This window comes from Drosophila novamexicana, unplaced genomic scaffold (assembly GCF_003285875.2).
Source record: "Drosophila novamexicana strain 15010-1031.04,08,12 unplaced genomic scaffold, DnovRS2.1 tig00000817-arrow-arrow-pilon, whole genome shotgun sequence".
Taxonomy (NCBI): domain Eukaryota; kingdom Metazoa; phylum Arthropoda; class Insecta; order Diptera; family Drosophilidae; genus Drosophila; species Drosophila novamexicana.
The window spans coordinates 2,209,727-2,338,061 of NW_020824827.1; the positions used below are offsets into that span (position 1 = coordinate 2,209,727).

Here is a 128,335-nt window from a genome sequence, read left to right on the forward strand (position 1 = left end):
ATGCGTGCAGATTCCAGCTAAGCCGCATTAGCGTCATTCAAAACGCTCATCTAAGCCCGCGGGCCCTTTGCCCAAAACCCCACCTTGCACAACTGCACACGCAGCTGTTTACACTTCAGAGCCCGACGCTCGCGGGCGTTTGTTGCCGATTTTGGCTGGCGGCGGTGCACAAATGGCATACGACGATACATACATATTTAAGTACAAGAACAAGTACAAGCGATGGCGTCGTCGCCGTTTGGCCGTGTTAAACACGTATTCAACACATGCTCGACATGTCGTCTCTGAGTGGAGCTGTTCTTGTTGTTGTAACTATGCATGTTGTTGCCGTGCCTCTTGCCACAGCGGAATTCAGTTTATATAACCAGAAATCATTCTGGTGCACCAAGAGCGTTTCTTGCCCAGCAGCAATGGCAGCCCGGCGCCATGTTCGAGTATTTACTGTGCTGCAGCCCACGGCAGTCTCTAGAGCTGTTCTTCACTCACTCTCTCTCCATATATTTCTCTCCTAGTCTACTTCCTGCTCCCTGAGATTTCTGCATTGTTCGGCAGCATTTCAATTACTACAAATGATATTTCTGTGTGTGTTGCAGTTTGGGATGCGCTGCTCTGCAGCTCCCATCTGTGCTGGTTTTCGACTATTACTCTTCCGTTCTAGCTCTCTGTCTCCCTCTGCCTCTATCTCCCTCTCTCTAGCACTTAAATTTCATTGACTTTTGCACCTTTTCACTCTGATTTTTTTATTCAATGGCTTCATTGCTGAGGACAAATTTTGCCATTTTCCTTGCATAGAAATAGCTGCAACTAGTTTTAGTCATGAAAATTGGTTGGGGGGCTGATTAATGAATTACCTGAAAGCGACTTGTTTGCCCTTTGACGAAAATCGAAATCTTTTGTCCCTTCGGTCATTAAGTTAAATTGTGCGTGTGCGCCATTAAAAGTTTGCCTAGCCTTTGACGTTGTGCTTTACTTTTAATTATATATATATCACTGTCCATCTATACACAAGCACACACACACACACACACACACGATGTCAAAGTGGCCTGTCAACAGCCGTTGACCAGTCGCCCGAGCAATCGAGCGGTCATCGGACCAACTTTTGATGAGGGTTGTCATCGTCAGCGTCAAACAAATGAAAACATATGTAGCGGCAAAAGCAGCACCCACAGCATTGACAAGGACAGCAGCAGCCCAAACGAGTGTCCATATTAATATCAAATGAACTGTGAGCACAATCATGATGTGCCTGTGGTCCTGCGCCACCAAAAATGTGCAGGACAAAAGTTTGTAATGGCATGTGACATCTCTGGCAGGCGCATTGTCCCAAAGCTGATGACACAATTTTACGTTTCAACTTTGTGCAGCTGATTTCGTTATCAAATTCTATTAACTAACTAACTAAATTTTTAGCACACTTTTAGTTTGTGTAGTACGAGTGCTTAAATTATTTGAAATCTGTGTTTATTTGGCATGGAATAAAAATGCAAATGGGCGAAAATGCTGGTCAACATCTGCAGGAAAATCATTAACAAGAACGCAATCATATATTATATATATTATAACGATATAAACGTCGAACCAATTAACGAGAAATAGGTGGCCCAATGCCTGCAGAAATTGTCAAATTGTTATTATAATTGTTACGAATTATATTAGATTATTAAGAAAATTATTATCAATCTCTTGGAAACGGGGTAAGTAACTGATGACTAGGTGGGCCTACGTTGACTCTTTCAAGTCTTTGAAGCTCTTGTAGGTTCTGAGATCGACACGTTTATAGATACAAACAGGCGGGCGTATGGACATATCAAGGATATACATATATATTACGAGCATATTTTTTCATATCGTGATAAAATTAGAAGATCTTCTACAAAAGCACACATATAAAAAGCTTTTCATTTGGCACATGCTTTGAGAAAGTGTAGCTGCTATAAATAAAAGACATATATATATGTATACTACTTATATATACATTAGTTTTACTGAATACGCATGAAAATATAAAACAAGTTCAAACTGAAATGTTGAAACAACGAAATGGTTTCTTACTTTGCTTTATGTGCAGAAAGAATTGAGAATTTCTGTGCCCGATTGGGGCAGTCTGGCATGGCTCCGGTTAAGTTCAGGCCAGTGCGTGCCCTGTTGTTTGCTTAGTGCGGATAAAAAAGTAAACAGACACACATACACACACACACACACATGTATATAGACTGGCGTAACGTAATCAAGGGCTATCGCCTGGTGTACTAGTAAAGAGTACGTATGCAATCTGGTCAAAGCCTTGCCGCCTGCTGCTGTTGCTGCCCGGAGGCCTTTGCCTCTGGTCAGTGGCCGTTGGCATGTTGAGCTCATTCAACTGGTGAGTGCAATTGTCGGTTATTGGCGCCCGAGTGCACACACGAACGCACCTCGGACGAGCAACTGTCGGCCGGACCGACTGACACATTGCCTGCCCGGGACAGGTTGAATCGCAAAGGCACGTCAGCCAACACCTGCAATTGTTGCTGCACGTTGCTTCATTAAGTTGACGTGCATGCCAGAAAAAATGTCTACGACAGTAGCCTCAATGGCTCATTGACCGGCTGGGCGTGGTGGGCAGCTGAGTGGACCAGGAAGCGAGCATTTTATCAAGCCAGCTGGCAATAGTAGGCAATGTTCATATCTTAATTACTGAATGTTTGACTCAATGAACAACCAGTCGGGCAGCGATGTGTGTGTGTGTGTGTTTGTGTGTGTGTGTGTGTGTGTGTGTCTGAGTCGGTTGCAGTTGACTATTATGCCCCTATAGGATAATCACTGTAAACTGTGGCCATTTATGCATATGAATTTATTCAAATCAGGACATGGGCAGGGCAGCAGCACACAGTCGACCCCCCAACCAGCAGGCATTTTGTTTTGGCGCTGACGACGCTAAGCTATTTTGCATTTAGAGCAGCCAGCGCTGAGCCCGAAGCCGTAGCCGTGGCCGTATCCAAGCCAAAGCCACAGGCACTGTCCCTGGCACAGTCGATGCCAAAAGCCTCGTCCTGCGCCCAAATATGTGCCAGTTACATGCATTCGCTATATGCGTGCCTGGCCATGTGTGTGTGTGTGTGTGTGTGGGCAGCTTTGTTCACATGTTTTCACTTGCTGCTTAATTTGCATTTAAATGGTTTTTGCACTTAGGCTATTTCCCGTGTAAATGAGCTTTGTTTGCTGCTGCTGTTGCTGCTGTTCATGTTGTTGTTGTTATTTCCTTGCCCAACTTAACAAGGCAACGCCAGCGGCCGAGCTCTTGTTTTATGTAGGCTCAACTTGCATTTCACCAAGGACGCAGGCCCAACCGCGGGTTCTGCGAGCGAATATTTTGTGGCTGCACATTCAATGTTTTGCCCAGGACTTTGTCAGAGTCGTGGGTGGAAATTCCTGGAAGAAATGTAGTCAATGACCTGACTGTGCAAGAGAGTGTTATATCCAGCTATTAAAGGCTGGCTTTTCCATTAGTTTGTGTCTTGGAACTTGGCCAGATAGGAAGATAATGCTATCAAAGTGTGTAAGCCCTTGTATTCCCTGCCTGCCATATCTGCCAATTTGTTTGCAATCCGAAAAGTCTAAACTGCAATTTAACTGATTTAAACAAAATTGGATTTGTTTAAAATAAAAGCAATAATTTGACTGACTGTATACATACATTAAGATATATATAAATTATAGCGACATGATGAAATCAATAAAATTAAGGTAAAGTATATTTACACTTGTATACACAATATAAATAATTAAATTTATTAATCACTAAATCACTTAAAATTGTGGTCAATATTTACCATTCCGAATGATTGCGAATCTATATCAGAGTTTGCATGTTGAAACGTACACAACAAAATAATGAAAGCTCTGATCTGCTAAAAAGTAATTGCCAAATGGCAAATTTGTATTAGATGCGAAAAACAAAATACAAAATTGAGCGCATATCGGAAGCTGTTTACATTTTGTCTGGCATAAACAAATACGCAACAAAACAAATATTTATCTATGCATACCAGAGCTGTTTATATTTTCTATTTTCGCTCGTTCGCATAAAATGAATGCATGCGGAAAAATAACAAAAAAAAAAATGGTATATTGTCGAATTGTGACATGAGCCAATGCCAGAGCCAAACTGCGTCCTCTGTGTCCTGTTCCTTATGGCTGTGACTGGGATTTAATGCGCCTGACATTTATCATACGCCAAGTTGGCAATGGGTTTATTGATTGCCTGCATGGCTGCATGGACAGTTGCGGGCTGTTGCGGGGTCGGCACATTCAGCCAATTAACTGTGGTACCTACCAGCCACGCCTTTTATGACTTAATAGCTGAGCTGACTTGGATAAAATAAGTATGTCAACCAGCAAACACCAACTGAGCGGGCGGAGAGACCATGTTCCCATTTAGCGCACTGTCAACTTTTGTTGTGGTCACTAATGATGACAGCCGCCCAGCCAAAACATCAACACACACATACACACACACACACACACACACATACACAAACTCGCATACCGCCATACGGTGTCCCTCTAAACATTGTGTGTGTATTGCGGGTGTCTGTCTGCGTTTGTGGCCATTGCCAACTGCCGACTGATGCACAAGCAGTCCGTGGCTCTCACATGACACAATTGTGTAGCCGGACACACATACCCTCACCCCTCTGCCATCCCCAAGTCCAGCCTGACCGCAACTCCTGGCCGGTGCCATATTGTGGTCAGACTTTTGTTGGAAAAGCGCGGCGCGTGGAGCGTCAAAAACAAGCTGATTTGATTGTTTGTAATTAAAAGTGGACGCAGCGAAAATTAAACGAGTATCTACAGGATATACGGACCACGTCCTCTCTCTCTCTCTTTGTGTGTGTGTGTGTGTGTGTGTGTTTTTTAGCTGGCGCATAAAACTTTATGGCCACGTGCCCGGTTCCTGTTCTTAATTTAAAAGTAGAAATCTAATAAAAATAAAAGCGTAATGCTGGTAAAGACTACGCTACGTGCCCGGACCGCGTCGGCGATGTAGGTATATACTACAAGGGTGTGTGGACAAATTAAACCTCGAATGTCTTACAAAAGTTTTCAGGGCAGTGTATTTGCGTTGTGCCTAACGACTAATTGATGCGCCACATTGTCAAAGCCTGCGCTGTGGGTGGGCCTGAAGGGACTTAAGACACTTAAAGCTGGTCCCAAATTGAACCAAAAAGATAGACGCCTGTCAACATATGTATTAGCGGCTGTGAGTAAATTACTGTCGTGGGAATGGTTGACAAAAATACAGCAAAAGGGTGTGAGAGAAACAAGAATAATATCCTGAAAAGGTAATGCAAGGTGTTGTAGCATATAGGTATACAGTTTTTATATTGGTCTCGAAGAAAGTCAACTAAATAATTTATATACTCTATTCATTAACAAATTTGAACTGAAATGTTCAGAAATACATACTTAATACGGGTTGCTAGTGAAAAGAACTGTACGGAAACACATGTTGTTAAACTTAACAAGGTGTTCCAACACATGCCTCAAATAATTACACGTTTACTCCAATAGCCCATACTCATCAATACCACACCTTTGACATGTATTCCAAGTGCCTTGCATGTTCTCATCCCGCCTACTTTTAAATACTGAAGTATTAACACTTGACAAGTCTGCCTACTTATTTAAAAAAACACTTATCACCTGTCTGCAGGTTTAGGTCCTCCTTTTCTTTTCACATGAACGGATTAAATATTTTAAAAACAAAAACAGTTTTAAGCCTATCCATCTTTAAGACTGGTTCTACCTTTTCAATTTTTAACTGGCAAGTCTTTTCTAAATTACATTTTTGATAATTCATTAATCGATTGTAAAATTAATTGAGAGGTAGCATAGAGGTAGCCTCGACAAAAAAAGAAAAAGAAACTCATTTTAAAAACTTTTTCCTTTCTTATTAGCTAAGGTGTCAAAAGGCACCTTTTGGTGGAAAAAGCCTTGGTAGAAATAGTCTTAAGTATTAATAAGCGAATGTAAGAAATTAAAGCACGATTTACTTTAATATTAATATTATTTCACTTGGGTGTTTTTTTGACTACAAATTTCAATTTGTAAATATCCGATTGAAAGCAAATATTCACAATGAACCCAACCACACGCTTTACTCCTTGATGTCTGTGGGTGACAGCCAACAAACTGAGGTAAACCGCAGTCACAGCTGCAACAAATGACATGTTGCAACATTGCAACCATAATTATCTCGACTATTGAAAAATAATAGGGTCAATGGAAATTGCGAAATATTTTGCCAATATTTCGACCGCATTTGCACAAATATTAATCCCAAGCAACTGCAAGTCGAGCAAGTGGAAGGTTTTCATTATATTTTGTAATTAATACTTAAGTCGATTTCATATACTTATTATACCCTGAACCCGTTAAAAATGGGTATAAGGGTATATTGTATTTGTGCAAAATCCAAATGTATGTAACAGGCAAAAGGAAGCATCCCCGACCCCATAAAGTATATATATTCTTGATCAGCAGCAATAGCCGAGTCGATCTAGCCATGTCCGTCTGTCTGTCCGTCCGTCCGCACATCCGTCCGTATGTATGAACGCAAGGATCTCAGAACCTATAAGAGCTAGAGACTTGAAATAGATGTAGATGCTCCTAGTTCCCGCGGAGATCGAGTTTGTTTCCGATAATCGATAACTTACTCCGTTGCCAAGCAATCGATAAAAATCGATATCGATATCCTGTTTTTTGTTCAATTTTGGTAAATAATAAGAGCTAGAGCCACCAAACTTGAGATATAGCTTCCAAAATAGAATATATATATGCATTTGATGTTGGAAGAAGAGGGTTCAGGGTATCCCCTAGTCGGGAGCTCCCGACTAGAACCTCTTACTTGTTTTCGAATATAATAACTGATCCAATAGGCGTCTAGTTGACTTAATTGGACATTTGGAGCCGAGCATTGTTTGCTGCTGAAGAAACAGCTTGTCTGGGCAAATAATATTATTCTTAGCAGAGCTTGCTGGCAACTCAAAAAGTAATCAAAACGATGTGGCATTTGGGTTGCTGTCTGCCACATTTAATGCATTTAAAACGGCCACTTTGGCTGCACGTGCAGTGGAGTGAGAGGGTGATGGGGGGGTGGGCGCGGCAGGCAAATGGCCAAGGCAGATTCAACAGCCTGTTGCTTCCGTTTTCGCCGTGTGCCGGTTCCAGTCAGGACTAGGCCAAAGCCTGTTGCGGTAGCGCAACAACTGCCCGCCCGGATAAAAGTGCGTAAAAGCTTTGCCTCTCTCGCTCTCGCTCAGGGCAGCTGGAAGCTTTTGCTCTCGGGCCGAGGGATTCGTGTGGCCAGCACTTGGATGGAATTGCTACTCCCACGTAGCGCTCGTGTGTGCTTGCCGTCGATATTCCAGCCTCGTCAAGTCTCGGCTCTGGCATTTCAGTCTAGGATAAACGTTTGCGACAGCCACAACAAGTGCGCGCGTGTGCGAACAGCCAAATTTGGAGTCCTTTACAAGCCAATCAACTGAGCAGAGCGGCCGCACTGTAACCGTGTAGTGTAGTGTAGTGTGCCCGAAAGTGAAAGTGCAACCAAGACACACCGGCAACAATGTGTGTGTGCATGTATGTGTGAGTGTGTGCTGAAGTTTTTTGTAAGCAGCTTGCGTACACGGCGGTAATTAAAGCGCGGCATAGCTCCACGAATCCTTTGGCCGCTTTTGATCGAAGGAGCTGCGCGCGTTACTCATGCGGCACTGCGAAAATGTAACTCCACCCCGACCCCATATTTGGATCAAGGCAATCAAATTAACATAGTTTAGTGGCATTTTGTGTAGTGTTTTAAATTGGTGCCAAAGCAAATTCGCGAAATAAATGTGAAGCAAGCAAACGCCACCGATTTGTCCAATTCAATTCAATTACCTACCCAAACGTAAATTGTGTGAAGATAATCACGGATAGAGAAACAACCATTTTGAAATTTTATTAGTTTTGGCAAACGAGCAGAGCAATTACATCTTTATAATAGTTCTGTAAATTGCAGTACAAAAACACCTAAACCTCAAAACCACCACCAACAAGAATTTTTAGCAACAGCAACTGGCACCACAACAACATCGGAAATATGTATAACTTTTGGATAATCGTTTTATGTCTAGGATTACTAGCAACTAAGTCAATAAGTAAGTCAAAGAGTATTTTCAATTAAATCTGAAATCGAAATATTTGCCAGAATTTCGCTTTCGTGCTCGACATCGGATTTTGCGCTCATCTTTAATTGACAATTACGATACATCAATTTTTGGAATTTTTGTGTGACAAGAGTCAAGAGGTTTATGGGGAATAAAGTCAATTTCAGTTTTAAATCGAGTTCAGCTCAAATCGAGCGACGCTTATTCTATTTTTTTTATTTTATTTTAATTGAGTAAAGAGTTTGAAGTACAGCTGAAAGTGCATTGTGTACATTTACAATGCAAAAGCCGATTTAGTTTCAGTTACAATAAATTTTTTTAAATTGCATCGTGCTATCAATTGATTCTGTTGAGCGTTCTTCTATTTACAGAACAAAAGAGGATGACTTGATTCAACCTTACCTTCTACAGAATTAATCAGACAATTTTATGCTTTGCAGTCGGGTGCAGCCGACTGTGCTATACTCTACCTACATAGAAATTGGCGATTTGTAACTCGTGCTCGTATCGCTAATAGCAAACATAGTTTTAGCAGCACTTGGCCTCCAGTTTGGTACTTTTCGGGCATACCCGACTAGGATATACCCTACCCTGAACCCAGCTACAGCTAGCTTTCTACATACCCACACTGTGGGAATGTCTTTCTGGAATAGCTTCAGTGTTTATAGTCAGGCCTAAACAAATGTTCGGGACTGAAATATGACACAAAAAAAGCCTATTACTGATTTCTCAACAATGAGTTTTTAAAATTTTGGGGGAATGGGGCGAGGTACCTAAAAAGTACCATAACATTTTCTAGTTATGCTAATATCAATATATATCGGAAATTATATCAAGAATAAAAACTGATTGGAATATGGAAACTATTTTCCCAATGGAATTTGAACACATTACTATTTTACTATTACACTCCAACATCTTGGACTTATTTTGATTCTTGTCAAAGAAGGCTTTTTATACAGAGATATAATATGGAGGAATGCTTCTTCCGAGTGGAACCCACTTTCTGACATAGTTTCAGCCTGTTAATCCCTGGACAATTCTCTAAAGTTAGTTTTGAAGTCACAAACTCTTAGCTTGTCTTGCTGCTTGCGCATTTTGCTATGCCTTGTTGGACAGTTGGTGATTATTCGAAGATTTGCCTCACCGTCCGACATTAAATCTTTGGCAATGTTTTACATACTTTAACAATTGTCACAGTTTGTAAAGGAATGCTTTGATTCACAAGGCATGAGCTAGGCAGGTGCCTTGCTTTCTGACCAGTTTCTGACTGTAGCATATGAATCAATAGTAAGTGACATTATGGTCTTGACTAGTACAGTAAAAACACTCCCAACGAACATTTCTATTAAGCAGACTCCCCTCGTTGACGGACATTTCCTCTCAAACTTTTATAAAACAGATTACACCTGTCCCGCCTGAAAGCAGGACACTCTTGAGCCGATGAAAATTACGTGACAGTCGCCGTCCGCCCAAGTCAGTTTGCACTGTAACAGATATGTGTGGTATTCTCAACAATAAGAGACATACACTCGGAGAAAATTGTTCCATTTCCTGCAAACTCTTTGTTTATACAAGTTGGCCAAATACCGCAAATTTCTAAATAAAACAAAGGTGCTTAGTTGCTTTAACCGCAACGGCCAGCTAGTTATTTTCTTGTATGCTAAGGTAAGCCATTAAGTTCAAGGCTTGTTTTAGAAGATGGCTTATTTTTCGCTGCATATTTATGCAATTGCTTAATGCGTAATTCGCATTAAGCTACTGCAGCGCAGAACAATTTGAATATCAAATGCCGATTTCAGGCTCGACGCCCACAAGGAGCCTTGGGTTAAGTTTCGGCTGCCTGCCTCAACCTTAGTCAACAATTTATTTATAAAATTTTGCATTTAAGCTGAAATATGCATATGCAAAGGAGGCGCCAGCAAAGCCACCCCCTGGCTAATTGCAAATGGCGCGCAGGCATGCAACCCGCCCAAATACCGCCCAACTCCGCAGACTTTCACATCCGTGTTGCCATGCCACACTGGCCGAGACGTGCTGATTTTCTTGAATGCGACCGACCTTGCCCAATGGAATGTCAAGCAGTTGGTCAGTTGCCTGGTCCTCGATACCTGTCCGCACAGCTGCTTCCTGCTTCCTGCTGGCTGCTGTTGATGCTCCTCCGGCAGCTGTGTGTTTTTTCATAAGCCTCATGAATAATTCAGAGGGCACGCTTCGATTATTTACTTCATAAACATTCTGCTACTGTCGTGCCTGTTTGTGTTTGCACATGCATGCATGTGTATACATATATTTAGAATGCGTTAGTATGCATCTTGGCATTTTATGGCGCGTACAAGTTTTTAATTTTAATAAATTGTTTTGGCTGGCCAAATATTTGCGCCTGCAACAAGCAAAACACTTTTCTGATATGCCCTTAGTTGTTTATTAAGCTGTTAGGCAAGTCGCTGATTGCAATCTGCATGGCAAATTAATTGGGCGTATATACTATATGAATAATTTGATTTGATTACGGAATCAATGAGCAGCTCGGCTGCGGCACGTTAATTACGAGAGCTGACAAGTATGCCACACAATTAAATTTAATTACAGCTTCATTTTGGGGGGCGAAAGTTAATCAAAAACTCAATGAGCAGCTCGTAAAGACAACAACCTGCCGCGCCTCAACCTTTCGCCTCGTATCTATTACACGTTGTCGAGGCAACGTAATCGCTGAAAAATTAATACGCCAAGGAGCAGCAGGCAGCAGCCAGAACGAAGCCAGGACGATAAAGCAACAAGGATCGGTGTATGTCGTAAAGCACGTTTGGGCCATATTAAACCGCCAATGGCTCAGATACGAGGCAGCATCGTATAAAATGTGCCGTTGCCACAGTAAAATCAATTTCAAGTCGTTAAACGAAATGAACCTTATGGAGAGTTTCCTTTCTGTGGTTGCTTTCTTGCGGAAGTGAAAGTTTCACACACACACACACACACACACAGACACACACACAAACAGACCATTAGCAGTTCTGATCGTCGAATTTAAAACACGTCGCCATCGATGGAAAGCGTAATCGAAACGCGGGCTCGGCAACTGATGCGATTATTATTGATTTTTTCCTTAACTAAAATTGGTTGGATTGAATTATTCATATGGGCGGGCGGATAATGGCAAGTGGCAAGAGCCTAATTGTATTGTACGAGCGCCACATTGAGAACTCTCAACTATTTATTTAGCTGAACCACTGAGAAAAGGTCGCACGTGACGTGGCTGACAATGATGTTAACGATTATCATCATCATTGTCTTAATGCTGATTACTGTTTGTTTTGCTCTTAATGTCACATTCAATTCAGAAATTTAAACAAAATATAAATCAATTTGGCTGCATAAACAGAGTGCATTTATATAATTTACATCCAAGCAAATATTGTGTCAAACGCGACAACAGTAGCGATGGCTTCGGGCCAACGCTGTCCTTCACTGCGTATACTTAATGTGCGCACATGTCCATATAAATGTAATAGTTATGAAAGCCAACAGCAGCGGCAGCAGACGCCAGAGATACAATGACAACAAGACGGCAAGTGTGTGTGCTCTGTGCAACCTCAATGGCAGGTCTAGCCACAGGCAAACTCAAGTTGTGAACACACACACACACACACACACGTTCACACCAAGAGCATATATAGTATATAGGAGGACAGGCGGGGCTGGGGCTGGGCGATGATTTCGCCTGCAGCTGTCTGACAGTCAGAGCTGCCTTGCTGCCATGCTGTCTGCCTGGCTAGCTGGCCCACATTTGACGACTTTGACATTCCACAAGGATCCGTCGCCCCTTGCTGTGATTTTGACTTGTGCAAAGACGTTTTTGGCATATCTAATGAAACTTATTGGCCGACAGCCACTTGAATGGACTAACTCGCGACTTTAAAAGTCGATGCAGCCAATACATAAGTATTACGAAATCGTCTATAAATTGTTGCCGAAATATGAACGCCATGGGCAAACTTTTGCCGGCTTACTGTATCGAAGTTAACTTGAGCGTCTGAAATCAGATTAAAGTAAACATTGGCACACATGGCACCCGGCCTGCGGCTCCGGCTGCGGCCCTAATGCACGGCAATACAATTTGGCTAGGCTTGCAGGTAGCAAGCATTTGGCAAATGACTGGAACAATTTTGCACAATTTGGCACAAAGACAATCAAAAAGTTATAAAACAAGCTTCGGCAAAGCGAAAACAATGGAGAACTGCGGCCAGAATTCCGTAAAGCCCCAATGCCAAGTCACCAGCCCAGCCAGAGCCTAAATGATGCTGAGCGGGAATACTGTATTCTACGGAGCTCTGGCGTGTGTGTATCGAGCTGTAAAAACTTTGGGCAAACTTTCTGTTTTTTTCCTTCTTTTTTTCCTGAACGTGTTACTTGTTGGCATTCGCTTGTTGTACCTGGCTGGCATTGCGCATACGCCACGTGGTGTTATTATCAGCCGCATCAGCGGCGCCGTAAAGTAAATGCAAAGTGTGCAAAGTCTATAAACGAGCGTCAAACTTAAAAGCCCTAGGGTGGCGGCGACTTGGCAAGGACGTTTAGAGGCTCGGCAAGAAGAGTGAGAGGGGGCAGACACACAAGTTTATCGGCAGGCAAAGCACAGAAACAACTGAGCCTATCAAAAAGTTGCTCATACGACAAATTGTCACTGCGTTGGCAGCAGCGTCGGCAACGGAACATGGAAAACGAATTTTATATTTCAGCTTTTGCTATTATTTATATTATTTATGATGTTTTGGGCAATGTCGTTAAACTGCGGCCATTAAAAAGGTTTTCCTATGTGTGGGACAGATGTCAGCTGCTTGAAGGCGGTACAAAAAAGGAAACTCCTACAAAACAATTATGCCTAAGTGCGGTGCCTTAAATATTCATGAAGCTGACAAAAAAATTCTAAATGCTTAGAATGAACAGAGCACACTTTTAAGGCGCCATCGAGCACTGTTTAAAGAGCCCTTCGCAAATGCTATGATATACAAATTTGCTGGCAAAAAATGCTCTACATAAATGCAGTTCTCAGCTATTTATTGAAGCGTTGTTGTGCAGTCAAAAACATTAAACTGAAAACTATTAAAATGTCAACAAATAATTAGGCATGGCAGCAGCTGCATAAATCTGATGGCGTCTTATTGCCAAATCCGCCACTAAAAACGAAAAGGCGGGCGGAAACTGCGTAGCCAACGAGGCGTTGCCATTGAAAATGGCCATAATGTGACACTTGGGCCAAATCGCGCAAAAGTTGCCAGTCAACCATTGCTGCTGCTGCTGCTGCTGCTGTCTCTGTCTGTCTGTCTGTGCGAGTGGCGAAAGAATGAAAGCACTTTATCAAAACGGATTTACGTAGCCGAGGCGAAAGGAGTTGCCTGCATTTGTCAAGGTTGCGCCTGGGTCTCCTTATTTTTTTTGCAATCATTTCTTTTTTTTTAGTTGCTGCCTTTGCCCTGACAGTTTTGTAATAACAATAAACGCAAGAAAAGAAATCGATTTACCATTTTTCACTCAATTTATGGGTTTATTAAGAGTCTCAGGCAATGTGGTTGCCGCCTTTTGTTGACAGGGCAAACGCGCCCTTTTTTCAAAAACAAAAAGTGAGGGTGCCAAAAAAAAAAAGAACTGTATGATTTTTATTTGATTGCTGCTGCCTGAGGTTTCGGCTACGGAAAAGTTAAATCTCTAGCCTGCTGCTTTGAAGTTGTTCTTGCGGCCGTTTTAATGAGCCTTATTTAGGCAGCGAGTGGCAGGACGGCAAATGCAGCATAAATCCCGGCTAATTCAACCCAAATCAAGAAAATGCGTTGGTATTGCCGGCAGACATTTGTTACCAGCAGACCTGAAATAAATTTCAAAATGCCATAAATTGGCAAATGGCACGCAATGGGTCAGCCCAAGCTGACAAACACTCAACAACAACAACATTGTGGAAATGTTGTGCAAAATCGAATTCTGCTGGCCAAATGTAAATAGACTCTCAGCAAACGAGAATCGGCAATGGAATGTGCTCAAAGCGGGACTCAATGCTGCGCAGCGAAGCGTTAATTATTCAAGCATATAGAGCAGGGCGGGGCAGGGCAGAACGATGAATCCCGAGCTGGAGAAGCCTGGGCATAAGCCGACAAATTTTGCGACGCATTCATTACTGCCCACAGTTTGATTTTTGGCACAAAGTTTTTGGCTCTGGCAGAAAACTTTTAACAAAGGTCGGCAGCATTTTAAAGTCAAACGCTGCCGGCAATTCATGCAAAATGAATGAGGCTTGCTGGTTAGCAATGACAGCAAGTTGCGGGATTTAAGGGATTTACCCAGATGGCCAAGCAGGCCGTTCTCAACCCGAACAGACCAGCACAGAGCAGACCAGGTTCAAATTGATGATGCATAAATTTGTGCCCAAAGAGTCTGGAAATATTCTGCCCACTAGTGTGGCGTGTGGTCAAGCCAAATAAACCAAAACAATACACCTAAATAGCCCGAACCATTGTCATTTTGGTACCGAATCTTTTCCAAGTCTGCAAGATATTAAAAGTTTCAAACTGGATCGGTAAGGGAAATTCTGCTTCAGTACGTGTGTTGTTCTTAAATGATATACAGTGTAGGCCAGGCTTAAGCTTTCAGTGAATATTTTATGCTCACAATATTGCAAATAAACTTCAATCAAAAGGTGTGCTTCGTTTTACAAAAGTGTCCTTTGCACTGTATAATATTTGCATACCATATTTTCAGACTATCTCTTGTGCAGCTGTCAAAATAGTACGTGCAAATATTACATTACGTTCAACTTATTTAATCATTTGTAAAATCCAGTTTTATAAATTTTACTGCCCTAGCTGACTAACAGATCGATTTGTGATCAACATACAGCCCGAAAGCTAGGATGCTTAATTAGTGTAAGGTCAGATCAGATTTTGGGAATTTCCACCTACAAGTGTGGAAAATTGGTTGAACCCTGTTTGCATAAACAATTTTGTATAATATCCGAATATTTTGAAGATTACTTTCCCATTAAATAACTCACTTTTCGACCGATTCCTTCTATAAAGCTATAAAATATATTAGTGGGATATTTAAGCAGCAGAGTTTAACTAATAAATGCCGAGTTTTTCATACAAACTGAGAGACTTCTTCACATAGAAATAGAGAGACGGACGGACAGACAGAAGGCAGGCGTAAACGAATCAGTTTTATTTCATCCAGTCGCTTTATAAAGGAATATAATACTGTTTCCTTGATCAAATGTTTTATTTGATCTAAGAGCTGTTAATTGCTAACATAAATATTGCTCTTATATATTTTTTTCATATTTTATTTGGGTTAAATGGACCGTGGCGTCACGGCAGAAAGTGTCACAGTACGAAAGCTGTAGCCTACTTTCGGGCTCAAACTTCTCTGCTCGGCAGTTTTTAAAGTGTTTTTATCGTGCAGCAAGCAATGTGAGCAGCCATAACAATTTAATCACTGCCAAAGAGGGGGACGATTTCCAGCCCAGTTAGCATATGTATTTTATTTTATTGCTGTTACGCACACCCCTTCGTACACCCGGCACACACACAGCAAAGCTATTTGGCAGCAGTAGCCAAAATTAATTAAAAACGCAGTGTATGTGTGTGCGTCGGTGTGTGTGTGTGGACCGTGTTTGTATGTGGTGGGAATTAAAACAAAAACATGTCTAGGCACTAAAAACTTTATTAAGTCTCAGCAGTGAAGCGAAAAAAAATTACATATAAAATGGCCGAAAAAAGAAACGACAGCCACGCTCTCAAAAGAGTAGCGAATGCGGAGTGAAAAGTTAAACATAGGCGGAAATGTCACACATACAAGCCGCTCCCACATACACCCACACGCACACACGCGCACACACACACACACGCGTGAGGACATAACAAGTTGGCAAACAAACAAACAATAACGACAGCAAATGTGGAAACAAAGGGCTACAGAAGTTAGCTGACGATGACGTCGACGTCAACAACGACGTCAACAGCGACGCCAACAGCGACAGCGACTGCGGCAGAGTTTGGCTTGAGCTGGTGGAAAAAAGTAAACTACACATTTTTATTATGCAAAGAGGACGCAAATGAAAGGCAAATGTTTTTGTTTTTTCCACTCGGCTGCTACTACCATTCACGTCTATAAGTGTTCCTGTGTGTGTGTCTTACACTTTCTATTGCTGTGCTTGTGTGTGCGCGCTCACTTGAAAGTATGTATTGTTAACGGGTAGCATAAAGGGCTGCCAAGCGCGCGTCTGTGTCTGTGTCTCTGTGTGCGTATGCGTCTGTCTGTCTGTCTGTGTGCACTAAAGTAGGCAATAAAACACTAGCTTTGGCTGCAGAAATCTAAGCACGCCCACAAACACATGACATACAATAGCATAAGCAGCTGTGTTATTGGGCCATTTCCGACGGGCGCTACCATGTTTGATGAACAACAAATATGCCCCAAATAAAGTGTTATTACTGAAAATTGACTCCGTCGCCAGAGTTGTGTGTGCGTGTGTGTGACAAACCGAGCTATGCTGCGCTGTGTATGATAAACATTGGGGAAAAGTAATTTTTTCGGATTGCATACCCCCGACATATATGATTTCCAATCAATTTTCTCAGCCTGTACAATTTCAACAAAACATTTTGATTTGGCAGTTTGCTTAAGACTGAGAGTGTTCGACCAGGAGATACATTAAAAACTACATTCTAGCTTCCTTCCATACACACATACATAAAAACACATATTTGTGTGTATATATAATATAATATAATATATAATATATATCCAAGAAGTGAAATTTTTTAGGTATCGAGGTCTTATAGTTTTCGAGTTGGGCTTAAAGAAACAAGTCTCAAAATAGATTTTTATCGATATATCGTAAATATTAGGAAATATCGAGAAATAAGATTAAACTCTTATGATATAGATGAATTTATATTTAAAATTCACACTGGGCAAGACAATATTGACTCAGCTGTAGATGCTGACTAAGAATATATATAATTATAAGTCGAAGATGTTTCATTGTGCTAGATTGGGGTCGGGGCTTCAAGAGTCGTTTGTGGACAATTTCCACATCTGTAAGCTAACAGAAATAAAAATGAAAAAATATTTTTGTAAGTAAAGAGTGAAATCGTGCGTGTATAAATATTTTCGTTTCGTTGTTATTGAAGGATTTTACAAATAAGTTCATAAGTAAAATTGATTCAGGTGGGAACATTCTTAAATGTCAAGCTTTATAAGTAATTAGTATGTTTTCTGTATTTATACACCTGAAACAAAAATATAATTTTATAATTAGCATGTCATGCCAAACATAATACAGACCTAGGTACTTATATACTTGCCAGTATGGACTAATAAGTATAATAAGCTCTAACTTTCGTAAAATTGTTGACCCAGGTGAACAGCTCGGAGAGGTATTGATAAATCAAGCTACAAATTTTAGTCTATATAAAAACATTGAAATTAAATTCAATATACTCAGCGTCTGCTTGTCTTTGAAATTTATGGATAGCCAGTCGGCAGAGTGCTGAACTGAGACGAAGACCAGCCAGACAGCTGCCTAATTAATTTGACCGACTCTTCATGTACAATGCTCGAATGTTGCTGCTGTAGTTAGCTCATAACGATGCGGCTTATGTGTATGTGTGTGTGTGGGCGTGTGTGTGTGGATGAGTGTGTGCGAATTTGTGCGTAGCGGAAAGCCAGTCATTTGTCTAACCAACTGCGTGTGCAATGAGCATGGGCAACGTCACGGACTTGAGAGCATCGTGTGTATCGTTTGTAGCGTGTGTCGACTGTAACTGCGATGATTTTGCGGCTCTTAACAATGCTTAATACCTGCAGTTAATATGCGGTAGGTGACTCGGCGAAATGGCAGAAACAGCTACTTCCTCGCAATAGCTGCTAATGAGCCCATAAGTTGATGATTTAGCAGCTGTTGCCGCCCATAGACACGCCCATGCCAGCCTGCCCGCCCACTCACACACACATAGATACTTAGCATAGGTGCGAGCCTAAGGGTTGCGTATGAATAAAATATTTCATGCGTCAAATTCAATTAATATTATTAATGTAGAAAGCTTATGAATATGCGCCTTGCCGCCTGCCTGAGATACTTGACTTGCTGCTTGCGGCGCACGCGGCGTATACGTAATGTGTGCACGTATGCGAATGCGAGTAAGCTTGAGTCGAGCTCGTTTTGACGCTTTATTAATTGCCACATTTATGCAGTTTAAGCATTAGCCTAGCTTTAATTAACGCCAGTCGAGCTTTATACTAAAGCACGCACTTCATTTGCTTGGCCGAGAATTTCTTGAGCTGGGCGTGCGCATTTAAAATTCAGAGCCAAACACAATTCCAAATGCTGTCTAAGCTGCTTAGTATTCTTGAAGCTGCGATTGTATTCTTGCTGTTATTTTTGTGCTGCTTCACGCAACAATTGGCAGAGCTCAAGAGATGGCAATCAAGAAATGGCAGACCACAGCCAAATCTCAGCACTGCTCAATAATTGTATAGTATTATGTTGGGAGGAAAAGAAAACGAGAAAGAAAAGCTATCTTCGGCACGCCGAAGATCTAATACCCTTGCAGACCCAACCGTATCTACGAAGCACAAGGAAAAGAGTTAATGCCGAGCTTGGGCAAGATATCTTGATAAACAAAAACGGTTTTTTTTATCAAAAACATAGTTTTCGACCGATCGTTCATATGGCAGATATAGTAGTCCGATCCCGCTTGTTTTTGACTTATGTGCTGTTTGCAACAGAAAGAGATACTTCTGCACAGTTTCATAAAGATAGCTTTAAAACTAAGGGACTCGTTCGTATAGAAACAGACACACGGACAGACGGACATGGCAATATCGACTCGGCTGTTGATGCTGATCAAGAATATATATACTTTATTGGGTCGCAGATGTCTCCTTCTATGCGTTACACATTTTACGACAGAATTATAATACCCCGAACCATGTGCTCTGTCGAAGCATACGATTTGAAATTGAGCAACAAAATTCGTCCAGTGTATTGATGCTGAATATGAAAAAAGGTCGCGAATTCGCTCTCCTTTTCAGTCGCCGACGAAGCAACTACGTGTAAGTTGTCTGAAAATTTATTGAAAATTTTATATTTAAACTTTCTCTTTTGTTTGCAGGACCGAGCTCAAAAGATCATGGACGCTATGATTCTTTCTGACATGGAAGAAATTGATATGCAAGTCTTTTGGCTTGGACTGTTTCGCTAAATGAAGGACTTTCAAGGCAGGACCTGTTTGATTGGGATGCTGAATCAAATATTTCCGGAATTTCGACCAAATTGTTGCCAACAATAAATCGAAAATTGTTTCTTTAAATAAAAAAAACTAAACCTAAGTGTCCGAGCTGTAAACAAGAAGTCGAAGAGGCAATACGTAATATTTTTATTTACACTTAAAAAAATGTAACACCAACACCTGGTAATGGCAAACAGCCAATAAAAATATGGAATTAATAAAATTGAATAAAAAATAATTTTGAAATGTCTTTGTTTTTACTCTGGGTAAATTAAACAGTTGCATAAGAATTAAGAACAAGCGTTTACGCTGTAGTTAAAAGGGGTCAAAAGGCGGATTATCAGTTTAAAATGAAAAAATAACTGCGAGCGTAGTACTAATGCACACATGCATATGTGCCTACATACATATCCATATATAAACGTACTCCTGCGGAAGTACGTCGTTTTAGGACCGGCGAAGTTATATCGTTTTAAAGCGACATTATGTCGAGGTGTGGACAACGGCGGAATTATATCATATCTCCGCGCGGAGATATGATATAATTCGTTTTCCAGCGACATATCTCCGCCGCTGTAAAAACGACATACATATCTCCGCCGCTCTAAAAACGACATACATATCCCCGCTTGAGATATGACGTTTAAAAACGACATAACTCCAGCGCGGGAGATATGACGTTTAAAAACGACATAACTCCAGCGCGGGAGATATGACATTTAAAAACGACATAACTCCGCCGTTGATCATGGCGAGATTATGTCGTTTTCCAGCGATATACATATCCCCGCTTGGAGATATGACGTTTAAAAACGACATAACTCCAGCGCTGGAGATATGACGTTTAAAAACGACATAACCTCGCCGTTGATCCTGGCGACATTATGTCGTTTTGAAGCGACATATCTCCGCCGCTCTAAAAACGACATACATATCTCCGCGCGGAGATATGACGTTTAAAAACGCCATAACTCCGCCGTTGATCATGGCGAGATTATGTCGTTTTCATGGCGAGATTATGTCGATCTAAAAACGACATATCTCCAAGCGGGGATATGTATGTCGCTGGAAAACGACATAATCTCGCCATGATCAACGGCGGAGTTATGTCGTTTTCAAACGTCATTGCTCCGCCGCTCTAAAAACGAAAATCAGACATTTTTTACGCGAGAGTTGTTTTCTAACATAACATAATCTCGCACAGATCAACGGCGAAGCTATGTCGTCTCTTTCGAATTACTCACCTTAACTGCCCAAAAAATTCCTCACAAAAAAAACATAAGAATTTAAATATTTTTCAATATATTTATTTTGTTTCATAACATCGTATTTTCATTGCTTAATTATTATTTATATAGTTATTTGAAAAAATATATGTTTTACAACATTTGAATATTTAGTTTTTATTTTATGTATCTACACTTAGAAGGTATTATCCGGCGTTGCCCAAGTAAGCTTTGTCTGGTCTTTTCCAGCTTTATTCCTTCTGTCCTCCCTTTTGTCAAGTTGTGACTGTATTGAAATAAATAATATTTAATATATTAGAAAAAGTCGTAGTTCAAAAAGAAGACAAAACGTGATGTAATCGGACAGTATTTGGCCGAGATACTCAAAAAAATCATCAAAACGGTGTAATTTACAAACTAATCGGTTTTTGGTCAATAACTTTTTTGAACCGACCGATTTGTAATTTGTTTGAATGTCATTTGATAGTAGGGATCCGTACGAATTAAAAAAGGTAAGATATTAAAAAAAAAATCATCAAAAAAGATTCGATTTTCGAACCGACCCCGATTTTGAAAAAAACGTGATGTAACCCCATGCCATTTTGACGATTTGTGTCAAAATTTAGATTTTCACCTATTTAACCTAGACAACTTAATTTTCGACCGATCGTTCCTATGGCAGCTATATGATATAGTGGTCCGATCCAGCTGGTTTTGACATATTTGCTGCGTGCAACATAAAGAGATACTTCTGCAAAGTTTCATAAAGATAGCTTTAAAACTAAGGGACTCGTTCGTATAGAAACTGACAGGCGGACAGACGGGCTGGCGGACAGAAGGACAGACGGACATGACTATAACGACTCGGCTGTTGATGATGATCAAGAATATATATACTTTGTGGGGTCGGAGATGTCTCCTTCTATGTGTTACACATTTCACGACAAAATTATAATACCCTCTGCAAGGGTATAAAAACAGCTTGCTTAAGCACCAAGTCAAATATGCGTCAATTGGCAGCCACATGCGCACTCAAGTAAACACAATCCTTAAGGAATTACCAGCAGAGTAATAGCACAACAACCAGCACAAGCAGTCGATGGCAAGGGAAAGGAGTCTAAATCGTGGCTGCTTAGCTATAATTGGATTTGTGTAAGAAAAGCCAAGAGCAAATGCAAAAAACAAAAAACAAAAAAAAAAGCAGAGACCGGCTAAAATTAATCATAAATAATAGAATATTACGAAAAATGTGCAAATTAACACAAGCACACATAAAACTTTAAGATTTCCCAAACCATTGAGACAAAACTTTTTCATTGTAAACTAAAAACAAAGCAAACAATTTATTCAGCGCTGAGTTGAGAAAATGGGCGTCTGGGAATTGGCCAGACAAAATCGTGCTAAATAGGGGAATATGCCTAAAGAAAAAGAGCCCGAATAAGCCCACACACACACACACACACACAAAGATAGCCGCATACACACACACACACACACAGAGAGACACACGCAGAGAGACACTCAAGCAGGGACACACTTGAATGGCTGGCACTTCGAGAGCTGGTAATTGTGGCCCCAATGCTAATGCCACCTTTGGGCTGTACGAAATGAAAATGCGTAAATTATTGATTAGAATCACCAGAAAGCAGAAGGTTGGCAGCGTGCCTGGCCAGCCTAACCAGGCAGCACACACAAATATATATATATGTATATATATATACATACTTTTTTTTTATGTTCCGGATTGATTGTTACGCCTTTTGTGAGAGCTTTCTCGACTGAACGAATATAAAAATATGCTAGCCCTTGGCATTGGAACGGTCACGAGTCGCATAATAAAGGCACTTTGCGTTGATTTTTAAATGGCGCCGAAGTCCTGTGGCGGCAGCAGCTGAAATTGGAATGCAAACAAAAGCCAGTTGGCATTGATTGGGCAAGGACTCTGGTGAACAGCTACTCCTCTGGCACTACGCCATTTGTTTCAACAAGTTGGGCGGATGGTCAGCCGTGGCCAGCTCTTTATGGGCACTAAACAAATATGGCCTTATTATTGTGGGCACGCGTGTGCGACGCTGCAAACTGCGTCATTTCGCATTCAACTCGACTCTAATGCGCATTTATCGTTCACGAAATGTAACATGGAATCATTCATTTCTACCGAATGCTCACAGCAAAATGCCTGGCCGCCCGCAGACTACTTCAGGCAGGCAGCCAGGCAGGCAGCAGGTGCTGTCAAGTGTCAACAAAAACAGTGCCCAGCATTTCGGTTAAAAAAATGAAGCTACCAAAAAAAACAAGAGCCCAACTGTGGACTGGGATGGGCTGTGGGCTGTGGGCTATCTGCCGAGCATAAATGTCAATATCATCAGAAGGCTCTGAAATTGCCGCAAGGCCTGTTGTGGCTTCCTCGTGTTGTCAGCCCTCGTTTGGCCCATGTTTGTGTCGCAGACCTAATGCCCGTGTAGATTAGAGATAAGGGCAACATCAAATACTGGCATTTGGACAATGCGCAAAGAATTTGCCTAGGCAAATTGCGTTTACGTAACACAATAATGCAGCTATGGTTGTGGTGCGGCTGAGTTTGATATCGGTCGGCTAGTCGGTCGGTCGGTCGGTCGGTCGGTCGCTCAAACCAACGCCTCGGTCTGTCCAAAGTCCGGGCAGCGGCAGGCCTTAATTAATTGTTCAGGTGGGCGACTTTGGCACACCTTTTCAGTTGCTCCACGTGGGCCGTCAGCGAGTTAAAAGTTTTTAATTTAGATTTTCTGAAACAGCAGCTGTTTGTGTCATAGAAAATAATAAATAATTCTCAATTGTTTGTGACTAGTATTTTCACAGATTTCTCAGCAAATAAAACCACATTCAACGCACGAAATATATACGAAATAAAATATAACAGAGTTAAATTGAAATCGTTGTGGAGCAAATATTTTGGTATCTGTCATCCATGATTTAAACGAGTTTTCCAAACTGAATGGGAAATATTTTGGTGAAGAACGTGTGCGACTATTGAAGTCGAGAGTACTCGACTGTATGGTGTCCTGTATCCAACCAAATAGTTATTGATTTAAAAAAATGTATGCTTCGAGTCAAATGAATAAAGTTATAAATGTGGCAAATTCTCAAGATGTTTCTATGCAATCGAATTCGACAGTGACAAGTCCACAGGAATCATACAGATTCACATATCTACATGCTACATGAAAATGCTAAATTCTTCGGCAGTCGTTATAGATGTCCTAGAATTAGTAATAACTGGGCCCATCTAACCATATTTGGTAGTTGCCGGTTACGGATGGAAATCAATCTATTCGTGTTTTTCTGGCACAAGGGATTTTTATGTGTTCTCATTGGAGGACATGGTTTGCTAAAGATTATATATTTTCTTCCACATACTATTTTACGCCACCGGAAATCAACTTTTCATCTAAAATTATATAAACTAAATTGTTGAGATATATATATATTTTTTTTTTCAAAATATGACAGATTAAGCCTAACCAGAATTAATATTTATTTCTCAAGTTTTTTCTCCGTCCAAGGCAGTGCCCACTTCTAAGATAAGCTTAGAAACTAGTCTCTCAACTAGTATATATCTCTGTCTAATTGAATATTTGCACAAATTAAATATTCCCTTTGAATACATTTGGAATGGGTGCAGGGTATAATGAATGAATGTGTCCGCGCAGATGTTACGACAAATGAGCAAATGTCCAACACTCTAGCAGTTTTTAACACCCGCTCTAAGCTTGGTCGAAACGGGAATTACAAAATACATTTTGTGGCATTTTCAGAATGCAATTTGAAACAAAACTACGCACACGCAGAGCTGACCAACTGCTGAAAAAAAGGAAACAATTTGCGATACCAATTTGCAATGTTATCCAGTCTGTCATTCTGTTGTTGCCTTTGCAGTTGTAGTTGTAGTTGTACTTGTAGTTGTTGCTGTTCTCGTATTTGTTGCTGGCCAACGCATTAATAAAACATAATTTCGCTTAAAAGTAATTTAAGCACTTTTGTGTTTGCCAACATCGTGGGCGCAACCGTTGGCTGCTCTTGCGTTTGCTTTTCATTTCTATAATAGTCTGCAGGTTTACGAGCCAGGTACGGACGGGCAGAGGCACAGGTCCAGGGCGCGCTCACTGGTCCGGCAACTGGCTCACACACACACACACACACACACACACACATAAACACATATAGAGAGACACGCTCGCATATATAGACTGAAAGTGCGGGGGCCTCGTGGCGCATGACTAACACTCGTTATGAGATTCATGGCCTACATGTGTTTGCTCCACGGCCTTGTAAATGGGCACTGGGCGTGCTGTATGTGCCCTACGTGCTGGGCGCCTTGATGGGCGTGCCTGTGTAGTTGTAGCTGTAGCTGGTGCCTGTGTGCCTGCCTGTGTGCAGCCGCCGGAGCGTGCCCTTGAAGCCATTTTCTTATGTACTTACTTGTAAACGGATTTTTTTCTGTTTTTTTTTTTTTGCTGCTGCCAGTGCCTGCTGTTATTAAGTTGGGTGTGTAGTCATTGCAGGGGCTGCCGGATGCCCAGATAAAATTTTCAAAGCGGGAAGTTTGCTTCCCGTTGCGCACAGTCACTTACTTGTTTTGACCATTACATTGGCTACTTTTGTCGGCCATGTACATGGTCTCTGGCTCTGGCTATGACTGTGGCTCTGACTCTGGCTGTGTGCGTGACAGACATACACGCTGGTCATTTACTTTGATATTATTATTTACAAAATCTGATTTCATTTAATAAATGTGATAAAAAAATATAAAATTGAAAATCCCAAAGGAAGTATCAAATTTAAATGGGTACCTGTAGTTTCTTAGGCCCAACAAATATAAAATGTTTAAAATAAAGGAATTGTAAATAGTTATAAACTCTCTTATTTTTATTTATTTATTTATTTATTTATTAATGGTCGACAAAACGAGTGTCTTCCTCATTATTCAATAGAATATACAATAGAATTTTATGCTAAAAGCCTAGTTAAAGGATACAATTTTCTAAATAGCATCACCGACCGATGGAGGTGTTTTATTTGCCAGTCCGGCCAGCTGTGCCCCTTTTCACAGCTAATTTTGTCAGTGACGCTATTAGAGCCTACATCTAAGCAGAAGGTTGTAAGTAGGAAAAAAGTGTTTTCAAGTAGCATTAAAATAATCTTAATTTGCTATATTAATAAAGAAAATACAATAAATAGGAAAAATGAAAGTAAGAAGAATTGTTAATAAAGTAAAGCAATGTAAGTTAGATAAAGAGTGTTAAGTAGATAGGACAGAGAGAAAAGTAATGGGAAATCACCGACCCGGTGGGGGAAAATTTTTCAGCCTGTCCGGCAAGCTATGCCCCTGCTCATAGCTGGGAATGGTCAGCGACTTCCCGAAGGTATCCTGAAAGCAACGATTTTATTAGGGGTAGAGACAGTTCGGTAGAGAAAACGTGATGCAAACTATTATAATTTTTACATAGCACGCGAAAAGGATTGTGCATAGCGTAGTCTGTTGTGCACGTAGATAGTAAAAAGGGGCGATAATTTCTGGTTGGTCTAGCCGGAACAGAGAATTGAAGACGCCCTAGCAGAAAAGGAGAATCTATGTCGCCAATAATCAACTTATGTAGAAGGACAACACCGAGAATTGTCCTACGGTTGGTTAACGACGGAAGGTTGAGAAGAAGCAGTCTGCTGGAGTAGGATGGCAACCGAAGATTAGGGTCCCAATTTAAACCTCGTAAGGCAAAAAGCAGAAATTGCTTCTGAACAGATTCAATACGATCCTGGCTGTTGTTATACTGTGGAGACCAAATGCAAGAGCAGTATTCAAGGATAGGGCGAACAAGAGAGATGTACAGAAGTTTTGTTATAAAAGGATCGTTAAACTCTTTAGACCATCGTTTAATGAATCCAAGTACACCTTTTGCCTCATTAACGATGGTATCTATGTGAAGATTGAAACAGAGTTTAGAATCAAAAATTACGCCTAGATCCTTAACTGTTAGTATACGTTGCAAAGGGATATTGTCGATTGTATAACTGACAAGATAAGGTGTAGTACGATTAAAAGTCATAAACATACACTTTGAACAGTTTAGATGCAATTGATTGGCCGAACACCATAGTTGCATAGCGTTCAAATCGTCTTGTAGACGAGAATGATGTAGGGGATTAGTGTATGATAGAAAAAGTTTGACATCGTCCGCATACATGAGTACACGGGCATGTGATATGACAGAGGGGAGATCATTTATAAAAAGGGTAAAGAGTAAAGGTCCAAGATGACTACCTTGAGGAACACCAGAAGTAACGTGAACCCGTTTAGAGGTAGTCAGCCTCAGCATTACTCTTTGGGTCCTACCTTTTAAATAAGAATTAATCCAAAGCAGAAGAGACAGGGGGAAACCTATTCGGTCAAGTTTAAAAAGTAAAATGTCATGGTGCACAGAGTCAAACGCCTTACTGAAGTCAGTGTAAATGACATCAGTTTGCATTTTCGAAAGGAAAGCATCGTTTACCAAGGAAGTAAACTCAAGCAGATTGGTCGTAGTTGACCGATTCTTTACGAATCCGTGTTGAACAGGGGAAACAACTGATTTGCAGAAATGCTGCAATTATGTCCGCATCTTTTCCATCACTAAAATATTCGTTAACAGTCAGCAACAATTGAATAAGTTCTTGCTTAAATAAGAGCGGCTAATTTTCTGAGATATATGTGGGCGAACTAAGGAAAACTTATCTTCAGGATGGCAAACTCGAAGCGTGCACTTAAAATTCACAGACCAGCTGAATAACTTACATAATAGTATATCCGCAGGCGATTTAGCTCGCATAAAAACAATAGCTTAAATACTTATATACATATATATTATGTATTTTATTTTTCATGAATTTCGCACCCAACAGTTTTATTCAAAGACCGTGCAGGCCAAAGTCCTTGCCAAAGACGAACATTTTTCTTGGTCTCCATGTTCTCCATACTTGTATTTCCTTTCTCTCTCTGTGCCTGTGCCTCTGTCTCCCCACTGTGTCCGCTACATATTTAAATTTCACGCGCGCATACACAGGCAAGGATAAACGGGATTTATACCCACTAATGCCTGTGATTTGTTCTATAAAATTACTTTATGCCACCGAGGCGTTGCCTGCAGACCTTCCTTTATCTGGCCACCCTTCGCCCGAACCCAAACCCAAGCCCAAACTCAGTCCCATTTCAAGTCCCCCTCACGTTTCTGTTCTTCGGGCAAAAGAAGCCTACATTTGCTGAACGAATGCTTTGGCAACATGACGACTTATGCCTTTATCCTTTTCCTCGCTCAAGCTGCAAAGCTGCATGAGGTTCTTTTGTCCTCTTTCTGGTTGTTCCTTCATGTGTGTGCGCGTGAGCGTGTGTTGGGTTGTATTTGCGTTGTATTGAAAACATTTGCTTGGCTTGGCTTGTCGCCGTGTGGTTTCTTTTAAGCCGCAACAACCCCGTCGCATAGTTTGGATCAATCTCCCAAATATCAGTCAAGCATAATCATAAATTGAAAGCCGCATAGTTAACAAATCAATTAGAAATTGTGATTGGCATTATTAAAGCGCCACACTTTGCTGCCTGCCATATGCCGCAATGTTCAAACTGAAAAGTAACTGAGAAAATGAACAGAGAATTCATTTTGTAACTGAAAGAAACTAATACTAGAACTGGCTGTGCGTCAGTCAATCATCCGGATAGCTGGTGTCTAATGAACTTCTGTAGAATGTGCGCATATTGCCAGTAAGACATGTTGTTAAGGGCGTGTATATTGTTTTCGTCTGCCAATCAACCATAATGATTCAACATTATATTGATAAGCAACAGTGTGTTTGGTCAGCTTCAACATGGTCAACTGGCAGCTGGACAACTGGCAGCTGACAGGACACCTACCAGCTTACCACTCCAACTTGCGGGCCATAATTGCGTTCTGTGTTCTAACTGTAACGGGCGTGTCACGTCTCAAAGGACAGACCCACCAAGGGACAAACAGACCAAGAAACCGACTGACCGACCGACCAACCGACCGAGCAACCGATCGACCACAACTCTCGTTGGTAATCTGCCATATTCCTTGCCAGAAGTCGTAGTTATTTTCGGTGTGTCTGCTTCCTCGGGCGGATTGCGAGCTCCGAGCACAGCTGCCAAAGTTCAAATATTGATTTAGCAATCAATTGAAAATATGAATATTATCGAACAATCGAACGGCAAACGCTGTTTATGGTTTTCCATTCGCACTCTGCACACGGCCGCCATTGTTGTTCTTTCTGTTTGTTTTTGTTGCAATAATTTGTTTATGCTATTGCAATTAGTGCCTAACCAGCCAACAGGTAAACAGTTCAGTTTCTGGCCAAAAAAAGTCTGCTTCAGTCCGCACAATCAATCACTAGCTTTTGGTTCTTTCATTGAAGCGTATCTCAAATGGCTGTTCAACTAATCAAAGCAATTATCAGAAGAAATGTTGTTCATTAAATTAAAAAGGTTTCTATTTTCTCAGTTAGTTTTCTAATAATTTAAGTATATAAACCATTTAGCAGTCACTGTAGTGTTACTTGCCACGGAATTTGGCTTTCTTCAATTCTTCAGTAAATATTGCTTATCCTGCTCTGTTTGGGTTAACTTTCGTACATTTTGCAATCGTTTTTAAAACCGCCCGTTCTTAACTTAAGTCGGAAGTTGAGCAATTACTCAACATACGCAATGCTTGGCTACCCTCACACAAAATACCCGCCAACTGGTATTTTTTCCAGCTAAAATTATTCGACAATGCAAAAAGCATAGCAGTAAATTATATTCACGGCGCAGGAACGGGTCGATATGTTCATGGATAAAGATGTCGTAATACAATTGTTTTAAAACCACAGTTTTTAATACTCGATGCTAATCAAGTGAATGTTCAACCTCAGCTATAGGGGGCGAACCACCTTGCAGGTATCTAGAAAAAAAACATGTGGGCTGTGATGTGTGGAGAACAACCAAGAGCTGCAGAGCACTCACAAGCAGATTTGGTAAGAAAATCAGGCATTTCCTGTTGTGTAGCTTCAGGTCAGGGATTGCAGATTAGGTGATAAGAATATTAATGGGTGTGAAATAGGCAGGAAATTAAACGATCCAGGTGAGCATCCTATATGCAGCTCAGCTGCTTATTCGACCCTCGAGGGCATCACTTAATCAGGGAACAGCCTACGCGTACCTAATCTCAAACAACAACCAGATACCAGCCCACAAAGGATAATGTTATAATAGGATTTCAAGGATTGCATTGCCCGAATCTCAATTCGGTTATCAGATATTTCAGAGGTGCGCTGATGCGGTGCATGATGTGTTGGATTTATAATTAATTTTCCGTTTGAGAATTTCAATTTCCACACCATATCAGAAATGTTGATGTAGTTGTTCTTGTTGAAACGGAGCCCCCATTGGGCAACAGTTGCAACTGATGTAGGCATACCACGCCCACTCCCGCCTTGATTAATGCTGATTGATTGATTATTTGCGTTTTGCTGACACGCTGCACGCTTTATTGTCGCCCGACTTGTGGAAAATCATCAATTTCCGCTTGTAAAACACGTACACCACGTACAACAAAACGTTGCCGACGTCGTTGTCAAAGTGAGCTCATTTTTTTGCCACCCAAAACAGGCAACAAGCCGAAACAGGCCAAACGCTTGGTTTGGCTTGTGGGTTCGGCTGGGAATATTTGCTGTAATGAATATTTTCTTTTGCTGGCGGGCTGCAAAACAATTATTGCGGTTGGTCAACATCTTGTCAACGGACGTGTCGTGAAGTTTCCTCCTTTTTCCATTCTGTTCATTTTTTGTAATTTTAAATAAGTATTGGACAGCTGCCAAGGCGGCTCTCATAGAAAATTGATGTTGAGTGTGGCGACATTAATGCCAATATTCGACAGGATTATCAAGGCAGGCGCTGGCAAAAAGTCAGTCGTCAATTCGGATTCGAGTTCGTGTCAGGGCTGTCTGCTCCTTGGCCCTGCAGCATCAATGAATGGGTGTAAGGCTGGCGGGTGTGAGGCGTGCCGTCTGATGGCTGGAGGCTGCGGCTTGGCTGTCGATTCTTGGGCAGCTGGGCATGATTGAATTTTCGTGAATTACGGCTCGTTAGCGTGTGGCACGAACACAAACACACTCACACACACACACACACAGACGTCCTGCTGTGGGCAATGCCACAAAACCAATGAAAACGTGGCATGTTCGTTGTATATTGCAACAAGTTGCCAACCAGAAAGGCAACGATGTTACCATGTTTGACGGGCTGCCTGCCAGCCTATCCGCCGCCTGCCTGTCCGTCCGTCCGTCCGTCTACTCGCCTGTCATGCACTTGACGTGCTTCATTTCATTTGGTTTTCTTGTTTTCCGCTTTTTCCATATTTTTCGCGCGGCCTGACACTTTTTTACTTACTCAGTCGTTGACATTTTGCGTGACTGACGACAGCCGCGTGGTGTGAATAAATGAAAATGAAATTGGCGCCACTTTGTAGGCCCCCGCAAATGGGGCAATGTGTTTGCTTTTTACCATTTGGTGTCTTAATTATGATTGGGATTGGACGTACACTGTTCGCTGCAACATTGGCAATTCATTTATCGATTTCTATCGTCCAATTTGCAAATTGTTGCCCGATGCGTAGCTCTCTAGAATATTAAATCCGCTCAACTATTTAGCCAAATTTAATTGTTGAGCGTTTGTTATCATTCGGATTTCCATGTTTTCCATGGCAAATGTTATTTACAGCTAAATTTTAATTATTAAATGCACTTTCCCACTAAACTGTTGGGTATATTTACACGTAATTTAATTTGTCAGTCACATAAAAAAATATTTTGATCAATCAGTATGAGTTTAAGTTCACAGCAAATTCAGGTGAACTGCAAATTAAATTCCTACAAATTAAATAACATATACAAAAAATGGAATAAATTAATGAATTAATTCCGACAATTTGATTAAGTAAACGCAGTTGGTCAAAGAAGAAGAGAAATTTATGGTAAAAGTTTTCAAAAATGTAAATGCATTGTTTATTCGGTTTGGAAACGAATCGTTGATAATAAATTATCTGAAATGCCAAAAGTAATTAATATTAATCAATATATGCTGACCCTTTAAGCTACTTTGCGCGCATGCGATAAAAAACTGCAGTTTTCATTTCAAAAGTATTCGCACTTTGAACAAGAGGGCTTGAAGAGCTGTTGCCCCGCTGGGCACAGGAAAAAATATGTCGGAAAATTGCCGCAGCGGACTTCACGTGTCAATGTGAGCCAGGTGGAAAAGGTGCAGGTGCATGCCCTCGTAAATATTTGACACTCGCCGCCTGTCGAATGCCGTACACGAATGCAGGCGAAAAATATCTCATGTGCACTTTGGCAAACAAATTAAAATTTATCGGACCGGCTGGTGGTCGGGTCGGAGGAGCTACGCCCCATAAACTGACAATTAAGGCGATGGCTCTCGCAGCAAATACACGGATTATTTGGAAATGTTTGCCTTTTCTTTCGCTTGTGCATTTTAATGGCATTCAATAAAGCCGCAATTGAGCGTAGATGCATGTTACAACTTTAGTAAATGTATATTCATTTTTTTTTTGGCAGATGGACAATCGGATGTGGATGTGCAATTGGTGGTGCCGAGGTATGTGGAGCGCGGCTCCAGCGCCACATTGATATGCAAGCACAATGTGATACCGGAAATACTGTTCAAGGTAAGACTTTAGTGCAGTTTACTGAACTCAAGCAAATGTGTATTTATTATCTTTGTCTTTGTCTTTACCGTCAAGTATATCAGCGTTTGCATGATGAATGTGGCAGGCACGATGAGAACTTTAAATTGAAATGGCAACCACGACGACAAAGCAACTTTGTTTGCCTTGTGCTACTTTGTGCTACTCTGGCAAGTTTATAGCGTTGACAGAAGCTTACCCAATCAGTGGCAGGTGCTGCAGGTAGTGCATGTTGTTAGTGCTGCCACAGACAGAAATGCAATTGTAGCAATTGTCGTGAAAAGTTGCAATCAAAGAGCGGTTCATCGTGTCCTCATTGCCCCCGACGTTGTCACTTCCGCCTTAGTTTCAGTTTCAGCTTTAGTTTCAGTTACAGTTGCGACAATTAATTTCACTTCAACTCTCTTATTACTGTCACGAAACATCAAGGGACACGCACAGCCGTACGGCCCCAAAGGCGACGCCTTTGAATTTATGGCAAATGAGCTGCTTAGTTTTCCTGCCACAGTGACCCAGGCGGTAACCGAGTGTAGCTGACTTAGTCAGCGTGCATACTTTTAGTTTAGTTTGGAACTTTGTGCCACTACAAATCGTGGCATACAAATTCAAGGCCAAGCAAAAGCAAAAGCAAAAGCACAAGCAGCACCACAGCCAGCGCCTGCGGCTGCGGCAGCGGCAGCGACTTCTCTGGATGTTAGGGTAGAGGTCGATGTGGAGATGGAGGTTGTGCGCGAGCTTGTCGTTTTGTTCATTCTAAGTACCATAAAAGCGTACAACTTTGATGGCGCAAAAATACCACAAAGTTGAGTGTTTTAGAAGCGCACAACATATTGATTTTGCTCCTGTTTTCGGCAGCAGAAGCGGCAGCAGCAGTTCCCAGTTACTTCCTTGAAATCAAGAATGCATTTTAGACGAAAGTGTGGAGCACAGGTTGTTAATGTACGGTTTTTCATTAGTCATTATCATTAGCTAACGTAACTGAACATTTACAGTATTACAGGCAGAGTGAAAATTAATGAATGTGTTAGCTAGAAAAAAAATTAATTTACCATCCAATGCAACGCTTTGCTTTATTCGAATAGTTGAATTGACAAAAAAAAAGTTGCATTAAGCAAACTCCTTAAAATCATTATTGATTTTCAAAGTTGTACTTAGCTTACATACAGTAAAAACAAGGGCTAGTAAAAGTTAGCTCTATATGGATCGGGTTCTCCCCTAAATTTTTAAGTTATAAGTGCCTTAACGTTATTTTCTAATTTTCTTTACGCGTTTTATATTTAAAGTAGTTGACAAGACGTTGTAATGAAAATAAATTAAAGTTGTTTCTGTTTTTAGCTGAATATTTTAAATTCCATGCTTGTATGTTTGTTTATAAAAAACGTGCAAGCACTTGGAAATTCCACAGAACATAGTTTTAGTAACGAGCAGACTCAAGAAATTTTGTTATAGAATTAATCATTTAATGATAATTCGAAATTCGAAAAAAAAAACAATATCAAATCAACAGAAACCAACAATAGTATTTGTACTTCATATTGGTCGAAATTTAATATTGAAATTAGCTAGTAATTGCCTTTTGATTGTTTGTCTTTTTTATTATATAGTTGTTGAAAATGTTATGTAAATTATCACGCCGATGGCGTTTTCTGATTTTCATCCTAGTGTCAGCTAACAAATTTAATATGCACACCTGTATACTTGCCCTCCGGCATACCTGCAGCGGTACAATTAGCTGGGGGTAAAAATAAAATAAGCGCAGCACTTGCCGTGTTTACATGTAGACATTATTTTATTTGGCCAGTTGGCCGTTTTGCGGCTACTACCGCCTGGCAATGGCTAATTAGTATAATTGACTATATAACCGAGTGCGCTGGCACACTCGGCACCATGCCGCCGGTTTTGATTCGAATTGTTGCACGAAGCGTGGCAAATTGTGTGGAAGTGGCACTAAAAAGGCAATTAAAACGCAAATGCGAACACGGTTAACCATGGAATTGAAGTCGGCTGCGTCGAATGGTTTTCACATGCTGAAGCATACTTTTGGGTATACAAAAGCAGCGCGAAAAAATAAATGAAATAAACTAATTACGCTGCGAACGGCAGGCTGGGCCAACGGGGCCGGCTCAGACCCGACCACGTAATTCAGCTTTTGATTTGCCGGCTGAGTACCAAAAAAAAAAAAAGAAGAAGCGGGCTAATAAACACAAACAAAATATGCACAAAGTCAGACCATGGCTTAGCGGACACGCCAAAGCCAACACATGCCAAACTCATGCCTGGCTAAACAACAAAAATACAAAACAATGGGCCAGGAGCACAACGCTCTCTGCAGGGACCGGGACCTGGCCATGTGCCCCGTATCCACAGCCAGATACTGTCGCCGTTTGATTACTTTGCGATATGCACACTGCTATTATTATTATGACTGTGACCGTGGCTCCGAAAAGTTCATGTCATATCAAGAGAAATTGTTTCAAAAATTTCCACAAGTGGCTGATCAAATTTGATGGGCACATGGAGAGGGCGCTCAAACGTGCTTATGTGCTGTCGAATGGTTCAGCGGTTGCATGTTGATGTTTGCTTTGACCGCCCAAAACGGGACACTGTGTACCAGGAGCGTGTGTGCCTTATCGATTGCTCTGACAGAGAACACATGCGTGAGTAATGACGACATTTGCGGCCCAAATTGCGTATACGCTGCGTTCGCCGCAGGCACTTTCAATAGGGACATTAATATTATTAAGTTGCATGCAATCAATGCAATTCGCTGTGAAGCATGTCAATCAACCAATTTGCCTCACGCCCACGCCCACGCCCCGTCGAGCGTGACATTTAATATAAACAGAACTCTTAAATAAATTACGAGTACATTTTAATTTAGCTGCCAAAGTGTGTCGCATAAAGTGCAATAAATAAATATTGTGCGTAATTAAAAGCTGTTGGCAAGCGCCGTTTTATTTTTCACTTCCGGGACCTCAAGGGTTGTCTCGCGCTCTGCCGCCCACCCCAAAACTAACAACTTTTCCACAGTCGCAAGTTGCAAATGGAAATTTATTTTCATTTACATTATGTTTTCATATTTGCTTTTGCTGCCAAGTCCCTCTTGCACTGGCGCGTAACTTTTTCAGTCATATTCGAGCGTTTATGTTGCCTTCTCAAGCCTCGTTTGAAATAACGCACTCACCACGCCCCCCGCACCCCACCCCCCAGGACGACGTGGGCAAACATGTACATGACAGTTCCTCCCCCCCTCATGCTGACCGTTTGACATTTGCCTGTGGCATTTCAATAAAACATTCAATTATTTACAGTTTTACAGCTTAACGCGCATTTTAATTGTCCTTGCAACAAATTCGTGCAACTTGTTGCAAAGTTTAATTGCATTGCATTTGTTTTATACTTTATCGTTTTCCGTTTTCAATTTTTTTCTCTCTCATTTTTTTCCATCAAATTACTGACTCTGGATTATTAACTGCGGCAGTCATGAACCGATCCGGCGGCTCGCATTCAAATTGACGCAGTTACTCAATCAATGTCACAATCAGCGTGGCAACAACAAAACTGTTACGTAACAATATTTTAATATGGCCAAATGTATTTGTTTGATTGCAGGTGACATGGCTGAAGGTTGAGAAGGGCAAATTTTTCGAGTTCATAAACGGACGCAATCCCCCATTTCGTAATTCCACCATCGAGGGAGCCGAAATTGATGTAAGTAGACGCAAATTGCCGGGGGGTAAGAGCAAGGGCAGTTAATTTTGACGTACGGAAGATTAAATACCCTTGCAGGCATGTCAAATAAGTAATTCCATTTAATTTCCACTGATTGTCTCTACTATTGTTGTTGTGTGTACATCAAATGGGTAAGGGTTACCAGGTGAGCCCTTCGGCTCAATATTATTATACATGTGCGCGATAGGACTTGACGCGACCTTTTCATATAATATATTAATACAGAAAATTATAGAGCCATAAGCTAGAGTAGACTAAAAGTTGTTTTAGGGCGAAATTACGTACATTTTTCTTTTTAAACGAACCTGTCAGCTCTGCAAGTCAATTTCCATTAAATTCAGTGAGCCCCAGTTTAATTGAAGGAAAAAGAATTTATCGAGTAAATTTTTTGAGATTAAGTAGCAAGTCGCTCCGGTTTTAGTACAAACTAAATATATGGCTATAACAACCAACAGCAACAAGCTATAAGCCCCAAAATTGAGGAAGGCAGAATAATATTAAGTTTCAGTCTAAAACAAGTAAGAGGTTCTAGTCGGGAGCTCCCGACTAGGGAATACCCTGAACCCTCTTCTTCCAACATCAAATGCATATATATATTCTATTTTAGAAGCTATATGTCAAGTTTGGTGACTCTAGCTCTTATAATTTACCAAAATTGCCCAAAAAACAGGATATCTATACCGATTTTTATCGATTGCTTGGAAACGGAGTAAGTTATCGATTATCGGAAACAAACTCGATCTGCGCGGGAGCTAGGAGCACCTACATCCAAAATTTGGCCGAGATATTGGGGTGGTAATTTTTGACCCATGTCTAGATACGAATCTTGGGGTAAGATTTGGACATGAATTTCGACTAAAAATCACTGTTCAGATTTAAATGCCAGATTAATCTAGAGGGAAACCCATGAAGAAAATGCCAAACTTCATGAAAATCGGATGAGATTTGACCGAGTTATGGGGGTGGTAATTTTTGACCCATGTCTATATACGAATCTTGGGGTAAGATTTGGACATGAATTTCGTCTAAAAATCGATGTTCAGATTTGAATGCCAGATTAATCTAGAGGGAAAACCATGAAGAAAAAGCCAAACTTCATGAAAATCGGATGAGATTTGGCCGAGATATGGGGGTGGTAAATATTGACCCATGTCTATATACGAATCTTGGGGTAAGATTTGGACATGAATTTCGACTAAAAAAACGCTGTTCAGATTTGACTGCCAGATAAATCTAGAGGGAAAACCATGAAGAAAAAGCCAAACTTCATGAAAATCGGATGAGATTTGGCCGAGATATGTGGGTGGTAAATTTTGACTCATGTCTACATACGAATCTTGGGGTAAGATTTGGACATGAATTTCGACTAAAAAATCGCTGTTCAGGTTTGAATGCCAGATTAATCTAGAGAGAAACCCATGAAGAAAAAGCCAAACTTCATGAAAATCGGATGAGATTTGACCGAGTTATGGGGGTGGTAATTTTTGACCCATGTCTATATACGAATCTTGGGGTAAGATTTGGACATGAATTTCGTCTAAAAATCGATGTTCAGATTTGAATGCCAGATTAATCTAGAGGGAAAACCATGAAGAAAAAGCCAAACTTCATGAAAATCGGATGAGATTTGGCCGAGATATGGGGGTGGTAAATATTGACCCATGTCTATATACGAATCTTGGGGTAAGATTTGGACATGAATTTCGACTAAAAAAACGCTGTTCAGATTTGACTGCCAGATAAATCTAGAGGGAAAACCATGAAGAAAAAGCCAAACTTCATGAAAATCGGATGAGATTTGGCCGAGATATGTGGGTGGTAAATTTTGACCCATGTCTACATACGAATCTTGGGGTAAGATTTGGACATGAATTTCGACTAAAAAATCGCTGTTCAGGTTTGAATGCCAGATTAATCTAGAGGGAAAACCATGAAGAAAAAGCCAAACTTCATGAAAATCGGATGAGATTTGACCGAGTTATGGGGGTGGTAATTTTTGACCCATGTCTAGATACGAATCTTGGGGTAAGATTTGGACATGAATTTCGACTAAAAAATCGCTGTTCAGATTTGAATGCCAGATTAATCTAGAGGGAAACCCATGAAGAAAACGCCAAACTTCATGAAAATCGGATGAGATTTGGCCGAGATATGGGGGTGGTAATTTTTGACCCATGTCTAGATACGAATCTTGGGGTAAGATTTGGACATGAATTTCGACTAAAAAATCGGTGTTCAGATTTAAATGCCAGATTAATCTAGAGGGAAAACCATGAAGAAAAAGCCAAACTTCATGAAAATCGGATGAGATTTGGCCGAGATATGGGGGTGGTAAATTTTGACCCATGTCTATATACGAATCTTGGGGTAAGATTTGGACATGAATTTCGACTAAAAAATCGCTGTTCAGATTTGAAAGCCAGATTAATCTAGAGGGAAAACCATGAAGAAAAAGCCAAACTTCATGAAAATCGGATGAGATTTGGCCGAGATATGGGGGTGGTAAATTTTGACCCATGTCTATATACGAATCTTGGGGTAAGATTTGGACATGAATTTCGACTAAAAAATCGGTGTTCAGATTTGAATGCCAGATTAATCTAGAGGGAAACCCATGAAGAAAAAGCCAAACTTCATGAAAATCGGATGAGATTTGGCCGAGATATGGGGGTGGTAAATTTTGACCCATGTCTAGATACGAATCTTGGGGTAAGATTTGGACATGAATTTCGACTAAATACTCGGTGTTCAGATTTGAATGCCAGATTAATCTAGAGGGAAACCCATGAAGAAAACGCCAAACTTCATGAAAATCGGATGAGATTTGGCCGAGATATGGGGGTGGTAAATTTTGACCCATGTCTATATACGAATCTTGGGGTAAGATTTGGACATGAATTTCGACTAAAAAATCGCTGTTCAGATTTGAAAGCCAGATTAATCTAGAGGGAAAACCATGAAGAAAAAGCCAAACTTCATGAAAATCGGATGAGATTTGGCCGAGATATGGGGGTGGTAAATTTTGACCCATGTCTATATACGAATCTTGGGGTAAGATTTGGACATGAATTTCGACTAAAAAATCGGTGTTCAGATTTATATGCCAGATTAATCTAGAGGGAAACCCATGAAGAAAAAGCCAAACTTCATGAAAATCGGATGAGATTTGACCGAGTTATGGGGGTGGTAATTTTTGATCCATGTCTATATACGATTCTTGGGGTAAGATTTGGACATGAATTTCGACTAAATACTCGGTGTTCAGATTTGAATGCCAGATTAATCTAGAGGGAAACCCATGAAGAAAACGCCAAACTTCATGAAAATCTGATGAGATTTGGCCGAGATATGGGGGTGGTAAATTTTGACCCATGTCTATATACGAATCTTGGGGTAAGATTTGGACATGAATTTCGACTAAATACTCGGTGTTCAGATTTGAATGCCAGATTAATCTAGAGGGAAACCCATGAAGAAAACGCCAAACTTCATGAAAATCGGATGAGATTTGACCTAGTTATGGGGGTGGTAATTTTTGATCCATGTCTAGATACGAATCTTGGGGTAAGATTTGGACATGAATTTCGAATAAAAAATCGCTGTTCAGATTTGAATGCCAGATTAATCTAGAGGGAAAACCATGAAGAAAAAGCCAAACTTCACGAAAATCGGATGAGATTTGACCGAGTTATGGGGGTGGTAATTTTTGACCCATGTCTAGATACGAATCTTGGGGTAAGATTTGGACATGAATTTCGACTAAAAAATCGGTGTTCAGATTTAAATGCTAGATTAATCTAGAGGGAAACCCATGAAGAAAAAGCCAAACTTCATGAAAATCGGATGAGATTTGACCGAGTTATGGGGGTGGTAATTTTTGACCCATGTCTATATACGAATTTTGGGGTAAGATTTGGACATGACTTTCGACTAAAAAATCGGTGTTCAGATTTGAATGCCAGATTAATCTAGAGGGAAACCCATGAAGAAAAAGCCAAACTTCATGAAAATCGGATGAGATTTGGCCGAGATATGGGGGTGGTAATTTTTGACCCATGTCTATATACGAATCTTGGGGTAAGATTTGGACATGAACTTCGACTAAAAAATCGGTGTTCAGATTTGAATGCTAGATTAATCTAGAGGGAAAACCATGAAGAAAACGCCAAACTTCATGAAAATCGGATGAGATTTGACCGAGTTATGGGGGTGGTAATTTTTGACCCATGTCTAGATACGAATCTTGGGGTAAGATTTGGACATGAATTTCGACTAAAAAATCGCTGTTCAGATTTGAATGCCAGATTAATCTAGAGGGAAAACCATGAAGAAAAAGCCAAACTTCATGAAAATCGGATGAGATTTGACCGAGTTATGGGGGTGGTAATTTTTGACCCTTGTCTAGATACGAATCTTGGGGTAAGATTTGGACATGAATTTCGTCTAAAAAATCGGTGTTCAGATTTAAATGCCAGATTAATCTAGAGGGAAACCCATGAAGAAAAAGCCAAACTTCATGAAAATCGGATGAGATTTGGCCGAGATATGGGGGTGGTAATTTTTGACCCATGTCTATATACGAATCTTGGGGTAAGATTTGGACATGAACTTCGACTAAAAAATCGGTGTTCAGATTTGAATGCTAGATTAATCTAGAGGGAAAATCATGAAGAAAACGCCAAACTTCATGAAAATCGGATGAGATTTGACCGAGTTATGGGGGTGGTAATTTTTGACCCATGTCTAGATACGAATCTTGGGGTAAGATTTGGACATGAATTTCGTCTAAAAAATCGGTGTTCAGATTTAAATGCCAGATTAATCTAGAGGGAAACCCATGAAGAAAAAGCCAAACTTCATGAAAATCGGATGAGATTTGGCCGAGATATGGGGGTGGTAATTTTTGACCCATGTCTATATACGAATCTTGGGGTAAGATTTGGACATGAACTTCGACTAAAAAATCGGTGTTCAGATTTGAATGCTAGATTAATCTAGAGGGAAAATCATGAAGAAAACGCCAAACTTCATGAAAATCGGTTGAGATTTGACCGAGTTATGGGGGTGGTAATTTTTGACCCATGTCTATATACGAATCTTGGGGTAAGATTTGGACATGAATTTCGACTAAAAAATCGGTGTTCAGATTTGAATGCCAGATTAATCTAGAGGGAAACCCATGAAGAAAACGCCAAACTTCATGAAAATCGGATGAGATTTGACCGAGTTATGGGGGTGGTAATTTTTGACCCATGTCTAGATACGAATCTTGGGGTAAGATTTGGACATGAATTTCGACTAAAAAATCGCTGTTCAGATTTGAATGCCAGATTAATCTAGAGGGAAAACCATGAAGAAAAAGCCAAACTTCATGAAAATCGGATGAGATTTGACCGAGTTATGGGGGTGGTAATTTTTGACCCATGTCTAGATACGAATCTTGGGGTAAGATTTGGACATGAATTTCGACTAAAAAATCGGTGTTCAGATTTAAATGCCAGATTAATCTAGAGGGAAACCCATGAAGAAAAAGCCAAACTTCATGAAAATCGGATGAGATTTGGCCGAGATATGGGGGTGGTAATATTTGACCCATGTCTACATACGAATCTTGGGGTAAGATTTGGACATGAATTTCGACTAAAAAATCGGTGTTCAGATTTAAATGCCAGATTAATCTAGAGGGAAACCCATGAAGAAAAAGCCAAACTTCATGAAAATCGGATGAGATTTGGCCGAGATATGGGGGTGGTAATATTTGACCCATGTCTAGATACGAATCTTGGGGTAAGATTTGGACATGAATTTCGTCTAAAAATCGATGTTCAGATTTGAATGCCAGATTAATCTAGAGGGAAAACCATGAAGAAAAAGCCAAACTTCATGAAAATCGGATGAGACTTGACGGAGTTATGGGGGTGGTAATTTTTGACCCATGTCTAGATACGAATCTTGGGGTAAGATTTGGACATGAATTTCGACTAAAAAATCGCTGTTCAGATTTGAATGCCAGATTAATCTAGAGGGAAAACCATGAAGAAAAAGCCAAACTTCACGAAAATCGGATGAGATTTGACCGAGTTATGGGGGTGGTAATTTTTGACCCATGTCTAGATACGAATCTTGGGGTAAGATTTGGACATGAATTTCGTCTAAAAATCGATGTTCAGATTTGAATGCCAGATTAATCTAGAGGGAAAACTATGAAGAAAAAGCCAAACTTCATGAAAATCGGATGAGATTTGACCGAGTTATGGGGGTGGTAATTTTTGACCCATGTCTATATACGAATCTTGGGGTAAGATTTGGACATGAATTTCGACTAAAAATCGGTGTTCAGATTTGAATGCCAGATTAATCTAGAGGGAAACCCATGAAGAAAACGTCAAACTTCATGAATTTCGACTAAAAAATCGCTGTTCAGATTTGAATGCCAGATTAATCTAGAGGGAAACCCATGAAGAAAACGCCAAACTTCATGAAAATCTGATGAGATTTGGCCGAGATATGGGGGTGGTAATTTTTGACCCATGTCTATATACGAATCTTGGGGTAAGATTTGGACATGAATTTCGACTAAAAAATCGCTGTTCAGATTTGAATGCCAGATTAATCTAGAGGGAAAACCATGAAGAAAAAGCCAAACTTCATGAAAATCGGATGAGATTTGGCCGAGATATGGGGGTGGTAATTTTTGACCCATGTCTATATACGAATCTTGGGGTAAGATTTGGACATGAACTTCGACTAAAAAATCGGTGTTCAGATTTGAATGCTAGATTAATCTAGAGGGAAAATCATGAAGAAAACGCCAAACTTCATGAAAATCGGTTGAGATTTGACCGAGTTATGGGGGTGGTAATTTTTGACCCATGTCTATATACGAATCTTGGGGTAAGATTTGGACATGAATTTCGACTAAAAAATCGGTGTTCAGATTTGAATGCCAGATTAATCTAGAGGGAAACCCATGAAGAAAACGCCAAACTTCATGAAAATCGGATGAGATTTGACCGAGTTATGGGGGTGGTAATTTTTGACCCATGTCTAGATACGAATCTTGGGGTAAGATTTGGACATGAATTTCGACTAAAAAATCGCTGTTCAGATTTGAATGCCAGATTAATCTAGAGGGAAAACCATGAAGAAAAAGCCAAACTTCATGAAAATCGGATGAGATTTGACCGAGTTATGGGGGTGGTAATTTTTGACCCATGTCTAGATACGAATCTTGGGGTAAGATTTGGACATGAATTTCGACTAAAAAATCGCTGTTCAGATTTGAATGCCAGATTAATCTAGAGGGAAAACCATGAAGAAAAAGCCAAACTTCATGAAAATCGGATGAGATTTGACCGAGTTATGGGGGTGGTAATTTTTGACCCATGTCTAGATACGAATCTTGGGGTAAGATTTGGACATGAATTTCGTCTAAAAATCGATGTTCAGATTTGAATGCCAGATTAATCTAGAGGGAAAACCATGAAGAAAAAGCCAAACTTCATGAAAATCGGATTAGACTTGACGGAGTTATGGGGGTGGTAATTTTTGACCCATGTCTAGATACGAATCTTGGGGTAAGATTTGGACATGAATTTCGACTAAAAAATCGCTGTTCAGATTTGAATGCCAGATTAATCTAGAGGGAAAACCATGAAGAAAAAGCCAAACTTCACGAAAATCGGATGAGATTTGACCGAGTTATGGGGGTGGTAATTTTTGACCCATGTCTAGATACGAATCTTGGGGTAAGATTTGGACATGAATTTCGACTAAAAATCGGTGTTCAGATTTGAATGCCAGATTAATCTAGAGGGAAACCCATGAAGAAAACGTCAAACTTCATGAATTTCGACTAAAAAATCGCTGTTCAGATTTGAATGCCAGATTAATCTAGAGGGAAACCCATGAAGAAAACGCCAAACTTCATGAAAATCTGATGAGATTTGGCCGAGATATGGGGGTGGTAATTTTTGACCCATGTCTATATACGAATCTTGGGGTAAGATTTGGACATGAATTTCGTCTAAAAATCGATGTTCAGATTTGAATGCCAGATTAATCTAGAGGGAAAACCATGAAGAAAAAGCCAAACTTCATGAAAATCGGATTAGACTTGACGGAGTTATGGGGGTGGTAATTTTTGACCCATGTCTAGATACGAATCTTGGGGTAAGATTTGGACATGAATTTCGACTAAAAAATCGCTGTTCAGATTTGAATGCCAGATTAATCTAGAGGGAAAACCATGAAGAAAAAGCCAAACTTCACGAAAATCGGATGAGATTTGACCGAGTTATGGGGGTGGTAATTTTTGACCCATGTCTAGATACGAATCTTGGGGTAAGATTTGGACATGAATTTCGTCTAAAAATCGATGTTCAGATTTGAATGCCAGATTAATCTAGAGGGAAAACTATGAAGAAAAAGCCAAACTTCATGAAAATCGGATGAGATTTGACCGAGTTATGGGGGTGGTAATTTTTGACCCATGTCTATATACGAATCTTGGGGTAAGATTTGGACATGAATTTCGACTAAAAATCGGTGTTCAGATTTGAATGCCAGATTAATCTAGAGGGAAACCCATGAAGAAAACGTCAAACTTCATGAAAATCGGATGAGATTTGGCCGAGATATGGGGGTGGTAAATTTTGACCCATGTCTATATACGAATCTTGGGGTAAGATTTGGACATGAATTTCGACTAAAAAATCGCTGTTCAGATTTGAAAGCCAGATTAATCTAGAGGGAAAACCATAAAGAAAAAACCAAACTTCATGAAAATCGGATGAGATTTGGCCGAGATATGGGGGTGGTAAATTTTGACCCATGTCTATATACGAATCTTGGGGTAAGATTTGGACATGAATTTCGACTAAAAAATCGGTGTTCAGATTTAAATGCCAGATTAATCTAGAGGGAAACCCATGAAGAAAAAGCCAAACTTCATGAAAATCGGATGAGATTTGACCGAGTTATGGGGGTGGTAATTTTTGATCCATGTCTAGATACGAATCTTGGGGTAAGATTTGGACATGAATTTCGAATAAAAATTCGCTGTTCAGATTTGAATGCCAGATTAATCTAGAGGGAAAACCATGAAGAAAAAGCCAAACTTCACGAAAATCGGATGAGATTTGACCGAGTTATGGGGGTGGTAATTTTTGACCCATGTCTAGATACGAATCTTGGGGTAAGATTTGGACATGAATTTCGACTAAAAAATCGGTGTTCAGATTTAAATGCTAGATTAATCTAGAGGGAAACCCATGAAGAAAAAGCCAAACTTCATGAAAATCGGATGAGATTTGACCGAGTTATGGGGGTGGTAATTTTTGATCCATGTCTAGATACGAATCTTGGGGTAAGATTTGGACATGAATTTCGACTAAATACTCGGTGTTCAGATTTGAATGCCAGATTAATCTAGAGGGAAACCCATGAAGAAAACGCCAAACTTCATGAAAATCGGATGAGATTTGACCGAGATATGGGGGTGGTAAATTTTGACCCATGTCTATATACGAATCTTGGGGTAAGATTTGGACATGAATTTCGAATAAATACTCGGTGTTCAGATTTGAATGCCAGATCAATCTAGAGGGAAACCCATGAAGAAAACGCCAAACTTCATGAAAATCGGATGAGATTTGACCGAGTTATGGGGGTGGTAATTTTTGATCCATGTCTAGATACGAATCTTGGGGTAAGATTTGGACATGAATTTCGAATAAAAAATCGCTGTTCAGATTTGAATGCCAGATTAATCTAGAGGGAAAACCATGAAGAAAAAGCCAAACTTCACGAAAATCGGATGAGATTTGACCGAGTTATGGGGGTGGTAATTTTTGACCCATGTCTAGATACGAATCTTGGGGTAAGATTTGGACATGAATTTCGACTAAAAAATCGGTGTTCAGATTTAAATGCTAGATTAATCTAGAGGGAAACCCATGAAGAAAAAGCCAAACTTCATGAAAATCGGATGAGATTTGACCGAGTTATGGGGGTGGTAATTTTTGACCCATGTCTATATACGAATCTTGGGGTAAGATTTGGACATGACTTTCGACTAAAAAATCGGTGTTCAGATTTGAATGCCAGATTAATCTAGAGGGAAACCCATGAAGAAAAAGCCAAACTTCATGAAAATCGGATGAGATTTGACCGAGATATGGGGGTGGTAATTTTTGACCCATGTCTATATACGAATCTTGGGGTAAGATTTGGACATGAACTTCGACTAAAAAATCGGTGTTCAGATTTGAATGCTAGATTAATCTAGAGGGAAAACCATGAAGAAAACGCCAAACTTCATGAAAATCGGATGAGATTTGACCGAGTTATGGGGGTGGTAATTTTTAACCCATGTCTAGATACGAATCTTGGGGTAAGATTTGGACATGAATTTCGACTAAAAAATCGCTGTTCAGATTTGAATGCCAGATTAAGCTAGAGGGAAAACCATGAAGAAAAAGCCAAACTTCATGAAAATCGGATGAGATTTGACCGAGTTATGGGGGTGGTAATTTTTGACCCTTGTCTAGATACGAATCTTGGGGTAAGATTTGGACATGAATTTCGTCTAAAAAATCGGTGTTCAGATTTAAATGCCAGATTAATCTAGAGGGAAACCCATGAAGAAAGAGCCAAACTTCATGAAAATCGGATGAGATTTGGCCGAGATATGGGGGTGGTAATTTTTGACCCATGTCTATATACGAATCTTGGGGTAAGATTTGAATGCTAGATTAATCAAGAGGGAAAATCATGAAGAAAACGCCAAACTTCATGAAAATAGGATGAGATTTGACCGAGTTATGGGGGTGGTAATTTTTGACCCATGTCTATATACGAATCTTGGGGTAAGATTTGGACATGAATTTCGACTAAAAAATCGGTGTTCAGATTTGAATGCCAGATTAATCTAGAGGGAAACCCATGAAGAAAACGCCAAACTTCATGAAAATCGGATGAGATTTGACCGAGTTATGGGGGTGGTAATTTTTGACCCATGTCTAGATACGAATCTTGGGGTAAGATTTGGACATGAATTTCGACTAAAAAATCGCTGTTCAGATTTGAATGCCAGATTAATCTAGAGGGAAAACCATGAAGAAAAAGCCAAACTTCATGAAAATCGGATGAGATTTGACCGAGATATGGGGGTGGTAATTTTTGACCCATGTCTATATACGAATCTTGGGGTAAGATTTGGACATGAACTTCGACTAAAAAATCGGTGTTCAGATTTGAATGCTAGATTAATCTAGAGGGAAAATCATGAAGAAAACGCCAAACTTCATGAAAATCGGATGAGATTTGACCGAGTTATGGGGGTGGTAATTTTTGACCCATGTCTATATACGAATCTTGGGGTAAGATTTGGACATGAATTTCGACTAAAAAATCGGTGTTCAGATTTGAATGCCAGATTAATCTAGAGGGAAACCCATGAAGAAAACGCCAAACTTCATGAAAATCGGATGAGATTTGACCGAGTTATGGGGGTGGTAATTTTTGACCCATGTCTAGATACGAATCTTGGGGTAAGATTTGGACATGAATTTCGACTAAAAAATCGCTGTTCAGATTTGAATGCCAGATTAATCTAGAGGGAAAACCATGAAGAAAAAGCCAAACTTCATGAAAATCGGATGAGATTTGACCGAGTTATGGGGGTGGTAATTTTTGACCCATGTCTAGATACGAATCTTGGGGTAAGATTTGGACATGAATTTCGACTAAAAAATCGGTGTTCAGATTTAAATGCCAGATTAATCTAGAGGGAAACTCATGAAGAAAAAGCCAAACTTCATGAAAATCGGATGAGATTTGGCCGAGATATGGGGGTGGTAATATTTGACCCATGTCTACATACGAATCTTGGGGTAAGATTTGGACATGAATTTCGACTAAAAAATCGCTGTTCAGATTTGAATGCCAGATTAATCTAGAGGGAAACCCATGAAGAAAACGCCAAACTTCATGAAAATCGGATGAGATTTGGCCGAGATATGGGGGTGGTAATTTTTGACCCATGTCTATATACGAATCTTGGGGTAAGATTTGGACATGAATTTCGTCTAAAAATCGATGTTCAGATTTGAATGCCAGATTAATCTAGAGGGAAAACCATGAAGAAAAAGCCAAACTTCATGAAAATCGGATAAGACTTGACGGAGTTATGGGGGTGGTAATTTTTGACCCATGTCTAGATACGAATCTTGGGGTAAGATTTGGACATGAATTTCGACTAAAAAATCGCTGTTCAGATTTGAATGCCAGATTAATCTAGAGGGAAAACCATGAAGAAAAAGCCAAACTTCATGAAAATCGGATGAGATTTGGCCGAGTTATGGGGGTGGTAATTTTTGACCCATGTCTATATACGAATCTTGGGGTAAGATTTGGACATGAACTTCGACTAAAAAATCGGTGTTCAGATTTGAATGCTAGATTAATCTAGAGGGAAAACCATGAAGAAAACGCCAAACTTCATGAAAATCGGATGAGATTTGACCGAGTTATGGGGGTGGTAATTTTTGACCCATGTCTATATACGAATCTTGGGGTAAGATTTGGACATGAATTTCGACTAAAAATCGGTGTTCAGATTTGAATGCCAGATTAATCTAGAGGGAAACCCATGAAGAAAACGCCAAACTTCATGAAAATCGGATGAGATTTGGCCGAGATATGGGGGTGGTAAATTTTGACCCATGTCTACATACGAATCTTGGGGTAAGATTTGGACATGAATTTCGACTAAAAAATCGCTGTTCAGGTTTGAATGCCAGATTAATCTAGAGGGAAAACCATGAAGAAAAATCCTATATCATATATGTATATATTCTTTTTTAGAAGCTATATGTCAAGTTTGGTGACTCTAGTTCTTATTATTTACCAAAATTGCCCAAAAAACAGGATATCGATATCGATTTTTATCGATTGCTTGGAAAAAGAGTAAGTTATCGATTATCGGAAACAAACTCGATCTGCGCGGAAGCTAGGAGCACCTACATCTAAAATTTCAAGTCTTTAGCTCATGTAGGTTCTGAGATCCATGCGTTCATACATACTGACGGACGGACGGACGGACGGACGGACGAACGGACAGACAGACGGACATGGCTAGATCGACTCGGCTATTTATGCTGATCAAGAATATATATACTTTATGGGGTTGGAGATGCTTCCTTCTGCGTGTTACATACATTTGGCTTTCGCACAAATACAATATACCCTTATACCCATTTTTAATGGGTTCAGGGTATAAAAATGCACATGTACTTTACCCGTTAATCAAATTAGCTTTAGCTGACAAATTATTATTGGTGAAAGATTAATAGTTATTGATCTTATCGACCGCAATTTTAAGTAATGTAATTATGTTTAATTATTTAGAGCGCAAACCTTGACGTTGTGAATTTAGTTCTGAATGCAACAGCTGTTGTAAGCCATTTAGTAAATTGCACTTAATTATCACGCACTAACATATAGTAAATAAATTGGATAATTATTTCTGTTAAATAAGTGAGTATTTAAACTATTTTCTTTTGCCTAACAGTGGGAGAACTCGAATGAAACGCAGGTAACCTTGAAGAATGTGCAGTTCGACTTGTCGGGCCAGTTCTACTGCGAGGTATCAACGGACACGCCCATCTTTACCAAAGCCAGCGCGGATGAGCTAATGAGCGTTTTCTGTGCGTAACAATTGTCAAGCCAATTTCAGCTGACGGACACTAATTGCCGTCTCCCCCATCTTGTAATGTCTTTACAGTGCCTCAGACAGGTCCACCCACCATCAAGTTCCGCAAGCGCACACCCTTCGCCATAGGCGAGAAGCTGTTCGCCTTGTGCAACACAACCCGAGGACGACCAGCCCCGCACATAACATGGCTAATCAATGGCAAAAAGGTGCGTATGCATAAGAGCTACTATTTATCTATCAGAAAACACGGCCAGGGTCACAAATGTTGGTCAGTTGTATTGGGGTGTGGGAGCAGTATAACCAAATGCATATTGTGTGACCGAGAAATGGAATGGCTGCCAGGGGACGTCAGAATGTCAGTGGCGCTGCATTAAGATAAACATCAGTTTAAGCCATTTTATAATTATAGCCTACATGCGCGGCTTATGGAGCTTTCATTTTAATTACCCAGGCCCAGGCCCAGGCCCAGGCGCAGACCTAGACCCAGCGCCTGTGTGGGTCAGCCGCAGCAGCAGCAGCAGCGGTAGCAGCTGCTTCTCAGCGAGAAAAACAACAACAAGAGTTGAGGGAAAAGGAAATGAAATATAAATAAATTTATTATATCTGCTGGTGGCGCACACAGAATATGGTAAACTCTAAAATGAAATTTATTCAGAAACGCGCTGCCACACGACCATCTGACCGGGCATCGCATGGCGGTGGGAGGATTTGCGTGACGGATGGAGAGGGGAGGGATATAATAATGGGATATCTACCTCAATGATCCATTTTTTATTTGCAACCTTATGCAAAGCTTTGACATTGAAATGACTTTTATTTGCAAGCTATGTAACATTACAAGTCAACAATGTGAAACCACTTCTGATCCTTGCCCCGCTCTCTCTTCCGACAGGTCGAGGAGAAGTTCGTGCGCACCCACCATGTCTTCTCGTTCAACGGCAAGCATCAGCGCCGCACGCAGCAGCAGCAACAGACGCCGCTGACCCAGCAGCAGATGCAGCATTACTATCAGCAGCATTACTACAGCCAGTATCAGCCGCAGTTCCACGTGCCCCACTACATCGATCGCTACGACAAGAGCCTGCGCTGGGGTGGAGCCCGTCCTGGCGGTAAGTAAACCACGATAAGTTCGAATATTGCAGTCGGGTGCAACCGACTTGAGCTTTGGTATTATTATTCTTTATTTGTCCAGCTCATAAACTGTGGAAGCTTTTAATATTTGCGTTTAGAGGGCCGACCCTTAGAGGCGGTCATCAGTGGTCCACCTGCTGAATTTGGTGCTTCGACCTACATCTTTCGTGTCATAAATATTTGTAATGAGTATAAATTCAAAATTTTAAGATCCTAGCTTAAATAGCGTTGAAAATACTTTGCTAACGTTCCATTTAACATGTAAATAGAAAGGGAAATAAAAGTTTGATGTTTATTAACGAACAATGGAAACGTTCTTTTTCCTTTTAATATCTCCCGATTGAAAGGCAACAATAACGTTTTAATATCCCATCCGTTCTAACGTTCTAAAAGCTACCCACCTACTGTAACTTTGATGTCATTTGACTTGCATCAAAGAATATATGTAATATTTACTCTAGTTTCTCTGCCCGATGACAGACGAGCGAGAGAATGCAATTATATAAATGTTTCCAGCTGCATTGTCAGCTGGTGGTTTTGAGCAAGCGCAACGTTTAGTTTAATTAGCCAATTTGTGAAAATAACTCTTGACTTTTGCCATTGCAGATGAGTTCTCGCAGTATGCGCCGCACCATGGACACGACGGACATGTGCATCATGGCGGCGTTGGCAACATCTACAACAATCCGTTCAGCTCTCTGGCTAATTATCATGACATCGGCGAGATACACGAAATACATCAGCGCAACTATGATATAAACAAGAAGCATATGGAGATTAAGAAACAACAGATGGAGTTGAAAAAGCACAGGTTAGTCCACAACCGGGCCATTAATCAGCCCAAACCGGCATCTGGCGATGCTTGGCATAAACCGAGTTTTATTTATGAGGCTTACAAATTAAAAGGCAACAACTTTTAGCCGTCAGCTAAGCAGACGACGAACTGTGCAAAGTTCTGCACCCTGCCACCTTTGGCACATACAACACACTCACAGGTCCGCCCATGCCGCCCTTGACTGGGTTACTGAGCCAGCTGTTCAGTGCCCAGCAAAAAGTTTTCATATTCTTATCAATTTCCCTAGGTTGCGTGTGTGGCGTGTTTATTAAAGTTTTCTTATCTATGGTCTAAAAGGATTTGGCTTGTGCATGTGCCGCGATGTTGGCACATTGTTAAAACCGGCTGCCAGCCGGGCTGCCATTGCTTATCCTTCGTTCCCTATGCCTTTTATTGTAGATAATATAAATAAATTTTGTGGCATGGTGCCCCTGCTTGCCACCGAGCTGCCTGCTGGAAATGTTTACGTGGCGCGATTGGAAGTGAAACGTAAATGAATGCAATAAATTATTTACGCTCACCTGCGATATTAAAAATCAAGAAGGAAAACTTTTCCAATATACCAACTTTTTCAGCTCAACTTTCAAAGCCATGGGCATGCGTATGTGCTTAAGTGTGTGCTTGAGATGGCGTGCGTGTGTGTGTGTCTGCGCGCGTGAAGATGTAAGTGTGTGTGTGTGGTGCTAGTTTAATGACAGGCAACGCCACAATTCGCCTGCGAGCTGCTTCTACCATGTCTGCTGCTGCTGCTTCTGCTGCTCCTGATGTTGCTCTTTCAAGTTGTGTGGTCGTGCCTCACACTTGCATACGCATTACACATACGCCATGTGGCAGGCATTTGCATTGGGCCGGCTGCAACATGGCCCTGACATAAAGTGCAGTAAACCAGGCCAAACCAGGCTGAAGACAATAAAACAAACGCATCACTTGCAACTTAACAAGCACATTTGGACACTTTTAACATTTTGCTTGACATTTGGCAGCCAATATCACTTAAAATCGCATATCGCATCATATTTGGATTGACTGTTTAATAGTGCATTATATAACCAGATCTAAAATGCTTTTAGCGCGATTGGCTGGCTGGCTCGCTTGTCTGCACACACATGAATTTCACATTTCCCAATCGTATCTGATGTGTGTCGCTGAGCATTCGTGGCAAACGCCACTTGGTTAATTTATCCTTAAGTGGAAACCATGATTAACTCTTGCGCCATTTCCTTGTCGGCTAATTGCATTTTCCGTGGGCGAAAGCAAAAACGTTTTAAAAATAATTTGCCACAACTCAAAATGCAGCGTGTGTGACTGTGTTTGTGTGCAAAACTAATTTTGCTGAAAACTTAACGTTAATAAGCAATAATTTATAACCAAAGTGCACGAGCCCCGTCCCGGCAGAGCATAAGCCAGCTGGCACAGTTGCAAGTGAGCTGCGATGTACCTGAGCTGCAGCCTTTGAAGCCTTGAAGCAGCGCTGAGCATACAGGGTGTGGCTACAAAATATCTTATTGTATAGCAGCACGCTTAAGGAGCACTTTAATAGCAGATGTCTAAAGTGAAGAAAGTGAAAACCCTTTTTCTATTCCTTCTCTATGTGACAAGCCGTTCTTATGAGCACAACAACATATTGTATGTTTTTTTTGGTAGAGCAAATAAAGACTCAAAAATATATTTGCAATTGGTTTTCCATTTCTAGTTCACTTTCAATTGAATGGCAAATAAATCAAAATTTATCGTAGGTTTTTTTAAGCTTCTTTAAACATTTTTACGTAAACATGAGAGCGTCTGATACAGTCTAAATTACGGCAAACTTTAGCTTTAAGCGAACCACCCTGTATTTGTTTTATTCATGGCTTCTGTTACAGGCTGCACAGTATTTACGTATGTGAGTACGACTGTGGGCGTAATTGCAGACGCGCCCACTATTAAAACTTGGCGCATATTTATGCAATACTCCAGCACGGAGTAAAAAAAAAAACAACTATAAAATGTGCAAGCAACAGCAACAACAAATAACAACAACAACAACAACAACAACAACAAGAGAGGGCAGCAAGTAACGGTCACGTTTATGTTTACAGCAGCTTACAGCAGTGTGCATAAATTTCTGTGTCCGTGTGTATGTGTGTGTGTATGTGTGTGCGTGTGCGGGGCGTGACATAGACTACGATGTTTATTAAGTTTACGCTTAATACACTGCACAGCACACACACATGCATGAATGTGTGTCTGTGTGTGTGTGTGATTTTATGCAAATGGAATGTCAAAGCATGCCCCGAGCAGCGACCTTGCTGCATTTATGAACTACATTAAGTATGCGCCATGTGTGCCATTGGTCATGCAGCATAATTAACCGCTAAAATTGATTAAGTAATTGCCACAATAACCCAAACAAGTGTTCGGGCGACACAAATATACTCCGCATTGTTCCGCTGACTGAATGCTTGCCATTTTGTTGTTAAGGGTTTTGTTCAGCTGCTTGACTTGAAGCGCCTTTAAGAGCGCCGAATGAAAGTAACACAAAAAAAATGTTACTAAAAAACATAAGAAACAAAAACAACAGCAGCACCAGCAGCGGCATGGCTATAAAAGGCATAACACGTAGCGCTGAATGTACACTTGGAGCGGGGGCGGAGGCAGCGGGCGGGCGGGTCGAGAGTGTGGCCCTGCACACAGGAAACTCAGCCAGGCAAAGGTATATGAATGGGGCGTTTTATGCAGTCAAAAAGTAGTTTACACGTTGTTGCACAATTTATGTTTGTGCAACACGTAAGACCATTGTGCCAGACACAAGCCAGCGCAGATAAATGCATACATATGTATATAAGCTATCCACATACATACACATACATATGCATATACATATGTATACGACTGTATGCTTAGGTTCCTGTGCGTGTTGCAGCTGAATACTAACTGCAACCGTTTGTGCCGTCTCTATTATTTTTGCCCTGGGTAACCTTTTCTAAACGTACCCAAGCCTTCAAAGGCATGCAAGTACAAATTGTCAGAGTTGAAATACATTGTAGTACGCAAGTCTCGACAATTGTAAAATTATTTGAATTAGTGTCCAACTTTAAAACAATTAGAGTTAAAAAAGACTTAAATTCTAAAATAAATATATAAAAATTATATGATAAATTGATAAACAAACAAAATAATTAAAATATCTTGAACATAAATGTGTTTTTAAGTAGTAGGAATTTCAAAGGGAAATAAGTATTAGAACAGAAATTTCTAGTCGTGAACTAAAGCTTCCCGGCTACGAGTCCCGAAATAGGCCAAAGCTGTTCTGTTTAACTTTCTAAGCCTATTACGAGAGTTAAGTAAAAGCTATTTATTTATTAACCTAATAAAACTATGAAATAATGTAAGAAAAATATTTCTTAGCTTGGAAGAGGGCATTCGACATTTAGACTATTCAAATGGCACATTCCGTACTCGTGGATTTCTTACTATTTTCGTGTGCTGGATTTTTTTGGTTCTTTAGTTTGAACAACCTACAAAGGGCGCGCCCTTAAATGCAGCTTGTAATTTTCATTTAATTTTCAGTGTGGTTGCCGTTTGTACGTTTTTCGTGTGCTGAAATTGCCCGAATCGCTGAGTTGACCCTCAAAAGGGCGACCTTTAAGTGTCGCGACTCGCCGCGACTTAAGGCACAAGAAATTGGCCATGGTTGTTCGCCGGAGTAGATGTAATTAGCTGGTCCCTGGCGCTGATCGCGTGTGTGGCAGTAATTCTTCTGGGCGGGTCAGCAGAAGCCGCGGCGACGTGTCATAAACCGGGCTACTAATTGTGAGCAGCAAGGGGGCAAACGGTAGGCGCTTCTAGCACTGGCAGCTGGGGTCAGTTGTTTTAATGCGAGAGGCCAGTCTTAAGCGCGGTCAATGCCAGTGCGCTTTTAGTTTTAATTGCTGGCGGCAGGGCGAGTGGAGGCTAAGTGCCTGCTGATACCAACTACAAGACGCTGAAATGGTGTGTTCCATTAATCACAATGAGAGAGAGAAACAGCAAAAGCAAAACTAGCTGCACATTAAAATTAAATTTGTATTTTATAACGTTAGACTAAGTATTACAATTTGGCTAATTTGCTGGAGCGCGAGCACTGGCCTCGTCTACTTGACCTTGTTAACAGGCAAATAGGTGGCGCCAGGCGCCGCGGCTGCTGGCGACGCATAGCCAGTAGGCGCCTCCAGCTCGGTTACACGAGAGCCGACATTGTCAGTGGACTCAATGCTGATGTCTCCCGCTCGGCGCTCATCCACGAGCTGCAACGGCTGCTGTGGCTGTTGCACCACTTGCTTTGAGGCAAAGTCAAGCACGGGCGCAGTGCCAGCATTGTAGGATGTGGAGGAGCCGCCCAGGCGATCGTACTCCTGCTGAATGGTGCGCTGCGCATTTATCGCATCCTCTGCCGTGCGATATTTGACAAAGTGTACCTCGGGCTTCTTGGCATTCACGTGGTTGAGGTTCTGCAGCCTATTGGCCAGGCTGGTGAGATCGCCTTGCTTGGTCAGCACATAAATGGCAGTTTGTTGCTCGGCAGCCTGTTTGGCAAGCGCCACTGCAGCGTTCTCAAGTCCTTTGTTTTCGGGTGCACGAATGAAGAGCACGCGCAGATTTCTTTTGAGCGAGGCAGCCAAGTCGCCGACGCTGCGGTTATCTTCGAAATCTGCTTCTGGCGCTGAATATGTATAGAACTCTTTGTTGAATTCCGTGTTGACGCTGGTGTAATCGGGCTGGCTGTTGGACACATAGTCTAAATTTGAGTCACTGGACAGTGAGCCTCCAGATAGAGAGCCTCCAATTCCAGCTCCATAATTATAACCGCCCACTTCTGCGTTGGCTGTCGCCAGCAAAGCTAAGACCTGCCAAGTGAACATGCATTTCAATTGAAAATCGAAAAACGTTAAGTGGAAAGACTCTACGGCACTTACAATAAATCCACGCATATTCCTGTGATGCCCCAAAATCCAATTTCAGCTGCAATGTCAACGGCTGTCACCTTGCGCGATTACGGCTCGAGGTGTGAAAGGCGTATGATGCTGCTCGTCCGATCGATGGGCGTTTTTATAAGCGTCAGCCAAACGCCCATCGGAGATGCAGATTGCGCAGTCGGCGGCCGTTGTGGTTACTGCTATTTTGGCCGCTCATCCACCTTAACGCTGAATGTTGTAAATGACGTAAAGTGCTAAAGCGGCTAGTCGTATCCGCCAGCGAATTAGTTAGCATAAATCAAAAACCTATTGCAAATTTCGCTGAATCAATCGAATCGAATCGAAACGATATGGAAATGAAAATGCTGGAAACACCGGTTAGAGATCTGGCTGCGGCCAACAAAGACTAACTATGTGGGGCAATGACAAGAGGTATGCGCCGCATTTTGCGCGAAATTTGCATTCTTGGCCATTTTGTGGCCACGTAATTAATTAATTATAAACATCAACGCAAATGCAAAATATTACAGCAATACAACAGCAGCAAATGTCAACACAAAAGCCCATAGTTGCACAGCCAATGATTCGGAAATTGAATTGAATTTTAATGACTGCACGCTAAATATTTTATAATGATAGCAACCGATTAGCATGACAACAACAGTGGGAACTGGCTGCCGCAGACCACAAATCAATGCGATGTTAAGCAGTTTCGTTAGCTTTTGGCCACTGTAACAATATTTGTATTTGTCGTTTGGCCAAAACAGATAACAATGCCGTTTCGTAAAATTGCAAAACAAATAAAAATAAATTCAAAATCAAACGATACAAAAAAAAAAATAAAAACAAAGCACAGACTGTATTTATGCAAATTAACAAGCGCCGTTTGAAGCATTTTTAGTTAAGCATCATTTCATTTTTATTGCTATTGTTTTTGTTTTTCGCATATATTTCTAATTAGGGACATCAAATAAATGCTTTAGGCACATTTTTATTTACTTTTTTCCTGGGGCTGCCAAAAGCTGATTGGTCACAACATATTAATATTATTTGCGTACGAAATTCCGATCTCTGTTTTAATGTAGCTAACAATCATAGTTTAGTTAGCTTTTATTTGAATTAATATTAGTTTTAATTTATAATTTATTGGCTATATATATATTTGATTTTTATGTAGAATAGAATAGAAATTAAGTATATACAATGCCTCATGCGGTCTCCACCAAAAATAATGTTAACAATATAAACTTTACTCCAACTGGCAGACCACATTCGACGGCGTCTGTGGCCGTGAGAAACTTTAGTTTCTCTGGTCTTGTGGTAAATTGTGCGGTATACTTTCACTCGAATTTGTTTTGTTTAAATGTAGTTTCAAAATACTATTGCCCTGTTTTAGGCTTGATAATTTAACTGTCACACAGTGTCTGCAAACTGTTGCCGCCTTTCACTTTTGGAAGACAACTTCCGACCAATTTTGGATCATGGATACTTTATATACAATAAACTAGTAAGTAGGATGTTAAGGGACCTGTTGCAGGTATTGCTGTTGCACTTCAAAACTTTATTTTAGCCAACGGCTTTTACTTTAAATAAAGATTAAATAAAAACGTTTTTAAATAAAAAGGGAACCCTTCTTCGATATTATATTTGATAGGTATTGTGATCCGATTAAAAACTTAGTAAATGTTCTATCTAGTGTAAATACATGTGTGTCCATATTAGCCCTCAGCTAAAGCAATTTTATACAATATGCAGCCGTCTGTTAGTATAATTAATTATTAAAGCGAATTGAAAGCAGCTTTATCAAGATTCGCGGCTTAAGTACATATGTATATTTTTGTATACTATTGTGGGTCACAAGCTAAAATATTTGTCTTTTGCTAATGGAGCTAACGAGGTTATCATATAGCACGTCAAGTTGCAGCAGGCCTTAGGCAAAATCAATACAAATGCAATTAAGTTAATTGCGGACATGTGAGCTTTAAAAGTAGCTGCATGTTGTTGTACGTATGCACACAGTCGATAAACAATAAATGCGTAATTAAGCAAATTATCCCATTGGTGCCCAAGGGCGGTCAACTTGATAAGCAGCAACAAAAAGTAGTAAGAGGATACAAAACAATTGCAAAATGCATTAACCATAGCCGAAGGCAACTATGAAAAATCAATGACTAGATGCAGTATTTGTATGGCCAGCAACCGCCATTCAGTTAATTTAGCTCTGCAGTAAAAATGTAAGACTCTTTAGTCTAATAAAATTGTGTAATGAAAGAGTTATGCGAAATGTTCTTTAATATATCAAAAAGTCTATGGTTATTCCTTGTTAAGCTAGAGCTTAAAACGCACTTACATTTTTCATTTTTAATTAACTTAACAATATTGGCATGTTTGCATGCACTCGCTTTTAATATCTCCGGCTCCACGCTGTGTTCAAGAATGCTGTTTAAAAATTAAACGATTTTCAGGCCAAGTGGCTTAAATTTGTAATAAATATGCTATTTGCACACCAAAAAAAAAGTATCACAGTTTTTCATACCCTGTAGTAAAAGGAAAGATGGTCGATCTTGGAAAATTTAAAATTTTACGACCTGAAATTGTACGTATTATAAATGTTCTCCAATATTTTAGGCAAAACAGTTCATCAGTTTTTGTCAACGCCTCGAACTAATATTGGCTTCATTTGAAGACTTCTAAAGTACAGGTGATTCTATAGTTTAGCACAATCGACCATTGTTTTTTTTTTCAAATAAAGACAGATATGTTAGCTTAAAGCATTTAATATTCGGCTTGTAAATCCGCAGCTGCAACTTAATTACTAATAATGGGATTGAAAATGCAATGAAAATAGAACTGGGCATGATTTCATTATGTTGTTGAACAATTTGGATTAATCTTAAATACAGCTCTTAGAATTAGTTGAACCGAATCCCAAGTCCATATTCATATACTCGGTATATATATCACATATATATAAATAGATTGTGCAAAGATATTTGCTAACACAAAAAAGTTGTGTCCATTAAATATAACCGTGCTAATTTTAAATCTTGCATTTATGCTAATTCCTTAAGTCAGTTGCATGGCTTTTTTTATCGCTAAGGTATATAAATATATATATAGCTGTATAGTTATGTATAAGTGTGCAGGATTGGTGAGCTGGCACTCTCTCTACCATTTGTTTCTCGGCACGCGAGGGCACTTTACGGTGCATAAATTATTCAATAGACCGAAACGCCGCGACGAGACATAAAAAAACCTTCGCTGTCAGTGTCAGTTATAATTTCATGCCCATGACAGTTGCTGTTGTTGTTCTCGACGACCTTAGTTGACCCAATTTTAGACCTGACCAACTCGTGGCAGACTTTTGTGCGCGTAGCTTTTTATACCCTGTTCCCACGGGGAAATGGAGTTTATTGATTTTCTGTAAGTCCTCCTGTCTGTATGAGCTACAGCGAAAATTAAAAATACTGCTACCCACGTCAAAAAGTACGATTTAATGCGATTTGCCCACCTTTAATCCCGAATAGAAAAAGTTTACAAAATGTTCTATTTGGGGTAAGGGACCATGTTGAAATCCTCGTTATCAACTTTCTATAACACTGTCAACAGAGCAACTCACGTCCGCAACTCTCGATAGTTTCGACTTGTTATATTTGAATTTTCGTCGCGTTTCCTGGCAATCACCAAACATTATATTTGAATTGTTAATTCGATTTGGCGGGCGAAGTTGGATTCTTTGTGCCATTAGGAGAACGGCTACTGTAGCCGGGGGCCAAGCTTTTTTGAGCTTTACCAGCCGGCGGAGCATTACAAAGTTTGCAAAAAGTTGAACTGCTAATCTGTTGGTGTTTGCCTTGACCGCTCTTAATACTGTTGCCTGCTTGCGGTTAGACCAACTTCCGGTTTTCGATTACAAAGGTCTTTTAATATAAGAAATTCATGGGACTTGGCACGTAGCCTTTGCTGCTGGTGTTGCTGTTGCCGTTGCCGTTTCCCTTTGCCTTTGCCTTTGTCATTGTTGTTGCCTCGATTCCACTTAAGTTGCTTTCCTTGTTTCTCGTGAGAGTCCTTGTTTTCGAAACGAACTAGCCATGGGCCCGGTTACTCGAATATCGAGTTTGCTGTGCATATTTCTGGGCGTGTGCTGTCTGGGGAAGTGACCCCCTGCCATAAATTCCTAAAAGGTTTTGTTGCGTTACGCTCTGTGGCCTTAGCTCATTTGCTTGCGTTTGAAAACAAAATAAAGCAGCAACTCTTGTGGACGATAGGCACATAAGCCAATAACAGAGGCAGCAACAGACTACATGACATACCAATTAATTAGGCGTATTTCTCAAATTATCGCCTTGGGCATGGCTGCGATAAGGCCAAGACGCGCAAATGACTTTGCATGTCAGCGCCAAGTTAATATACCATATTCCCTAACACAGTTTAAGGTAGAGTTTAAAGTGTCACAGAATTTTCATAACTTGCCGCGCTACCAATATTTCAAGACTGTTCGCCGAGACCCGCATTTCCGCTTGATTTGCATTGCTTGCCAAGTTTGTTGTGTTTTGAACTTGAGCTTCCTGCCACGACTGCTGCTGCTGTTGCTGCTGCTGCTGCTGCTGATGTTGTCGCTGCTGGTTGTTGCTTTTCCAGTGAAAAGTGCGCTGCATAAGGAATTTGATTAAGACAACAAGTACGGCAACTGTAATGCCAACAGCAACAACAGTAACAGCAGCATGCATCCACGTTGATGATGTTGCAGTAGCAGCTGTTGCTGCCGTCATCGGTGCTGTTGCTGCTGTTCCTGCTGCTACTGCTGCTGATGTTCCTGCTGTTGCTGCCAAGCTCGTCAACGTAATGCTGTCGAAGGCTTATGCGGATATTGTGCATTTGCTTTGAGTTTTGCCCGGCATTTGTTTTCGCTCTTAGTTAAACTAGCTTACTGTTGATGTTGATGCTGTCTGCCAGTAACTGGCTTTTCATGTTATTGTTGCTGTTGCTGCTGCTGTTTCTACTGCTGTTGCTACTTAAGTTCTTCCCCTGTGCTGGCCAGGGGCAATACGATGGGATTGTTTTCTTCTTGTGCGTGAGAAAGCTTTAGGCACATCCCACACAATGTGCATTTTATCCACAGACAGCTCAACATTTTGGCATCTCTTATAGAAAATCCAATTTCTAAAACCTTCAATTGCTCAAATTAATATCAAACAAGTAAATGCTTTCATATTTGAAAGCTTTGGCTTCAATTTAACTCATTTTTATCGTAGAGGATCATATCTGAAAATTTTTTGTTTCTTATCGCCAGCAATTGTATTCCAAAATGCTTGCATGTCTGTTCATCTATTCAAATATCCAAGTTCTTTGCATGGCACTTGCCCGTTTTCTTAGCCCGACAACCCACGAGGAGAGCAGCTCGAATGTAGCACACGGGCACACACACATGCACACACTCGCACACTCGGAAATACACATGCAAACACATTCACCGAGAGTATCTTGAAAGCTGCATATCGCATCCGTTGGCTGCGTCAAGGATATGCTTGTTGTAGCACTTACAGGAATATTATATTTAAATATTACTTTGCACAAACAGTGAGGCACTTGCCTTGAAATTTAAATACGCTTTTGCAGTCGCCGCAATGCAAATAATTTAATTGCTTAAATGAGACGGAAATAAGCGCATTGTTTCCGCACGAAATACCGTTGTCAGATAATTTAATAAGTCCCACAATTTCTGCTTGGCAACATTCCATTAAAGCCCACTGACACTGCGGCCTTAAACTAACACAGCTGACAATTGGCTTGCCAGGACATTGGGTGCATAAAACTTTATGGTCTCCACGTTATTTTCTCAAGTGTCGTTGCACGCAATGTGTGTGTGGATGTGTGTGTGCATGTGCGTGCTTGTGTATGGTGGGTGTACAGGTAATTCCGCAGTCATTTTGCATTTGTAATAAAGCAACACGTCGTCACAGACGTCGACGCTCGCACGCACGGCTAAGGTAATTACGAGGCCGCAGCCGTCGAAATCTCACCAAGCAGACCCGAACTCATTTATATGCCGCGCAGGCTTCTTATCAAATATGAAACAAAGCCGTAAAGGATAATTGGACTTAGAATATGTGAGTGAGGCACGCAGCGGTGCCATTTGAGTAATGCAAGCCTAGCCACGAGATACGCTCAACTCAATCATAATATGTCGAGTAGTCGAGCAAGAAGACACTCAATTTAAACTTTTCATCGAGTTGAATAGGCATATATGAAGGGAACTCAATATGTTTTCAGTTAAAGGGACAGCAACTTAATTTAATTTTTTCAATTGCTACTTTTTGATTTGTTTATCGATATAGCTAAAAATGTAATTCATAGAGCAGGAGCATATCCCCCCTTTGTGTGACCAACTACAAATAGGTTTGATAAAATATATTGTACTTAAATTCGTTTTAGTGCGTGACCGGCATGTGGAAAACTCGCCCTTATTTGGCTTTTCATGTTTTCGCACATCAATCATAAAATGCAAATATTTACGAGTTTATTTGTGTGCAAATAGCTGGCGCTCGGCACATTAAACTCAGACATGGAGCACACACACATCCAGGAATTTATTAACCTCTCCATTTTTTCTTTGCCAATCTTTTTCAGAAACTCAAACCGAAAATTTCGGCGTCATATTAACGAAAATGCGCTCGGCATTATACGCAGCACTCTGAACAGTGGCGGATTCGGGCCACAGGCGCCCAACTTGAACAAGGAACTGGGCATACCATCCAATGCCGGACCCATGAACCAGCTGGCAGCCGGCTATCAGCGTCCGCTGTCTCATCCAGGAGGAGGCAGTGGTGTGGCGGCCGCTGCGGCTGCAGTGACCGCAGCGCAGCAGGAGAAGGGCATGTTCAGCATTAGTCAGCTCAATCTGGAGATAACGGAGCAGCACGTGGGCAGCAATGGCCGCATGGAGATCACATGCCTGTCCACAATACCGGCGACGGTGGGTCAGGGCGAGCAGTATGCCGATTACAAAACGTATTCGGTGAAAGGTGAGTGGGACAACGCGGCGTATGCGTGATATGCATATATGTATTATTATATAGATACGTACACATGTAAATTAGTATATTATGTATGTGTTTATTGTGCGCCGCGTGTAATGCTATGCAAGAACAATATTTGTTTTGGGCGTCGTTTCATAAAATTGCGAGCAATGAGCTCATCAAAAATATGGCTCGTTTGCATACGGGCGCCCAAGGTGAATGTGAATTATGGAATTGTCGGAAGGAATCTCGGCTGAATTTACACAAAATAAATTAGCATTGTACGGCTGCTGGGTTAGACCTGTTAAATGCGTGCCCATTGTAAATGCTGTGTGTTTGCCTTCGTCACGATGACTTTCAAGGAGACAACAATAATACAATACCGGGTCACAGAATTGAAAAGCCAAAGTCAACGTTGCAACGTTTTTGCCATTTTGAAATGCGTCCATAATTTATATTTCTGTCGCTGACTTTACAGCCGCCCCAACCCTCAGCCCGACCACTTCGCACTGTGTGGGCGTGTGTCATCTATTTTGTTTGCCTTCGTTTAATTTTCGCTTAATGCCGCCCCGCGCATATAACCACTAGGCGGGCAAACAAAAGTTAATTTATATATTTGCTCGGCTTTGTCTGCCCATACGCTGGCTGTTAGCATTTGCAGTCGGTAAAGCCGTTGACTCAGCCGGTGTTGTAAATTGTCTCAAATTGTATGAAATAATTTACACATTACCAGACAGACCCATGACTCAAGACGGTCGTTGGCCGACGCTGTCGCTATCCCTGTCGCCGGCGGCTCTCCCTAACGGCCCGTTTGGCTCTTGAGTTTCCTCTGAACCAAGGGGCGTATGCGTGTTATTTATGTTGCGTGAAGTGCGTCGTTTGTTTTGGCCACTTCACAGCGAAGAGTGCTCCACTCCTTAATTGTTTCTTATGCAGTCCTTAGGATCTGCTATTATTTTGCTAGCTTTGATTTCTACCAAACTGGGTCTTTATAGAAAGAAGGCCGAAACTATCTTAACAATTTTTTTGCTATTAGTTATTGGAGCACTCTGCTACCCCTCTGCAGCCGAGCGCTGGTTAAGTTTGGTTTTTCCTGTACCCTAATTTTGTTTACTGAAAGTGCTTTCCACTTTCATTATTTATACGCTCCCCTTGTCAACTTGTTTCTTTTTCCTATTTTAAGTCCCATTGGCTTTCAGGAGATGACTTTTAGCTGGTCTAATTAATTTTGTTAGGCAACCTTGCCTGCTGTTTGCTTCTAAAATATCTCTTCCACCTGATCCGACCATTGTTTTCGACTTTCTAAAGCTTTATTTATAATGTTCGTCTCTCTTTTGACCTTTGCAGTCGAGGTAGAGCGACATCAGGCGTCCTCCACGTCGACGGCTCCGCCTAGCATCGGGATGGCAGCCCTAGGCAATGGCAACGGGCACGGCAACGAGACATCCGCCGGTTGGAGGGCGCGCGGAGCTGCCCTAACGCATCTGTGGTCGCTGGCGCCCCTGCTGATTTTCGTGCTGCTCTCAGTGAACTATTAGGAACAAACTGCAGTGCAAACGTAGCCATCAAACTGTAGGAGAGAAGACCACCGACATAGTAAGAGGTACAGTAAACCAAATCCAAGGGCACCCATTACAGCAGCAGAAACAGAAACAACTACCATAACAACAACAACAAAAAACAACAACAGGAACAACAGCAACAGTCATGCACAGGCAAGTTGGCGATTTCAGTGTAATTAAGCTGGAAAATTAGCTAAGTGTGTGAAGCAGCCAAAAAGCATGCAAACAATTAAGAGCGAGTGCATAAACAATAATATTTTTTGCCTCGTTCTGGCAAAATAGAGTGAAAGAGTTTATTTGTAAATTATTGCCAGACTGCAATACCGAAAACAGAAATATTTGTAATTAAGTTGCAGTCAAATGTGAGCATCGAAATTGTTTCATTTCTAGCAGCTGACAATTTTGTAGCGTAGCGAAATTTTTGTATAGCTTTCAAATGAGCATACCCAAGTCCCAAGGGAAAACCACAGACAATTGGACTAGGAGTTAGTTAAGCATTTGAAGCTCAGCCAGATGCAGTTAAGGTGGCGATGCGCCTCACATTTGGGCCTAGTCAAATATTTGTGCAAATGCTCCGACCGACAAAACAGAAAATTTTAAACAAAAAATAAACTACAATAGATAAAGAACGTTTTCGGCGAACTTAGGCAGTCGCCAGACTGCTTAGGCCCATGTACCTAAAATGCAAGCGAAATATAAAAAGTTATGCAAAAAAATGATATTTTTTATGGTGTTGTAACGCTTTGGCTAAATAGCAAATCTAAGGCTAAAATTAAGGCAAGTTTGAATTTAGGCCGTAGCAACAAAAAAAAAAAAAACAACAAAAATTAATTAACCCCCTTAGAAAATGAAATGTTTAAGTGTAAAATAATTAGACAGTTAAACCAAGAAGCTTACAAATACAATCAGTGTTGAAAACATTTTGAGAAAAAAACAAAACGAAAACAAAAACCTTAAGAAAAACAAAATAAATAAAAGCGACAAGAAAGGGCGTCGAAATGGTCGCAATCTGCGGCACGTGGCAAGTCTGAAAAGGGTCAGCCCAAATGGGTGAACTCCAGATGACGCGAAATTCGCTCCTCCTGGTGTCGGGATACTCCTTTTCCTACACTTGCACAGCTTATTTATTTGTATTCATTTAGCCCTTAATTGCGCTCCGTAAATGGTAATTGTCGAAATGGATCGTCTTTTATGTACGAGTAGTTAGGAAAATAATTTCATTTGCCGTTCACAGTTCGTTTTTGGGTGAGCTAAGATATTCGTATATGAGTGTGTGAATAAGTGAATATATTTAATAGGATATTTTTCAAAACGCTTTAAATGTCTATTGCTAACTGAAAAAGTCTTTACGCGTAGCATACATTGTAACCAAATATGTATGTATAGCATCTAAGTTGAACTAAACAAAAACAAAAACAAAAACAAATCGCACAGCGCAAAGTAAATAAATGTAAAGCAAATAGCAACCTAGTTTATATATTATACCAATATACAACAATATATATAAATATGCGTCTACATAAATGTGTGTAACTACTTAGCTATTAGGCAAATATTTTTAACTTCAAAATAAGGAACAAGAAAAAAAGAAATGTAAAATAATTATTACGCCTGCAAACATTTTCCTACAGTTTGAAGAAGTAGCTAAAAAACAAAAAAATATATTAATTAAGGCCGCAAAGAAATTCCCGGGAAATATAGTTGAAACCTTTTTTAAAACGACAATTGTTCAAAGCATTTGTTCAAGAAATATGGTATGCAGTAAAATCCTTAGTTTCAGATCCAGTTAAGAACTACAGAGAAAATGCATTAACGTAGTATATACTGAATGCTTAAACATTTTTATAAAAATGCAAGAAATATTATTACAAAATGGTATAACAAAGTACATATTATATATTAAAAATATGGCTAAAATGTCTTATGCAGGTATTGACGTCTTCCTATGCTACGCTGTCTATTATTAACTGAACAAGAAAAACCAATTGAAAAATTTATAAAATTTACATTAATAAAGTAGATAATAGGTATATTCCAATGTATGCATACATACATATATTGTGTGTTAAATTGATAACATCAAATTATAGATAATTGTGTTAAATTGGTGCTGCAATCCAAAAGAACACTCAGATTATACAACAAGTATATAAGCTTTAACTATAAATGATTTATTTTAAGTGAGAATCTATGGACTATTTTTTCAAAATGTTTAACAAATGATTTGTGCCATCTTTTTTAGTTTAAATATCTTTGCAGCATTCACGTACAAGATGTTTTGAACACATCTTTAACTTCATCTGATCTTTCATTTTAACAATAATGTGTCGTCTTTTATTAATAAGGACGGGCAAATATTTCCCACCAATCTACGCACACTCTTACATCTTCCTATTCATATCACGCATTCATATCAATCATAACTGAATTATCTCAATGTAATAGCATACGTACATGCATACAATTTCATACATACATATACTATATATACACACATACCTACAAATCCATCTGTGTGTTGTTTTTCCAACTCTGTCCTCTGACATCTGTGTGTTAATGTTTTCATTCTTCAGAAGTAAGTCTACGCACTGATCAAAAAGCACTTTACCGCATACATACATAAGAATGTCGTATGTAAGCATATACATATTTATATTTATGGTGTATTAATATTTGAACGGGATAAAGAACCCAGGAACTAAAAGAAACATTAAGCTCTATGAAAATTCCAAATAATTACTGTCACAGCAATTCGCAAAACATATCATAAATGTTGTACAATTATCTGTGTTAAAGTGGATGTAAACAAAAGAAAAACAATATACAACATATATTTGTATATATACTTCGGCCCAACGAAGCTATCAGAACTTGGCATGCGTCTTTGAGAACATTTTGCACAGAATATCTAGCTGAAATTGTTGATGTTTATTTACTCAGTGGTCAGAGGGGTTTAGATCGGTTTACTTTCTAAAGAAGATAAAAAAGCTTCGAGTGGATTAAATAAAACTTTTTAAGAGGTAGCAAAACCCACTAGCTTAACAAAAATTAAAGTTGATCTGAAACTTGAAACCACGAGCCGCAATAAGAAATGAACAATTACGGCAATTAACAGTTGAAAAACAATATCGTTGGCAGCGGCAAACGCAATTAGCATAATTTAATACAAATTTAATTGTCTCATTGAGGAGCAACATTAAAAGCGGATACTGTACGTAAATTGAAATGACATTGTTCATCTTGATTTATTTATTTGCATATGGATACATATTTTGACATAAATACACACATATTTTTTATATGTTCCTCAAGTGTAATAACATCAGCCACAGCATTAACACTATAAAGTGCACTCGGGCTATAAGTATTGTTGTAATCGTAACGGCGAGTACCTACATCATTTCACTGACATTTATACACGATTCTTCCAGTCACACATATCATGGCGTAATAATCCAACATTTATAGAAAAAAAAACCATATTAATTTTATATAAAAATATATGACAAAAGTGTAAATGTGTGTGAAATAAATATATGTAGCAGAAAAAAATGAACGCTGAGTTTGGTTTACGCACGTAAATAACACAGCAAAAAAATCATATATCATTTATTTGGCCTATTGAATATATTGAATAATATAATACATAAATATAAATATACATAAATGCATGCTTATACACATGTGAGAAATGTCATTAATTCAATATTGATTTATTGTTTCACTGAGTTCTCCTTTGTTAATGATATATTGTAATAAATATAATTGTACCATAAATCTTAAGGTATAGGAAAATAGCATTAACAGGCGCTACTAAAAACCGCAGCGGCTGAGAAATACAATGATTCAATTATTGTACCACAAAGTAAACAATTACGTAAATACATACTTATTTATAGATACAGGCATACCAAACGGCGCATCAAAGATACACGTGTATAAATTGCAACCTATGCAAATATATATATAAAAATAAAAATATATTATAACAAAAACGAAAAGTTACCACGGATTATGAATGTATGTACTTAATATATTATTAAACATTAAGTATGTAGTATATACAAAAAAAAAAGTGTATAATTCGGTGTCGACATGTCAAGTTTACTTTGACAAATACAAAAAAAAAAAGTAAAGTAAAGTTCAAGAAAATGGAATAAGAAAAACAAACCCAGCTCTTAAAATGACGCCTACTGCTTGGCTTGTCAATTTACTACACATAAATAACTAATAAAATATAAATATGACTATTTGTGGTAAAAAGAATGAACTAAACATTATAAAATAAATGTTGAAAACTGAAAGGAGCATAATTTTTATTGAGGGTTTCTCCCTCACCAGCCCAATTGGACTTAAATATAAGATAATATTGTGTCAACCATAAAAGCACACACAACACACATAAGGTCGGGAGATACACACACATAAATCGGTCGAGGGTCTGGGCTTCTGGAAGGGCGTTAAATAAACTTGTGTATCTTTGGGTTTGACGAATATCTTTTTAATCCCTTTAAATGTACATGGAAATTGAAGGAGCTACTCAACAATGAAATGCGTAAACAAAAGCAAACAACGTAGGGACCCATAAGGTCAAAAGTCTGACAAAATTACAAAGGGGCTGCCAGCCGGAGAGGGCGAGCAAATGTTGTGCAATAATCAACGAAAGGATAAACTACGAAATAAATGGCGAATCAAGGGTATCTTGGCCGTAAAACACATCCGGCCATGGCCACGGACAAAGCTAAAGCCTTTTTTTTCTTTTCGCCGGGCCGTTACGTGTCTTTCTCTGTCCCTGTCTATTGCCGTCTGCTGTCCTCTTTCATATGCCCAGGACGTTACAAAGGTGCAACAAGCCTGGTTGCCTCATTACGGAATCAAAGCCGTGGGCTGTACAAATACACATGTGTGGGAGCGAGTGTGTGTGTGTGCATTTGCCTGGTCACAGATGTGCTCTATCGATTGAAAATTTGTGTGACAGACAACTGTGGCAGCCAGATGGCAAGTTTGAATGGGAATGGTCAATTAACGCCTGGCCATCAACTGATTTCCTGAGGAAGCCATCAAAGGGGCTGCCTCGTGTCTTGATTAAGGTATAAATATTAAATTAGCCAGGGCTATCATAGTCAGCTCTACTGCTGTAGCCGCTGCTGCTGCTAATGAGCCATGTCTGTGAGTGAAAGAGGCAAACAGGATGCGGTTTACTCAGCGTTGAGTTGGACCACACTATCAGCTACCAAGCTCCAACTCTCAAACTTGTTTAATTATACATGGCAGCGCCTAAAAGTCAGCTAATTGATATGCAGCAGCAGCAGGAGCAGCAGCAGCAGAAGCAGGAGCAGAGACGGAGGCTGGGAGTGTGGCAAAGTTAATGAGCCAAAACTGGCAGCATGTGTGCCAAGTTTCGACAGGCATTCAAGCCGTTGCTTTGCATACAAACTCTACTCTCAATTGCCCCGAGGGTTGATCGAGAGCCAAGCGAATAACTCAATTTTCATAGAGTGGCTGTTGCACATGGCAAACCAATAAACACTTTTTGCAACAAATTCAAAACTGTGCCCGCAGCAGCAGGACTAAAAGCAGCGACAGGCACAGTAAAACTTTTTGACAGCGACAAAATTGCGTACAACTGCCAACTGCATTTGGGGCGTGGCACTGTTGCCAGCTGCATATGCTGCTTGTGGTGGGCCTGGTCATGATGGGGAGGGCGCCGCCGGAAGCGTTTGCCGAATTAACAGCAGTGAGTGGCTGCAACTTTGCTGCATCTGAAAGGTAAAGAAACTCACTGACACACAGCCAAAACAATAACAGCTACAAAATGTCTCAAGAACATTTCAATTTGTGCACCCCGCACACACACAAGCACACACACGTGTGCTCACAAAGTTTTTGCCCGCATACGGACAAATGCCAAAATAGTTGGTTTTACAACAAAAGTTTTGTACGGAACTCGCACCATTTCTAAATTGAAAAGAAATATTGGTTAGCAGCGGCAGAAAGCAGTAGAAAAAAACTAAAATACACAGATATAGAAATGGAAATGGAAACGGCGCAAATGGAAAATAAAAATTCGAGCCTTAGTTATTTGCAGCGCAATTGGAACGCGTTGTTTTCAGTTCTGGGCTTTGGTCGGCTCACCACAGCTGTCAGCTCGTGTGATTGAGAGGCGCCCGACGCCCGCCTAGCTGTTGCATGGCAGTTTTTAATTTCGCCGATTTGTGGGCGGTCACAGAATCCAGCTTATATTTAGATGCAGATGCTCTACGGGAATTGCATTTAGAGCGAGTGGGCTGCAGCAACTAAAACGGCCTAAGGGCATTTGTGATCAGCCTAAAAGCACGCTACAAAATTTTAAAATTACTGACGGCCAACTATTCGTATGACGACTGAAACCAACTTTGTTCATTTTACTATAAATTATGACTAACTTGTAGAGATTATCGGTATATTAGATAGATCACGATGTCTTTTGGTCAATCTTTGAAGAAATGTCATATTTCTTATGAAACTATTCAGTTTTGCTTTTGAAGATCTCCAAGATCATCTGATCTAATCTTATCGTTCATTAAAAGCCATTTAATTTTGTTTTTAGTTGTTAAGATTTAAAAAGCTTTAGCGCGAATTTGTACCACAGATTCTTCGTAGTGCTGATAGTTGAGCGCAAGTTGAATGCTGTTTTAATAATTTATTTGGTGTGCACAGCAGGCTGCTCATTAAAACGCACACACGCACACCCTCACAGCCATACTAAAATATGGGGCCCTTGAGCAAAGCGCCACACTCACACGTTCTTGCATTTAGCAGGCGAGAGGCATAAGGCACGCACAGAGCACGCACTTGGCAGCGCCGGCATTGACTCGGTCGGTTGGCTGCCGCATATCACCTTAATTACAGGCAACAGTCTGAGTGCAGTCAGACGGCAAATGGAAGGTAGGCAAACGGCTTTTATGCTTGGCCTGTCATTGCCACGCCCTTGCTGCTGGTGATGCTGCCCCGGGTACTTCGTGCCATATTGTCGTTGGCGTTACGCTTTAGCGATTTAGCACTGTACTTGCACGGCGAGCAGGCGAATTCAGCTTGCACTTGACTGCTGATAAGCGTGTGATTTTTGCACACACGCACACACACACACACACACACCCACGCTAGGCAAGGCACACATTCATTGAAACAGCTGCCGTCATGGCCATGAATTCATGCGCCGTTGAGTTGCGTTTATGCCAGTTTTATGTTACATCTAAGTGAAATTTAAGGACTCCACTCAACAACGTTCTAAATCCAGTGCATAGTTGTATAAGCGGCGGATGGGGGTTCGGTTGGGTGATTTGCAGAAGGGCATTTGGGTGCGGCTTTTCACATGATGAGTTTGCCTACTGCGGAAGCAGGAAGCCATCAAGACAAACACACATACACACACACACAGGCAAGCACACACACGCCCGTTGGCAAACCAGAGGAGGCCGCAGGCAGCGTCCAAATCAGCAGCCAGAATTCAGGTTCGTCCACAGGTGCCACAGGACGTTGCCACTCGTTTCGACCACAGCTGGCAACGAGCTTGGGTTCCGGCCATTGTAGAGCAGCTTTCGTTTCGATTCTAATAACTCCAATTACATATGGCGGCTGGTTAAACCGTTGTGCATATGTGAACGTAGCTGTCTTTGTGCGCGTGTCTCTGTTGTGTGTTTGGGGTGGGGGTTGGTTCAACTTGTTGCTGGACTTTATGACATGCCTGCCACTTTATCCATGCTATTATTTCAAGGATTAACTGTGAAAGGACAACGCACGGCTGCACAACCAGACGCAGACACCGAAGTCGTAGCCGTTGGATAGGATTTGCTTTGGAAAACAAATCACACATAAAACGAGCTAACCAGGCAAATGGCATTGGGGCAGAGCGTGCGGGACGCAAAGTGAGAATAGAAATGGGGACGGCCAATTAGGCGGCAATGAAAGTTAGCTGGAAAGCAGCTTTCAGCTGCATCGAGCAATTGAGCAGAGATGAAAATATGTCAGCTTAAAATGTTTATTCCTGTATTGGTATTTACAAAACTAAGTAGTTGGCTTGATGGCGTGTGTGTGTGTACGGCTGTATGGATGTGTGTTATCAGGAGTGCGCTATCGAAGCTCACTTGACGCGAAAGCGGCGCAGAGCGGGCGGCAGATAATCCTGCTCAGACACCACATTGGCCGGCAGGTACTCAGAGCTAGGCGAGCGTGCTGCGCTTACGGGCGAGGCCGGCGCATTCGAGGCAAAGTTCAAGACTGGAGCGCGGCCTTCGTTGGAGATGCGTGAGGCGCCGGGTAATTGATTGTACTGGTTCTGAATGGCCAATTGGGCATTGGCCGCATCTTGTGGTGTGCGATATTTCACAAAGTGCACCTCGGGCTTGTTGGAGGAGCTCGACTTAAGCGCGTTGAGCTGCTTAGCCAGATTGGCAACATCTGCCTGTTTGCTGAGCACATAAATGGCGGTTTCCTGCTGGGCTGATTGCTTGGCCAGCTGCAGGGCGGCGCGCTCGAAGCCACGATTCTCGGGCGTGCGAATGAACACAACGCGTAGATTTTTCCTTAGCGAGTCGGCGATTTGCTGATTATTGATGCCGTCGTCGAACTGGTCCTCGGGCGCGGCATAGGTATAGAACTCCTTTTGGAACTCTTCGACCAGAGGCGCCGCCTGTGGAATGATGGCAACCGGAGCCGGTGCAGCAGCTGGCGCCGCAATGGGCAGTGAGAGCTCAGCCTCTCCATGCTGTTGCTGCGTGGCAGGCGCCAATCCGTTGCTGGGCACAAGAGAGAGGCCCTCATCCGCTTGGGCGACCGGCTGATAGTTGTAGCCCAAATTGTCGGCGCCACAAACGACTGCCCACAGGCATATCAGCTATGGAAGTGGGTGAAATTAGCCATGGGGCTGTTATCGATCGGTAGCACCTTAAGACTTACAATAAATGCACGCATTGTTTGTTTTCTTTGTTGTTCCACACGGCTGAAGCTAAGAGGTGAAACTAATGCTGGGAATCGAAGAGGCAGCGGCTTTTATAGGCGCAGTCGAGTGCAGCTCTATGGCGACTTATCCCCACCCCCAGCTTCCAATGAAAGCGCTTGGTAGCTGGCATCTGTGACCTTGGCAGCGAATGCGATATTAATTTGTTATTTATGCCATGCCAAAGTCATTAAAAAGCCGCACGCATTTAAATACAACCAAGTCAAGACGTCTAGTAGGCCCAGTCAGCATCTGCGGCCGTTTATCTTGGCTTCAACGCCGTCGCATTTTGATTTAAATGCACTTTACGACACCTATAAATATGCATGGGCCGCTTTGTCTCATTCTGTCACATTCCCCAATCCTAATGTTGTTGTTGGAAAAAAACCAAAACCTAAAAGACGTCCCACTCCAAAGCAGCATAGCTTATTGTGAACAAATAAACAGCTACCGATTTTGGCTGATAATATCCCAAGCGCTGCCTAAGCTAGTAATTATAATTTTCTTACTTTCCCGAAAGTTTCGCTTTTATCCACCCATCCTTGCTGCAGAATGCCTCAATACATTATGCCCAGGCGGCTAATAAAGTTTCTTGACTAATTTAAGCATTTTGAAATTCATGGATACCAAAAACAATACAAAACTTATTCTTGTAAGAGGGCTCTAGTCGGCAAGACACAACTAAGAGATACCCTGTGCAATTCTAAATAATTTTGAGTCAAGTCTTACCAAGTGCAAGGCAAAACATGTTTTAATGTTTCCGGGTCTAAGCTCTGTGTACATCAAACTTGAATATGCATATTACATTTTGTGATTCTAGCTCGTGTATCCTCCGTGTTATCCTATATGGCTAACCTGAAAGCCTATATAGCTGATTTGACAATCGAAGACGGGCACACATATCAACCTGATAAGCTCGAATCGGCTGTCGATACTCAGCATATATAAGCTTTATGGAGCCTTTTTTAGCCAGTTAGTTATATTCGCATAACACCATAATACCTGCCTTTACCCATAAAATACCCATCTTAAATTAATTATGCAAATAATAGAGATAAGAAATAGTAAATTATTTGAAATTTATTTTGCTGCAGTTGTATTTATTTTATTTAAATTATCAAGCATCAATTAAAATAAAAGAATTATCAAAAATATATAGTATGCGTTTTTAGGTGAAATGTATATCGGTTCCAAATTTGGAGTAAACAGTGTGCTAAAGTAATCAAATTCACATTTTTTTTTCGTACCAAACTCTTTCGTCATGCTGGGCTTTATTATATCATTCCACACTGGCTAGTTGCCTTCCGGAAAAAGTGTAGTACGAGGCTAGAAGAAACGAAACGCGCCTAATGTGGTCGTGATAGGCAAAACGATAAGTAAAAAGACCTGGGTAACAAGATTGGGAGCACGCAAACTTGAGGCTGAATTTGAGACGCTGGCGCTATGCTTGGACCTTGGACACACCTGTGTTGATATTTTGCAGCAACAACTTCAAGTCATGAGCCGCCAGCCGCCAGCCAGGATTAAAGCAGCTGGCAGGTACTCGTACCTGCAACGTTTCCCAAAGAGCGGCAAAAACCTGGCAGCTTTGACGTGACTGGCAAACTTTTTGGCAGGCGCCGCTAACGAGCTACGTTCTCTTAGGTACCGGTTCTCATGTTGCTCAAAAATTCTCAAACTAAAACTTGCTCAACAGATTTGTAGGGTCAGGATACCTTTTTTTACGACTGCACTTCAGTGTGCCACATGGCGGTGTGTGTTTGACCTCTGACACTAAAACAATTTGCAAAGCAACATGATGTCAGCCCGAGTGTCATCGTCAGCGCCGGCGCTGCCATAATTCAGTTGAAACATTCTTAAAGCACCGCTTGTCGTTAAGCTTCACGGATGGATAGCGCGTTAGCTGGTGGGACAAGTAGCTGGGCAGCCCCAACTCCGCGCATACCTCATTAAAAAGTTTTCCAGCGACAACGTCGACAGCAGCAGCAGACACATTGCTTAAGAAAATGTTAGCATGGACACAGATCGCATCGGGGGCGGGGCCTGGCCTGGCCTGAGTAGCACCATACCACCTTTATGATTATCTAAGAGATATCTTAAAGATAATCCGAAACAGTGCGGATGGCTCAACGCAAGCTCAAAAGTGAAATGTTTCGACTTGTCAGCCAACTCATTAATTATTCATAATACTGCGGTCAGGCCTGGGCCAGCTCTGTCATCTCTATTACCAAACATCTGTATACCCTAGCAGAGAATGTTACACCTTGATGACATTGATAACATCAAATGTAATATTGATATAAGGCAGTGCACGCAACATTTAAAATACGTAATAAATAGAAATAGAAATATAAATATACCCGAAAAGATTTAAGTCTGCTACTAATCAGTACTCGGATGTAAATTCTTGTTTTGATTGAAATAAAAAATTATTTTTCTTTTTCTGTATAGCCTAACAGAGAATGTTACACTTTGCTGACATTGATAACATCAAAGGTAGCATTTATATAAGGCACTGCACGTAAAATTTAAAATATATTATAATTATAAATATAAATATGCCTGAAGAGTATTAGGTGTGCTACTCCGAAAATTGTTTTTGTTTTGATAAAAATCAAAAATTATTTTTCATGTTAAGCCACAAATTTAAGGCAGTGAGGAGACCCTCTTGGCGCAAGCTATTCGAAGTGCTCAATTTTGACAAGATAATATAATGACATTGAAACTGAATTGCAAACATTTTAATTAGGTAGAAGACAATAATTATCATGAAAATGTTACTTTTTACTTTTAAGATAGATTATAAAGCAAAACTAATTAAAAATCTTTAAAAAGCTAAGATTTGATTAAATAACTTTTCTAAAATATTCAAATTGACACAAAAACAATGTAATTAAAAATGTGTAACCGGAATTGAGTTTTCTTTAAGAGAAAATATATGTATGTGCTGTTAGGATATTGAAGAAAAACCGTCTCCTTGATTATCCAGCCCAAACATAAGAAGCGAAAGAATTGCAAAAACTGATTGCTTTTATTTTCTATTTATTTCTAAGTATTTATATTTAGCAGTCTTTGGCACTGGTCCTTTTTAATCTACGCCTAACGCCGCTGCGCTCGAGGCAAATATGGCCGAAAGAGCGCCTGCAGCTTGGCGGCTTCCAGTTCCCTCGCCTGTTCGTCAGTCTCGTACTCTGTAGCATCCTTGGGCAAGATCTTGAACACCACTGGATCGGGCTGTGCCAAATGCTGCGGTGGGTTGAGGTGAATGACATTTGCGGTTTCCACGGCATGGCTATAGCTGTTGCCCGGCAGCTGATCGTAATTGGCCCGCAGCCTGCTCAGAGCCCGAGTTACATCGGCGGGCGTGCGATATTTGACAAAGTGAACTGTTGGCCTGTGACCTGCCTGCTGCTCAATGGCTGCCCTTTGTTCGGCCAATGCGGCCGCATCCATATGACGCTGGAGCACGTAGATATCCAAAGCTTTGCTCGCCGCCAGCTGCTTGGCCGTCAGCGTGAACAGACTTGTCTCCGGCGTGCGTATGAAAACAACCTGCTGCGGAGGTGCGAGTGCTGTGGCAAGCTGGCGAGCTGCTTGCAGGGGCAAGCTCTGATCGTCCTCGGGTGGTGCAGTGTAGCTGAAATACTCCGTCACAAGGGGACGGGGTGAATATTCATTGTTGGCTGGCAAGTAGGCGTTGTTCGGGTCAAAGGCATGGCTGGTGCAGAGACACAGCCAAAGGCTCTGTGGCAAGTGAGAAGTGGAAATTTCATCAGCCGGAGTGTAGTTACACCATGTTGCAGCCTGGAAAACTTTTATCTTACCATTAGGGCGCGCATGTTTGTTCCACGTTGGGTTTCGCTTTGCGGCCTGCAGCGGCTGATTTTTAGCGCTTGAAGCTCAGCTCGATTATAATCTAGTCACAGCAACAAAACCATCCTTATATACGACACAAACAACAAAACTGAGATTTCGGCTGCGTTGACTTTGTTTGCATTGTTTTTTTTTTCTGCTTTGGATTTTGGCTTTGTTTATGGATTTTAAAAAGATTTTTGCACACATTTGTGCTCTGCTTGTTGTATTTGCCTGATCCGATTATCCATGTTAATGTCGCTCAGTTTGGAAATGCAAATTTGGTGGCTTGCCAGTGACAAAGCCGAAGCCAAAAACTCATGTGAGTTTGACCTGAGCTCGACTTGAACTTGAATTAATTCGCATAAAATTTACAAATGAGCTCCCAATTTGAATTAGTTATCAAATTATTTTCATATGCGATTTCTGCCCGCTGCCATAGACGGATACATTTGTTTTGATTCCAACACAATTACCCCTCCGCCCCTGCCAGCACAACACACTATTGTATTATACTTGCACTTGAATTTGATTTGATGATCGCGTTTTATGTCTGTTGTTTGGGTTAATTTACACGTCGTTTTCGTGTTTTTGTTTTGTTTAATTTAATAAGCTGACAAGCCTCGCTCTAGATCTTAACCGATAATCAGCTTAACGTAATTAACAACCTTATCTACATATTCTTAGAAAAAACAGAAATATCTGTAGAGATAATGGCAAGTTTATTGTCTTAAAAGCTTGAAACATATGTATCTGACAGTCTTATGGTGCTACTACTTAAATGTCTTAATCTGAGGTTTTTAGAAGTGGGCGCGTCTTCGGATCTTCTGAGGTGTCAGATAGCTTTTTGAGATAGATGGCAGATACGTTTTCTCAGTGGGAAACACCATGCGACTGTCTGAACGGTGTCTTTCATTGACTCGAAAATCGATACGTCGTGATCTTGCAGTGCGTGCGTCCAAGTCATAGGGACTAGGAGCCAGCTGCTGCTCTGGTAAAGGCAGTGAAGGCAAATCAAGGCGACCCTGATCTGCACCTCCTTCGTAGGGCTGTGGTAAGCTGCCATAGTTGGGCAAGGGGGGAAGATAGGTTGGATGCGGTTCAGGCGGCACAGCTGATAGCTCTTGGGGATAGTAACCGTGCGGTGCCAATGGCTGCTTGTCCGGATAGTAGGCCTGAGGGGCCGGCTCCGTGGTCTGCGAGTAACCCAATGATGGCTGCTGCAAGGACTCCAATGACTGAGACGTGGCTCCTCCGTACTGCGCCTGAATGTGCTGCTGCGCCTGCAAAGCCTCCTCCTCCGTCCTGTATTTGACAAAATGAACTTGTGGCTTGTGTTTATGTTGCGTCTGCAGAACGCTCAGTTTGCTTGCCAATTCATGCGGATCCGTTTGCTTGTTCAGCACATAGATCGCAGTTTTATCCTCGTTGGTTTGTGTGGCCAGAGCGTGGAGGGCGCTATCGACGACCCTGTTCTCGGGCGCCTTGATGAACACCACCTGTAAGTTTTTCTTTGACTGCGTCGATATCTTGTGCTCTATCAGGTCAGACTCATCGACCGAGTCGTAGGGTGCTTCGAATGCGTAGAAGTGCTTCTGATAATCTGCATGGTCTTCATAATGGTCCGTGCCGTGATGGTTGTCTAATGCCTCTGCTTCATAGCCAAGACCTGGAGAATTTGGCTGATAATCGTAGCCCAGCTCCGCCGAGCATATAGCTAAGAGAGTTAAAAACTACGAAAAATATTGGTTAAACGGGGCTCCAATCTCATCGTTTAAAAACTGCCTTACCACAATTTTCCGCATGCTGTAGGCGCAGCAAAAACCAACGATCATTTGTCTAGCAGTCCACAATCCGATGAGCGTTTTATAATATTGGCTTGCAGACTGTAGGGCCAAGTATGGAATAATGATGGCAGAGGCTCGCCGTAAAAGGTAAATAGTTCAATGTTAGCCTGTTCAAATATTACAACATTTGCTATGCCAAAAAGTTGTGCAAATTTTAAAGTTTCAACAATATTTCATTATAATTATTATTATTATTTATTTAAAAACTTGCAATTTGAACTAAACAAAAATTATTTACAATGGGCTAACATATGCGTGGCTATCAGTTATGGTCAGTCTGGAGTCAATAGCTAGCTGCTCCCAAAGACGACTCCTAAAGGCGACTGCGCAGCACCGATGCGGGCAGATACGAGTTCAAGGGCTCTTGCACAGCTGGCGCAGCTTGGGCGGGTCCGCGGGATGCAAAGTTCAGCACGGATGCAACGCCGCCATCCTGATTAATGGAGACACCGCCCAGCTGATCGTACTGACCCTGAATGGCGCGTTGGGCATTGATGGCATCTTCAGTCGTGCGGTACTTGACGAAGTGCACCTGCGGCTTCTGATAGGTGTTGGAGCGAATGTTGTTCAGCTTGTTGCCAAGATCATTGATATCGGCCTGCTTGTTCAGCACATAAATTGCGGTTTGTTGTTCGGCTGCCTGCTTGGACAGCGCCAATGCAGCATCTTGCACACCACTGTATTCGGGTCCCTTAATGAATACAACACGCAGGTTCTTGCGAAGATTATTTGACAGCTGATCTTGGTTGATGGGCTCGTTGAAATCGCGCTCGTCTGCTGTGTAGGTGACGAACTCCTTGAGCAGCTCAGCAGGGGCTTGGTATGCCTGCTCAGCGGGTGCCGGTGCAGCAAAACCTGGTTCAATAGCTCCAGTTTCCGCAGGTGGAATATATGCAGCTTGGCCAACAGCGCTGGGCGTGTAGGAGATGGGCTGATCCACAGGCTGGTAGTTGTATCCCAATCTCTCAGCGTAGACTACGGCCAGCAGGCAAATTGTCTATGAAAGCAATGTTGTTAATCGTATGATTTGAGTATGTTTATTGGTATTTTGTAGATCCTGTCAATACTCACAATAAGGACACGCATTTTGTATATTTTTAAGATAATACTACCGAACTATTGGACGTATCGAGCTGAACTCTGTTGTTAGCTTTAACACCCACGCTTTTTATGCGATACGAAATCGTTTTGGAAATGCTGCGTTTTTTTGCACCACAATCAATTTACGATATCGTTTTTTATTGGTCATCTTTAATTTGTGCACCACATTAAGCGGTATTTGCCAATTTCAATTCGCTGCTCACTTTTTCTTTTATTTCAGCTGATTATGTTTTTATGTCGCAGCATTTTTTATCGCATTTTCGCAGTTTTACCTATCTTTTGCCATTTACTGCACCACATGTGCCAATTTTAGATGACCTCCTTATTTGACAAGGGCGAACTAGCCTCTGGAATTCCAGACAAGAAATTAAAACATCGAACTACTTCTATTAGTTAAACAACTATTTGATTTACTGAGCCACGTGACGTCAATACACCACATCGACCCAACCATAGCTTGAATCTTAATTAAATTGAAATTAAAAATAAAAACTAAAATTTATTTTTAAAGACAAAATAATTGGTCTTATCTTGATGTTATTGGCTCTAAGATGTAGGGATGGGTAATTTCGACCTATGTCTATATAAGATATTTGAGCGAACCATTCTTAAATGCGATGATATTTAGAAGCTAAATTTATCTAGAAATACCATGGACAAAAACCCAAAGGTCGTGAAAATCTAATGAAATCGACTAAGTTATGTAGGTGGAGATTTTAACCTATATAGGATATTTGTGAGTACCATTTTTAGATAAATTTTGACCAGGAATAAAGAGGCCAAGCCATCAACGAAGACCGAAACCTCCGATGAGATTTAACAGAGTTATCGGCGTTGGAAATGTTGACTTATTTAGACTCTATTTAGGATACAAGCGGGTATACCTGGCTTTGCCCTCTCAAAGAGTTTTGAAAATGGGTTTTAAGCCGATCGGACGACAACAAAAGACTTTCATACAAACGATTTCTCGCGATTTTTCCACTCATGTGGGTGGAATTAACTGAAGCCCCGTTTTAACGTGCACCTCCATCACATTAGGTAACTACAGTGATTCGGGCTGTGCGTTGATCACCAATCAGCCAGTCAGGACAAACAGTTTTATATAAAGAGATTTACGGCTTAGGGTAGAAAAACGTGTTTTTTGGATTAACAATTAATATTTAAATTATTTAAAAAACTCCTATGATATAATCTTGCTAATAATTTTACTAACAAAGACACTTTATTCAATCTTAAATATTATTAACTATTATAAACATAAACATAATAAAAAGTGGATGTTTTAAAAGCCATTAAAATTTTAATGATTATCTATTGCCATTTTAAAATAAAAGATGCATTTATATTTCTTGGTTCGCAAAAAGAATGTATGAATTTGTAGTGGTATTGACTACGTCTGACTGATGAAGTAATATAATAAAAGTGAATATTTTACTAACTTACTATAATGTGCTTTTTATATTATGCACTGGGTCGATTAAGTATAACTTAGCTAGAGTATTTATATAACATTATAAAAATTTATAATTTCCCGACATGACTTCGCCCGCGTCCAGGCTTGTTAAATGTAAAATGTATTCATAACAAGGTTCCATCCCCGAACATACATTTCACGGCATTTCAATTCACAAAACAATCAAAAGAAAATAAAAATCTAAACTATTTTTTAAATTCCCATTCATTCTCATATTCTATTTTATTTTGTTCATTTTGATTAAACTTTTTTTGTATATTTGACACTTATATAAAATGTATGCCCAATTGACAATTGAATTCTTTCCTCATTTGCAGGCTGGTCTTTAATGATACCTAAAATAAACTGATGTGGTTTTTTATTTATATTTATGCAAATAGAGGATAGTGGGTGCTCTTGAATATAGCATCTATTGTCTCTGCTTGTTATTGGCCATTCATGCGATCGCTCTGTTTTTACTCATACATAATGCAGTGAACTGGCTTTGGCTGGCCTAGTCGTGATTGTTCCGTGTTGCAGTTGCCATAAATTTGGGTGCCAATAGTTTGTCTAACCTTTTACTTCACGCAGATTAACATTTTAATTATTATCCAAAAATTTCGTTTTGCGCCTCTTGTACAATAGGCGTACACACAAAATGACAAAATGTTAATTTTTATTGGTTTCCACTGGGCGTCGATGATATCGTCACAGCGCTGGAATTTTTATGGCTCACAGTGAACATCGAATGCCACCTTTTTTTTGGACAGTGTTACATGGAAATTATATTAGGTGCCTTTTATAAAAAAGAAATGACTCTATCGTTAGACAGACTTTTATATGGGGTCGGAGATTAGAAACATATGCTGGATACATTTTAAATAAGTGTATTTGAATTATTTGACAAATCAATAGATAACAGAGGCTCAACAAAACAGTTGATAAAATATACTTAGAGACGGTAACGCAGACGACGGAGGACAGACGAGGGCAGGTAAGAGTTCTCTGGAATTTGAGCACTCTGCTGACGGTACTGTGGAGCCGAGGCAAAGTTCAGAGCATTGGCCACACCTCCATTGTGAGACTGGCTAGTGCCTCCCAGCTGATCGTACTGTGATTGGATGGCACGCTGTGCATTGGCAGCATCCTCGGGAGTGCGGTACTTGACGAAGTGCACCTCGGGCTTGTTGTTGCTGTTGCTGCGAATGGCGTTCAGCTTGTTGGCCAGATCACCGATGTCGGCCTGCTTGTTCAGGACATAGATGGCGGTCTGTTGCTCGGCAGCCTGCTTGGCCAGAGCCAGAGCAGCGTTCTCCAGACCACGGTTCTCGGGACCCTTGATGAAAACAACGCGGAGACCCTTGTTGACGGAACTAGAAGCACGCTCCAAAGCTTGTGGCTCATCGAAATCTTCTTCGTTGGCAGTGAACGTGAAGAATTCCTTGTTCAGCTCAGAGGATGGGGCAGCGTTGTAACTGACGGGTCCATTCAATCCAGAGCTTCCCAGACCAGAGCCGCCCAATCCAGAGCTACCCAGTCCAGAGCTGCCCAGTCCAGAGACGCCAAGTCCTGAGCTGCCCAGTCCAGAGTCATCGATATCAAGGGATCCTGAGCTGGATCCTCCAAGGGAGCCAACTCCGAGACCTCCAGAGCTGACACTTCCGCTGCCGGGAGCGAACGACAGTCCTGAGCTGGAGTGTCCTACCGGCTGGTAGTTGTAGCCAAGTTTATCGGCACAGGCAACGGCCACAAGGCACAAGACGATGAATGCGCGCATCTTTGGGGTTCTAGTTCTAGTCGGAGCTGCGAGCACGGAATGATGTGGTCAAGAGGTGAGGTGCCAGTTTTATACCAAGATGAATATCACCCTCAGAATAAGCGTTTAAAAATTATGCTGGAAATCAAGATAAGGTTCGCCCCAATATGTTGTCGAACATGTTTTATTTTTTTTAAGGCGGCTTTGATTATTGCCTGAACCGAGCGACAGCTGTGGCGGCGGCGTTGATAAAAATTTGATGAACCTCGGCTTGAAAAGAAAATTTTTATGCAAATTAACCAACACGTATTGACGCCAACAGCGCAGTCGACGGCGACAGAGACTACTCTGGCAGCAGCAGCAGCAGCAGAAGCAGCTCTAAATTGTTTGGCTGTTCGGTAGCCAAATTCTTTTGTTCGTTCATTTTGTTATGCAAATCGAACCCGAACCGATTGAAAGTGAAACTCTGGCTAATGGCCACAAATATTTGTATATTTAGGCCAATATGCGAGCTAAATAATATTAAACTGCTCGGCGCCACGGTTTTGGGCATTGTTTGGTTTAGCTCAATGCAATTTGTCAGACAATTCAAACGAAATCAATTTAGGAAACTCGTGGGTTGATCTCACATACATAACATATGTTGATCTAAATCAACAACATTTAAGTACATTTGTATGTGGCGATATTCAAAAACATGACCGAAGCGTAATATGCTGTCGTAGAACTTGTATTTCTAATTTGTACATTTTCTTTAATAGGTCGACATCCTAATTCAACCTGCTGAACCCGTTTGTCAAACGAAAAAACCCAAATCCGTTTCCAAATTAAAATTCGCGTCATTTTAATAAAACCAAATTCCTAGGCGAAAAACATGCTCTGTCTAAAAATAAACCAAATTTAAATCTAATTAAAAACGGAACCATCAAAAGTTATCGGCCCACAAATACTCTGTACCCACACTTAAAGTCCCATTCCAAGGTTTAAATTGTCTTAACGTTTATTTCCGTTTTCCTATCTAAGTCTGTAACCGATCGTCTGGTAAAAAGTTTCATCAATTTTTCATATATCGCCACTTACCGTACACATACTGTAGAATATTCGGCATTTTATTTATAAAACAGTAAGAAGTTCTAGTCGGGAGCTCCCGACTAGGGAATACCCTGAACCCTCTTATTCCAAAGTTTCCACTGGCTCTACTCAACAGCCACACCAATAATTGAGTCTTGTTGAGATAGAAAACGAATTAAACTAACTCGATCTGCGCGGGCACTAGGAGGAGCTCTAGTCTCCAGCTTTTATAGGTTCAGATATCCTTGCGTTCAAACATACTGACGGACGGGCAGACAGACGGACATGTGTAGATCGACTCGGCTAATCAAGAATATATATTCGGAGATGCTTTCTTCTACCTATTACATACATTTGCACACATACATTATACCGTTTTTACCCATTTTCAATGGGTTCAGGGTATAATGAAAGCATCAAAGGAATTAATTTTTGTCCTCATGAAAACCAATACACAATAGCTATTAAATTTTTTGTATCGTATCCTATCGTTTTTGGACATTATCATGAAAATTTTGACAAAAATAAATATATATAAATATATATTTGTAGGTACATCGAGTGTTATGTGTTATTTTTAGCACGCTTTTTTAAAAATTTTTTTGGTAAAGGGTATAAGAAGTAAGTATCATCTATATTTTTTTTTAAATATGTAAATATTTTAAATAACAAATTTTATTTTCGCAACAATAAGTCAACAATAACAATAACAAAAACAGATCAAAGTCTAAGTTCGAAGATCTTAGAAACGGAAACGGCGCAGAATGTTTGCTGGCAGATAGGTACTACCCGGAGTCACAGGTGGAACATATGAGGAAACAGGCTCCGCAGCTTCGGGTTCAGCCGCCTGTGGCGCTGGTGCAGAAGCCTCTGGGGCGGCAGCTGGCGCTGGTGCCTTGGATGCAAAGTCAATAACGGGGGCAACACCACCATCCTGACGGGAGGCTGATCCACCCAGCTGATCGTACTGTCCTTCAATGGCCTGCTGAGCTTTGGCAGCATCCTCAGGGGTGCGGTACTTGACGAAATGCACCTCGGGCTTGTTGTTGGTGTTGCTACGGATGGCATTCAGCTTGTTGGCCAGATCAGCAATGTCGGCCTGGTTGTTCAGGACATAGATGGCAGTATCTTGCTGGCCGGCCTGCTTGGACAGGGCCAGAGCAGCTTGCTCCAGGCCACGGCTCTCAGGTCCCTTGATAAAGACAACGCGCAGAGCTTTGTTCAGCGAGCCTGAAACTTTCTCAGATCCAGCTGCATCTTGGAAGTCCTCTTCGTTCGCTGTGTAGGTGAAAAATTCCTTTTGCAGCTCGGGCTGTGCTGCGGCATAGTTCGGAGCTTCAGCGGATGGTTCAGCAATGGACCCGCTTGGCTGGTAGCTGGGCTCCACACTTGAAGGCTGGGCGAAGCCTGCGTTAGTGGAATCAGAAGCGGGGCCAGGTCCAGATGCATACGAGGGCGACACATTACTGGCGTCGCCGCCAGGCGCAAATGAGAGTCCAGTGCCCGAGTGAGCCACCGGCTGATAATTGTAGCCAAGTTTGTCAGCGCTGGCCAAAGCCGCGAGGCAACAGCATAGAAAAACGGAAAAGTGTCGCATGTTTAGACTGTTCGAGTTGGCCGCTGAATCTGATGGGTTAGCAGATGGCTTCTTGGTTTTTATGCAGGTGCCTATGTGGAGCACTTACCGTTATGCAAAGCGCTTGAATAAAATGGTCAAATTATGCAATAGTTCCTCTCGACTGCCGGCTAGTTAATATGCAAAAGAACCGCTTGATTGGACATCCACTCTGAGTTTATGGTTCCTTAGCTGGCCGGAGAAGAAGATCTTGATCGCGTTGCCGTCACCGATACCGGCACTATAAAATATTCTGCATTTCAAAATAATTCTCATTATTGCCGTTTCTTCTTTTAAAAAGCCTTGACGAAATGTTTCTGTTTATCTCTATAATCAGTATAAATCGAGCTTTAATGAGTAGCTTGTTGGCTGACTGGCCAATAGATCGTAAACTAAAATCTATGCGATACACTTGCCTATTTCATAAACATTTGTGCAATCAACACGGGATCCGCTGTGTTATCCAAAGGCACTCGAAAATCAAGCAAAACATGCAAATGATGGGTCGCATTATAACAAAACATATTTTAACGATCCGCGAAATTTAAATTGGTTTGTCGCAGCTTTACGGCTTTGTGCTCTGCTTTATGCTAATGTTGCGGGTGGAGGCGACCTTCCGCAGCCGGCAATGGACGTGGAGTTTGAATGGCGTCGGAAGTGCCGACGACTTCATTTCTAAAAATAAATGCCATCTTTTCGATCGATTAGCTAATTTGCCGCTCAGCTTGCAGCGCGATGTCAGCACTAAATAAGATCATTTAATAATTGGATGTTTAATAAATTACTTGGCGCCGCTCATTTGCCAATTGCTTTGACTGATTGCAATTAAAACAAAGTCTGCTATCCTTTTTCGCTGTTTTGCCAAGTTATAGTAAGCTCTGCACCTACGATGACGCAAATCATAAAAGAAATAATGCTTCTTCGCACTGAAAAAACCTATGCAGCTTTAGAGGCATTAGCTAATTGGTCTGTCTTATTATCTTATCTTATCCATTATCTATAATATATTGTAATAAAGGTAAATACAGCGACTCTCAAATACATAGACATACTTAACCAAAATGCGTGCCATTATTTATCATCTTCTGCTTGGTAACCGTTTCCTGCGCATAAGCCGAGCTACAAAAATTAGCCTGTTGGACATTCCGACTCTAGCCTAAGGTTTTACAACAAGCCCGAGGAGCACATCGTTATATATTGTAACCCTGATGCTGCCAACGCTCAGCGCGACATTCACGGAGAGTATTATCAGTCTACCATAAAATGAATAAGCATGCCGTGGATCTGAGAGGCAAGCAGCAACCTTTCTTTGAGCATCAAGGTTTTTGCTCTATAAAACATTTCTAGCCCTAGTTTGGCCCTGAGCATGTCAAATTCAGCAAGATCACACTGAAAAAATAAGGTTGTACACACCTTGGGTCATCCGCAAAAGGGCATGATGCCTTAAATTTTATACCTTAGGCGACCTACTTCAACAGCCGTCTACCACCCATATGGCCTGCCTCTCCGCTTACCATGATATACTTGGAAGAAGGCTTTGCAGAAAATAGCGCTGGACTCAACAATTAATTTAAAAAACAACGTCAAGCCCCTTATTGTACAGTTAATTCTAAGGAAAAGTATTAATAAATCAATTTAAGAAAATATTAGTTTCTTAAATGTTACATGGTATACATGCGAAAATTATATTATCGTATATTCCAGTAAGCTGGAATCTGGAAGATTCACTCCAGATACTTTTTGTATCTTTCAGGTAATTACAAATGCATCAAATGGTTACTTTTATATCTCAGAAGTATTCTAAAAGGAACTTGTTTTAAACTGACAATATTTAAACAAGTATTGAGTCAGGGCAATAACCGAGATGCTACCTAGCTAAACATTCTCACTCCATTCACTGGTAAAACATTTCTTCCGGTAAAATGGTGAGTTTAAAAATAAAACGATGTGTCGTCATGCATAACTTAATCTCTGCGGCTAATTCAAAAGGTTTTGCCAATGTTCTACCTTTCTCAAATGTATTCATTATTTATTTATATTTGTTGCTGTTTCTTTTGGTGTGAACGCGGATGCTAAAATGGACGGTATTAAATTTGCCATTTACGATAGCTATGCCTTAATTGGATACGGTTATAGTTTTAAGAACAAGTTCGGTAATTCTTAAGTAATTTCTCTGTAGAACCTAAATTCCAATGAGGTAGAGGCGAAAACTAGCATGAAGAACCGGTCCCCCGTTCCCGTGTTCCCTAACTCGGAAAGTTGAAGAGCCTGTCCAGTTGGATAGTTTTGCATAATCACTTCATAAGCGCACTATTTTGCATACAAGACTAGTTGAATTATGTGCCCGTTAAGAACCCAGCTATTGTTCTAAGCGCGATCCCGCTACTAGGGCGGTGTATAAAAGGCCAGTTGCGCAGCATCAGGATTCAGTCTTAGCCATTGGCCGATTAGTACACACATCTTCTCTACAGTTCACCATGCGTTTCCTCGTCGTTCTCTGCCTGTTTGGCGCCGCATGCGCCCAGTACAACTATGGACAAGGACTTGACACCGGCTCCGCCACCAACAGCATCCCGAGCGTTGCATACGACGAGCCCAGCTACAGTGGCGCCGAGAGCAGCCCAGGCTCATCCTACGCTCCATCCGGTGGACTGAACAAGGAATTCTATACATTCGAGGCCAATGAGGAGGACTTCAACGATCCTGCTGGCAGCGAAAGAGTTGCCAACAGCGTGAACAGGGGTCTGCGTGTTGTCTTCATCAAGGGACCCGAGAACCGTGGCCTGGAGAACGCAGCTCTGGCCCTGGCCAAGCAGGCTGCCGAGCAGCAGACCGCCATCTATGTCCTGAACAAGCAGACCGACATCGGCGATCTGGCCAACAAATTCAATGCTGCGCGCCAGAATGCCAACGCCAGGCCCGAGGTGCATTTCGTCAAGTACCGCACTCCCGAGGATGCTGCCAACGCCCAGCGCGCCATTCAGTCGCAGTACGATTCTCTGGGTGGTACCAGCCAAAACATCAACGGCGGTGTTGCCCCAGCCATCAACTTTGCATCCCGTGCCCCTGTCAGAGAATCTATTGGAGGAGGTGGAAGCTATGTGGCTCCCAGCGCGCCCAGCAGCTCCTATCTGCCAGCTAACATTCTGCGTCGCCTGCGTTTGCGCTAAAATAATTGTGATTCAAGCTATTTCGCTTATTGTTTTTTTTATGCAATTTATTGACGACCACACAATAAAATCGACCAAATAAAGTAACACCAAAATTACAGCCATTTGTTTTTGCATTTGCTTAACATATTTCTTGCCGCTTTACGCAAAAATATTGCATTTTTATGCTTACGATTTTGATTTTTATCACTTTTCCTTATAACGACATTAATGCAAAGCCGAAGTGCCGAGCCAGGCAACGAGACAAAAGACGAACGCAGCTATTTCAATGCGGAAAAGACATTTAGCGAAGCCGCCGCATTGTGTTTAACGAGAAGCCACGCTGACAGCCTCGAAGTCAGATTTGTATAAATAATAACCGCCGTTGCGGTGTTAGACAGAAACCAAACAAGCTTCAAACTAAGAGAATCTTAGCAGCATAATCCAAGATGCGCGCCTTCATCGTAAGTTTCTGCCAGCCAAGATAAAGGATATATTTATGGACTATTTCTTCCACAAATTAAATAAAGGTTATGTGCCTGGTCGCAGTGGCCTGCGCCGATAAGCTCGGCTACAACTATCAGCCTGTTGGACACTCCGGCTCAGGATTGTCGTTCACTCCTGGCAGCGGAAGTGGAGCAGGACTCAGTGGTGGTTCCCTGGGTGGTATCGAAGGCGGTTCCATTGGAGGTCTAAGCGGTGGTTCCCTGGGAGGACTTGCTGGCGATTTGGATTCCGGTCTTGGCGGTGGCAGCATTGGCGGTGGCAGCATTGGCGGCGGCAGCATTGGCGGCGGCAGCATTGGCGGCGGCAGCATTGGCGGTGGCAGCATTGGTGGTGGCAGCATTGGTGGTGGCAGCATTGGTGGTGGTTCCGGTCTTGGCGGTCTCGGTGGTCTCGGCAGCCTCGGCAACGGTGGCTTATCCGGTGGCTCTCTGAACGCTCCAGTCTCTTACAACGCCCCTGCCCCAGCTGCTGAATTGGAGAAGGAGTTCTTCACCTTCACCGCCAACGAGCAGGACTTCGACGAGCCCCAATCTTTGGACAAGGTTTCCAGCTCTCTGAACAAGGCTCTGCGTGTTGTCTTCATCAAGGGACCTGAGAACCGTGGTCTGGAGAACGCTGCTCTCGCTTTGGCCAAGCAGGCTGCCCAGCAGGAGACCGCCATCTATGTCCTGAACAAGCAGGCCGATATCGGTGATCTGGCCAACAAACTGAACTCCATTCGCAGCAACACTAACAACAAGCCCGAGGTGCACTTCGTCAAGTACCGCACCCCTGAGGATGCTGCCAACGCTCAGCGCGCCATTCAAGGACAGTACGATCAGTTGGGCGGCTCTTCTCAGTCGCATGATGGTGGTGTTGCTCCCGCCTTGAACTTTGCTTCCCAGGCTCCAGCTCGTCAGGTAAACGCCCAGGCTCCCGAGAATTCGTACCTGCCCACATCTATCTTCCGTCGCTTGTAAAGAGTTCCTACTGTACGACTAGAGCTACGCAAGCTCCAGTGACTGCTTGTTAAATAATTCTATCAACTGTTATGCATAAATGAAAAAAATCTTTTCAAATTTAAAGTTTTTTACGAATATTTTTTTTAAATATTTGTTGTTAGTTGGAAAACATACTTAGTACAGAATATTGGCTATAATTTGTAAGAACAGGAAGAAAACATTATGCTTCAACATAAGGGGAAGTATAAGTTTTCATTGAAAATCGTTATTCGCTACAAAGAACCAACTTGGCTTACGTGCCACCACGACAAAAACCGACAGCTCATGCAACACTATTTGAAAATAAGTGCACATAGATCAGATCAAAAAAGCAAACATAAATTAAGTAATAATGCTTAAATTGGGATTATCCATCTAGGCGATACCCTTACGCTGGCGATGATTTACCTTTACCAGCATTTTAGTTTGCGCTGCAGATTTTATTCTTCCCTGTGCGAATTACAGTCGTTATCGCTTGTTTATTGTTCGATCATTTTATTTTATGGGCACTACTTCTGTTCTTTGCATGCACACTAGAAAACACAAGCAAATTATAGCAAATGGTTGGAAAATATCTGGTAGGTCTTGGCACTTCAAAACTGGCCGTAAGGTTTTTCCATTTTGTATGAGCTCCGCATCCGTACATTGCTGGAATGTCTTTCTAAATCTATATTTGTAAATATGTAAGCTTTACTGATTGGATTGGAAAATAACGTTTGAAAATGATAAAATGGGTTTAATGGCCGATAAATATTTTTAAAAATTGATGCATCAAAGTAGAAAAATGCTAAGCATCTAGACATTGATTATCTCAATAGCGTTTTTTTAACCGATGCTAAAAAACTAATATTAATATAATAAATAATAGTTCTTGGTATAATAAGATGAGACACGACTGTAGCAGACTCCGCAAAACTCGTTCAGCCATCATATTTGTTCACAAATACCATTATTTTTCCAAGTGGACGACCTTTAGACTAGGACATCAGTCGGGAGCCAGTAAAATATGATGACTACAGCTTTAAAACTATGGGAGACTTTCCTGCTCGCCGTGGCTCAAATATTATAACTTTTTGTCAGATGTGGATGTACACAAATATATCTTGCAAATTTAAAATCGGAGTTCATACGGACGGACAGACAGCGAAGCAGACATTGCACAAGCCAGTGTATATTGTAAAACCTTCCGGCTATTTATAATATATTAAATCATATGAGCTTCAATTTTCTTTACAATTGGAGCATTATACTTAATTCTAAATAATATTATTGAAATAAATTGATTGTTGCTGTCTTGCAATTTGACAGATTGATGGTTATCATATGTGCAGCAATACTTATGGGTGGCTTACAACTCATAGTATCTGATGCATAAGGTCTGTCTGTTCAGGAAAGTCTGTCCAAGCATTAGATTATTGCAAAGCAATGTTAGCTGGGCTTATGAATTAAGGCTATGAAAGAATCTTGTTAAACCTACAAAGAAAACTGATTGGAATGGTGATAAGTATTATGAATCTAGTCAAGAAATTAATAATAATAAATTATTATAAATATAATTATTACGTAATATATATTGTTTTTTTAAATGTGAATCGAATATGGCAAAACACAATTTTAAATGTACTCCTAAAGATTTGGCCTGATGTCATACCAATAAATCAATATCATCATGTTTGGTTAAAAGAAAAACCGATGAGCAACTTTTAAATAATATAGATGTCCTACATAAAACAAGCTTGTAGCCTTGCCGAAATATTTGGGAAAAATATTTTTTGTACTCTTAATAGGTAATTATGACCCATCTTTATAGCGTCGATATGCATATAAACTTTTTTCAATGTGCTCGCCACATATTAATTTTATAATTTTATATTAATTCTTGTAAAAATTATTGAATAAAAAACTCGAAAATTTGAATAACCTAAAACAATCGGCCGCAATCGCAGTCGCAGCCCGCTGAAACGCAACAAAAATTCCAAATCGACCATAAAATCGTCAAGCCAAAAGCTTTGTAGGCGGCAAAACACAGTGGCATCAAAGCGATTTCTATGCAAGCGACGCCAAGGCGGCAGTTTTGATATTATCAGCCTCGAAGATGGATTTGTATAAATAATAAAGATTGGCCCAAGCAGAAGACAGAAGCAATTCGTATCTCGAAGTAGAAGAACCAACTAACCGTTTACACTAAAATGCGTGCTTTTATTGTAAGTACAAAGGACCTGCAGCTGGCCACAAAAGGATTACCTCACCCCTCTCTTCTTTTCATACCTAAGGTTATGTGCTTAGTGGCAGTCGCCTGCGCCGATAAGCTGGGCTACAACTACCAGCCCGTTGGACACTCCAACCAAGGGTTATCCTTCGCCCCTGGCAGCGGAAGCATCAGCGGCGGTAGCTCGCTGGGTGGAATTGGTGGCGGTTTGGACTCCGGTCTTAGTGGCGGCAACATTGGTGGCGGTTCCGGTCTCGGCAGCCTCGGCAACGGCGGTCTGTCCGGCGGAAACCTTGATGCTCCAGTCTCTTACAACGCCCCTGCCCCAGCTGCTGAATTGGAGAAGGAGTTCTTCACCTTCACCGCCAACGAACAGGACTTCGATGAGCCCCAATCCCTGGACAAGGTTTCCAGCTCTCTGAACAAGGGTCTGCGTGTTGTCTTCATCAAGGGACCTGAGAACCGTGGTCTGGAGAACGCTGCTCTCGCTTTGGCCAAGCAGGCTGCCCAGCAGGAGACCGCCATCTATGTCCTGAACAAGCAGGCCGATATCGGTGATCTGGCCAACAAACTGAACTCCATTCGCAGCAACACCAACAACAAGCCCGAGGTGCACTTCGTCAAGTACCGCACTCCCGAGGATGCTGCCAATGCTCAGCGCGCCATTCAAGGACAGTACGATCAACTGGGTGGCTCTTCGAAGGCTCTCGATGGTGGTGTTGCCCCCGCCTTGAACTTTGCGTCCCAGGGTCCAGTGCGTCAGGTGACCGCCCAGTCTCCTGACAACTCGTACCTGCCTACTTCGGTCTTCCGTCGCCTGCGTCGTTAAATTGTTTTCTAGCTTAAGTATACAATGACGAAAGTAGTGAACTTTATTGTTACCAATTGTTGACTAATGCCTAATTTCACATATAAACTCGAAATAGTAATTTTATAACGAAACATGAAAAGCGTTTTATAATGGGGTGGAAGGGTTAGCTCCATTTTGACAGAACTATGCATGTCTATAAATTTCAGATTGTCTGATGAATAATCCAAAATTATATGACACCAACTGAGATCACACAATTGTTGGGGTTTGGTGACCTTCTTATTTTCATACAAAAAGCGTATACTTAATATTCGTATTATCGAGTGCATACAGTTCTCAAAATAATTATTGATTGCACCAGCAAAGTGATAATATCCCATTATTAATATATCCAAAAAGTGAGAAGAAATACCATAAGCAGCAAATATTCAAGGCACATATAATATAAATAAAAAACACTTATTAACATAATTGGGTTGATTTTACCCAGCATCGTGATAATATTCCATTCTTACTGTTTCCAAAAAGGGAGAAGATATTCGCACGTATAGTTCTTAGCAGTGACAATTATTTCATATCATACATTAAATATATTTAAAATCATAAGGCCGTTTCCCTGACAGGTTTCGTGACAAGTTAATCTCCTAATAGATCTGAAGGTCGTTCGGTAGTCATAAACTGTTATTTGACCTGATTTTCATTGTTACCTTGCCGTGTGCCATGTACAATTAGAAAGGAATTTCAAGTGCAACACAGACAAATACAATGATGAGCTCTTAAGATTTATGTTTGATCAAAACCTGATTTGCTATAAAAACAAGAAGAAACAAACAAATCTAATCATTAATTTTATTGTGCTGACGATCGCTTTTTTGTTGAAATCATTAACAAATATGCGGTTCTGTATACACGAAATATAACGAAAAAGTCTGTCATTTTGGGTTGCGTTAGCCGAATCTTATGCATAAATTATAAGCCAATTATGGGTGAATCACGATCGCGAATCACCAATCGGAAACAGACGCGACTGCGTCGACATCGGCGGCTCGATTGAAGCTGCACACAACAATGTGTTAAATGTGTTAAGAGCGAAATTATGTTAACAGATTAACAACATTCCAAAAACCCGCCGGCCAATCACCAATCACGAATCACCAGTCGCCAGTCGCCAGTCGCCAGTGCTTGTAGTCGTGGTAGCACTCTTCCGCCAGCAAACGGCGAGCCGATCAAGAAGCAACAAGAAATGGCGCTAGAGAGCGCGACGGTTAAATGCGGCTAGATCAACTGGTCTAATTATAGTCGCTGGCCGCGTTGGCGGTATAAAAGCTAAGTTTATATAGACATGGCTAGCATTCTAAAAGAACAGTAGAGGACGGCAAGATGCGCGTTTTGATTGTATTGTGTTTAGCGGCGGCAGCTAGTGCCGGTCGCTTGGGCTATAACTACAGGCCCGGCAGCACGTCCGTTGCTACCGATGGCATTGGCAGCTCTGGCTCAATTGGCACTGGCACTGGCCTGGGCGGGCCAGTGAGCTACAATGCAGCACCACAAGCCGGCATCCATAAGGAATTCTTCTCCTTCCATGCCAACGAGGCCGATTTTGAGGATCCCGATGCAGCACGCAAAATAGCTGCCGCCGTAAAGAAGAGCGTGCGTGTTATCTTCATCAAGGCGCCCGAGAATCGTGGCTACGAGAATGCCGTCCTCGCCTTGGCCAAGCAAGCTGCCGAGCAGCAGACTGCCATCTATTTGCTTCACAGGCAACCTGACCTGAACGAACTGGCCAACAAGTTCAATGCCGTGCGCCAGAATGCCAACGCTAAGCCCGAGGTGCACTTCGTCAAGTACCGCACTCCAGAGGATGCTGCCAACGCACAGAAGGCTATTCAGAGCCAATATGACTCACTGGGCGGCACAAGCCAAAACATCAACGGTGGCGTGGCCAATGCTCTTAACTTTGCATCCCGGTCAGCTGCGCCCGCCGTCAGCGCTGGACAAATCCAGGAGCCAGAAAGCAACTACTTGCCGTCCTCAATTCTGCGACGCTTGCGCCATAAGTAGGCGTTTAGTTGATTTTGAAATATCGAATTAGTTAAATTAAAATGTTGATCAATTTATAAAATAAAATTAATAGAATTTGAACATGATTCAGAAATAATAACAGCTAAATTCTTAGTATAAACACATTTATATTATTTTGTCCAACTAGTTAAAGTGAAAGTTACAGCATGATATTTTATTTGCCGCTATGTCCACCTCTGTCCCACCATTTTGGATACATATTTTCATTATAAGCTCTCCTTTATCATATGTTTTCATTATTAACTCTTCTTAACTGTAGAGCCCTGAGTTGTTGCCTCTATAATAGCCTTTATACATACTCTTAATTATTTTCAAAATTTGTTGTATTTTTAAAATCTCATATGTACAATTCTTATAGTATTTTGATAAATAGATTCTCGTTTGCTTGGGACATTTTTCTTTTGACACAGTTTCATATATGGGAAGTTGATATTCTTAGTGTAGTTACCTATATTCTATATGTGCACACTAAGGCAAATTGTGCAGCAACAATTGAAACTTGGTGGTAAATTATTGCATGCAAGTTTTTTGATTACACTCGGCTTTGATCTCATGTGCAAAGATATCTATGAATGATTCAGTTTTCTGAAAATGTAGCTCTTCTAAGTAGAGAACGCAGTCAAAGGTTGTGTGAGGAAAAAATTAACAAACTCAAATGTTATATAAAAAACAATTTAAGTCAGGTTCAAGGTATATATATATAAGTATTCAACGATGAATGGAAAACTTGATTGAGGTCAAAATCAATGACTTTTTTAAACATGGTAGAGTCCATGCATTTCTTTAGCTGTTCTTCTGGCAGCAGTTTTGGTTAAAGGATCGGTTGATTGTATAAAAAATTATTGTATTTTCCGTTCAGTTCAATTCAGGTCGCACCCTTGGTTAACATTATGAAATTAGTGAACCATCCTAGATAAAACACATACGTTTGAGGTAACATGTAAAATCGCGAATTTATTAAGCATTATTCAACAATAACTAGGTAATCAGTCAAAGATCGGTGTCAATATCAATCATGTGATCTAAATCTAACTGGAAATTTAGACACGACGGAAGATCGAGGTGGGCAAGTAAGCATTGTCGGGCGACTTAGCGCTGGCCTGACGCACTGGACCCTGGGAAGCAAAGTTCAGGACGGGGGCAACACCACCGTTGTGGGCTTGGCTGGAACCGCCCAGCTGATCGTACTGGGATTGGATGGCACGCTGAGCGTTGGCAGCATCCTCAGGGGTGCGGTACTTGACGAAGTGCACCTCGGGCTTGTTGTTAGTGTTGCTGCGGATGGAGTTCAGTTTGTTAGCCAGATCACCGATATCGGCCTGCTTGTTCAGGACATAGATGGCGGTCTCCTGCTGGGCAGCCTGCTTGGCCAAAGCGAGAGCAGCGTTCTCCAGACCACGGTTCTCGGGTCCCTTGATGAAGATAACACGCAGACCCTTGTTCAGAGAGCTGGAAACCTTGTCCAGGGATTGGGGCTCATCGAAGTCCTGTTCGTTGGCGGTGAAGGTGAAGAACTCCTTCTCCAATTCAGCAGCTGGGGCAGGGGCGTTGTAAGAGACTGGAGCATCAAGGTTTCCGCCGGACAGACCGCCGTTGCCGAGGCTGCCGAGACCGCTGAGACCGGAACCGCCACCAATGCTGCCGCCGCTAAGTCCGGAATCCAAACCGCCACCAATTCCACCCAGCGAGCTACCGCCGCTGATGCTTCCAATGCTACCACCTGCGCTGCCAGGGGCGAACGATAGTCCTTGGTTGGAGTGTCCAACGGGCTGGTAGTTGTAGCCCAGCTTATCGGCGCAGGCGACTGCCACTAAGCACATAACCTGCACACAGAAAAGATGGATGAGGTAATCCTAAATGCGGGTTGCAGTTGGCTCCTGGCTACTTACAATGAATGCACGCATCTTGAATGAAGTTCTTTAACTTTGACTGTTCGGTTGTGTCTGACGTTTGGAGCACCATTGGATCTACTATTTATACGAAACCCTCAAAACTGTGTCACTCGACTGCGCTCAAGTTCATGCAGACATCGAGCCACGGTGGTCGCTGCTGCTGCTGTTGTTGTTGTTGTTATTGTTGTTGTGGCTGATACGGTGTAGTTGTTGTTGTTTCTGCGGCGGCGGCTGCGGCAGCTCGAAGCGAAGCATTTAGCAGTAACTTCTTTTGCTGCTTTTGTCTATTAAATTGATATCGAGCCCTGAAAGACAAGCCAAAGCGTTAAAACAATGCCAGCAATGTCAACATCGCAGCGCATCTCCGATATGTCGGCCCATTCCTGCAAATATTGTTGTTGGCATTATGCAAATGGGTCGCAGCCCTTGCCTAAGAGCCAACCGAAGGCGAGACTAGGGCCAGTCGAAGCAGCAGCAAAGGCTCATCATCAAAACGAGTTTACACTATTTTGTGATATGATCATGGTTTTAATAAAAGAAATTATTTCCTTTATACATATTTGTATGCAAAAAAATGTTGGTTGGATGCCGATCAATGTTGATACCGATTTTGGATTGGCGGCGCATCAAAACAAGTTCGAGGCGACATTTAAAATTCCCAGTTCGGTTAAGTATACATTTTAAGCTTGCCTGGTGCAAAGATTTCTAGTTTGGGAATACCCAATCGATTATAGCGTCTTGTTTTTTATGAATTTCAATCTTTGCTGTATTATTTGGCAAGGGACACCAAAAATTTATCAAGTTACATTTGAAGGAATGTGCGTGTTAGGCGAAACAATGGCCTCAATATCTATAAAATAGTCGTAGTCGCAAATAGATATCAATTTCCAAATCTTTTGACTTTTTTGCGCATCCGTTTAGCTCTCAAAGTTGCTTGTTGTTGGCCGGTTAGACAGTTGGCCAAAATAAGTAGAAGCCATTAACTTAACAAGCGTTGCGACCTTGAGGTTTTTACTGTTCGTCACCTGAAGCTATGCGACGGTAATCAGCTGGCGCCAGGCGACGACCATTTAATCTGATCAGCGATTATCACGTTTTCATCATGCTTTATTGATATCATAAAAATTATTGTTTTTGACTCTCGCAGCCCTGCTATAGATAAATAAATGCCAACAACATATTTGATATTGAATCAATTTGCATAATTAAATCTGTGGAGCATTAAAATTCGAAAGATCCACAACTGAGATAACTGAATAGTTTTGCAAATCGATGGCGCCTCAAAGATGGATATCATGGATAAGTTTAACTATGAGTAATCGCAACTCAGTCTGCTTTGCATAATAACTTCTACTTTGAATAATAACTAAAGCCGAAACAAACTTTGAATTTACTTGAATATTTTTCTAATATAAAACATCTGATAGTTTAAGCCCCTATTAATTGATTCTACAAATTCTCTTGTGAACCTCATCAATTTCCCTTTCCATTCATGCTTTGTTTTTGGCCGAGCTGAATGTGGCGTAGCTTCAGAAGTTGTCAATCAAGATTCGAAGCCTAAGCCACAGCCTCAAACCAAAAATAATTTGTCTTCGTTTTGTTTATGGCTCCACCCAGACCACTAAGCTGTGCGGCCAGCTGCTCTGCTCGGCATTTCGACGTCTCGGCTGCTGGCGGTGCCACCGCCTATCGCTGGTGGCAATGTCATATGCAAACTAAACAAATGTAGGCATATTAAAATAAACAAGCTACAATTTCAAGGTCTGGGACGCCACACGCTCATAAAGATGCACGCAGCAGCAACATAAAAACCAAAACACAAAAACCTCAAGAAAAAACTAAAATAAATTAAAGAAACAGTCAGTCAACAGCAGAGCGCGCCGCACGCACAACAACTATTGATACAAATAAACAAAGTGCGTCCAGGCCCGGGATAGGACTGAGAACATGGTTCTATGTAAACGCCCCACGGGCCAGATGGGTCAATAGTTCTATTTATAACAAACACTTTTCAAATCTCCGAAACAGTGGGAGCACAGCCTAACCTGACTTTATAAGCAAAATATGCATAAATTTCAACAACAAAAAAATAATAATAATAATTTCGTGTCCTTTTTGCTTTATTCATTATTTTGCAGCGTCAACTTGGGCGGAGCTTTTGATTTGTCTGGGTGTTAAATTTTAAAGCTATAAATTAGAGCATTAGTTAATTCTCAAAATGATCAAGTTTATTTTTAAAAAATTGCAAATCTTTGTTTGTCAGTTAGTGCCAGTTAAACGTGTTTGGTTGGTTCTTTCTTCGAATTAGCATAAATGTTTGTGCTGCCAGTTAAGGACTTTTTTCTTAAATATTTCCGCATGCCACAAAGTGTTAAACAATATGGCAATAGACTTAAAGAAATGCAAATTTGTCAAATTTGGCATGCAAATAAATTATGTCAATTATTGCAAGCCGAAAAAAACCCAAAATTAACGAAACGAGAAGTTAAGCTTATAAAAAATCAAATCTTAAAAACTCGTCACCTATAGAAAAAAATATCAAAGCGACTTATTGCCAATTTATTAGACTCTGGTCAATTTATTTATCAATTTGCCATAACGGTCAAAGCTTTTCGTGTAAGCAATCAAATATTGACGACACCAGCTGCTGATTTGTTGACAAATAAACGTAAAATTATTTATCCAATAGATAAGCATAATAAATGAGATTAAGTCATGTACCAGGAACCATTTAATGGTAGTAAATCCAGCATAAAAATGCCACAACAAATTGGGGAATAGGTAAGAAAAAACAGGACATACCCTGTGCACAGATCGATACTCAACTGATGCACCCTGCTGTTGTGAGGCTAAAGCACAAAAAGCGTCAAAAGAGCGCACATAAATTCGCAGCTTATTGTGAGCGTCTCAGCGCCCACAAGTAGGCAATAACTTATTTTATTTTAGCCTGCATGAGGACGCGACTTAGGCTTAGTCACAGCTAAGAACATTTGAGTACATAGTACAGGGTCCACAGCGCATACATACAGGCCCGACTGACACTTGTGCCCTGGTTTTATTTTAATTGCAAGCATGCCTACATATAATGCCCACGCATAATGTCCTCGTCGTCCTGTAGCGACGCGGCTGCTTTTTCAAACTCGTTTGCGAGTAAGGACAGTAGCTAAACAGCACTTTACGAGCGCTGGCAGAAGCAGCACCAACAACAATGACAACAACTACAACAACAACAACAACTACAACAACAACAAGGCTATAATAACAACAACAACAACATTGACAGGCACCGAGCAACTTTTGCATGTGCAAATTGTCGTTTAATTTATTAAGCAGCGAACGCGACGGCTTTTAATATAAAAACATGCATACACTAATTACACACACACAAACACACACACACATACACACACACCCACGCATACTTGTGCGAATGTGCTGTAATTAGAAAATAAAGCACCCACACTCCCTCACATACACACACCTACATGCATATATGTACGCTGTCATAAATATGGCCCACAGTGCGTATGTGTCATGAAAGACCTTTAGAGAGCGAGCGCAGTAAAATAATAAAATAAGAAACAAGATGGCATAACTAATCTGACAGCTGAGCGTCGCCTAAGGTTGCTGCATTTGGCCGTTGGCCTCTGGCCGAAAACGGGTTAACAAACTAAGACAACTTTTGGCTGAGACTATCACCTGGTTTGTTGGCCTTTCCGTGGCGCGCACACCCGCTATGAATTTGATGGCCAGATTGAACTTGAAGTTGTAGCCAAATCTGATTTGCATTTATAATGAATTCGATGCGTTAACCGAACTACGACCCAATGGTCCACACTTTTGCATCATAAGAATATTTATCGAGTGTAGATTTAAGCCAACTTTAAGCTGCGAGAAATATATTTAAATTAACACAACCAGCTTCCATTATATAGTATTACCCACGGATGATCCTTGTATGGACCAAAAATAAATGAAAACGTTTCGTAATTATCACCTAACCCTGTGGTTACCCTTGTAATGGACATAACAACATTTTATACTATCTCAAATGGTACGAAAATTCTTGTTTTTATGTCACTTGCAGTTGAATTAAATTCAGTAAATTAAATGATATAATTTTCAAACACTTACAGTTGAATTTATTGTCAAATTTTCGTAGCTATGGCCCCACATTGGTCTAAAATATTATTGTTGCATTTTATTTACTTGGCTAGAATTATTCTAATTACATACCGAATTCACGCTGTGTCAGCTCAATTACCAACTGCCCCCACTGTGAATTTTCATTGTTTGTCTGTTGACTGTAATATGGATTTTATGCTAGCATCTTGGCAAGTGCTTTGTTTAATGTTTTGGATAGACAACTATACAGTGAGTGAAAGTACACGGTGCGTATGCTTGATGCGGGCTCGCCTGTGACTGGCAAATGGTCGTATTGAGTATTTTTGCTCCATGCTGTTGTTGACTTTGTGGACCGCCCACAGTTGCCGTTTATGCGCCGTACATGACAATGAGTTCAGACTTTATTCCCATCCAGGACATAACGCGCTTTGGCCGCACTCGTCACGTCTTGAGGCTGTGGGCGAGCAGACGGACATGAACCCAAACCCAAAGCCGACTGAGGGGCATATTAAGTGCTGCCATCATGTAGTTATATCAAAAGTGACTTTGGCACGTGTGCCATTTGTCCGTGTGTCCGTTTGTCCGTTTGTCTCTCTGCTTGGCATCAGCATCCCCTGCTAGCCATTTGATGAGCAGCCGATTTTAGGTGAGGCGAAATGGAAAAACTACCAAACGATGTAATAACAATTCCTGTAACGCTCCAAACACTTTTCTAGTTGATGCTGCAATATTGATCTTCGCGCGGTTTAATCAATCAGCAAAACGTTGCACGTGCTTATCTGTGACCAACCGCACGGGTTCTAAGCCTGGATAATTTATGAGCCTGGTCAGTGGCAAATAAATGGAAATCGTGGCTTAACCAGGCTTACTATTCGAAAATTCATAAATTGTTTGCAAAGGTTGTCATATTTTGATGACCCAGGCCGTGAAAGTAGCAAATGCCAAATACTTTTTAGATTTCTTTTTCTTTTTTTTTTGCCATTTTTGGTCTTGTGCGTACGTGAGCAGGTGACAGAGCTGTCAGTAGATGCTGCCCGCACCCCCAACACGATGACAGTTATCTATGCATCCAAAGTGTATTGCGAGAGCAGGCATAGCAGGCATGTATGGTCGGATACTTCTTGCTCTATCAATAAGCTTCGCCCAGGGTCACAGTTGGCTTCAACGTATTTTAGCATGCGTCACGTTTCAAATTTATTACGCAAAATATTCTTCAATTTAGCGCGCCTTCCTTGTCTATGTCCGTGAACACCTCACCGCGACAGCGCTGACATTAGCCAGGCGCCACATGCTGACAACACATTTCAGTTTAAGTGGAGGTCAAATTGACAGAAAGAAGGAAGCTACCGAATGATGACGCGTTAATTGACACAACAACTACTTCCGAATGAAACAAAGCTTCAAATTTGAATGCTTAACTCATATTAAAGGGAAAACTAAATTATATTCACTTAGCCCACACGGTTGAACATATAAAATATTAAAATTATATTCCCTAAAGTCACAATAAAAATTTAACATATTCAGTCAGAAAAGTGTATATTGTTCTCTCTTGAACTTAATTACTTAAATACCACAAGTATATAAGTTGTATGTTGTTTATACACTTAAAAATAAAAATAAAGAAATATTTACCTCATGTAACGATTTATTATTATCAAGCCTTAGTTTCTATAGTTCATAAGTTTTGGTTACGTTCAACTTTAAAACTTTCAAATATTATAAAGCTCCCCGAGAAAGAAATTGCTGTGCAAGTGATCGAGATATTAAGGAACCTGAATAATTCGGCTTGATGTTCGAGCACGAAGTAAAGGATGAAAGTTCCCATTTGCTTCTATTTGTTAAAGTGTACAATGCAGTCTAAATGTTGCTTTTCGCCAAGGTAAAAAGTTTTACAGCCTTTAAGTAGCAGGTTTTGCGGTTTTCAGCCCATTTTTGGCTAATGTAGCAAGCACAAAACCCCATGCTCTACCATTGTGAGATTGTTTGGAAAAAAAAACCAGAGCTCGGCCCACCTCAGAAGGTATGTGTGTGTGTGTGTGTATGTTTGTGTGGCTGTATGCGTAGGTGTCGCTTCAGCGAACGCTTATCAATATTGGCACAGTTAGAGGACGCGATTTTTTTGGGGACTGCCTGAAAGGCAAATAAGAAATTCCAAAGTAATCAAAAACTCATTGTGTTGCTCTCTCTCTCTCTCTCTCTATTGCTATCTCGTTCTCCCTTGTGCAGGGCGGCGGCTTGGCAACTATATTTTTATGGTCTTGCTTTGGTTATTGCAAATTGCAAAAGCAAAACGCCTTCGCACACATTGCCACTTAACTTGGCATTCAATTGGCGTTAAGCTTTCCCTAAAACACACACACACACACACACACACACACACATACGTGCAAAGACAACAACAACAACGGCAGCATTGAGTACAATAAGCACGCCTAACGCGTTTGCCACGCCTTGGAAAAGTTTTTAAAGAAATTTTCCTTTTGTAGCAAGAAGATTTTTATGTTTATAGTGGGCGCAGCAGCATTGACACTTGTTACAAGTAGCCACAATGCCATTCAGTATTTTGTTTTCAGTTATGTTATGTTTTTTTTTTTTTTTTGTTCATTTTTGTATTTTTTATTTTGTGTATTTTCTCTGGTCGTTGAAGCGCTTTTCTATTTATTTATATGAAAACTTTGGCTGGCAATTTGCAAGTACATAAAAGAAATTTATTTTATGCGACGCTATTTTGTAAAGTAGCCACTTAAACTTAAAGCGTGGCAAACACGCCCACTCCCCGCACTTGACCCGCACCCTATCTCGTTGCCCCCGCATTCTGGCTGTACGTGACGCTGGCAAGTTTAATAAGAAGTTTAAAAATGCGTTGCCTGCTTATGGGCGAACGAGCGAGCGTCGCGTAATGAAACATCCGCTTGTCAGACTGGAAGATAAAGCCTCAAAATTTATTGCTCGCCATGAATGTTGCAGCTGCGATTGCGCTCGTATTTGTGCCATTTGAATTTGATGTAGCTTCAAGTATTTGATAAGTGAAAGCGGCAGATTGACAGACGGTAATGACTTTATTAATGGCAGCTGAGACTTATTGCGACTTACTTGCCGACGACGAGAATGTCTGTCTAAGGAGTTCTCTACACAAAATTCGCACTTCGATTGCTCAGCCTGTTAGTCGTTAGGCACTTTGGGATTGTGCCTTTAAGCGCAAGGTAAATAAAAATTTATTGATCCAAGCAATTAGCGCTAATTGAGTAAATAAACAATATTTCAGCATGCGTTCTGCCACATAAAAATAAAGCTAATGACCGAACAATGACACCAAATTGTCTGCCTCTATAGCCGTTGGTATCTGTGTCTGTAATTTTGTTGCTGCGTCTGCCATTATGCCATTAAAGAAAACACAAGAAGGGAAAACAAAAATAAAGAGCATCATTAAGTTTTGCAACTGTTTCAATTATCTGAAAATTTCAAGAAAGCATTGCGCATACGCCCCATGTACGGATGAAATTTAAGTCTAGCCACAAGAAAAACTCAAGCGTTGCCTTTTTAGAGCGGTGGCTGTCATAAATGCCACTAAATCAGAACTGAAAGTCGGTTGCACTGCTTGGGGCTTCTTCTACTCATCTCGAGTTGCCGCAAACTCCACTTGTCCAGACTCGAGTTGGGGCCACATTGATATATTTTATGTGCGTGCCGGGCCGGGCCGAGCTGGAGCATGACAAACAGGAATGTGCAGACAAATGACAAGTACAAGGGGGCGTACGTTTATGTGCAGACATGGACATGGACAGCAGATTTAGAGACAAACCGGAGACAAACTGGTGAATCGAATCAAAGCATTTCTTAAAATACATACTCTAGGAGACGAGGTAACTCTCTATGTTCTGTTTATAATGCAAGGCAAAACTTTGCGGTTGCTCAATTTAAAAAATACACAAAAATTGCTACAAAATGAATTTTTATGATATGCAAATGTGTGTGCGAAAGTGTATGTGCGTGTGTGTACGCAGTGCGCGGACAGGGTCCAGGACACGCGGTCATATGCAAATTTCCATTAAAATTTCAAGCACTGCTGTTTTTCCAACAGTTTGTATGCATGCGTGTTGTGTGTTTGTGCATAAAAGTCAAAACTTGAGCAATAAAGAATTAAATTCAGTTGAAATTGCAGCTCTGCACTTTTGCAATGCTGTAAATCCCCCACTGAGCCTCAATTCCAGGCGGCAAATGTCAAGCGCGTAGTGCAAGTCGTCAATTTTATATCTCAGGGCCACACTCCGAGCGATTGATTGAGCTCTGCTTCCGCCCCCCCAATCACAACACTCAAAGATGGCTCACCACGTGGGCGTGTTATGCCTAGTCTGTCAGTTGTGTGCGCACCTGGAGGAAAATATTGCGCATAAAATAAAGAATCACTACGCACATAAAATGTGTGTAAGTGCTGCGCACTTTCGTTACATGCAGGCACCTTAAAATGCTTCTCACAAGCACTCAGCACACCGACGATAAGAGCCAGGGGAATAAAACCTACAATGTGACTGTAAAGTGCGGAATATTGCCAAGGCTTTTAATGCGGCAAGCAATTTGACAGTTTGCAGGTCTTAGACTTGAGTACAATTCGAATTTATATTAATGATAATTTAAATAAAGGAAGTGTTGAAAAAATGTGAATCGCAGCATCAGTTTTTGGTTTGAATACTTAAGATAAATCTTGGGTATTTTATTTGCCTATTATTTATCTAAAAATGAATTATAATTAGCTATTTTAAAAAATATTTAACATTAGCATGATTAGCATTATCGTGCTAAGTGATATCTAAAAAATACTTCATTCTTAAAAGTATATAAGGGTATTTATTGTATAGGCGGTATCAACTATTCAAGCTGGTTTTATATACAGAGTATTATTTGTCATCCATGATGTCATGTAAATGACAGCAATTAGGGTAGTTTCCGGCCTTAACACAACCGCATTTCAAAATAAAAGAGAATTTATGAATCACATTATTTTGCACAAGGTGTCAAATGCACACAAGGCCAGCTTTAACTGGCTATTGTAGCATATTTTCCTGACCCGAAGCTGCTAACATTTTTGTTGGTGAATGTGTTTTGTGGGACGTCAAGCGCAGCTGCATGCAATTAAAAATAATTAAAAGCCAGGTGCTGGGCATAGCTATGAAATATCTGGCACGAACTGGCCCAGCCCAAATGCAGGCAGGATACATGCCTTCGAATCGACGGCACATGCGGAATGTAGCCAAGCAATGGCTACGGCCACGCCCACGCCCACGCCCACGCCCACGCCTAAGCCCCTGTAACCGCAGCTACAACAATCTTGAGGTACGGAAAACAAATGAATTTCATTTCCGGCAAATTTGTACCAAAGCAAAAAGATTGCTCGCCGCAAATGCCAGCGACGAAAACTATGAAAATTGCTCAACTTAAGTTCTCTGACAACTTATTTGTTGGGAGCGCGTCGCCGCGCTGTAAAAGCCGCAACTAATTACAACAAAATTGTCATTAGTTTCAACTTGTCGGCCGCACAACGAGCAAAGTTTTTGTTCATGTTTTGCCACTTAGTCTTTCGAAGGGCGGGTATGGGTTCTCGCTGCGGCAGCGTCGCCTCAGCTATTGCCATTTTTTGCGCGTTTCCGTTTCCGCTGCCGATGCCGATGCGCAGCCGTTTGGAACAGTGCCAGCGCAACATGCACTTGACTTTAATGGCAGCGACGGGACCGAAACGAGCAGAGAGGAACGGATACATTTATAGAGTCGTGCAGCCGGTATCCTGCAATTGAATAGCCGCCCCTGTCTGACTGGCAACAGTTGGCATTGACCATATTAGCGTGCCTGTGCCAGTGCCAGTGCCCGTGCCCGTAGCCGCGGAGGCGAAGGTGCAGACGGCAACGGCTAGTTGACAAATGAATTATGTTTCCAAGGAGGTGCAACAAGTTATGAATTCTTTGTTCTCTTGCCATGTGCCACTTGGCCCTCAAACATAATAAATTTTAATCCACTTTTCTGAAATGTGATTACTTAAACACTAAGTACAAGCATCTACAAATTGTGTGCATTATCTATATATATTTAAATAGTTTGGCTGATCCGTGATAAATGCAAAAAATAAATCGGGGGAAGTAGGAAGCTGATATTTTTGCTGTATTAGTTAGGGTTAAGAGAGATTCCACCCTCCTTGTTTTCAAAAATTTATATAACAACTTAATGAATACGTCTTCAGCGATTTAATAATTGCACCCAGACATTGAGAAATTAGCGGAAAATCATTGATTGCATATTTTTATTGTTTACCATCCAATCGATTTGAAGCTTATTTTCGTAGATTATTCATTTGCCTTCCCAACTACTTTAAGCTCCATTTTCCACCCAATAGATGATCTACTACTCAAAAAAACTAAAGTAAAAACTTATCACAAAGATCTAAGATAAAATTAGTTTGAAGCTTATCAGCTGGTAAGCCAAAAAGTTTAATAAAAAGGAATTTCTTTCGGTTGTGCGTTGATTAGTGAGTTATTCCGCAGGACATAAAGACTGTATTACTGTCACAGCTGTCTGAGCATTAATTTTACTAGAAAGCTCCATCAGGCTGTCTGAAGCCAATCACAATTCTTCTCTATTTTTTCTACAAAGAACCATTTGTCCGTCCATTTAATGTCACAACACATTGGAATCATTTACTTACATTTTTGTATTGAATATGTTTGTGTAATTTGCGCCAACTTCATAAATATGCAATGCTGCTAATGGCCTACTCCTGGCCACCACGCAATCTATTAATTACTATTGGGTATAATTGCTTATAGCCAATCTATAACAAACGAAATCGTAAGCATCAAAAATGTCATGTCCACTTTGATCGTTGTGGGCATAATAGGTTCCTGAGTCTTTGTATCGGTCGGTCATTGTCCCCGTTGGAGACCAATCAATCAGCTAAGTAAAAGCTAGCTATGAAGCTCATTAATGCACTCGTTGTTTTTTATAAGTTCACTTTCTTATAAACTGACTAACAAAAAAATTAACTTTTTACATTTGTGAGATGTTTTTTGATGGTTTCAGGGTTGTGCCTTGTCTATACTTCTTTTCGCAGAAACGACAAAGTTAATACACAGAGTAAAATTTCATCAACCATTTTATTTAGGTAATTCTTTGAATAGTGTTTGCAACTTAAAAAATATGTTGCATTTATTTTATTTAATTTTTCTTTTGTCTCGCTCGCTTTAATATTTTAGATGACAGCGCTCACTCGATCAAGATGATTTATTTTGCGAGCAAGAAATGCTGTTTTCCAAGTTTCGCGGCAAGTGAAGTTGCGGACGGAAGCAGTGCGTTTATCTACAAGCAGCCCGCACAGCTCATTGTGACCCATATAAGAGTACTTTAAGAAGCAAGTGGGTTAAGAGTTTGCAACTGGAGGCATCCAAAATCAAACAAAAAGTTTAGATGTTGAAAAATAGGAACAGCGGCTGCTGCTCACACAGCAAAGCATTGTCATTGCCCCGAGTAGGCACCAGTTGCAAAACTTCTTTTATCTTTGCCAAGGCCCGCGTGTGAACTTACGACGCACCGACTACAATCCATCATTACGTGCAACGAACTACGGGGTAATAGCACGCGGCCGGAGCTGGCAAGGAGACATCACCATAGAGCAGCAGCAGCAGCAGAGCTCGATCTGCAGCAACAATATTTTTCAATTTTCTTCAGCAATCGAGCGTTGATAACAAACTAATGCTGGTTGCATTTAAGTTGTTGCTGGAGCTGAAGCTGGAGAAGGCGAGCTGAAAGTGAAAAACGGCAACTTAACTATTCCCGGCCACGACAAAGATGCCATTTGAGCTCATTTATATTGGCTGAATAGCATATTACGTATACGTCATGTACGCCAAGATGCACAGATTCCTGTTTGATGAGGGGTAAGACAATTGGCACAGCTCAAACTTTGCCAAAAAAAAAAAAAAAAACACATACACACACAGAAGTGCACTATCTGTGTTCATAAATAAATAGAAAGCCTCTTGTGGCGTGTTGATATAATATTCTTTAAAAGTCTTTGTTCATTGTTCAAATTAAAAAGTCACAACTGCTGCTATAGTTTTGTCATTTATATTTAATATCAGAAGTTGATAAATGTCACAGCCATGGTATTTAATGCTTATGCTGCAGTTGAGACCGTAATTAAATTAATTACAGAAAATTTGTAAAAGCAAACTTAAAATATGTGGGTTGAACTGACAGTCACAAGCTGTATGGCAAGCGCACTTTATTTGCAATATTTTATAGTATATCAATGTGGATTAAAAGTAAAAAGAAAAAGAAAAATTAACAATAATTTTTATAAAAATGGAAATATCACATGACGCTTAAAATGATTTAAAGGCGCAGACCTCGCGCTAGAACCCAATAATCCACATTAAACGAGCAAAGGACAAACAGCCGAGAGCATCCACTGCCAGGCTAAATAACCACATGTTCGTCATCAGCTCTTGGCTTTGGCCTTTTCATGAAATGGCTTTTGTTGTTGCCAGAACGTTGCGTTTATTAATGAGCGCACGTCACTCAATCTGCCACATGCGGCACGACAACCCGACAGCACGACAGGATGACAGGACGACAACATCGTGCTGCAAGTGGCCCTAGCAGATGATCACTGTACAGTGTTCTGTGCTGTTGTGCGCAGCATACTCATTTGAATCTGTGGTGGTCCACGATAATCGGTTTGTGTTAAATATATGCAAATTGTACCCGCAGTGCTGCAGTTGCCAACCAATTTAATCTGATTTTTTTTCCCCAGTTGCTCTTGTGATGGGCCATGGATGAAGTGCCTTAATGCCAACTATTAGCTTAGCCAACTGAATATATGTACATACATACATATATGTTTGTATATGCAGGCGTGCAAATTAATTAACTGAAGTTCAGCTTGGCTGGCATGTAATTCAAGAAATTGAATATGCCGTAATTGAAAGATATTTCACAGCAGATAGTTTGGTTAATGATTGTTTTTCACGTTTATAAATTTCATCATACAACAATTTCAATTTGATTGAAGCTTTTATTTGCAGAACTTTTATTTTTAACATATAGCTTGGCTCGAAAGAGCCTATTTAAAGTGAAAAACATAAACACATTTGGTATCTTCTTATATCAACTTTTTGTAATCTCCAGTTAACGAATATGGAATGCTTTTTTAATAGTCTAAAGAAAGAAGTTTATCCCATAAAAATCAAATATGCTTATAATTGTGTGTGTTATAGAAGTTCACCCTGCTAGGCATGCCTAAGTCTTCAAATCTTAGACAGCATAATCAGGTTTGCTTTATGAATTTAAAACAAATGATTAATATTATTACTGTTCCTTTGCATGCGTAACAAGAGCCACACCTCCTATTACCTTGCTACTGCTACCTTTGCCCACATCTAAACTATGCTCAACAAATGCACAAGCACAAATAAAGTTCAACTCTGTGGCTGCCTTTGGCAATGGTTGCACCACGTCTCAGGGTTTTGGCTGAGATCTTTCTGGTTATATTGGTCTTTGCTCTTCGACTGCACTTAAAGCACCGAAGTTCGTTAATGCGAATACGTGAGCGTTGTTCAGATTCGCAGACACTAACTACGGCAACACCTGCTACGAGCTTCCTCTTCGTGCATCGATACGGCAGGACCTCGTTGTGCCACAAAACTAAAACAGCAACAACAACACGAACCACAATAGTAGTGCCAAGCTGTCTATTTTCATTTCAACTCTCGTAATTCAAATGCCGGGCAAACTCCAGGCTCATCGTGGATATGCGGACTTCGATATGACAGCAGACACCACACCTTATATAACCCGAGGCGGGTGTCAATGTTCAGAGCACGCCTACTCCTTGGCTGGCCAGCAATTGTACCGAGCCTCCGAACGTAGATATAGTAGCTGGGACAGCATTAATAAATTCCGCACGTACTGGGCCCTCCATATAAATCTGTTTCGAGCATATCCTTATCCTTGAAAATTGCAATTACACACCAACAGCAACAGCAGCAGCAGCAGCCGCCAGAGCGACGCCAAGTCAAGACAGCCGAGTTGGGCAACAAGGTTAAGCAAGCCAGAGTCTAGTGCTAAGGCAAAAAAAAAAGGCTTCAACACCAGCAAAAGCGACGCATTCCAGGCTTTGAAACAAAAAATAAAAACCGAAGCCCATGCAAGGCTTCCAGGTTAGGATACGTTTTCGTATATCATCGATATGGGCATGAGTACGATGGCGACGACTCTGTTGCCGCCGACGACGACGACGACGAACTACCCTGGGGATGTACCCCACACGCACAGGCAGCTAATAAAGGCAGCTGCTTTTTGGATAAGCCATACGGATAAAGCTGGCCCTTTTAGGGGCAATGTTTTTGTCCTGCCAACTGCAACAGTTTCCGTGGCATTCCAACGCACGCGCACAGCAGTTGCTGCCTGCAGCAGCAAACAGCAACAGGCTAAAACAAAATAAAAGAATCTTTAGCAGTAGCAGCAACAACAACATCAAGGAATATCGCACGGCGGCTTTAGCTGAGCCACGAGGCGCAATCTAAATTTCAGGACGAGCATTGCATTTTTATGCGCTGCCAGAGCTGTCAAACTGCTTGTTCATTGTCCTTGTACTCTTGTAACGCATTTTTATAGAGTACACCCATATATTATGTAAGTGTAATATCGAACTGGAGAAACAGAAAGCGTATATAGGAGCTAATTTATTTCATATCTGCAATTCATATTGAAAAGAATGCATATCAAATCTTAACAACCTGCCTGTCATCGACATTTAGGAATTATAAATATAGCTCGATTTTTCGTAAAGAGCCGAATGATTAGGTATGGCTCATATATTATGGGCATAGTAGTCCAACACTGATTAAATTAAATTAAATGCCGAGCTCGGACATTTTGATAAATGAAACAATTTTTCTTGCAGTTTCGACCGATACAATTGTCTGATCCGGTGTGTCGGCATACCTACTGCCTAGAACAGAAAAATGAACTTTTGCGAGTTTTCATGATGATAGCTTTATGACTGAGAGATCAATTTGGCAGATAGACGGATTTGGCTAGATCGACTCGGCTGTTGATGCTGATCAGGAATATATATTGGGTCGGAGATGCTTCCTTCTGCCAGTTATATATAGATACATTATAAACAAGTAAGAGGCTCTAGTCGAGAGCTCCCGACTAGGGGATACCGTGAACCCTCTTCTTCCAACATCAAATGCATATATATATTCTATTTTAGAAGCTATATGTCAAGTTTGGTGACTCTAGCTCTTATTATTTACCAAAATTGCCCAAAAAACATGATATCGATATCGATTTTTATCGATTGCTTGGAAACGGAGTAAGTTATCGATTATCGGAAGCAAACTCGATCTGCGCAGGCACTAGGAGGACCTACATCTAAAATTTCAGTCTCTAGCTCTTATCGGTTCTGAGATCCTTGCGTTCATACATACGGACGGACAGACGGACGGACAGACATACGGACTTGGCTAGATCGACTCCGCTATTGATAATGATCAAGAATATATATTCTGCCTGTTACATACATTTGGATTTTGCACAAACACAATATACCCTTATACCCATTTTTAATGGGTTCAGGGTATAATCGAAAAAGTTTCGATTTTCGCACCGACCTCTATTTTGAAAAAAAGAAGCGTGATGATTTGGAAGGTCATATCTCCGCGCGGAGTTATGTCGTTTTGGAACGTCATATCTCCGCGCGGAGTTATGTCGTTTTGGAACGTCATATCTCCGCGCGGAGTTATGTCGTTTTGGAACGTCATATCTCCGCGCGGAGTTTTGTCGTTTTGGAACGTCATATCTCCGCGCGGAGTTAGTCGTTTTGGAACGTCATATCTCCGCGCGGAGTTATGTCGTTTTGGAACGTCATATCTCCGCGCGGAGTTATGTCGTTTTGGAACGTCATATCTCCGCGCGGAGCTATGTCGTTTGGGAACGTCATATCTCCGCGCGGAGTTATTACCCGAGAGCTATTACCCGGGGTAGGTTCGAACATCAAAACTTTTTTGAATATTTATTTGAAAATCTCGGGTAAATATAATCTGATTTTAAAATATTATACCTTTTTGAATCCGTACGGATCCCTACTATCATATGGTATTCAAAGAAATTTAAAATTGATGGGTTGAAAAAGTTGTTGACCAAAAAACGTTTGGTTGGTATAATCATCCTTTTTTGTTGATTTTTTTGGACTATCTCGGCCAAGTAATCTCAGAGTCGAAGCATTCGCCAACCCATACAAGAGATCTCGCTGAGAGGTGTGTAGTCAGAAGGCTCAAGAAAAGATCCTTTAGAGACCTCCTTCAACCACGACACAGGAGAAGCCCCAGAGCCCACCGACTACCTACGTGACGGTGCAGCCTTACTCAAAGAAGACGGCTTTGACGTTTGTCCACGATAAAGCCTGAGGAGCCAACCAGGATTGGCGAGATACCACCTAAGTTAACGGTTTTGTTATAAAAATGTATACTATTTTTTGATTCACGTCGATTCGAGTCGGCTATTGATGCTGATCAAGAATATATATACTTTATGGGTTCGGAGATGCTTCCTTCTACCTGTTACATACATTTGGATTTTGCACAAATACAATATACCCTTATACCCATTTTTAATGGGTTCAGGGTATAAAAACCAAGACAAAAGCTGCAATTGCTACTGTATTTGATCCTCTTGCTTGTTAGTCCGACGCTCAGTCAGCTCAGCCTCAGCCACGCACGTTCTTAAAGCATAAACTTTAACCAACTTTTCCACCACTTAAAGGACGTAAATTTCTGGTTTTCTATGCAGTCTATTAAAATTTACTTGAGGCCGATCGATTTAGATATTCAGATATTTCCCAGAACCCCATAATACATACCTACAGTCAGTCAGTTATGACATGGGTTTGTAGCAAGTACTGTGGTGAAGCTACTCTAGCAATACATATCGGGTAGCAACGGTGACGGCGGTTGGCAGCCAATCTTCACAAAATAATTCGGGAAGTAGTCACCGAGGCCCCTCGTGGTTGAGTTAGCATGGCAGGGCGGGATCCTCTTGTTCCCTAGCTCTTTCGGGTGGGGGGGTTCTTTTTGCCATGTCTCGACCTGCATACACAATTTTATTTTAGGATCCCTACAGAATCTAAATTGGAGACCGATACTCCGCAGAAACAAAATCTCAAACAGGCATAACTTAACGAGCACTTAAAGTGCCAATACAATGGTGATAGCTTTCATTAGGGCATATATATTCCGAAGAGGCGAAGTCTTGGATGTAAGCTGACTCTCGCGTTCGATACCCTCCCAACCATGATCTTCAGCGTTTAAGGTTTTGAAGATCCCAAAAAAAACATTCTTCTACTACATTATATCACCATGTCACCAGGAAAGAAAACTTAGCAATTCATAATCAAAATCCGTAATTAATATTTATTATAAACAAAAGCATTATTCAATGAAACTGAATCCTTCCGTTAGATAATCTGCATCTTATTACAAGTGGCATTAATGATTCAACAATAATTCAGTAACTAAAACTAGTCCGTTAATATTTTTACAATGTCTCAAAGATTCTTCAAAAATAATTCATTTTATAAACTATTCAGTTAATATTTTTTTTTCTTATTGATCAAAAAGAAACTCTCCAAATTTCGCTAAAGTGCATTTTAATAATTATAGAATATAGCTAGGTAAGAAAAAAATGACATTCGTAAATTGAACTAAAGTGTATTCGGCAAAAGCAAAAAAAAAAGTTATTATAATAGAGTCAATACAATTGTAGTTGATGGTTAATTGTATGGTCGAAAAAAATATGGGCAACAGAAGGTTAAGCTCAAAGCGCATGGGCAAATCGGAGCGCAGCGCAACCAGCTGATCGGTGAATACGATGATACATCTTTGTGTACATATATTTGATTCTGTTAAAAATCTTTTCTTTTAGGTTGCTTCTGTTTCAGCTAGTAATTGAGCGGGGTGTAGGTAGAATCAAAGATGATAAGCATTCACCAGACTGACACGGTCATAAACATATTGATCGGAGCTAAAGCGTAATGTGAAACAGAAAGTAAAAAAACTCAGCAGGTGCGCATGTCAGTTTGGCTGTGCTTATCTGTGCCAAAATAAGAAAATATACTCAAAACAAAAGGTTAAAAACTTACATGTATTCCTCGATGAAAGGCCTTCCAGCGGAGAGTTTGCAGCAAATTTTATTTATTTTTTTTTCATTTGTTTTCTTTTGTCTTCTGTGGGGCTTTAAATTGTTTTGATTATATTATTATGGCACAGGAGGGTTTTTAAATTGTGAGTACTAAGAAGATACTCTCCGAAAATAAGTGGGAAAAAAAAATATAAAAAAAATTCTGAAATGACTTTGGACTCTACAAGAAGGGGGATAGATTTATACTAGTATTCCTTTCTATATATATAAAGCTATGTATATAGATGTCAATTTTTCTTTTTCACTGCACTTGCACGCGGTTTTTTGAGGGCCTAATAAATGCACTTTTCACAAACTTTTGGAAGTCTCTCACAAGATTTAGTTAACAATTTTTTTACTAAAAACATTTAACAGCAATTTTCATGCATCTGCACGCTCCGGCCAACTTAATTGGCGATGTCATCTGGGCTTCTGATCAGCGGCGCGTCAATGGGGCCCAGAAGGCTACTGCCTCTTCCGGATTCCAAACTGTGGAAACGGCGCCTGCCCTTGCTGGCATGAGCAAGGGTATGGCAGCTGATCCGCCGTTGAGGCTGACGTCTATTTAATGGGGGCAGAAATGTCATTGCCGTCCCAAGAAATTACAGTGCCGTCCAATTGGCACACGTGGCGGCTGCCTCAAAATAAGTGGGTTTTTCTGTCAGAGACGGCGGCGGCAAGATTTATTCCTCCAAAAATTACTTTCGGCAGGCAAGCAAGAACTGGTTAAAACTGTGACCAGATCTTGGCACAAAGAAATATATGCCGGTGAGGTGCTGGTGGCCGGGTGGCGGAGCGAAAGGTTATCATCAAATGAACAAAAAAAATTTATTTCGCCAATCGGTTACTTTTAGGGTTTTTCTTTTTATTTTTTTGTTGTTTTTGGTTCAATTTAGTTGGAATTTAAATTAAACGAATTAAACGACTGATGCCCGAACTTGTTGCTTTTAGATTAATATTTTGGTGGGGCTATGTCCGCACCGCCGTAGCCAGACCTTCGATGGTAAAGTAACTTTTGAAAAAAAAAAAAAAGGGTTATATCCGGGACCTGCAGGCTTATATAGGGTCTCAGAGCTTTTTTCTTTCCCGGATTAGAGGGAAGATAGCTGCGCTGCCAACGTGCACGCAGGCGGTTTATAGCAGCGGCTGACTCATTCGCAGCTGACCATGACAGACAAAAGCTGATCGCTATAGCGTCGTTACACAAACGCAAGCTGTTAGGATCGCTTACGCGGTTTAATTTAAATAGGAAAACTGCGACCATTACACCACCCGATAATATCCTACCGTTAGACGGGTATATTAGCGGGAATTAGACTCTAATGTCCTTGGCATGAAAAGTACCAATTTCTTTTCCTTGCTGATTTTCAAGGGAATAAAAACAATTTCCGAGTTTCTTTTTGACACGGCATTTAATAAACTGGGGAGCCAGTTTAGCATTAAAATTGTGTGAGAATTTACTAAGCGCAAAATTTCGACAGAACACCTCCTGTCCTTCACGAAAAGAAACAGGCTTGCTGCGTAAATTATATTGAGCCGCATTGCGCTCATAGGCTTTCCTGATGTTTTTCTGAATATCTGTCCTTAGCAATGCCAAATGGTCAGACCGCAACAGGGGGGCCTGCGGTTCTTCCAATAAGGACAACTCCTTCAATAATTTGTAATCGGTACCATGAGTGATCATATCCACCCCGAATAGGGCACGGTATGGAGAACACCCAATCGATTGGTGCAGAGCAGACCTTAAGGAGCATGAAATCCCTGTAATATGTTCATCCCAATGGGTCTGATCCTGTTTTAAATACGAGCGAATGGCGGCGAGTATTGAGCGGTTAACTCGTTCTGCAGCATTGCTCTGCGGTGAATATAGAGCTGTATACAGATGTTTAATGCCAAGTTCGGCTAAGAAGGCATTGAACTCACGAGCTTTGAACTGGGTGCCGTTGTCACTTATTATAGTTTGTGGCACACCAAAACAATGGAAAATTTGTTCAAGAAGAAATTTTTGTATCACAGCTGAGGTGAATTTCTTCAGGGGCTGCAACCAATGATACTTGCTAAAGTGATCTAAGACTATTAACAATCCCACATGACCGCTTTTGCTTCTAGGGTATGGCCCAAGCAGGTCAATATAAAGCCTTTGAAATGGTCTGCAAGTTGGGATGTGAGCACCCATAGGTGGCCGAAGGGTATAATTTGGAGCCTTAGTTTCTTTACATATCTCGCAATTTCGTATGTATTCACGTACATCTTTAACTAATCCTGGCCAGAACAAATGTCTGCGGATTCTCTCAATGGTTTTTTTGCATGCCGGCGTGAGACGACGTTATGCTGTCATGGGCTTGTTTGAGCACATCGACTTTAAGTCGATCAGGCACCCATAGTTTCCACGAAGGACTTTCTTGTGACGAGTCTCCCCTCGAATGTTCGGTGCGTACATACAAAAACTTATCAACTATTTTTATGTCCGGAAACTGAGTAAAATTTTGGGAAAATTTGTCTTTAATTTGTACATAGCTGGCGTCCATAAATGTATCGGACTCAAGATCTATTACAGGACCCATGTCTAATTGAGCGATTTCCTTCTCAGGCAACCGAGACAAAGCGTCGGGAACAATGTGGTCTTTGCCTTTCCGATGGGAGACGGAAAATTTAAATTGTTGCAGTCTAAAAACCCATCGTGCCAGTCTACCCGATATATTTTGCTGGCGCATAAGCCATAGCAAACTAGAATGGTCGGTAACCACTTCAAATTCCTGGAGTTCCAAATAACATCGGAACTTTTCGATGGCTAATATGACTGCTAGGCATTCACGCTCGGTAACACTATAGTTTCGCTGCGCACGGTTTAATTTTTTTGACATGAAAGCTATCGGTTGTTCTTCATTATCTTCAGACATCTGTACTAAAACGGCGCCAATGCCAAAATCACTAGCGTCACAATGTAAGAAAAATTTCTTCTTAAAGTCAGCATTTTTTAAAACCGGCGAGGATGTTAGCACTGTTTTTAAGTTGTCCATTGCGGTCTGTGCTTCAGGGGTCCACTCAAACTTTTTCTTTGTCGATAATACGTCCGTTATGGGGCAAGTGAGATCGGAAAAGTTGCATATAAACCGACGATACCAACCGCAAACTCCTAGAAATCCTCGAACTTGCTTCAAGTTTTTTGGCGGCGGCCAATTTACAATACAAGCTACTTTTTCCGGATCTGTGCAAATACCTCCGCTACCAATCACGTAACCAAGATAATTGATACTTGTTACACAGAATTGACTTTTCGAAATATTTAAAGTCAAGTTGGCTTTTCTAAACTGCTCAGCGATGCGAACCAATACCGCCAGATGTGAACTGAAATCTTCGGACACAATACACAGATCATCTAAATATCCAAACACGCAATAGCGCAGGTCAGAAGGAATTATCTCGTCCATTAACCGACACATGGTAGAAGGCGCGTTACAAAGGCCAAAGGGCATGACCTTAAACTGATATAGCGGTCTTCCGGGGACCGTAAAAGCAGTGAGAGGCTTTGAATCCTCGGAAAGTTCTATTTGCCAATAGGCGTCTTTCAAATCTAGTTTGGAAATTATATTCGCCTTAGGTAGCCGCGAAAAAATGCCATCGATGCTCGGCAAAGGATAAGCATCTTTTTTTGTGGCGTCATTCAGTCTTCGAGCATCCAGACAAAGGCGAACCTTGTTGGGCTTAAGGACGAGTCGCATAGGCGAGCTCCAGGCGCTTACCGACGGCTCAATAACTCCAAGCTGCAACATGCGATCAATTTCTGCATATAACAACTTTTCTACGGCCGGACTTACAGGATAGAATCTTTGTTTCACTGGACGTGCGTCTCCTATATCTATACGGTGTTGGATCAATGTTGTGCGGCCTAATCTATCAACAGCGTTGGGGAACAACTGCTTTACTACGTGCAGCTGTTGCGTTTGCTGGCTATCTAAAGGGTATGCAATCGACTCTGTTTCCTGCTCTTTTTCCATTGATTTTAGTTCTACAGAATTTATAATGCTTGGTGCGAGCTCAAAGGCTCTCCAAAAATCATGACCCAAAATTAGATTTTGGTTTATAGAAGGAATCACATACAGTTTCAAGGACTTGGTAGCCGATTTATACTGCATTTTAACTTCAAGCACTCCGATGACTTTCTGACTATGGCCATCTGCTGTTCTGACATGCGATTTAATAGGCTTAAATTCCGGCATTACGGTAAAATCTTGTTGCGCAAGCGTAGAACCTATGCAGCTAATATTCGCGCCTGTATCCAATAGACCAAGCTCGGTAAAGGTTAAAAACGACACTTCGGCATAGCTGCGCATATCGGTGGGATTGCAAAAAACGGTCGAAACTAAAAGCTTGCTATGTTGCTTGATTTTTGAATAATAATTTTTCAAGCGCTGCGTACGCTGAGAAATACGGGGTTTTTCTTCATAAAAAATCTTATTTCGGACATGCAAATAATTAGCTAACCGTTCATGATACGGTAAAAATCGTAATTTAATAGTTTTAGCTATTTCTAAATTGTTGGAATGTGACTTTAAAGTCGGTGTAGGGACCAAGCTTTTGCTTCGGTCCACAGTTACAAAGTTCGTATGGGAATTAATTAGATTTTTGGGGGCATCCGACTGCTGCTGGATGCACCCTTCTGTTGGTTTTCCGAAGCTTTACGGATACAGTTTTGGCACTGGGGCTTATAAATGTTGGGTGCCCCGCATCCGTAACAAAATATACGGCGGTCAGCAAGGCAATTTTCCCACAGATGCCCTTGCTCTTCGCAGTTCCAACATTTAAGGTTGGTATGACATCTACGAATTGCTGCGATGTCAAAGTTTGTATCTTCTGAATTTTCTACCTCCGGTTCATTAAAAGACTCTTCTAGTCCATATACTTGGCGACGGCCAATAGTTCTGGATTTATTCATACCATCAGTGCGACAACTGAGCTCAGGAACTAAATTCTCGTTCATTTGGACCAATCTACGTAGATGGCCAACTGAACTTATTGGCTGGTATAGCAGTTTATGTCGGGTTTCGGGTAATAAATTATTTTTTAAAATTTCGATTAACTCCTCCTCGTCAATTTTAATTGCAAATTTATCGATCAGTGACGCTACAGCGTCATGGAACGACACAAATGATTCCCCAGGGTTTTGCTTTCTAGCTCTTACCAGTTCTTTGCTCATAAAATCGGACCGATAATCTTTGTACTGATGGCGAAGTGCAGTACAAAATTCAGTCCAGACTATGTGGTCTACCTGCTTGTGGTACCGCCAGTACCAGTCACGGGCTTTGCCTAAAAATAGCACATGTAAGTGCTTACAGAGACCCATAAAGTCGCTGTCCAAAGTTTCATCAGTCAATGTTTTGACTCTATACAGAAATTCTTCTACCCCTAATCCTTCGGTAGACCCATCAAAATGAAGATTCCATTTTTGCATGGTGTCAGCAATTTTCCCATTTCGGAATGACGAACTACTAGGCGACACCTGGATCGGGGTTGGCAACACTCTTGGAAAGGGTGGTGCTTGTATTTGCAGTGATGACATAACGCGAGTAATTGATTGTTCGATCATCTCCTGAATTATCCTATAGTCCACTCCCAGATTTTGGCGGGTATAATTGGACTGAGTGGGTCTTCCTCTTCTTCTTACACCAGGAGCTGGTCGTGCAGGAGCGATTTCAGGTGGATTCGTGCTATTGCTAGCGTCGAGTCCTGATTGTGGTACATCACTAACATCTAATAACCTTGCTGTTGGATTCTCGCCACTCTGGGTCGGACCAGGATTAAGAGATTTTGCTAGACTGCGCGTTACCGTTCTCCCTATGTTAGTAGGTGGAGGTGGGGCAGATTGTTTTCCTCTCGGCGAGCAATCTCCAACAACTAATTTAATTGAGGCTGGATCAATCACAGCACTACAACTGGGACATTTAGCATGGTTTACCAACCAACCTTCCAAGCAAAGTTTGTGGAAAACATGCCTACAAGGGGTGCAATAGCAAGACTGTGTATTGTCCATTACTAACTGGCATAGAACACAGTGGTTATCAGCGGTCTCTGACGACGGCTGTACATTTTGTGGGCTGCGTAAAGGCAACATGCTTCATTCATATTTTCCTGATTCGTGACATTGGTTTGGTAATATAATAAAGTAGAAGTTATTTGTTTTTTTTTTTTTTTTTTTTTTTTTTTTTTTAATTACGAAATATAATCGCCTCAATGAAAGTAGGTAATTTATCTGGTTTATTGAAACTACTATAGAAAGCGGTTTGTAATATTCAACATTTTAATCTAATCAGAAATGTTCGGCAAGGATATGCAAAGCAGCATATGGCCAAGTTCCGGGCAACATTCTAACTATCTTTGATAGTATCGTTAATACAAAACCATTCAATCTAACTTTATAACTTTTGGCTCCACGAAGACTGAGATTTACTTAACCATCAACAAGCTATCAAGTAGCAATCAGTACTGATATCTTAGCAAAATATGCAGTATTCTAAAATTGCATTTGAAAGTATTTCTACCTAAGCAAACCTAATCTGTTGTTTCTCCAAAATTATAAGAAAGAAAACGAGCAAATGTATGGGACCGATTGTATAGCTGGTGTTAATAACTATAGTCGTGTTTATATATAGGCACTCAACAATATAGTAAGGTCAGATTCTCGGCATAATTCAAGCTCTGAATTGTAAGCATCGTAGTCCTAATTACTATCTTGTATACTACCAGTATCTGCGCATGCGGAAGATAGACTAAACCAGTCACATCGACGTCAGCGTGCGTGGACAATAATATAAAGACTCATTTTTTTTTTTTTTTTTTTTTTTTTTTTTTTTTTTTTTTATAGACAACCTCGGGCCCCATGATTGGGCGCCAAAAATTTATGTAGCAAGTACTGTGGTGAAGCTACTCTAGCAATACATATCGGGTAGCAACGGTGACGGCGGTTGGCAGCCAATCTTCACAAAATAATTCGGGAAGTAGTCACCGAGGCCCCTCGTGGTTGAGTTAGCATGGCAGGGCGGGATCCTCTTGTTCCCTAGCTCTTTCGGGTGGGGGGGTTCTTTTTGCCATGTCTCGACCTGCATACACAATTTTATTTTAGGATCCCTACAGAATCTAAATTGGAGACCGATACTCCGCAGAAACAAAATCTCAAACAGGCATAACTTAACGAGCACTTAAAGTGCCAATACAATGGTGATAGCTTTCATTAGGGCATATATATTCCGAAGAGGCGAAGTCTTGGATGTAAGCTGACTCTCGCGTTCGATACCCTCCCAACCATGATCTTCAGCGTTTAAGGTTTTGAAGATCCCAAAAAAAACATTCTTCTACTACATTATATCACCATGTCACCAGGAAAGAAAACTTAGCAATTCATAATCAAAATCCGTAATTAATATTTATTATAAACAAAAGCATTATTCAATGAAACTGAATCCTTCCGTTAGATAATCTGCATCTTATTACAAGTGGCATTAATGATTCAACAATAATTCAGTAACTAAAACTAGTCCGTTAATATTTTTACAATGTCTCAAAGATTCTTCAAAAATAATTCATTTTATAAACTATTCAGTTAATATTTTTTTTTCTTATTGATCAAAAAGAAACTCTCCAAATTTCGCTAAAGTGCATTTTAATAATTATAGAATATAGCTAGGTAAGAAAAAAATGACATTCGTAAATTGAACTAAAGTGTATTCGGCAAAAGCAAAAAAAAAAGTTATTATAATAGAGTCAATACAATTGTAGTTGATGGTTAATTGTATGGTCGAAAAAAATATGGGCAACAGAAGGTTAAGCTCAAAGCGCATGGGCAAATCGGAGCGCAGCGCAACCAGCTGATCGGTGAATACGATGATACATCTTTGTGTACATATATTTGATTCTGTTAAAAATCTTTTCTTTTAGGTTGCTTCTGTTTCAGCTAGTAATTGAGCGGGGTGTAGGTAGAATCAAAGATGATAAGCATTCACCAGACTGACACGGTCATAAACATATTGATCGGAGCTAAAGCGTAATGTGAAACAGAAAGTAAAAAAACTCAGCAGGTGCGCATGTCAGTTTGGCTGTGCTTATCTGTGCCAAAATAAGAAAATATACTCAAAACAAAAGGTTAAAAACTTACATGTATTCCTCGATGAAAGGCCTTCCAGCGGAGAGTTTGCAGCAAATTTTATTTATTTTTTTTTCATTTGTTTTCTTTTGTCTTCTGTGGGGCTTTAAATTGTTTTGATTATATTATTATGGCACAGGAGGGTTTTTAAATTGTGAGTACTAAGAAGATACTCTCCGAAAATAAGTGGGAAAAAAAAATATAAAAAAAATTCTGAAATGACTTTGGACTCTACAAGAAGGGGGATAGATTTATACTAGTATTCCTTTCTATATATATAAAGCTATGTATATAGATGTCAATTTTTCTTTTTCACTGCACTTGCACGCGGTTTTTTGAGGGCCTAATAAATGCACTTTTCACAAACTTTTGGAAGTCTCTCACAAGATTTAGTTAACAATTTTTTTACTAAAAACATTTAACAGCAATTTTCATGCATCTGCACGCTCCGGCCAACTTAATTGGCGATGTCATCTGGGCTTCTGATCAGCGGCGCGTCAATGGGGCCCAGAAGGCTACTGCCTCTTCCGGATTCCAAACTGTGGAAACGGCGCCTGCCCTTGCTGGCATGAGCAAGGGTATGGCAGCTGATCCGCCGTTGAGGCTGACGTCTATTTAATGGGGGCAGAAATGTCATTGCCGTCCCAAGAAATTACAGTGCCGTCCAATTGGCACACGTGGCGGCTGCCTCAAAATAAGTGGGTTTTTCTGTCAGAGACGGCGGCGGCAAGATTTATTCCTCCAAAAATTACTTTCGGCAGGCAAGCAAGAACTGGTTAAAACTGTGACCAGATCTTGGCACAAAGAAATATATGCCGGTGAGGTGCTGGTGGCCGGGTGGCGGAGCGAAAGGTTATCATCAAATGAACAAAAAAAATTTATTTCGCCAATCGGTTACTTTTAGGGTTTTTCTTTTTATTTTTTTGTTGTTTTTGGTTCAATTTAGTTGGAATTTAAATTAAACGAATTAAACGACTGATGCCCGAACTTGTTGCTTTTAGATTAATATTTTGGTGGGGCTATGTCCGCACCGCCGTAGCCAGACCTTCGATGGTAAAGTAACTTTTGAAAAAAAAAAAAAAGGGTTATATCCGGGACCTGCAGGCTTATATAGGGTCTCAGAGCTTTTTTCTTTCCCGGATTAGAGGGAAGATAGCTGCGCTGCCAACGTGCACGCAGGCGGTTTATAGCAGCGGCTGACTCATTCGCAGCTGACCATGACAGACAAAAGCTGATCGCTATAGCGTCGTTACACAAACGCAAGCTGTTAGGATCGCTTACGCGGTTTAATTTAAATAGGAAAACTGCGACCATTACAGGTTTTAGGCAAGTGTAGATGTATATAAACAAGTACTATATTGTAAGAAACATATTGCAGCAATAAATATTTGACCATTAAAAAGGTAAATCATTTAATGCTCTCAGCATTTTTACGAATCATGAGTCGCGAATAGAAAGTGGTATCTTTACCTACCGCAGAGTGTCTGCCACTGCCAACTTGCTGTTAGTGCAGTTTTCCATGAGTTGGCTGATAAAACGTTTGATTAATGAGGCAATCAACTGACTGTTGACCACCTAAGTTGATTTTGCCAAGTGAAACTATTCGCTAATATGGAAAATTATACAGGCGCACAGATGTCTGGGGCTCGTCAAGGCCTTGGGTGCTGGCGTAGAGACTCTGCCTTTCGAGTATTGTGGCAGCTGCTGCGCTTATTTAAAATTTATGAAAACGCATCAGCTGCACAGCACGTTCCATTATTTGCCAGATAACTCAGTAACTGGCGGAGGCAAACAGCACGACGAGCTCGCCCAAGGACTAGAGCAGCACAGGACACCTGCGCTTACGCCTGTGTTCAAGTGTGCGTGTGTGAGTGTGCACTGGACATTTTTCACTAGCTGCTTCTAGCAACAGCAGCAGCAGCAGGAGTTACACCAAAAAGCATCTTTACAGAATTTATGTGTGAAATGTGAAAAATTTCAAACAGCAAATGCTGGAAATTTGTGCGACTCCCTCACCAAAAACACACACGCCCTGCACAAAAAGAATATGACAGTGTGTGTGTGAGCGTGTGTGAGGACACTTTGTGTTTAACCAAGCATAATCCTATTAAATGTGACAGGGGACGACAATTGGATGGAGTTTCGGCGCAGACAGACCATGTAATGAGCACCCCGTCGACGCGAAATGACGTCGGCTACATTGTCAGACCAGTCGAGTGTATTAAATATGACAAACTGCTTTTATTTTAGCCGCAACATGCAGTACAATCACAATGGGGCCTGGCTGCGCCCAAAAAATGAGTTTCTGATTAATGCCAGCATTAGGAGGCCCGCAGCATTTGGCTGGCAGGGCGCCTGCACTTGAAATGTTGCACAAATGCAAATGCATTGGGGGCGAGATGACGCATTCACTTGTCTTGCTCAGCGGGCGGCATGCAGGCAGAGGACCTGACCAAGGCAGAGCCGTGCACTTGGCACCGCCGCTTGCGCATGTAACAAGACCTGCGTCAGTTGCAGTCCTTGACTGGTTTTGCTGCGTAATTCAATTGGTTGGCATTAAATATTTAAAATGCTGACGCAGGCATCTGCAATACGTATGTGCGTTTCACATACTCTTTCTCTACGCTAGAAATCAAATTATGCACGTTGCACATACGCAACGTGAGCCCCGCAACGCTCAATGCTCGGTGTCGGTGTCGAGAACTTCCGCTTAAAACTTGCTTCTTGTCAGAGTTGATGTTTATGTGATGATGTTGGGCGCACAACAAATTCTAACGATTTTTACATTAGGAGCCGTACACACCCACTGCCAAGGCAACTGTCTATCTTTTTGACAACCTCAACAGACGATGTTTCCGACGCAGTTTCGTTGCGCGCTCTCCAGAATGGAACATCTTCCGTAATGCCATTAAGCTTGATGTTGACTGGGGAACACAACACAGCCGCTCTTCGTATTGCATAGATTCATTCCGCTTAATGGTTGTATTTAATTCCCTTTGCTTCACAAGGTAAAATTATTTAAAATTTATCAAAAATTCTACGTCATATGACATTTATTATTTTATATTTCTTATTCAACATTTTTGGACTCACATCGTGAAGTCTTAAAGGAAACAATGAGAAAATACTCTGGCTAAGTCATCATCATTTTATTCC

General features: G+C 40.9%; 13 protein-coding genes across 14 annotated transcripts; 5 read left to right on the top strand and 8 right to left on the bottom strand.

Annotated features, from left to right (window-relative positions):
* Positions 1-8,061: 8,061 nt before the first annotated feature.
* LOC115764145 lies at positions 8,062-65,886 on the top strand. Its single transcript, XM_030707021.1, has 9 exons — positions 8,062-8,180; positions 32,329-32,438; positions 36,069-36,167; positions 49,762-49,897; positions 49,975-50,111; positions 50,798-51,011; positions 51,643-51,847; positions 63,436-63,830; positions 65,172-65,886. The coding sequence occupies exons 1-9, from the start codon at positions 8,123-8,125 to the stop codon at positions 65,360-65,362; spliced, it is 1,545 nt and encodes a 514-aa protein (XP_030562881.1). The 5' UTR covers positions 8,062-8,122; the 3' UTR covers positions 65,363-65,886.
* Positions 55,984-56,820, bottom strand: LOC115764146. The gene is made up of 2 exons (XM_030707022.1): positions 56,806-56,820; positions 55,984-56,736 (listed from the first exon to the last, which is right to left on the bottom strand). Exons 1-2 carry the CDS (start codon positions 56,818-56,820, stop codon positions 55,984-55,986), a joined length of 768 nt encoding a protein of 255 aa, XP_030562882.1.
* A 7,622-nt stretch (positions 65,887-73,508) lies between the features above and the next one.
* LOC115764104 lies at positions 73,509-74,338 on the bottom strand. The gene is made up of 2 exons (XM_030706956.1): positions 74,324-74,338; positions 73,509-74,261 (listed from the first exon to the last, which is right to left on the bottom strand). The coding sequence occupies exons 1-2, from the start codon at positions 74,336-74,338 to the stop codon at positions 73,509-73,511; spliced, it is 768 nt and encodes a 255-aa protein (XP_030562816.1).
* A 3,124-nt stretch (positions 74,339-77,462) lies between these two features.
* On the bottom strand, positions 77,463-78,202 carry LOC115764208. The gene is made up of 2 exons (XM_030707098.1): positions 78,188-78,202; positions 77,463-78,107 (listed from the first exon to the last, which is right to left on the bottom strand). The coding sequence occupies exons 1-2, from the start codon at positions 78,200-78,202 to the stop codon at positions 77,463-77,465; spliced, it is 660 nt and encodes a 219-aa protein (XP_030562958.1).
* An 813-nt stretch (positions 78,203-79,015) lies between these two features.
* Positions 79,016-80,050, bottom strand: LOC115764209. The gene is made up of 2 exons (XM_030707099.1): positions 80,006-80,050; positions 79,016-79,948 (listed from the first exon to the last, which is right to left on the bottom strand). Exons 1-2 carry the CDS (start codon positions 80,048-80,050, stop codon positions 79,016-79,018), a joined length of 978 nt encoding a protein of 325 aa, XP_030562959.1.
* A 325-nt stretch (positions 80,051-80,375) lies between these two features.
* LOC115764095 lies at positions 80,376-81,148 on the bottom strand. The gene is made up of 2 exons (XM_030706948.1): positions 81,134-81,148; positions 80,376-81,059 (listed from the first exon to the last, which is right to left on the bottom strand). The coding sequence occupies exons 1-2, from the start codon at positions 81,146-81,148 to the stop codon at positions 80,376-80,378; spliced, it is 699 nt and encodes a 232-aa protein (XP_030562808.1).
* A 2,368-nt stretch (positions 81,149-83,516) lies between these two features.
* On the bottom strand, positions 83,517-85,180 carry LOC115764042. The gene is made up of 2 exons (XM_030706882.1): positions 84,484-85,180; positions 83,517-84,419 (listed from the first exon to the last, which is right to left on the bottom strand). Exon 2 carries the CDS (start codon positions 84,391-84,393, stop codon positions 83,569-83,571), a length of 825 nt encoding a protein of 274 aa, XP_030562742.1. The 5' UTR covers positions 84,394-84,419; positions 84,484-85,180; the 3' UTR covers positions 83,517-83,568.
* A 1,005-nt stretch (positions 85,181-86,185) lies between these two features.
* On the bottom strand, positions 86,186-87,040 carry LOC115764107. The gene has a single exon (XM_030706962.1). It carries the CDS (start codon positions 87,038-87,040, stop codon positions 86,186-86,188), a length of 855 nt encoding a protein of 284 aa, XP_030562822.1.
* A 2,495-nt stretch (positions 87,041-89,535) lies between these two features.
* Positions 89,536-90,297, top strand: LOC115764029. Its single transcript, XM_030706860.1, has one exon. It carries the CDS (start codon positions 89,536-89,538, stop codon positions 90,226-90,228), a length of 693 nt encoding a protein of 230 aa, XP_030562720.1. The 3' UTR covers positions 90,229-90,297.
* Positions 90,298-90,656: 359 nt separating this feature from the next.
* Positions 90,657-91,673, top strand: LOC115764028 (keratin, type I cytoskeletal 10-like). Its single transcript, XM_030706859.1, has 3 exons — positions 90,657-90,671; positions 90,738-90,840; positions 90,898-91,673. Exons 1-3 carry the CDS (start codon positions 90,657-90,659, stop codon positions 91,671-91,673), a joined length of 894 nt encoding a protein of 297 aa, XP_030562719.1.
* Positions 91,674-93,883: 2,210 nt separating this feature from the next.
* On the top strand, positions 93,884-94,732 carry LOC115764210 (pupal cuticle protein 36-like). The gene is made up of 2 exons (XM_030707100.1): positions 93,884-93,898; positions 93,968-94,732. Exons 1-2 carry the CDS (start codon positions 93,884-93,886, stop codon positions 94,730-94,732), a joined length of 780 nt encoding a protein of 259 aa, XP_030562960.1.
* Positions 94,733-96,094: 1,362 nt separating this feature from the next.
* LOC115764025 lies at positions 96,095-96,775 on the top strand. The gene has a single exon (XM_030706857.1). It carries the CDS (start codon positions 96,095-96,097, stop codon positions 96,773-96,775), a length of 681 nt encoding a protein of 226 aa, XP_030562717.1.
* An 891-nt stretch (positions 96,776-97,666) lies between these two features.
* Positions 97,667-103,293, bottom strand: LOC115764024 (keratin, type I cytoskeletal 10-like). 2 transcript variants are annotated; one of them, XM_030706855.1, is made up of 4 exons: positions 102,925-103,293; positions 102,823-102,868; positions 98,686-98,993; positions 97,667-98,619 (listed from the first exon to the last, which is right to left on the bottom strand). In XM_030706855.1, the coding sequence occupies exons 3-4, from the start codon at positions 98,698-98,700 to the stop codon at positions 97,837-97,839; spliced, it is 798 nt and encodes a 265-aa protein (XP_030562715.1). In that variant the 5' UTR covers positions 98,701-98,993; positions 102,823-102,868; positions 102,925-103,293; the 3' UTR covers positions 97,667-97,836. The 2 variants fall into 2 exon arrangements, with proteins under 2 accessions (XP_030562715.1, XP_030562716.1); XM_030706856.1 differs by lacking the exons at positions 102,823-102,868; positions 102,925-103,293 and having other exon boundaries at positions 98,686-99,144.
* Positions 103,294-128,335: the final 25,042 nt, after the last annotated feature.

What these genes read in the sequence shown, in the direction of transcription:
- LOC115764028 (XM_030706859.1), top strand. An exon ending in GTTCACTCCTGGCAGCGGAA is followed by an intron (nt 90,841 to 90,897) that starts GTGGAGCAGGAC and finishes GTTCCATTGGAG; the next exon opens with GTCTAAGCGGTGGTTCCCTG.
- LOC115764042 (XM_030706882.1), bottom strand. Translation starts at nt 84,393, where the DNA reads ATGCGCGCATTCATCGTCTTGTGCCTTGTGGCCGTTGCCTGTGCCGAT.
- LOC115764107 (XM_030706962.1), bottom strand. Translation starts at nt 87,040, where the DNA reads ATGCGACACTTTTCCGTTTTTCTATGCTGTTGCCTCGCGGCTTTGGCC.
- LOC115764209 (XM_030707099.1), bottom strand. Translation starts at nt 80,050, where the DNA reads ATGATCGTTGGTTTTTGCTGCGCCTACAGCATGCGGAAAATTGTG. An exon ending in ACAGCATGCGGAAAATTGTG is followed by an intron (nt 79,949 to 80,005) that starts GTAAGGCAGTTT and finishes TATTTTTCGTAG; the next exon opens with TTTTTAACTCTCTTAGCTAT.
- LOC115764145 (XM_030707021.1), top strand. Translation starts at nt 8,123, where the DNA reads ATGTATAACTTTTGGATAATCGTTTTATGTCTAGGATTACTAGCAACT. An exon ending in ACTAGCAACTAAGTCAATAA is followed by an intron (nt 8,181 to 32,328) that starts GTAAGTCAAAGA and finishes TTTTTTTGGCAG; the next exon opens with ATGGACAATCGGATGTGGAT. An exon ending in TCGAGGGAGCCGAAATTGAT is followed by an intron (nt 36,168 to 49,761) that starts GTAAGTAGACGC and finishes TTTGCCTAACAG; the next exon opens with TGGGAGAACTCGAATGAAAC.
- LOC115764029 (XM_030706860.1), top strand. Translation starts at nt 89,536, where the DNA reads ATGCGTTTCCTCGTCGTTCTCTGCCTGTTTGGCGCCGCATGCGCCCAG.
- LOC115764025 (XM_030706857.1), top strand. Translation starts at nt 96,095, where the DNA reads ATGCGCGTTTTGATTGTATTGTGTTTAGCGGCGGCAGCTAGTGCCGGT.